Source organism: Mobula hypostoma, chromosome 11 (genome assembly GCF_963921235.1).
Source record: "Mobula hypostoma chromosome 11, sMobHyp1.1, whole genome shotgun sequence".
Taxonomy (NCBI): domain Eukaryota; kingdom Metazoa; phylum Chordata; class Chondrichthyes; order Myliobatiformes; family Myliobatidae; genus Mobula; species Mobula hypostoma.
Genome location: NC_086107.1, coordinates 116,714,385 through 116,857,209, shown reverse-complemented (window position 1 = coordinate 116,857,209; position 142,825 = coordinate 116,714,385). Strand labels below are relative to the sequence as shown.

At 49.0% G+C, this 142,825-nt stretch overlaps 2 protein-coding genes across 3 annotated transcripts; one reads left to right on the top strand and one right to left on the bottom strand.

Annotated features, from left to right (window-relative positions):
• Positions 1 to 28,269: 28,269 nt before the first annotated feature.
• Positions 28,270 to 54,562, bottom strand: LOC134354425 (mucin-17-like). Its single transcript, XM_063063430.1, has 3 exons — positions 54,360 to 54,562; positions 42,811 to 42,905; positions 28,270 to 30,828 (listed from the first exon to the last, which is right to left on the bottom strand). Exon 3 carries the CDS (start codon positions 30,767 to 30,769, stop codon positions 29,528 to 29,530), a length of 1,242 nt encoding a protein of 413 aa, XP_062919500.1. The 5' UTR covers positions 30,770 to 30,828; positions 42,811 to 42,905; positions 54,360 to 54,562; the 3' UTR covers positions 28,270 to 29,527.
• Positions 54,563 to 57,364: 2,802 nt separating this feature from the next.
• On the top strand, positions 57,365 to 88,292 carry ino80e (INO80 complex subunit E). 2 transcript variants are annotated; one of them, XM_063063077.1, is made up of 7 exons: positions 57,365 to 57,527; positions 67,491 to 67,561; positions 72,421 to 72,473; positions 79,549 to 79,624; positions 85,220 to 85,364; positions 85,562 to 85,723; positions 87,182 to 88,292. In XM_063063077.1, exons 1-7 carry the CDS (start codon positions 57,453 to 57,455, stop codon positions 87,389 to 87,391), a joined length of 792 nt encoding a protein of 263 aa, XP_062919147.1. In that variant the 5' UTR covers positions 57,365 to 57,452; the 3' UTR covers positions 87,392 to 88,292. The 2 variants fall into 2 exon arrangements, with proteins under 2 accessions (XP_062919147.1, XP_062919148.1); XM_063063078.1 differs by having other exon boundaries at positions 57,371 to 57,527; positions 85,241 to 85,364; positions 87,182 to 88,286.
• Positions 88,293 to 142,825: the final 54,533 nt, after the last annotated feature.

The window sequence follows — 142,825 nt, the reverse complement described above, 5'->3', positions numbered from 1 at the left end:
GTCACGGCGTTTCTGTACTGAGATAGTGATTAGGGTTGTGACTGTTGGTTCAGAGGTCATGGTGTTTCTGTACTGACATGGTGATTCGGGTTGTAACGGTTGGTTCAGAGGTCACGGTGTTTCTGTACTGAAATGGTGATTAGGGTTGTGACAGTTGGTTCAGAGTGGTTACGATGTTTCTGCACTGAGATGGTGATTAGGGTTCTGACTGTTGGTTCATAGGTCACAGTGTTTCTGTACTGAGATGGTAATTAGGAGTATGACTGTTGGTTCAGAGGTCATGGTTTTTCTCTACTGAGATGGTGATTAGGGTTGTGACAGTTGGTTCAGAGTGGTCACGGTGTTTCTGTACTGAGATGGTAATTAGGAGTATGAATGTTGGTTCAGAGGTTACAGTGTTTCTCTACTGAGATGGTGATTAGGGTTGTGACGTTTGGTTCAGAGATCACAGTGTTTCTGTACTGAGATGGTGATTAGGGTTGTGACTGTTGGTTCAGAGGTCACGGTGTTTCTGTACTGAGATGGTGATTAGGGTTGTGACTGTTGGTTCAGAGTGGTTACGATGTTTCTGCACTGAGATGGTGATTAGGGTTCTGACTGTTGGTTCATAGGTCACAGTGTTTCTGTACTGAGATGGTAATTAGGAGTATGACTGTTGGTTCAGAGGTCACGGTGTTTCTGTACTGAGATGGTGATTAGGGTTGTGACTGTTGGTTCAGAGGTCACGGTGTTTCTGTACTGAGATGGTGATTAGGGTTGTGACGGTTGGTTCAGGGGTCACAGTGTTTCTGTACTGAGATGGTGATTAGGGTTGTGACTGTTGGTTCAGAGGTCACGGTGTTTCTGTACTGAGATGGTGATTAGGGTTGTGACTGTTGGTTCAGAGGTCACAGTGTTTCTGTACTGAGATGGTGATTAGGGTTGTGACGGTTGGTTCAGGGGTCATGGTGATGTGGATAGAGAATTGGTTAGCAGACAGGAAGCAAAGAGTGGGAATAAACGGGACCTGTTCAGAATGGCAGGCGGTGACTGGTGGGGTTCCGCAAGGCTCAGTGCTGGGATCCCAGTTGTTTACAATATATATTAATGACTTGGATGAGGGAATTAAATGCAGCATCTCCAAGTTTGCGGATGACACGAAGCTGGGCAGCAGTGTTAGCTGTGAGGAGGATGCTAAGAGGATGCAGAGTGACTTGGATAGGTTGGGTGAGTGGGCAAATTCATGGCAGATGCAATTTAATGTGGATAAATGTGAAGTTATCCACTTTGGTGGCAAAAATAGGAAAACAGATTATTATCTGAATGGTGGCCAATTAGGAAAAGTGGAGGTGCAACGAGACCTGGGTGTCATTATACACCAGTCATTGAAAGTGGGCATGCAGGTACAGCAGGCGGTGAAAAAGGCGAATGGTATGCTGGCATTTATAGCAAGGGGATTCGAGTACAGGAGCAGGGAGGTACTACTGCAGTTGTACAAGGCCTTGGTGAGACCACACCTGGAGTATTGTGTGCAGTTTTGGTCGCCTAATCTGAGGAAAGACATCCTTGCCATAGAGGGAGTACAAAGAAGGTTCACCAGATTGATTCCTGGGATGGCAGGACTTTCATATGAAGAAAGACTGGATGAACTGGGCTTGTACTCGTTGGAATTTAGAAGATTGAGGAGGGATCTGATTGAAACGTATAAAATCCAAAAGGATTTTGTGACGGTTGGTTCAGAGGTCACGGTGCTTCTTTACTGAGATGGTGATTAGGGTTGTGACGGTTGGTTCAGGGGTCACGGTGATGTGGATAGAGAATTGGTTAGCAGACAGGAAGCAAAGAGTGGGAATAAACGGGACCTTTTCAGAATGGCAGGCGGTGACTAGTGGGGTTCCGCAAGGCTCAGTGCTGGGATCCCAGTTGTTTACAATATATATTAATGACTTGGATGAGGGAATTAAATGCAGCATCTCCAAGTTTGCGGATGACACGAAGCTGGGTGGCAGTGTTAGCTGTGAGGAGGATGCTAAGAGGATGCAGAGTGACTTGGATAGGTTGGGTGAGTGGGCAAATTCATGGCAGATGCAATTTAATGTGGATAAATGTGAAGTTATCCACTTTGGTGACAAAAATAGGAAAACAGATTATTATCTGAATGGTGGCCGATTAGGAAAAGTGGAGGTGCAACGAGACCTGGGTGTCATTATACACCAGTCATTGAAAGTGGGCATGCAGGTACAGCAGGCGGTGAAAAAGGCGAATGGTATGCTGGCATTTATAGCAAGAGGATTCGAGTACAGGAGCAGGGAGGTACTACTGCAGTTGTACGAGGCCTTGGTGAGACCACACCTGGAGTATTGTGTGCAGTTTTGGTCCCCTAATCTGAGGAAAGACATCTTTGCCATAGAGGGAGTACAAAGAAGATTCACCAGATTGATTCCTGGGATGGCAGGACTTTCATATGAAGAAAGACTGGATGAACTGGGCTTGTACTCGTCGGAATTTAGAAGATTGAGGGGGGATCTGATTGAAACGTGTAAAATCCTAAAGGGATTCGACAGGCTAGATGCAGGAAGATTGTTCCCGATGTTGGGGAAGTCCAGAACGAGGGGTCACAGTTTGAGGATAAAGCGGAAGCCTTTTAGGACCGAGATTAGGAAAAACTTCTTCACACAGAGAGTGGTGAATCTGTGGAATTCTCTGCCACAGGAAACAGTTGAGGCCAGTTCATTGGCTATGTTTAAGAGGGAGTTAGATATGGCCCTTGTGGCTACGGGGATCAGGGGGTATGGAGGGAAGGTTGGGGCAGGGTTCTGAGTTGGATGATCAGCCATGAACATAATAAATGGCGATGCAGGCTCGAAGGGCCGAATGGCCTACTCCTGCACCTATTTTTTTTGTTTCTATGTACTGAAATGGTGATTAAGGTTGTGATGGTTGGTTCAGAGGTCACGGTGTTTCTGTACTGAGATGGTGATTAAGGTTGTGATGGTTGGTTCAGAGGTCACGGTGTTTCTGTACTGAGATGGTGATTAAGGTTGTGATGGTTGGTTCAGAGGTCACGGTGTTTCTGTACTGAGATGGTGATTATGATTGTGACGGTTGGTTCAGTGGTCACGGTGTTTCTGTACTGAGATGGTGATTGGGGTGTGACTGTTGGTTCAGGGGTCACGGTGTTTCTGTACTGAGATGGTGATTAGGGGTGTGACGGTTTTTTCAGGGGTCACGGTGTTTCTGTACTGAGATGGAGATTAGGGTTGTGACAGTTGGTTCAGATGTCATGGTGTCTCTCTACTGAGATGGTGATTAGGAGTGTGATGGCTTATTCAAAAACTGAATGGTTGAAGGGAAGTTACTGTTCCTGAACCTGTTTGGAACGACCTGTTTGGTACCCCCTGCCCATTGGGAGCTGTGACTAGATGACAGGACCTGAATGGTGAGAACACAGAACATAGAAATCTACAGCACAATCCAGGCCCTTCGACCCACAATGTCATGCCAACCATGAAATCTACTCTAGAAACTGCCTAGAATTCCCTACCACATCGCTCTCTATTTTTCTAGCTCCATGTACCTATCAATGAGTCCCTTAAAGCATCCTATTGTATTCACCTCCACCACCGTCACTGGCCGTGCATTCCATGCACCTACCACTCTCTGTGTGAAAAACTCACCTCTGACATCCCCCTTGTACCTACTTCCAAGCACTTTAAAACTATGCCCCCTCGTGGTAGCCATTTCAGCCCTGGGGGAAAAACCTCTGGCTAGTCACACGATCAATGCCTCTCATCATCTTATACACCTCTCAAGTCAAGTCGTCACTTTTTATTGTCATTTCGACCATAACTGCTGGTACAGTACACAGTAAAAATGAGACAACGTTTTTCAGGACCATGGTGCTACATGAAACAACACAAAACTACACTAGACTACAGACCTACCCAGGACTGCATAAAGTGCACAAAACAGTGCAGGCATTACAATAAATAATAAACAAGACAATAGGCACAGTAGAGGGCAGTAGGTTGGTGTCAGTCCAGGCTCTGGGTATTGAGGAGTCTGATGGTCTGGGGGAAGAAACTGTTGCACAGTCTGGTCGTGAGAGCCCGAATACTTCGTTGCCTTTTGCCAGATGGCAGGAGGGAGAAGAGTTTGTATGAGGGGTGTGTGGGGTCCTTCATAATGCTGTTTGCTTTACGGGTGCAGCGTGTGATGTAAATGTCTGTAATGGCAGGAAGAGAAACCCCGATGATCTTCTCAGCTGACCTCACTATCCGCTGCAGGGTCTTGCGATCCGAGACGGTGCAATTTCTGAACCAGGCAGTGATGCAGCTGCTCAGGATGCTCTCAATACAACCTCTGTAGAATGTGGTGAGGATGGGGGGTGGGAGATGGACTTTTCTCAGCCTTCGCAGAAAGTAGAGACGCTGCTGGGCTTTCTTTGCTATGGAGCTGGTGTTGAGGGACCAGGTGAGATTCTTCGCCAGGTGAACACCAAGAGATTTGGTGCTCTTAACGATCTGTATGGAGGAGTCGTCGATGTTCAGCGGAGAGTGGTCGCTCCGTGTCTTCCTGAAGTCAACAACCATCTCTTTTGTTTTGTTCACATTCAGAGACAGGTTGTTGGCTCTGCACCGGTCCGTTAGCCGCGGCACCTCCTCTATGTATGCTGACTCATCTTTCTTGCTGATGAGACCCACCACGGTCGTGTCATCAGCGAACTTGATGATGTGGTTCGAGCTGTGTGTTGCAACACACCTATCAGCTCACCTCTCATCCTCTGTCACTCCAAGGAGAAAATGCCAAGTTCACTCAACCTATTTTCATAAGACACGCTCTCCAATCCGGCCAACATCCTTATAGATCTCCTCTGCACTCTCTCTATAGTATCCACATCCTTGCTGTAGTAAGGTGACCAGAACTGAACACAACACTCCAAGTGGAGTCTAACTAAGTTCTCATATAGCTTTAACATTACCTCACTGCTCTTGAAAATCCCACGATTGATGAAGACCATCACACCATACACCTTTTTATCAACACTGTCAACCTGCGTAGCAGCTTTGGGCACAAATCCCAAGATCTCACTGATCCTCCACACTGCCGAGAGACTTACCATTACTAATACTGCATTATATTCTGTCTTCATATTTGACCTACCGAAATGAACCACCTCCCACTTGTCTGGGTTGAACTCCATCTGCCACTTCTCAGGCCAGTTTTGCATCCTATCGATGTCCCACTGTAACCTCTGATGACCCTCCAGACTATCAACAACACCAACAACTTTTGAGTCATCAGCAAAGTTATTAACCCACTCTTCTCCTTCCTCATGCAGGTCATTTATAAAAATCATAAAGAGGAGGGGTCCCAGAACAGATCCCTGTTTAACACCACTTATCACCGACCTCCATGCAGAATACACCATCTGCAACCACCCTTTACCATCTGTGGGCAAGCCAGTTCTGGATCCATAAGATCATAAAACCATAAGACATAGGAGCAAAATTAGACCATCTGACCCATTGAGTCTGCTCTGCCACTCAATCATGGCTGATCCTTTTTTTATATCTCCTCCTCAACCCCAGTTCCCAGCCCTTTCCCTGTAGCCTTTGATGCTATGTCCAATCAAGAACCTATCAATATTTGCCTTAAATACACCCAAGGACCTGGCCTCCACAGCTGCATGTGGAAAGAAATTCCACAAATTCACCACCCTTTGGTTAAAGAAATTTCTCCACATCTCTGTTTTGAAAGGGCGCCCCTCTATCCTGAGACTGTGCCCTCTTGTCCTAGACTCTCCCACCATAGGAAACATCCTTGTTTTGTGGATCCAGAATTGGCTTGTCCATAAAAGGCAAAGAATGGTTGTAGATGGGTCACATTCTGCATGGAGGTCAGTGACCAGTGGTGTGCCTCAGGGATCTGTTCTGGGACCCCTACTCTTCATGATTTTTATAAATGACCTGGATGAGGAAGTGGAGGGATGGGTTGGAGGTGTTGTGGATAGTAGGGAGGGCTGTCAGAGGTTACAGAGGGACATCGATAGGATGCAAAACTGGCCTGAGAAGTGGCAGATGGAGTTCAACCCAGATAAGTGTGAGGTGGTTCATTTTGGTAGGTCAAATATGATGGCAGAATATAGTATTAATGGTAAGACTCTTGGCAGTGTGGAGGATCAGAGGGATCTTGGGGTCTGAGTCCATAGGACACTCAAAGCTGTTGTGCAGGTTAACCCTGTGGTTAAGAAGGCATACGGTGCATTGGCCTTCATCAACCGTGGGACTGAGTTTAAGAGCTGAGAGGTAATGTTACAGCTATATAGGACCCTGGTCAGACCCCACTTGGAGTACTGAGCTCAGTTCTGGTCACCTCACTACAGGAAGGATGTGGAAACCATAGAAAGGGTGCAGAGGAGATTTACAAGGATGTTGCCTGTATTGGGGAGCATGCCTTATGAGAATAGGTTGAGTGAACTCAGCCTTTTCTTCTTGGAGCGACAGAGAATGAGAGGTGACCTGATAGAGGTGTATAAGATCGCAAACACGAGGAATTCTGCAGATGCTGGAAATTCAAGCAACACACATCAAAGTTGCTGGTGAATTCAGCAGGCCAGGCAGCATCTCTAGGAAGAGGTACAGTCAACGTTTCAGGCCGAGACCCTTCGTCAGGACTCAGGTGTATAGGATGATGTGAGACATTGATCATGTCAGAGGCTTTTTCCCAGGGCTGAAATGGCAATCACAAGAGAGCATAGTTTTAAGGTGCTTGGAAGTAGGTACAGAGGAAGTGTTTTTACACGGAGTGTGGTGCGTGCATGGAACGGGCTGCTGGCAACGGTGGTGGAGGCGGTTATGATAGGGCCTTTTAAGAGAATCTTGGATAGGTACATGGAGCTTAGAAAAATAGAGGGCTATGAGTAACCCTAGGTAATTTCTAAAGTAAGTAAATGTTCAGCACAGCATTATGGGCTGAAGGGCCTCTATTGTGCTGTATTTTTTCTTTGTTTCTAACTTGCCCACCAATGAAGTAAGACTCACTGGTCTATAATTTCCTGCGTTATCTCTACTCCCTTTCTTGAACAAAGGAATAACATTTGCAACCCTCCAATCCTCTGGCACTTCTCCCATCTGTATTGAGGATGCAAAGATATTCACCAGAGGCTCACCAATCTCCTCGCTCGCTTCCCACTGTAGCCTGGGGTATATCTCATCCGGTCCCGGAGACTTATCCAACTCCATATCTTTCAAAAGCTCCAGCACATCCCCTTTCTTCATGTCTATATGCTCAAGTGTTTCAGTCCGCTGTAAGTCATCCCTACAATTCCCAAGGTCCTTTTCACTGGTGAATACTGAAGTAATGTATTCATTAAGTACCTCTGCTATCTCCTCCGGTTCCATACACACTTTTCCACTGTCACACTTGATTGGTCTTATCCTCTCAGGTCTTATCCTCTAGCTCTTCACATACTTGTAGAGTGCCTTGGGATTTTCCTTAATTCTGCTCACCAAGGCCTTTTCATGGCCCCTTCCAGCTCTCCTAATCTCATTCTTGGGCTCCTTTCTGGCACCCTTGTCATTTCTGGAGCTCTCACAGTACCTAGTTTCTTGAACCTTCAAACAACAGGAATTCTGCAGATGCTGGAAATTCAAGCAACATACACCAAAGTTGCTGGTGAACGCAGCAGAAGTCCTGACGAAGGGTCTCGGCCTGAAACGTCGACTGCACCTCTTCCTATAGATGCTGCTTGGCCTGCTGCGTTCACCAGCAACTTTGATGTATGTTTCTTGAACCTTCGTAAGCTTTTCTTTTCTTCTTAACTAGATTTTCTACATCCTTTGTACACCATGCAGTCCGTGAGCCAGTAGGGTTGGTCGGTACCATCTGAGGGGAATAATGCTCATAGTGATTTTTGGCAAGGTATACATCTCTCGAGTTAGAAAATATGTGATAGTGTTACACCAGCGGTAGCTTTATTACTTCAAATAAGTAATCACTTTTTGTATATATTCCTCATTAACATCAGTACAGCAGAAAATATTACCCCACCCCCAAAAGGTAAAAAACCTCATTTGGAGAGATTTCTGGAGTGTTATCAATGTCATGATATTCTCCATGTTGTATCAAATCAAAACAATCTTAAGCTTTTGTCATAGCATGTAGAATTACAGTACAATAATTCAAATGTGGGTTCCACATGGCCATAACCTAGGCCCCATTTGGTTGTAAAACGAATATATTTAATCAAAGACTGCTTTCCATACTTTGTTTTCCATACTTTCATAACCTATTAATAATCATAATAATTTTTCCAAGCCTTCCACGTCTTCCACCTCTTCATCTGAACTTCCCACACTCTCTGAGGTGGCTGCCTGGTTCTCACAGTCTGCCAGTCTACACATGTCAGTACACCTGAGGCCATTTGCAACACACATACAACTTGGGAGTGAACATTGTTTTGGACAGTTACAGGCCAGTAGATCCAGGACGGCACTGGGTGCCGGTTGGCCTTCCATCCAGTGCACCACCAACTGTTCAGCTTCCTCTTCTCTCTCCATCTTCCACCCTCTGCCAACAGGGCTTGGCACTTGTGGGTCCTTCTCCAAACATCTTCTCCATATACCAGCCTGGTAGTTGGCTCACTGTGCATGTTTTGTTAAGCAGTCCTTGCATGGTGGGAATTGATGATTTTTGATTTCACCTTTTTTGGCACAGAAAAGGTGATACCTGAGCTCATTGACCTTGGTGGTCGATGCTTTTGGAGCATACAGAAGATATGTAAATGCCTCCAGTTTGTCCATCAGTTCTGGGGAGTGGTCCCATTCCTGATCCATAAGACCATAAGAGAAAGGAGCAGAAGTCGGCCATTCGGCCCATCGAGTCTGCTCCGCCATTTTATCATGAGCTGATCCATTCTCCCATTTAGTCCCACTCTCCCGCCTTCTCACCATAACCTTTGATGCCCTGGCTACTCAGATACCTATCAATCTCTGCCTTAAATACACCCAATGACTTGGCCTCCACTGCTGCCCATGGCAACAAATTCCATAGATTCACCACCCTCTGACTAAAAAAATTTCTTTGCATTTCTGTTCTGAATGGGCGCCCTTCAATCCTTAAGTCATGCCTTCTCGTACTAGATTCCCCCATCATGGGAAACAACTTTGCCACATCCACTCTGTCCATGCCTTTCAACATTCGAAATGTTTCTATGAGGTCTCCCCTCATTCTTCTAAACTCCAAGGAATACAGTCCAAGAGCGGACAACCATTCCTCATATGTTAACCTTCTCATTCCGGGAATCATTCTAGTGAATCTTCTCTGTACCCTCTCCAACATCAGCACACCCTTTCTTAAATAAGGAGACCAAAACTGCCCACAGTACTCCAAGTGAGGTCTCACCTGCACCTTATAGAGCCTCAACATCACATCCCTGCTCCTATACTCTATTCCTCTAGAAATGAATGCCAACATTGCATTCGCCTTCTTCACTACCGACTCAACCTGGAGGTTAACCTTCAGGGTATCCTGTACAAGGACTCCCAAGTCCCATTGCATCTCAGAACTTTGAACTCTTTCCCCATTTAAATAATAGCCTGCCCATTTATTTCTTCTGCCAAAGTGCATAACCATACACTTTCCAACATTGGGGGTAAGGTATTGGTGTGGGTGGAGAATTGGTTAGCAGACAGGAAGCAAAGAGTGGGAATAAACGGGACCTTTTCAGAATGGCAGGCGGTGACTAGTGGGGTACCGCAAGGCTCAGTGCTGGGACCCCAGTTGTTTACAATATATATTAATGACTTGGATGAGGGAATTAAATGCAGCATCTCCAAGTTTGCGGATGACACAAAGCTGGGTGGCAGTGTTAGCAGTGAGGAGGATGCTAAGAGGATGCAGGGTGACTTGGATAGGTTGGGTGAGTGGGCAAACTCATGGCAGATGCAATTTAATGTGGATAAATGTGAAGTTATCCACTTTGGTGGCAAAAATAGGAAAACAGATTATTATCTGAATGGTTGCCGATTAGGAAAAGGGGAGGTGCAACGAGACCTGGGTGTCATTATACACCAGTCATTGAAAGTGGGCATGCAGGTACAGCAGGCGGTGAAAAAGGCGAATGGTATGCTGGCATTTATAGCGAGAGGATTCGAGTACAGGAGCAGGGAGGTACTACTGCAGTTGTACAAGGCCTTGGTGAGACCACACCTGGAGTATTGTGTGCAGTTTTGGTCCCCTAATCTGAGGAAAGACATCTTTGCCATAGAGGGAGTACAAAGAAGGTTCACCAGATTGATTCCTGGGATGGCAGGTCTTTCATATGAAGAAAGACTGGATGAACTGGGCTTGTACTCGTTGGAATTTAGAAGATTGAGGGGGGATCTGATTGAAACGTATAAGATCCTAAAGGGATTGGACAGGCTAGATGCGGGAAGATTGTTCCCGATGTTGGGGAGGTCTAGAACGAGGGGTCACAGTTTGAGGATAGAGGGGAAGCCTTTTAGGACCGAGGTTAGGAAAAACTTCTTCACACAGAGAGTGGTGAATCTGTGGAATTCTCTGCCACAGCAAACTGTTGAGGCCAGTTCATTAGCTATGTTTAAAAGGAAGTTAGATATGGCCCTTGTGGCTACAGGGGTCAGGGGGTATGGAGGGAAGGCTGGGTTCTGAGTTGGATGATCAGCCATGATCATAATAAATGGCGGTGCAGGCTCGAAGGGCCGAATGGCCTACTCCTGCACCTATTTTCTATGTTTCTATGTTTCTATTTCATTTGCCACTTCTTTGCCCATTCTTCCAATCTATCCAAGTCTCTCTGCAGACTCTCCGTTTCCACAGCACTACTGGCCCCTCCACCTATCTTCATATCATCAGCAAACTTAGCCACAAAGCCATCTATTCCATAATCCAAATCGTTGATGTACAATGTAAAAAGAAGCGGCCCCAACACGGACCCCTGTGGAACACCACTGGTAACCGGCAGCCAACCAGAATAGGATCCCTTTATTCCCACTCTCTGTTTCCTGCCAATCAGCCAACACCCTATCCACATATGTAACTTTCCCGTAATTCCAAGGGCTCTTATCTTGTTAAGTAGCCTCATGTGTGACACCTTGTCAAAGGCCTTCTGAAAATCCAAATATACAACATCCACTGCATCTCCCTTGTCTAGCCTACTGGTAATTTCCTCAAAAAATTGTAATAGGTTTGTCAGGCAGGATTTTCCTTTAAGGAATCCATGCTGAGTTCTGCCTATCTTGTCATATGCCTCCAAGCACTCTGTAACCTCATCCTTGACAATCGACTCCAACAACTTCCCAACCACGGATGTCAAGCTAACAGGTCTATAATTTCCTTTTTGCTTCCTTGCCCCCTTCTTAAATAGCGGAGTGACATTTGCAATCTTCCAGTCCTCCGGAACCATGCCAGAATCTATTGACTTTTGAAAGATCATCGCTAATGCCTCCGCAATCTCCACAGCTACTTCCTTCAGAACACGAGGGTCCGGGAGATTAATCTGTCTTTAGACTATTCAGCTTCTTGAGTACTTTCTCTGTCATAATTGCGACTGTGCTCACTTCTCTTCCCTGCCACCCTTGAGTGTCCGGTATACTGCTGATGTCTTCCTCAGTAAAGACTGATGCAAAATACTCGTTCAGTTCCTCTGCCATCTCCTTATCTCCCATTACGATTTCTCCAGCATCATCTTCTATCGATCCTATATCTATTCTCACCTGTCTTTTACTCTTTATATACTTGAAAAAGCTTTTCGTATCCTCTTTGATATTATTTGCTAGCTTCCTTTCATAGATAATCTTTTCCCTCTTAATGACCTTCTTAGTTTTCTTTTGTAAGGTTTTAAAAACTTCCCAATCCTCTGTCTTCCCACTAATTTTTGCTTCCTTGTATGCCCTCTCCTTTGCTTTAACTTTGGCTTTGACTTCTCTTGTCAACCACGGTTGCATCCTTTTTCCATTCGAAAATTTCTTCTTTTTTGGAATATACCTGTCTTGCACCTTCCTCACTTCTTGCATAAACTCCAGCCACTGCTGCTCTGCTGTCTTTCCCGCCAGTGTCCCTTTCTAGTCAACTTTGGCCAGTTCCTCTCTCATGTCACTGTAATTTCCTTTACTCCACTGAAATACCGACACATCAGATTTCGGCTTCTCTTTTTCAAATTTCACAGTGAACTCAATCATGTTATGATCATTGCCTCCTAAGGGTTCCTTCACCTCAATCTCTCTAATCATCTACGGTTCATTACACAATACCCAATCCAGTACAGCCGATCCCCTAGTGGGCTCAAAAACAAGCTGTTCTAAAAAGCCATCTCGCAGACAATCTATAAATTCTCTCTCTTGAGATCCAGTGCCGACCTGATTTTCCCAATCCGCTCGCATGTTAAAATCCCCCACAATTATCATAACACTGCCCTTCTGACAAGCCTTTTCTATTTCCTGTTGTAATTTGTAGTCCACATCACTGCAGCTGTTTGGAGGCCTATAAATAACTGCCATCAGGGTCCTTTTACCCCTGCGATTTCTTAGTTCAACCCATAAAGATTCTGCACCTTCCGATCCTATATCACCTCCTTCTAATGATTTAATATCATTTCTTACCAATAAAGCCACGCCTCCCCCTCTGCCTACCTTCCTATCCTTCCGATACACCGTGTATCCTTGGACGTTCAGCTCCCAGAGACATGTATCCTTTAGCCACTTCTCAGTGATGGCCACAATATCATACCTGCCAATCTGTAGCTGTACGACAAGATCATCCACCTTATTGCTTATGCTGCGTGGATTTAAGTATAACACCTTAAGACCAGTATTTGGTACTTTTCGCTTTGATTGCACTGCAACTCATCCCAATGGCTACAAATTTGCCCCATCACCTCTATGAATGATCTAACTCTTTGAATGTGTCCTGAGTTTCCCTGTTGCTGGTCAGAAGTTTTAGGGCACTTGTCTTCCCTTTGCCAACAAAAGCGCTTACAGTGTCACATCCTGTATATGCGTGCAACCCGATGAGAGCCCAGAAACCTCTATGCCAACAGTGGCAGCAACCTTCCTGATGTCTACAAGCCTTATACGGGTTCTAGTGCCATACTTCTGGAACAATGGGGCCTCAATCTTGTCACAAAATGCTAAAGACATGATAAAGACATCTGTGTCTTCTGAGCAGATCACTACAGATTGGGATCCCTCTCTTGTGGCATGGGCAGCATGGAGCAGTAGGTGGCCATCTGCTTCTTCTTGTTGACACTGAAGAGCTGACACCTCCTCACTGTCTTGAGATGCGATTCTGAAACACTTGTCATACACAATTGCATACAGAATCTTCTCCTGTAGCTTTGTTCTGTACTCCACCTTCCGCCATTCATGGACAATGAAATTAACAAGACTATTTTTGTTACTGACTTTGGTCAGGAAGCTCCTCCACTGCCTCACCATCTGTGTGTCTGTGATACCTTGCAACTCATGACCAGTCTCTTCACCCCGTGGAGATCTTTCACTATTCTTGATAGAGTTCTCCTTGTATGTGTCGAACACAACATCTGTTCTGCTACTCTGACTGCCTTCCCTCAGAGCTATACCCAGAATTGTTGTGGCAACATCTCTGAAAGTAACTTGATCACTTTTCACTCTTTGGACCAAGTTCATTCCATCAACCATTGTAGCAGAGTTTCCTGGGAGTTGCTCTTCTACTGCTACATTTTTTCTGCAAGGTTGTAGCTAAAGTAGCTTTATTTGTCTTTCTCATCAATCCTTCTGGTGTGGACAGGGCCCAGGGCAATGGTCCAAGGGGATGAGAAAGGATATCCTCCATACGTAGACTGCACCCTTGTGCAATCACCCGATGCGTCCAAACACAGACCTGTCTGCTTTCAAGATGATCGCCCTCCCATTTGATTTCACTTCTCTCTTCTTACACATATCACTGAATGTTTTCAGCTTATTAGTTTTCATTGGGTCATGGAATTTCTTTGTTGGTGGGTCTTCCTCTAGTCTCTCATTCTTGACGATTGCATAGCATTGCTCACCAATCTCATATGCCTTCATCAGGTCGGAGGCAATGTCCTTGGGGGCTGCCTTTGCTGTAGAGATACTAATGAGGTCCTGCTTCTCTGCAAATGGGTTGACCCATTCATGTATGAGGCTAACCACTGCTGAAACTGCTTCCTCATCTTTCTGGATTCTTGGCTGCTGTAGCTCCGCATGACAAAGCTCTGATTTGTTGCCTTGCACCATCTTCCTTAACTGTCCCAAGAATGCAACTGTTATGTAGTAACACTTGATAGCTCCAGCATTCAGGCTGAACCGTGATGTGCCTCCAGGAGTCTGTGTGTCTTTGTTCACTGTGGCTTCAATAGCCTGGTCCACAGGGATCTGCCCAAAGGGGTTGTTACTTGACAATTGCGCTGAGAATTGGCCTGTCTTGAAGGCCTCATGCACAGAAGGATTCTTCTCTGGGAGGTTCATCATCTGAGCAAAGTAAGGGGACAGGTACCTGGCATAATTCATCTTATCATAGGCAAAGCACCATGGGGTCATGGTTCTTATAGCATGGAGGTGCAAATCCCAGTCCCTCCCACGAGAGGCGCACAGAAACCCAAGTACTCCGCTCTCTACCATGTCAATGTATGATATCCAGAATGCAGATAACTCTCCACTGTTGTGATGGAGGTGTTCCAGAAAGTCCATCCACAGGGTTATCAGCTCAGCTAAGAGTGGACTTTGCAGCAGATTGTTCAACTTCTGTTGGTTCAAGTCACTGGCCATGTTGTTCACATGGTCTAAGAATGATTTGATCATCCCACTCCTCTCTGGAACGTTGTCCTCAACCCATGGTGTGAGCTCTGCCCATGAGCATCTCAGCAGTGCTTCATAGATGTACTTGTGGACCCTGACAGCATGATTGAAGTGTTTATCATCAAGGACTCCATTGATGGACCCCTCTGTGACAATTCCAGCCTCTATGCATACGTCCTTTAGACCAGCATCCTGAAATCGCTTTCCTAGGATGACTAAGGCATTACATATGGTATGGAATGTCCCCATCCTGAGAAGAATGTTGGAGGAGTGCTCTTTGTGCTTCCAGGCAATTTCAGTGGCTTTTGCATAGAGTACTTGATCCATGACTACCACAATTGTTTCTAGATGAAGTTCCTTCCTGATTAGCTCTGATTGGTTCAGGATTTCAAATACTGTGGTCAGCTCTATAGTTGGTCAACTGATGGTTGGCAGATACCCAACAATATCTTGTAAGATTGGTTCTTGGTCCCTGGTGTTGGTATTGAAACCAGTCCAGCTTGGGATTGTCTGATTCTCTGGATCTGTTTGCCTTCCAAGTGTCTAGGTCAGGTTCTTCTTGCAAGCAAGAAGAGCAGCTTCCTTGGTTTCCTGGACACAGTGTTCCCTGGGTAGGAAAGACTGTGGGCCCACACGTGCACACATGCTACGTATACTTTCAGTTCTTGGTCCTCAATGGTGACTGATCTCTGCTTCAGTTTCTGAATATGTGGAAGCTCAGTTCTTGGCAGATGTGGTCCATAGACATTGGGCTGTACCACTATGCCATTGACTCTATGTGATGTTCCCTTTCCAGCGAGGGTTTCCTCAAGTCTATTGATATTGTCCCATGCAAGATTGGTGAAGACATGAAGCTTGATGGAGGCAGAAAGCTACCACTGCTGCAATGCTATCACATATTTTCTAGGTGCATACCTTGCCAAAAATCACTATAAGAATTATTCCCCCCAGATGGTACCAGTGGCCCAAATTTGGGGTCTTGGCTCATGGACTAATAGTTCTTTTACCCTACCATCCTTTCCCTGCCTCAATGGAACATACCTATGCAGAACACCGTGCAAATGTTCCCTGAACATTTGCCACATTTCTGCCCTGCATTTCCCTGAGAACATCTGTTCCCAGTTTATGTTCCTAAATCATATTTCCCCCACCCCAATTAAATGTTTTCCCAAATTATCTGTTCCTATTCCTCTTCAGCGATATGGTAAAGGAGATAGAATTGTGATCACTACCTCCAAAATGTTCTTCCACCAAGAGATCTGACACCTGACCAGGTTTATTTTCCATTACCAGATCAAGTACAGCATCTCCTCCAACTGGTTTATCTACATATTATGTCAGGAAACCTTCTTGAACACACTTAACAAACACCACTCCATCTAAATCCCTTGTTCTAAGGAGATGCCAGTCAATATAAGGAAAGTTAAAATCACCCATCACAACAACCCTATTATGATTGCACTGTTCCAGGATCTACCTCCCTATCTGCTCCTTGATTTCTCTATTACTATTGGGGGATGTATAAAAAAAACACCCAGTAGAGTTATTGCCCCCTTCCTGTTTCTAACTTCCACCCACAGAGACTCAGTAGGGAGTACCTGACTTCCTCCTTTCCTGCAGCCATAATATTATCCCTGACTCCCCGATCTCTTTTGCCTCCTTCCCTGTCCTTTTTGAAACATCTAAAGACCGGCACACTCAGCAGCCATTCCTGCCCCTGAGACACCCACGTCTCTGTAATGGCCACAACTTCATAGTTCCACGTATTGATCCACGCTCTAAGTTCATTCGGCTTGTCTATGATACTCCTTGCATTAAAATGATCACATCTCAAACCGTATAGCTGTGTGCATCTTTGCTCTATCATTTGCTTATCCTTCCTCACAAACACTCTACAAGCTGTCTCTACTTGTGTGCTAACCGCCCCATCCCCTGCCTCCACTTCAGTTCCCACCCCCTGCAAATCTAGTTTTAACCCTCCCCTATAGCATTAGCAAACCTCCCTCCAAGGATATTGGTTCCCCTTGGATTCAGGTGCAACCCGTCCCACTTGATCAGGTCACCCGTTCCAATGATCGAAGAACTTGAAACCCTGCCCCTGCACCATCTCCTCAGTCACTCATTCATCTGCACTATCTTCATGTTCTGACCTTCCCCAGCTCATGGCACCGTGAGTAATCTGGAGATGACCACCTTGGAGATCCTGTTCTTCAGCCTCCTTCCTAACTCCCTAAACCTACTGCGCAGAACCGCTACCCCTCTCCTGCCTATGTCACTGGTACCAACATGTACCACGACCTCCAGCTGCTCACCCTCCCCTTCAGTAATATTCTGTAACTGCTCAGAGACATCCTGGACCCTAGCACCTGGGAAGCAACACATTATCCGGGCGCCTCTTTTTCGTTGCCACAGAATCTCCTAACTGTCCCCCTAACTATCGCGTCCCCGATGACTATTGCTCTGCCTGACTTAACCCTTCCCTTCTGAGGCTCAGTGCTGACCACAGTGCTATTGGTCTGGCTGCTGCTGCCTTGCCCGGGTAGGTCATCTCCCACAGCAGCATCCACCTGTTGCTGAGGGGAGACACGAGAACCCTGCACTGACTTCTTTCTCCCTTTACCTCTCTCGGTGTTCACCCACCTACTCCCTGAATTACACACGCTGGGTGTAACCACCTGCTCAAAAGTCGTATTTATCAAATGCTCTGCCTCCCGGGTGATCCTTAGTTCTTTCACCTCCAGCTCCAGCTTCCTTGATGTGGTCTTTCAGGAGCTGGGGTTGGCTGCACTTCCAGTAAGTGTAGTCATCAGGGAGGCCATCAGGTTCCATGAATTCCCACATCCTACAGGAGGAGCATTCCTCTGCCATATCTGCCATCCTGCCTGCACTGTCCAATGGGCAACCAAGACTAAATCAGCAATAACAAGAGGAAAAACCTACCCTTCTAAACTGTTTCTTTAACCCCAGCCTCTTCTTGTCGAGGCCTCTTCGGGTCGAAGCCACTTCTCTTGGAAGCCTGACCCTCCTCCTCTCACTGCTGGCCTACTCCCAACAATGGCCACCCCACTTGTCCCTTCTATACTTTTCTTTAGTTTGCAGTGCTCTTCTCCAGCTGCTGATTGGGCCTCTGGAGTGTCCGAATGCCAGCAAAGCTCTCCTTTTTATACAAGCTTCATTGACCTGCGACTAACCTCCTTGAAGTGCTCTGTTCCCGCTGCTGACTGGGCCTCCAGTTGGGATCTTTGATGGTGGACGTTGCCTTCTTGAGGTTGCTTGCCCTCTCAGTTAACATGAAAACCACCAAGCTGATTATTGATACAGAAGGAAGAGACCAGAGGTCCACGAGTCCTCATCAAGTCATTAGAGGTGGAGAGGCTCAGTAACTTCAGATTCTGTGGTTTTACCGTATTAGAGGATCTGAACTGGGTCCGGCAAGTGAGTGCAATTACAATGAAGACATGGCAGTACCTCTGCTTTCATAGAGGGTTCTGAAAACTCAGCATGCAATCTAAAACTTCAGCAAATTTCTATAGATGTGTTGTGGGGAGGATCCTGCCTAGTTGCTTCATGTCCTGGTATGGAAACACAATTCTGTTGAGCAGAACAAATCTACTGAAACTGTTGGATATAGCCCTGTTCATCTTGGCCGTCCCCACCATTGAGTATATTTTTGTGGAGCACTGACACAAAGCAGCATCTGTCATGAGGGACCCCATTGTTCCGGCCATTTCTGTCTTCTCACTGCTGCCTTCAGGAAAGAGGTACAGGAGACTCAGGACCCACACCACCAGGTTCAGGAACAGTTACTACCCTTCATGAACCACCACAGATAACTTCACTCTCCTCGACACTGAACTGATTCCACAACCTATGTATTCTGCTTCAAGAAGTCTACAACTCCTTGTCAGTGTTAATTTTTCTTTGTACAACTTGTCTTCTCTAACACATTTGTTCTTTGTCAGACATTGATCATGTATAACTTTCACAAATTCTATTGTATTTCTTTATTTTCCTGTAAATGCCTTCAAGAAAATAAATCTGAGGGGAATATTTGGTAACTTATGTACTTTGTTGATAAATTTTACTTTGAGTTTGACTTTATCATCTTATCCCTCAGAATCTCCTCCACCAGCTTACTGGGGCTGGTTGGGGAGGAAGGTGCAGATATGGAGTGAGAGGGGAGATAGAGGAGAGAGAGAGGGAGGAGAGAGAGGGAATGCAAAGTGAGAGAGGAGAGTGAGGGGGGAAGAGGAGTGGAGAGACAGAGAAGGAAAGAGGGGGTAGAGAGAGTCAGCAGTGGGAATGAGAGAAAAGGGGGAGAGAGATGGGGAGGGAGAGATGGAGTGAAAGAAGGAGGTGATAAAGGGGCGCCATTGCTCTGTGTACCCATCTAATGGAAAGAATTCAAAAGTCTGTATGTGTGTGTTTGTGTGTGTCTGTTTCAGTGTGTGTGTGTGTTTCAGTGTGAGTGTGTGTTTCTGTGCTGTTTCAGTGTGTGTGTGTGTGTGTGTGTGTGTGTGTGTGTGTGTCTGTCTGTCTGTCTGTCTGTCTGTCAGTGTGTGTGTATGTGTGTGTACCACTTAGCGACAGCTGTGTAGGGACGGGGTTGGTATTCTGGAGATGGAAAGAACAACCAGAAGACAGCAGAAGAGAGGCAGGAGAAATGCAGCCATGGCTGTCACCACGACCACATATACATGTCCCACCTGCAATAGAGCTTGTGGGTCCAGGATAGGACTGTATAGTCATCAAAGATCTCACCGTTAAAGAGTGGACGTCGTCATCGGATTTTGATGGACAAGCGAAGAAGTGTGTGTGTATATACAAGGGTGTCTGAGTGTGTGTCAGTCTGTGTATAAGTGCCTCTCTGTGTCTCAAAGTGTGTCTGTGGGCTCGAACTGTACACAGTATGTGGTAAACATTTCCTGTTTGGCTCAGGACTGATTGACAGGAAATGTCTCTACTCGCATCGGTCTTCCCTCCCTCCACCTCCAGTCATCTCCCTTCCTCCCTCCATTTCCCCTCATATCCTTTACCATCCTCAATCTCTGCTCATTTCCCTCCCTCCTGCACCATCTCCTTAGCCACGTCTTTAGCTGCATTATCTTCCTATTTCTAGCCTCACTAGCACGTGGCACGGGTAGCAATCCTGAGATTGCAACCCTGGAGGTCCTGTCCTTCAACTTTGCACCTAACTCTCTGAACTCTCTTTGCAGGACCTCCTCCTCCTTCCTACCCACGTCATTGGTCCCTACATGGACCACGACATCCGGCTGCTCACCCTCCCTCCTGAGAATACCGAGAACTCGATCTGAGCGATCGCGGACCCTGGCACCAGGGAGGCAACAGACCATTTGGGATTCTCAATCTCTCCCACAGAACCTCTTATCTGTCCCCCTAACTATCGAATCCCCTATCACTACTGCTCTCCTCTTTTCCCTCCTTCCCTTCTGAATTGAGGGTCCAGTCTCGGTGCCAGAGATGCAACCATTGCAACTTGTCCCCGGTAGGTCGTCCCCATCAACAGTATCCAAAACGATGTACTTATTATTGACGGGAATGGCCACAGGGATGCTCTGCTCTTTCTGTCTGTTCCCCTTCCCTCTCCTGACAGTCACACAGCTACCTGCCTCCTGACTTTTAGGGGTAACTATCTCCCTGTAACTCCTGTTTATTTCTGCCTCTGCCTCACGAATGATCCGAAGTTCGTCCAGCTCCAGCTCCAGTTCCCTAACTCAGTTTGTCAGGAGCTGCAGCTGGATGCACCTTTTACAGGTGTAGTCATCAGGGACGATTGTGCTCGCCCTGACTTCCCACATCCTGCAAACGGAGCACTCGACTGCCCTAACTGCTGCCTCCGTTACCTACTCCTAAGTTAATTAAATTAATTAAAGGAACTTACCTGGCCTGACCTCACTGGGAGCAGGCTCGTCCTCAGCCTCTGTTCGCCAAAGCCTCTCGAGCCAAAGCCTCAAAGCTCCACTCCTACCCTGAGCCACTCACACACTGGCCACTCCTCTTCAGTTACCCCTCCTTTTATTTGTCCCTGCCAAATATCTCAGGTACTCACTCCCTCTAATCAACTAATCAACACTCTGTTTAACCTTTCGGTTGCCCTCCACGCTCTGTTTTAAAACACACTCCCCTGAGCTGCTTCCCGGCACTCAGCGCTCTCCCGAGCCTCTCTCTCCTCCTCCGCTGCGACCCTTCCTCGACCACACCATATCCACTCAATTTCCTCCATCCATATCCATACACCTCCTTCCATCTATCCCAGCTCCATCCATCTCCCCTAACTCCCTTCATCTTCCCTCACCCTCTGTCCATCTCCCCTCACCTCCTTCCATCTATCACAACTCCATCCATCTCCCCTAACTCCATCTCCCCTCACCTTCCTTCATTCCCCTCGTTTTACATCCTCCTTCTCCTCTCGCCTTCTACCATCCATCTCCCCTCCATTTCCCTCAGCTCTATCTCCCATAAACTCCCTCCCTCCTATCCTCTCCTCTTCCCCTCCATCTGCCCTCACCTTCCTCCATCTCCCTCACCTTATTCCTCCAATTGTCCCCTCACCTCCCATGCTCCATCTCTACCACATCACTCCCTCATTTTCCTCTTACCTCCCTTCACCTATCTCCCCTCACCTTCCTCTCTCCATCTCCCCTCACCTCACTCCCTCCCAGCATCTCTCTTCACACTACTCATCCCTCCCTACATCACACTCATCTCCCTCCCTCCATCTTCCCTCACTCCATTCTTCATCACTCATCACCATCTCACCTCACCTTACCCCTTCCATCTCTCAAGTCCTTCCCTCTGTCTCCAATTTCACTCCCTCTGTCCCTCATGTCCTCCTTTCTATTGCCCTCACCTCCCTCCTGCTCCCTTCAGCTCCCACCTGGCATCTACCCTCTCCCCATCTTCCCTCATATCTACTGTCCATCTCCCCTGACTCCCTCCATCTCCTCTCATCCTCATGTCCTTCCTCATAATGCCCCTCACCTCCCTCCATATCCTCTATCTCCCTGAACCTTCCTCTGTCCATCTCCACTCAAATCCTTCCATCATTATCCATACATCTCCCCTCTCCTCCCTCCCTCCATCTCCACTCACTTCACTCTATCTCCCCTCACCCTCACCTCATCTCCCTCCATCTCAACTCCTTCCCACCATGTATACTCACCTCACTCTATCTGTCATCTTCCCCTCTACATCTCCCCTGACTACCCTCAATTTCCCCTCACCACCCTACCTCCACCTTCCCTTGCCTTGCTCCCATTTATTTCCCTCCCTCCTTTCCACTCATCTCACTACATCTCCCCTCACCACCAACCATTTCACTTCATCACCCTCCCTCCATCTCCCCTAAAGTTCAGCCACCATATCCTCTCACCTCTCCCAGTATTTCACCTCACCTCCCTCCATCTCCCTTCACCAACCCCCTCCATCTCTCCTCAAATCCCTCCATCTCTCCTCACCTCCCTCCCCCTCTTCCCTCACCTCAATCCCCATCTCCTCTCACCTCCCTCCATCTCCACAGTCCCTAAATCACACCTCATCACCCTCAATTTCCCATTAGCTTACTCCCTCCATCCCTCATGTCCCTCCTCCTCACCTACTTCCATCTATCTGCCCTCACTAACCTCGACCTCCCTCCCTAAATCGCCATTCAATTCCCTCCATCACATCCCTCCCTGAATCTCCCCTCGGCCTCCCTCCATCTCCTCTCATCTGTCCGTTTCCCCTCCTCCCTCCATGTATCTCTGCTCCTCTATGTCCATCTCCCTCACCTCCTACCCTCCATTTCCCCTCACATCCATCGCCCCTCAACTACATCCACCTATCCATTTCTTCTACCAACCTCCATCCATCTCCCCAATCTCCCTCCTTCAATTTCCATTTAACTCCCTCCTTTTCCCCTCACCTCCCTCCTTCTCCTCTCACCATCTTTCTTCACCTAATTCCCTCCCTCCATCTCTTCTACCTCCATCGATCCATCTCCTCTACCTCCCTTTATCCATCTCCCTCCCTCCAACTCCCGTCGCCTCCCTCCATCCATCTCCCCTTAGCACCCTGCTTTTCTTCTCAGCTACTTCCATCCATCTCCCATCACCTCACTCCATCCATCTCCCATCACCTCACTCCATCCATCTCCCATCACCTCACTCCATCCATCTCCCATCACCTCACTCCATCCATCTCCCATCACCTCCCTCCATCCATCTCCCCTTAGCACCCTGCCTTTCTTCTCAGCTACTTCCATCCATCTCCCATCACCTCACTCCATCCATCTCCCATCACCTCACTCCATCCATCTCCCATCACCTCCCTCCATCCATCTCCCATCACCTCACTCCATCCTTCTCCCATCACCTCCCTCCATCCATCTCCCCTTAGCACCCTGCCTTTCTTCTCAGCTATTTCCATCCATCTCCCATCACCTCACTCCATCCATCTCCCCTCTCTTATCTCTATCTCTCGCCTTCTCTCCTCCATTCCCCTCAGCTCTTTCCATCTCCCCTCACCAACATCCATCTCCACTCAATTCCTTCACCTTTAACCCTTCACCTTTCTCTCTCCATCTCATCTCATTCACACCATCTTCCCTCATCTACCCCTTGATCTTCTCTCATGTCCATTGTCCATCTCCCTCACCTCACTTCCTCCCTGTCCCATCATCTCCCTCCATACCATCTACACTCACTTCCCTCCATGTTCACTCTCTCCCTCCTTCATGCCTCATCACCCTCCATCTCCCCTCAGCTACCTTCCTCCATCTGTCCTCACTTCACTCCAACTCCCCTCACCTCCCTCAACTCCATTCAACCTCCCCTCACCTCCCTCAACTCTATTCAACTCCCTCCCTTCACCTCCATCTTCTCTCACCTTCATCTCCCCTCACCTCCCTACACCACCCTCCATTCATCTCCCCTCACCATCTCTTCTCACCTTGGGCCCTCTATCCCTCATGTCCCTCCCTCCATCTGCTTTCACTTACTTTCATCCATCACCCCTCCTCCTTCTCTTCATTCCTTCTCCATCCCTACTTCCATCTCCCCGTATTACAGTCTAACTTCCTTCACCTTCCTCAATCTCTACTCCCTCCCCTCACATACATCTATCCATCTCCCCTCCCCTCTTTTCATGTCCTCTCATTCCCTCCAACTCCCCTCATCTCAGTCCCTCCATTTCCCTTCACCTCCCTCCATCTCCTTCCATACATCTCCGTTCACCTGCCTCCATCTCCCTCATTTCCCACCCTCTATTACCTCTCACATCCTTCCATCTCCCCTCACCTACCCTCCATATCCCCACTCCTCCCTCTATCTCCCCTCATTCCCTTCCTCTGTCTCCACATCTTCCTCCATATCCCCTCAGCTCCCTCATCTCTCCTACCTCCCTCAACTCCCTCCATCTTCCCTAACCTCCCTACCTCCAGCTCCCTTCACTTCCTCCATTTCACCTCACCTCCATCCACCTCCCCACACCACACACCCTCATATCCCTTCATCCATCAACTCAGTTCCCTCCATCTCCCCTCAACCCTTTCTCTTGACCCACCCTCCCCTCCATCCATCTCCACTCACGTCACGTCCCACCATCTTTCCACAATTCCCTGCCTCTATCTCCCCTCACATCCCTCATATCCCCTCTTTTCTCACCCTCTTCCTCCTTTCACCTCACCTCCCTCCATCTCCCCTTCTACTTGGTCATCATCCCCTCGCCTACTGCTTTCATATCCCACCTCACTTCCTTGTCCCTCCTCTTTCCTCCATCCATCTCCTGTCACCTCACACCCATCATCTCACCTCACCTCACTCCATCCTTCTCCCCACACTTCCCTCCCTTCATGTCCCCTCACCCACCCATCATCTCCCCTCACCACACTCCCTCTAAAACCCCTCTCCTTACTCCCTCCATCCCTCACCTACCACACCTCATTTCCCATCACCTTCCCTCCTTCTCTGCACTTCCCCCATCCATCTTGCCTCCCTTGACCCCCCATCTCCTCTAGTTTCCTCTATCCATCTCTGCTAATCTCTCTCCATCCATCTCCCCTCACCTACTTCCATCTTCCTCACACTCCTCCTACTATTTCCCTTCATATCCTTCCATCACCCTTCACCTCCCTGCCCACATGTACCCTCACCTCCCTCCCTCCATCTCCCCTCACCTCCCTCAATCTCCCCTCATCTCACTCACTCCATCTCCCTTAATAACCCCTTCATCTCCCATCGTCCACCATCCATCTTCCCTCACCTCACCCCCCCATCTTCCATCAACTTCCTCCATCTCCCCTCATTTAACTCTGTCTCCTCCTTTCCATTTCCCCTTACCTCCTGGCCTCCACCTCCTCTCAACTTCTGCGATGCATCTCCCCTCACCTCCCTCCATCTGTCTCCCCTCTCCTAGCTCTACCTCCCACCTTCCCTCCCTCCATTTCCCTCACCACCCTCCAACACCATTCACCTCATTCCATCACCCTTCACCTACCTCCCTGCCAATAGGTCCTTTCGCCTCCCTCCCTCCATCTCCCCTCTATCCTTCCATCACCTTCCTCCATCTCCCCTCAACTCCCTCCATCCATCTCTTCAACATCTATCCATCTCCCCCACCACCTCCCTCTCCCACCTATCTCCATCCCCCCTCAGCTCCCTCCATCTCCACTCACTCCCTCCTTCACCCCTCATCACCCTCTATCTTCCTTCATTTTAATTCCTCATGTCCCTCTCTACATCTCCCCTCACCTCCCTCCATCTACACTCACTTCTCTCCAGCTCACCTCACCTCCCTGCATGTCCATTCTCCCCCTCCTTCATCCCTCATCACCCTCCATCTCCCATCATGTACCTCCTTCCATCTCCCCTCATTTCACTCCCTCCCCTCACCTCCCTTATCTCATTCAACTCCCTCCATCTGCCCTCATTTCACTCCCTCCCTCACTTATCTTCATTCTATGTGCCCTCATCTTCCTCTCTACATTTCTCCTCACTTCCCCAACTCCCTCCCTCTCTCTCATCTCCTCCCTCCATCCATCTCTTCCCACCTCCCTGTCTTCATCTCCCCTAACCTATTTCCACCTCCCCTCACCTCCCTCCATTGACCCTCACCTTGTATCATTTTTCTATCACCACAGCTTTCTCATAAAGCTGGGAGCACCATACACAGTTCCTGACACCGTATCCCTGGGGTCAAACCATGCTCTGCTCCCATCTCAGTCTCTCTGGATCACACCCATACAACAGCACTGTGCACAGTTCCAATCTCCATATCCCTGGGTCAGACCCACACTGGGAGCACCATATACAGTTTCCATCTCCGTATCCCTGTGTCAGACACACACTACAAGTGCTGTATGCAGTTCCAGTCTCCAGATCCCTGGGTCAGACCCACCCCAGGAACATAGCTCACAGTTCCTGTCTCTGTGGTCACCTGGGTCAGACCCACCCCAGGAACATAGTTCACAGTTCCTGTCTCTGTAATTGCCTGGGTCAGACCCACCCCAGGAATCAACTTGGTGAATCTCCTCTGCACTGCCTCCAAAGGCAGTATATCCTTTTTCAAGTAAGGAGAACCAGAACTGCACGCAGTACTCCTGGTGCGGCCTCACCAGTACCCTGTACAGTTGTAGCATAACCTTCCTGCTCTTAAATTCAACCCCTCTCACAATGAAGGCTAACATTCCACTTGCCTTCTTGATAGCCTCCTGCACTTGCAAACCAACCTTTTGTGATTCATGCACAAGCACTCTCAAGTCTCTCTGCATAGCAGCATGCTGCAATCTTTTACCATTTAAATAATAATCTGCTCTTTCATTTTTCCTTCCAAAGTAGATAACCTCACATTTACCAACATTGTACTCCATCTGCCAGACCCTTGCCCACTCACTTAACCTATCTATATCTCTGCAGACTCTCAGTATCTTCTGCCCAATTTGCTTTTCCACTCAATTTAGTATCAGCAACAAACTTAGATAAACTACACTGTACTCAGTCCACTCTTCCAGATTGTTAATGTACATTGTGAACAGTTGCGGGCCCAGCACAGCGCTCACCACTGACTGTCAGCCAGAGTAACATCCATGTATCCCAAACAACAGGAATTCTGCAGATGCTGGAAATTCAAGCAACACACATAAAAGTTGCTGGTGAACGCAGCAGGCCGGGCAGCATCTCTAGGAAGAGGTGCAGTCGACGTTTCAGGCCGAGACCCTTCCTCAGGACCCACTGCTTTCTATTAGTTAACCAATCCTCTATCCTTGCTAATACATCATCCCAACTCTATGCATTCTTATTTTATGGATGTCTTTTATGTGGCACCTTATCAAACATCTTCTGGAAATCCAAGTAAATAACGTCCATCTGTTCCCCTCTATCCACTGCGCTGGTTATATCCTCAAAGAACTCCAGTAAGTTTGTCAAACAGGACCTGCCTTTGCTGAATCCATGTTGCGTCTGCCTGATGGATCCATTTCTTTCCAGACGCCTCGCTATTTCTTCTTTAATGATAGCTTCAGGCATTTTCCCAATGACAGGGAAACTAACTGGCCTATAGTTACCTGCCTTTTGCCTACATCTTTTTTTTGAACAATGATGTGACATTCTGTGTCTTCCAATCAGTCGGGACCTACCCAGAGTCCAATGGTAAATTATCACCAGAGCCTCTACTATAATTTATGCCGTTTCTTTCAGTATCTTGGGACGCATTCCATCAGGACCAGGGGCCTCATCTATCTTCAAGCCCACGAATTTGCTCAGCACTACCTCTTTAATGACAGCTATTTTATCAAGGTCCTCACCTCCCAATGCATCCATAATATCTCTCTTTGGCATGTTAGATGTGTCCTCCACCATGAAGACTGACACAAAATAGTCATTCACAGCTTCTACCATTTCCTCATTACCCAATATCAATTCCCCCTTCTCATCCCCCAAGGGACCTACATTCACTTTAGCCACCCTTTTCCTCTTTATATAATTATAAAATTTTTTACTATCCATTTTTATATGTTATGCTACTTTATTTTTGTAATTTAGCTTCCCTTTCTTTATTGCTCGCTTAGTGATTCTTTCTTGCTTTTTAAAGTTTTCCCAGTCTTCCAGTTTCCCTCTACACTTGGCGACTTAGTACGCACAAGCGTTTAGCTTGATGCCTTCCTTATTTTCTTAGTTATCCAAGGCTGGCTCTCCCCACTCTTACTGTCCTTGTTTTTAACTGGAATATACTTTTCTTGAGCACTGTGAAAAATCTCTTTGAAAGTCTTCCTCTGTTCCTTAACCGTCCTACCATATAGCCTGTGTTCCCAGTCTACACAGGCTGAATCCTCCCTCGTCCCATTGTAGTCTCCATTGTTTAAGCATAATTCACTGGTTTTAGATCAAACTATTGCACCCTCCATTTGTATGAGAAACTCAATCATACGTGATCACTCTTTCCAAGAGGATCCCTAACCACAAGACAGAAGTGTGTTTGATGTAACTTTATTAGATTGTACAGTTTTCAGGAAACATTAATCAAATCTCCATGTGAAGGGGAGACTCCCCCAGAAAACAATGGGGAAAGGCATTGTCAACAGCCATTCCCCCTTCCCCTCTCCCGCCGCTCTCTAGTTTTGCCTCTTACTTCGGTCTCCCAGTTGGGAAACAGATGGACAAAGGAGACGGCAGGTAAGTTGCGCAGTGCAGTGGGGAGGAATTCAATGTTTTCCTCTCTTTCTTTCACCCTGTCCACACCCCTCTCTCTCTCTCTCTCTCTCCCTCTCTCTCCCTCACTGTCCTCTCTCCCTTCCCCTTCCTTTCTCTTTAACCCATAATCTCTCTCTCTCTTCCTCTCTCTCACTTCCTCTCTTCCAGGGGTTCCCAACCTTTTTAATTCCTTGGATCACTACCATTAACCAAAGGATCCATGGACCCCAGCTGGGAACCCCTGGTCTCTCCCCACCCCCTCACTCTCTGTCTGTCTCTCCCTCTTTCCCTCTCACACCTTCTCTATCTTCCTTCCCATCTCTCTCTCTATCTCTCTCCCTCTCTCTCCTCATCTGTCTGCCTCTCTCTATTTCTCCCTCTTTCTCCCTTCTCTGCCTGCCTCCGTCTCTGTTTTGCAGAAAGCAATTTTACTTGTTAGAAGAGCTGTGCTGGTGGGTGGGATTTTGTGTGTGATGAGGCAGGGTGTGGAAGTGCCGTCCCATTTCCAGAGGGGTGCACAGAGGAGGAAGAGGTAGTGGTGAAGGAGTGGTTGAGCTACTAAACCAGTTCAGAGCACATTCCCCTCCGCATCACTCCTTCTGCGGGATGGGGGAAAGATAGATGAGGTGGCATGAGTGCTGGGACGGAAGAGAGGACGGGAGAGGAGTTAGATCGTAAAGCAGAACTTCTACCTCTCTGTCCTAGCAGGGGAGATGTTGTTTACCTGATGGGATGGGGAGTGATGTTGGGGGGAGGGGAGAGAGGGAAAGGGAAGGAGGGAGGGAGGGAAAAGAAGGAGGGAGGGAGGGAAGGGAAGGAGGGATGGAGGGAAGGGAAGGAGGGATGGAGGGCAGGGAAGGAGGGATGGAGGGAAGGGAAGGAGGGATGGAGGGAGAAAGAAGAGAAAGTAGAGAGCTCCTAAATCACCTCAGTAGGCCCTCTCTCTCCCTTTTGGAAGGAGGATGAGAGAAAGTATTGTCCTGGGTCTGGTGAGATGGAGGGAAGGTAGGATGGAGGAAGGGGAGGATATGGGAAGGCACGGTCCTCCTAAACCAGTTCAGGACCCCCATCTCCCTCCTGAGATGGAAGAGGAGGAGGGAGGAGGGCATTCGTGTCCTCAGGGATGGTCGCAGGGTGGTCACCATTTGCTTCAGGTGGAGGAGGAGGGGGAGGGTCGGGGGAGGTGGTGGGTGAGGGGACAGCCCCCAGCAGCCTCTGCGCCTCGCCACCCTCTGTGCCTTCACCCTCGGGAAGGGGGGAGAAGGCCTCAAGGACAAGTGAGGGTGCACGGGATTTACGCTTGTGGAAGAAAGTGCCAAGGGAAAGGCGGTGGGAGGCACCAGGTGGAGGCTCCTCGCCAGGGGGGCCGTTAGGATCTTCTTCTGCGCCACCCCCTCCTCCCTCCTCAGGCCCCAGGGCCACGGGCCCAGCCCATGGGGCCCCAGCCTTGGCAGGATGCCTGGCCGCGTAGTCCCCTCGTCGCCGGAAGCGACAGATACAAGCCAGGGCCACGATCGCCACCATGATCAATATGGCCACTACCAAGATGACTGCCAAGGTGGTGCCAAGTGTGTAGGGTTGACCAGGGGCTGTGCTGTATGTTGTCCAGGGACTGAGTGACACCGTCGCAGTGGCACTGTGGGTGGTGTCCGAACTCTCACTTACAGTGGATTCCGGTGTGGCACTGGCAGTGATGTTGGGGGCACTGGACTTTGAATGTGCACTGGCAGTAGTGCTGGTGCGACTGAATGCAGGCACATTGGTTTTCAGTGGAGCACTGCTGTAAGCGACAGAGCCGCTGGTCACTGGCTCACTGGATTTCTGTGGTGCAGTGGTGAGGCTGGTGGCACTGGAATTGAGTGGTTTGGTGATCATTGCAGTGGATTCCAACCGTGCACTGGTCTTGGTGCTAACGTGAACCGAGGTGGAGGAGGCCGGTGTGCTGGACATGCGTGCAGGGGATTCCCAGGGTACACTGGCAGGTATTGACCTGGCCGAGGAGATGGATTCTCTGGTAGATGGCGTACTAGCTGAGGAGATGGATCCACCAGTAGATGGCACACTGGTCACAACTGAACTGGAAGCAGTGGGAGTAGTGAGCAGTGAAGGTGTAGCACCAGAGCTGGAGTTGTCCGCAGAGCTGATTTCACTGGAGCCATTCACCACCCAGCGGGGTCCAGACGAGGGCACTTGCGAGGTATTGAGCAGACTGGAAGGAGAGCTGGCGAAGACCCAGGGCAGCCCTGATCCCCAGAGCAGCCCCAGAGCGAGGAAGTGTCTGGTGTTCATCCTCTGACATCAGCAGTAACACAGGCAGAACAATGTGGGGAAACAACACGACATGGAAACTGTGGAGAGTGAGAAAGAATCAGCAACAGTTTGCACAGACCAGTATCCTTGACGTATACATCACTGACACATGCCACATCATGACAACAGATGACACACAATAACACTGACACAGCCCTCACCGTCACACTGACACACACATCACCGTAACTCTGACACACCGGTCACCGTCACACTGACACACACATCACCGTAACAGTGACACACCCGTCACCGTAACACTGACACACACATCACCGTAACACTGACACACCCCTCACCATCACACCGACACACCCCTCACCGTCACACTGACACACACATCACCGTAACTCTGACACACCGGTCACCGTCACACTGACACACACATCACCGTAACACTGACACACCCCTCACCGTAACACTGACACACACATCACCGTAACTCTGACACACCCCTCACCGTAACACTGACACACACATCACTGTAACACTGACACACCCCTCACCGTAACACTGACACACACATCACCGTAACACTGACACACCCCTCACCATCACACCGACACACCCCTCACAGTAACACTGACACACCCGTCACCGTAACACTGGCACACCCCTCACCGTAACACTGAAACACCCAGCACCGTAACACTGACACACCCCTCACAGTAACACTGACACACACCTCACCGTAACACTGACACACCCCTCACAGTAACACTGACACACACATCACCGTAACACTGACACACCCCTCACCGTCACACCCCTCACAGTAACACTGACACACCCCTCACCATCACACTGACACACCCCTCACCGTCACACTGACACACACCTCACCGTAACACTGACACACCCCTCACAGTAACACTGACACACACCTCACCGTAACACTGACACACCCTGAACCGTAACACTGACACACCCTGAACCGTCACACTGACACACCCAGCACCGTCACACTGACACACCCCTCACCGTAACACTGACACACACCTCACCGTAACACTGACACACCCCTCACAGTAACACTGACACACCCCTCACAGTTACACTGACACACACATCACTGTAACACTGACACACCCCTCACCGTAACACTGACACACACATCACCGTAACACTGACACACCCCTCACCATCACACCGACACACCCCTCACAGTAACACTGACACACCCGTCACCGTAACACTGACACACCCCTCACCGTAACACTGAAACACCCAGCACCGTAACACTGACACACCCCTCACAGTAACACTGACACACACCTCACCGTAACACTGACACACCCCTCACAGTAACACTGACACACACATCACCGTAACACTGACACACCCCTCACCGTCACACCCCTCACAGTAACACTGACACACCCCTCACCGTCACACTGACACACACATCACCGTAACACTGACACACCCCTCACCGTCACACCGACACACCCCTCACCGTATCAGTGACACACACCTCACCGTAACACTGACACACCCCTCACCGTAACACTGACACACCCCTCACAGTCACACTGACACACCCCTCACTGTCACACTGACACACACCTCACCGTAACACTGACACACCCCTCAAAGTAACACTGACACACACCTCACCATAACACTGACACACCGCTCACAGTAACACTGACACACACCTCACCGTAATACTGACACACCCTGAACCGTAACACTGACACACCCCTCACCGTCACACTGACACACCCCTCACAGTAACACTGACACACCCCTCACCGTCACACTGACACACCCCTCACAGTAACACTGACACACACCTCACCGTAACATTGACACACCCCTCACCGTCACACCGACACACCCCTCACCGTCACACTGACACACCCAGCACCATCACACTGACACACCCGTCACCGTAACACTGAAACACCCAGCACCGTAACACTGACACACCCCTCACAGTAACACTGACACACACCTCACCGTAACACTGACACACCCCTCACAGTCACACTGACACACCCCTCACAGTTACACTGACACACACCTCACCGTAACACTGACACACACCTCACAGTAACACTGACACACCCCTCACAGTTACACTGACACACACCTCACCGTAACACTGACACACCCCTCACCGTCACACTGACACACACATCACCGTAACACTGACACACCCCTCACCGTCACACTGACACACCCCTCACCGTATCAGTGACACACACCTCACCGTAACACTGACACACCCCTCACCGTAACACTGACACACACCTCACCGTAACACTGACACACCCCTCACCGTCACACTGACACACCCCTCACTGTCACACTGTCACACACCTCACCGTAACACTGACACACCCCTCACCGTCACACTGACACACCCCTCACCGTATCAGTGACACACACCTCACCGTAACACTGACACACACCTCACCGTAACACTGACACACCCCTCACAGTCACACTGACACACCCCTCACTGTCACACTGACACACACCTCACCGTAACACTGACACACCCCTCACAGTAACACTGACACACACCTCACCATAACACTGACACACCGCTCACAGTAACACTGACACACACCTCACCGTAACACTGACACACCCTGAACCGTAACACTGACACACCCTGAACCGTCACACTGACACACCCCTCACAGTAACACTGACACACCCCTCACCGTCACACTGACACACCCCTCACAGTAACACTGACACACACCTCACCGTAACATTGACACACCCCTCACCGTCACACCGACACACCCCTCACCGTCACACTGACACACCCAGCACCATCACACTGACACACCCATCACCGTAACACTGAAACACCCAGCACCGTAACACTGACACACCCCTCACAGTAACACTGACACACACCTCACCGTAACACTGACACACACCTCACAGTAACACTGACACACCCCTCACAGTTACACTGACACACACCTCACCGTAACACTGACACACACCTCACCATCACACTGACACACCCCTCACCGTCACACTGACACACACATCACCGTAACACTGACACACCCACACCGTCACACTGACACACCCCTCACCGTATCAGTGACACACACATCACCGTAACACTGACACACCCCTCACCGTAACAGTGACACACACCTCACCGTAACACTGACACACCCCTCACCGTCACACTGACACACCCCTCACAGTCACACTGACACACCCCTCACTGTCACACTGACACACACCTCACCGTAACACTGACACACCCCTCACCGTAACAGTGACACACACCTCACCGTAACAGTGACACACCCCTCACCGTCACACTGACACACACCTCACAGTAACACTGACACACCCCTCACTGTCACCTGACACACCCCTCACCATAACACTGACACACCCCTCACCGTCACACTGACACACCCCTCACCGTCACCTGACACACCCCTCACCATAACACTGACACACCCCTCACCATAACACTGACACACCCCTCACCGACACACTGACACACACCTCACAGTCACACTGACACACCCCTCACCGTCACACTGACACACACCTCACCGTAATACTGACACACCCCTCACCGTCACACTGACACACCCGTCACCGTAACACTGAAACACCCAGCACCGTAACACTGACACACCCCTCACAGTAACACTGACACACACCTCACCCTAATACTGACACACACATCACCGTAACACTGACACACACATCACCGTCACACTGACACACCCCTCACCTTCACACTGACACACCCCTCACCGTAACAGTGACACACCCCTCACCGTAACAGTGACACACACCTCACCGTAACACTGACACACCCGTCACCGTAACACTGAAACACCCAGCACCGTAACACTGACACACCCCTCACAGTAACACTGACACACCCCTCACAGTTACACTGACACACCCCTCACCCTAATACTGACACACACATCACCGTAACACTGACACACACATCACCGTCACACTGACACACCCCTCACCGTCACACTGATACACCCCTCACCGTAACAGTGACACACCCCTCAAAGTAACACTGACACACCCCTCACCGTCTCACTGACACACCCCTCACAGTAACACTGACACACCCCTCACCGTCACACTGACACACCCCTCACCGTCACACTGACACACCCAGCACCATCACACTGACACACCCGTCACCGTAACACTGAAACACCCAGCACCGTAACACTGACACACCCCTCACAGTAACACTGACACACACCTCACCGTAACACTGACACACCCCTCACCGTCACACTGACACACCCCTCACAGTAACACTGACACACCCCTCACCGTAACACTGACACACCCCTCACAGTCACACTGACACACTCCTCACTGTCACACTGACACACACCTCACAGTAACACTGACACACCCCTCACAGTTACACTGACACACCCCTCACCCTAACACTGACACACACATCACCGTAACACTGACACACACATCACCGTCACACTGACACACCCCTCACCGTCACACTGATACACCCCTCACCGTAACAGTGACACACCCCTCACCGTAACACTGACACACCCCTCACCGTAACAGTGACACACACCTCACCGTAACAGTGACACACACCTCACCGTAACACTGACACACCCCTCACCGTCACACTGACACACCCCTCACAGTAACACTGACACACCCCTCACCGTGACACTGACACACCCCTCACAGTAACACTGACACACACCTCACCGTAACATTGACACACCCCTCACCGTCACACTGACACACCCAGCACCGTCACACTGACACACCCGTCACCGTAACAGTGACACACCCCTCACCGTAACACTGACACACCCCTCACCGTCACACTGACACACCCCTCACCGTAACACTGACACACCCCTCACAGTCACACTGACACACCCCTCACTGTCACACTGACACACACCTCACCGTAACACTGACACACCCCTCTCCGTCACACTGACACACCCCTCACCGTAACAGTGACACACCCCTCACCGTAACACTGACACACCCCTCACCGTAACAGTGACACACCCCTCACCGTCACACTGACACACCCCTCACAGTAACACTGACACACCCCTCACCGTCACACTGACACACCCCTCACAGTAACACTGTCACACACCTCACCGTAACATTGACACACCCCTCACCGTCACACTGACACACCCAGCACCATCACACTGACACACCCGTCACCGTAACACTGAAACACCCGTCACCGTAACACTGACACACCCCTCACCGTAACACTGACACACACCTCACCGTAACACTGACACACACCTCACAGTAACACTGACACACACCTCACAGTTACACTGACACACACCTCACCGTAACACTGACACACCCCTCACCGTCACACTGACACACCCCTCACCGTAACACTGACACACCCCTCACCGTCACACTGACACACCCCTCACCGTATCAGTGACACACCCCTCACCGTAACACTGACACACCCCTCACCGTAACACTGACACACCCCTCACAGTCACACTGACACACCCCTCACAGTCACACTGACACACACCTCACCGTAACACTGACACACCCCTCACAGTAACACTGACACACACCTCACCATAACACTGACACACCGCTCACAGTAACACTGACACACACCTCACCGTAACACTGACACACCCCTCACCGTCACACTGACACACCCCTCACCGTCACACTGACACACCCCTCACAGTAACACTGACACACACCTCACCGTAACATTGACACACCCCTCACCGTCACACCGACACACCCCTCACCGTCACACTGACACACCCAGCACCATCACACTGACACACCCGTCACCGTAACACTGAAACACCCAGCACCGTAACACTGACACACCCCTCACAGTAACACTGACACACACCTCACCGTAACACTGACACACACCTCACAGTAACACTGACACACCCCTCACAGTTACACTGACACACACCTCACCGTCACACTGACACACCCCTCACCGTCACACTGACACACACATCACCGTAACACTGACACACACATCACCGTCACACTGACACACCCCTCACCGTATCAGTGACACACACCTCACCGTAACACTGACACACCCCTCACCGTAACAGTGACACACACCTCACCGTAACACTGACACACCCCTCACCGTCACACTGACACACCCCTCACTGTCACACTGACACACACCTCACCGTAACACTGACACACCCCTCACCGTCACACTGACACACCCCTCACCGTATCAGTGACACACACCTCACCGTAACACTGACACACACCTCACCGTAACACTGACACACCCCTCACAGTCACACTGACACACCCCTCACTGTCACACTGACACACACCTCACCGTAACACTGACACACCCCTCACAGTAACACTGACACACACCTCACCATAACACTGACACACCGCTCACAGTAACACTGACACACACCTCACCGTAACACTGACACACCCTGAACCGTAACACTGACACACCCTGAACCGTCACACTGACACACCCCTCACAGTAACACTGACACACCCCTCACCGTCACACTGACACACCCCTCACAGTAACACTGACACACCCCTCACCGTCACATTGACACACCCCTCACCGTCACACCGACACACCCCTCACCGTCACACTGACACACCCAGCACCATCACACTGACACACCCGTCACCGTAACACTGACACACCCAGCACCGTAACACTGACACACCCCTCACAGTAACACTGACACACACCTCACCGTAACACTGACACACACCTCACAGTAACACTGACACACCCCTCACAGTTACACTGACACACACCTCACCGTAACACTGACACACACCTCACCGTCACACTGACACACCCCTCACCGTCACACTGACACACACATCACCGTAACACTGACACACCCCTCACCGTCACACTGACACACCCCTCACCGTATCAGTGACACACACATCACCGTAACACTGACACACCCCTCACCGTAACAGTGACACACACCTCACCGTAACACTGACACACCCCTCACCGTCACACTGACACACCCCTCACCGTCACACTGACACACCCCTCACCGTCACACTGACACACACCTCACCGTAACACTGACACACCCCTCACCGTAACAGTGACACACCCCTCACCGTCACACTGACACACACCTCACAGTAACACTGACACACACATCACCGTCACACTGACACACCCCTCACCGTCACCTGACACACCCCTCACCGTCACACTGACACACCCCTCACCGTCACCTGACACACCCCTCACCATAACACTGACACACCCCTCACCATAACACTGACACACCCCTCACCGACACACTGACACACACCTCACAGTCACACTGACACACCCCTCACCGTCACACTGACACACCCCTCACCGTCACACTGACACACCCGTCACCGTAACACTGAAACACCCAGCACCGTAACACTGACACACCCCTCACAGTAACACTGACACACCCCTCACAGTTACACTGACACACCCCTCACCCTAACACTGACACACACATCACCGTAACACTGACACACACATCACCGTCACACTGACACACCCCTCACCGACACACTGATACACCCCTCACCGTAACAGTGACACACACCTCACCGTAACACTGACACACCCGTCACCGTAACACTGAAACACCCAGCACCGTAACACTGACACACCCCTCACAGTAACACTGACACACCCCTCACAGTTACACTGACACACCCCTCACCCTAATACTGACACACACATCACCGTAACACTGACACACACATCACCGTCACACTGACACACCCCTCACCGTCACACTGATACACCCCTCACCGTAACAGTGACACACCCCTCACCGTAACACTGACACACCCCTCACCGTCACACTGACACACCCCTCACAGTAACACTGACACACCCCTCACCGTCACACTGACACACCCCTCACAGTAACACTGACACACCCCTCACCGTCACACTGACACACCCCTCACTGTCACACTGACACACACCTCACAGTAACACTGACACACCCCTCACAGTTACACTGACACACCCCTCACCCTAACACTGACACACACATCACCGTAACACTGACACACCCCTCACCGTCACACTGACACACCCCTCACCGTCACACTGAGACACCCCTCACCGTAACAGTGACACACCCCTCACCGTAACACTGACACACCCCTCACCGTAACAGTGACACACACCTCACCGTAACACTGACACACCCCTCACCGTCACACTGACACACCCCTCACAGTAACACTGACACACACCTCACCGTAACATTGACACACCCCTCACCGTCACACTGACACACCCCTCACCGTCACACTGACACACCCAGCACCGTCACACTGACACACCCGTCACCATAACACTGAAACACCCAGCACCGTAACACTGACACACCCCTCACAGTAACACTGACACACCCCTCACCGTAACACTGACACACCCCTCACAGTCACACTGACACACCCCTCACCGTCACACTGACACACACCTCACCGTAACACTGACACACCCCTCACCGTCACACTGACACACCCGTCACCGTAACAGTGACACAACCCTCACCGTAACACTGACACACCCCTCACCGTAACAGTGACACACCCCTCACCGTCACACTGACACACCCCTCACAGTAACACTGACACACCCCTCACCGTCACACTGACACACCCCTCACAGTAACACTGACACACCCCTCACAGTAACACTGACACACACCTCACCGTAACATTGACACACCCCTCACCGTCACACTGACACACCCAGCACCATCACACTGACACACCCGTCACCGTAACACTGAAACACCCAGCACCGTAACACTGACACACCCCTCACAGTAACACTGACACACACCTCACCGTAACACTGACACACACCTCACAGTAACACTGACACACCCCTCACAGTTACACTGACACACACCTCACCGTAACACTGACACACCCCTCACCGTCACACTGACACACCCCTCACCGTCACACTGACACACACATCACCGTAACACTGACACACACATCACCGTAACACTGACACACCCCTTACCGTATCAGTGACACACACCTCACCGTAACACAGACACACCCCTCACCGTCACACTGACACACCCCTCACAGTCACACTGACACACCCCTCACCCTAACACTGACACACACCTCACCGTAACACTGACACACCCCTCACCGTAACAGTGACACACACCTCACCGTAATACTGACACACCCGTCACCGTCACACTGACACACCCGTCACCGTAACACTGAAACACCCAGCACCGTAACACTGACACACCCCTCACAGTAACACTGACACACCCCTCACAGTTACACTGACACACCCCTCACCCTAACACTGACACACACATCACCGTAACACTGACACACACATCACCGTCACACTGACACACCCCTCACCGACACACTGATACACCCCTCACCGTAACAGTGACACACACCTCACCGTAACACTGACACACCCGTCACCGTAACACTGAAACACCCAGCACCGTAACACTGACACACCCCTCACAGTAACACTGACACACCCCTCACAGTTACACTGACACACCCCTCACCCTAATACTGACACACACATCACCGTAACACTGACACACCCCTCACCGTCACACTGACACACCCCTCACGGTAACAGTGACACACACCTCACCGTAACAGTGACACACCCGTCACCGTAACACTGACACACACCTCACCGTAACAGTGACACACCCCTCACCGTAACACTGACACACCCCTCACCGTAACAGTGACACACACCTCACCGTAACACTGACACACCCCTCACCATCACACTGACACACCCCTCACAGTAACACTGACACACCCCTCACCGTCACACTGACACACCCCTCACAGTAACACTGACACACCCCTCACAGTAACACTGACACGCACCTCACCGTAACATTGACACACCCCTCACCGTCACACTGACACACCCCTCACCGTCACACTGACACACCCAGCACCATCACACTGACACACCCCTCACAGTAACACTGACACACACCTCACCGTAACACTGACACACCCCTCACCGTCACACTGACACACCCCTCACCGTAACACTGAAACACCCAGCACCGTAACACTGACACACCCCTCACAGTAACACTGACACACACCTCACCGTAACACTGACACACCCCTCACCGTCACACTGACACACCCCTCACAGTAACACTGACACACCCCTCACAGTAACACTGACACACCCCTCACAGTCACACTGACACACCCCTCACTGTCACACTGACACACACCTCACCGTAACACTGACACACACCTCACCGTAACACTGACACACCGCTCACAGTAACACTGACACACACCTCACCGTAACACTGACACACCCTGAACCGTAACACTGACACACCCCTCACAGTAACACTGACACACACCTCACCGTAACACTGACACACACCTCACAGTAACACTGACACACCCCTCACAGTTACACTGACACACACCTCACCGTAACACTGACACACCCCTCACCGTCACACTGACACACACATCACCGTAACACTGACACACCCCTCACCGTCACACTGACACACCCCTCACCGTATCAGTGACACACACCTCACCGTAACACTGACACACCCCTCACCGTAACAGTGACACACACCTCACCGTAACACTGACACACCCCTCACAGTCACACTGACACACCCCTCACTGTCACACTGACACACACCTCACCGTAACACTGACACACCCCTCACAGTAACACTGACACACACCTCACCATAACACTGACACACCGCTCACAGTAACACTGACACACACCTCACCGTAACACTGACACACCCTGAACCGTAACACTGACACACCCCTCACCGTCACACTGACACACCCCTCACAGTAACACTGACACACCCCTCACCGTCACACTGACACACCCCTCACAGTAACACTGACACACACCTCACCGTAACATTGACACACCCCTCACCGTCACACCGACACACCCCTCACCGTCACACTGACACACCCAGCACCATCACACTGACACACCCGTCACCGTAACACTGAAACACCCAGCACCGTAACACTGACACACCCCTCACAGTAACACTGACACACACCTCACCGTAACACTGACACACACCTCACAGTAACACTGACACACCCCTCACAGTTACACTGACACACACCTCACCGTAACACTGACACACCCCTCACCGTCACACTGACACACACATCACCGTAACACTGACACACACATCACCGTAACACTGACACACCCCTCACCGTCACACTGACACACCCCTCACCGTATCAGTGACACACACCTCACCGTATCAGTGACACACACCTCACCGTAACAGTGACACACACCTCACCGTAACACTGACACACCCCTCACCGTCACACTGACACACCCCTCACAGTCACACTGACACACCCCTCACCGTCACACTGACACACCCCTCACCGTATCAGTGACACACACCTCACCGTAACAGTGACACACACCTCACCGTAACAGTGACACACCCCTCACCGTCACACTGACACACCCCTCACAGTCACACTGACACACCCCTCACTGTCACACTGACACACACCTCACCGTAACACTGACACACCCCTCACAGTAACACTGACACACACCTCACCGTAACACTGACACACCGCTCACAGTAACACTGACACACACCTCACCGTAACACTGACACACCCTGAACCGTAACACTGACACACCCCTCACCGTCACACTGACACACCCCTCACCATAACACTGATACACCCCTCACTGTAACCTTGTCACACCCCTCACCATCACACTGAAACACCCAGCACCGTAACACTGACACACACCTCACGGTAGCACTGACACACCCCTCACCGTAAATCCATCACACCGCCCACCATAACTCCGACATTCCCTGCACCCCTCAGTGTAATGTCCTTGATAGTGGTTTCAAAAAGGAAATGTTGCCTGATACTGAACAGGAAGTTTTTTTTCTCTGTACCTTGTTATCGCTGTGAAGTTCAGGCGTGTTTTTAGTGAGTCACTTCTCAAGAAAAATGCAGGTCAGATTCTTGCAAATCTTCTTTGAAGTTCCTTCTGTGAAGATATCACATTGATCAGAGTCCCTCTAAATGGCTCATTTGGTAAACTTAATAATAGAACTGATAACTTAATAATAGCCTACAGTTTCCGCCCAAGCTCTTTAAACTAGGCATTAAAATACCTTGCTAATTTAATCCCTTCTACCTACACAAAACTCATCTCCTCCATTCCCTGTACATCCATGAGCCTAATTAAGAGTCTTTAAATGCCTCTATCGTATCTACGTGGCTCTGTGTAGATAGGTAAAAACGGGTCCAGCTTGCTGACAATTAACACTGGTGAACCTCAGGGTTCTGTGCTCAGGCCACTGCTCTACTCCCTCTATACCCATGATTGTGTGGCTAGGAATAGCTCAAATACCATCTTAAATTTTCTGATTCTACAAAAATTCTAGGCAGAATTGCAGATGGTGATGAGAAGGCATACAGGAGCGAGATACACCAACTAGTTGACTGGTGTTGCATTCAACGTCAGCAAAACAAACCAAAGAGCTGATTGTGGAGTTCAGGAAGGGTAAATTAAGGGAACACATACCAATCCTTACAGAGGGATCAGAAGTGGAGAGAGTGAGCAGCTTCAAGTTCCTGGGTGTCAAGATCTCTGAGGATTTAACCCGGTCCCAACATATTGAGGCAAATATAAAGGCAGCAAGACAATAGCTGTATTTCATTAGGAGTTTCAGAAGGATTGGTTTGTCACCTATAACACTGGAAATTTTCTACAAAGGTACCATGGAGATTCTGACTGGCTGCATCACCATCAGGTATGGGTGGGGGTCAACTACTGCACAAGATCAAAGTAATTTGCAGAGAGTTGTAAAATTAATCCGTTCCATCATGGGCACTAGCCTCTGTAGTATCCAGTACATCTTCAAGGAGCGGTGTCGCAGAAGGGCGGCGTCCATCATTAAGGACGCCCATCAGCCAGGACCTGCTTGCTTCTCATTGTTCCAGCACTCAGAGATTCAGGAACAGCATTTTCCCCTTTGCTGTCTGATTTCTGATTTCTGATTGGATATTGGGCCCATGAACACTACCCCAGTATTTATTTTTCATTTATATTTTTGCATTATTTATCTTAATTTAACTATTTAATATAGATATATGTATATAGTTACAGTAATTAAGTATTTTACTATTTTTATCGAGCATTGCATTGTACTGCTGCCACAAAGTTGACAAATTTCACGACCTATGCTGGTGATATTAAACCTGATTCTGACTTGTATTTGCCTCCTCCACCACCACTCCTGGCAGCACGTTCCCCAGTGCCCCGCACATTTCCTCTGAACTTTCCCACTTTAACCTTCAATTCATGGCCTCTAGGATAAGACATTTCCAGACAAGGGAGAAGTACACGCAGTGGCCACTTTATTAGCTACACCTGCTCATTAACGCAAATCTCTAATCAGTCAATCATGTGGCATAAAAGCATGCAGACATGGTCAAGAGGTTCAGTTGTTGTTTAAGCCAAATATCAGAATGAGAAGAAATGTGAACTAAGTGATTTTGACCATGGAAAGATTGTTGGTGCCAGATAGGGCAGTCTGGAGCTGCTGCTCTTGTGTGCTTTTCAATCACAACTGTCTCAAGCGTTTACCGAGACGGGTGCAAGTAAAATAAATAAAAACATCCAAGGAGTGACAGTTCTGTGGGCATAAATGTCTTGCTCATGAGAGAGGTCAGAGGAAAATGGCCAGACTGGCTCAAGCCGACAGGAAGGTGACAGTAATTCAAATAACCACACGTTACAACAGTGATGTGCAGAGGAGCATCTCTGAATTCACAACACATTGAAGCTGAAAGTGCATGGTCCACAGCTACAGAAGACCATGAACATACACTCAGTGGCCACTGCTAGGTACAGGAGTTATCAGCTGTCTTCTCTGTCTTTGCCTCACAATGCTTATTTTAGATAAACAACATAAATCTTTATCAGGTCTCCCCTGAGTCTCCACTGCTCCAGAGAACCCGTTTGGTTTATATTATTTAAAGACACAGCACGGAACAGACCATCCCGGCCCACTGAGTCACACCGCCCAGCAACCCATCGATGTATTTAACCCTAGCCTCATCACAGGACAACTTACAATGACCGACTGACCTACCAACCTGTACACCTTTGAACTGTGGGAGGAAACCAGAGCACCTGGCAATCATGGGGAGAATATAGAAATTCCTGACAGAATTGAAGCCCAAACACCGATGGTTCATGCTGTAATAGTGCTGTGCTAACAGCTACACTACTGTGGTGACCTCTTATACCTCATGTCCTCTGATCCAGGCAGCATCCTAGAACTCTTCTGCACCCTGCCAAAGCTTCCATGCTCTTCCTATAATGGGGCATTTGGAAGGGAAAGTGATACTCCAAGTTTGGCCTGACCAGAGTTTTATAAAGCTGTAGTGTGACTTCCCAACTTCTCAACTAAGCATGCTGTATGTCTTTAGCACCCTGTCGACCTGGGCAGCCCCTACCAGGGAGCTGTGGACTTGAGCCTTCTGCAAGTCAACACTGTTAAGGGTCCTGCCATTAACTCTGTCCTGTCCCTTTACATTTGATCTCTCAAAGTGCAACCCCTCACACTTGTCCAGATTAAACTCCATCTGACAATTCTCTGCCCATATCTGAAACTGATCTATATCCCGCTGTATCTTTTGCCAGTTTTCTACACTATCCAGAACACCACCAATCTTTGTATTGTTTGCAAACTTACCAATCCTCCTGTTCACATTTTCATCCACGTTATTTCTATCTCTAACAAGTGGCAGAGGTCCCTGCTGGATCCCTGTGGAATACCACTGGTCACAGACCTCCAGTCAGATTTAGTCCATCAACCACCACCCTCTATCTTCTATGGGCAAGCAAACCCCAACAGCCAATTCACTGTGGATCCCATGCATCTTAACTTCTGATTAAGCCTTCCATGAAGGACCTTGTCAAACACCCCACTATAAAGTCCATGTAGACAACATCCACAGCTCAACACTTATCAGTTACCTTCCTGCCCCAGTTTCTCTGTACAGACACAACCTGATCCTCACACTTCCAGACCATCAATCCTGGATTAGAGCGTACAGATTACGAGTCCCAGCAACATCTTCTTAAATCTCCTCTGCCCTCTTTCCACTTCAATGGCACCTACCCTACAGTAGAACAACCAAAGCTGAACACAATACTCTAAATGTGGCCTCACCAATGTCTTGTAGCTAACGTCCCAACACCTGTACTCAATGCCCTGAATGATGAAGCCAACATACCAAACACTTTCACCATCCTGTCCACTTTCAGGGAACCCCTGGTCTCTCTATTCTACAATACTCCCCAGAGTCCTGCCATTCACTGTGAAAGCCCTACCCTGGTTTGTCTTTCCATAATACAACACCTTGCACTTATCAGAATTAAACTGCATTTGCCATTTTTCAGCCCACTTTCCCAGCTGATCAAGAACCCCCTGTAAATCCTGATAGCCATCTGCACTGATGACCACACAAACAATTGTAGTGTCACCTACAAACTTAACAACCACATCTTGTACATTCTTATCTAAACAGTTGATACAGATGGCAACAGCAAAGGGCCCAGCACTGACTCCTGAGGATCACCACTAGTCACGGACTTCCAGTCCAAGAAACAACCTCCCAACCTCACCCTCTGCTCCCCACTGTCAAGCCAGTTGTTTGTCCAAATGTCCTGCTCTCCCTGTATTCCTTTGGATTTAAACTTCTAGAGCACCCTACCATGTGGAACCTTATCAAAGGCCTTACTGAACACCATATAGACCATGCCTACTACTCAGCTCTCAACGACCTTCAGAAGAAAACTCTGTCAAGTTTATGAGGCAAGATCTCCTACACACAAATTATCCCTAATCAATCCCTCTCTTTCCAAGTGTATGTATATCTTATACCACAGAATCCACTCCAACAACTTACTGACCATGCATGTTTAAATTATTGTCTGTAGTTCCCAGGAATTTTTTGACTTCTTAAATCTACAAGTTTGCAAATGCAACCACTCAAACAACAATGAATCAGATGACAGGAAGGAGAGTGAGATCTTAGTGACATGATGTTCTACCAACAACCTTCTTAAATCAGAGTACAGGAAGGAGAGTGAAATCTTAGTAACATGGCGTTCTGACAACAACCTTTCCCTCAGCGTCAGCAAAACCAACAAGCTCATCAACTTCAGGAAGATGGGCAGTGCACATGTTCCCATCTAAACATGCTGATTGATTCTGACCTCACTACCACGTTCCAGCTACCAACACCCTCCTATCTACATCCACGGTACTGAGGTCAAAAGCGTCGAGAGCTTCAAAGTCCAAGGACTGAACATCACCAATATCCTGTCTTGGTCAAACCACATAGAAACCAAGAAAGCATTAGCAGCACCTTGACTTCCTTAGGAAGCTAAAGAAATTTGTCATGTCCCCCTATTTTTATCAATATTCCATAGAAAGCATTCTATCCGGACATGCATACCGTCCCATCACACACTCCCGGGGTCAGACACAGAGTGAAACTCCCTCCACACCGTCCCATCACACACTCCCGGGGTCAGACACAGAGTGAAACTCCCTCCACACCGTCCCATCACACACTCCCGGGGTCAGACACAGAGTGAATCTCCCTCCTCACCGTCCCATCACACACTCCCGGGGTCAGACACAGAGTGAATCTCCCTCCCCACCGAACCATCAGACAGCCCTGGGGTCAGACACAGAGTGAACCTCCCCCCACACCGTTCCATCACACACTCCTGGGGTCAGACACAGAGTGAACCTCCCTCCACACCATCCCATCACAGACTCCTGGGATCAGACACACTGAAGCTCCCTCCACACCGTTCCATCACACACTCCCAGGGTGAGACAGACCTGCGGAGGATGCGTGAGTGCCAAGAAGTTTTCTTGGCAGCATCCTCTGCTAGGATCAACTGGGCGAAATGTTCCAGACTCTTAGTCGGCCAGTGGCAGGTGGACTCCCTGCCGGAGGAGATGAGAGTTTCTGAGTGGAGCACCAGTCGTCTTCTCTATCTGGGAGTCTACCTGAGTCCTTCTGGGGAGACCTGGCTGGCGAACTGGCAGGACCTGGAGACAAAGGTCATGGGCCGGCTAGGGCGCTGGTCAGGCCTTCTCAGGGTGCTTTCCTATCGAGGCAGGGTGGTGGTCGTAAACCAGCTGGTGGCCTCCGTGTTGTGGTACCAGATGGTCACCTTCGCCCCTCCTGCCCCTTTAGTTGCTAGAATGCAGAGGAAGTTAGTGGACTTTTTCTGGGGTAACAGGAAACACTGGGTCTCTGCAGCGGTTCTGAGTCTCCCAGAAGGAGAGGGCGGACAGTCGCTGGTGTGTGTACGCACACGACTGGCAGCTCTCTGCCTCAGGACCCTGCAGAGATTCCTGTACGCCGAGCACCCTCTCAGTGGCACGTCTTGGCGACTTTCTTCCTCCGGAGGGGCTGCTGCCTTCACGAAGATATGCAGCTACCACCGGCGGGCGTCAGCCGTGCTGCTTTGCAGAGGCTGCCAGGCTTCTATCAGGACCTACTGAGAGTCTGGAACATGTTTGCCTCAGGCCGGGAATCCCCTCCTCTGGCAGAGGGCGGGGTCCTGGCCGACCCTTGCCCTGCCTCAACGGATGTCGGTGCGGCTCAGGTGTGTGGATCGACTCAGGCTGAGCTGCTCGTCGGGCCCAGGCCCCGCAGCCTTACCCAAGAGACGAATCCACACAACTTGAGCCGTCTTTCATCGACACCCACAATCTCATTCAGGGATGCAGGCAGGAGGTATCTGTATGGGCTGCTGCTCCACACCCTCCACTTCCTAGCCCTTGTCCACCGTCCCGACACACCATGGCAGTCGGTCTTTCCACCTGGAGGTGAGGGGGGTCCCCAATGGAAGTCCCCTTACAATGGGTTTCTTCCCATGCACCTTGGGGATCTCGGCTGGAGGGTGCTGCATAAAGCGGTGCCCTGCAATAAGTTCTTTAGTCAGTACACGGATCTCCCAGCCGCGTGTCACTTCTGCTGGAGGAGACCGTGTACCACATGTACACGGAGTGTGTGAGACTGCAGCCCCTTTTCGCGTATTTGCGTGGGCTGCTTCTCGCCTTCTGGTTGCATTTCAGTCCCACCCTATTCATATATGGTCATCCAGTAAGGAGGGGGGCACAGAGGGATGAGGATGTCCTTGTCAACTTGCTCCTGGGGTTGGCGAAAACAACCATCTGAGGGTCTTGGAAACGGGTGGTGGGAGGATGTCCCCAGGCAGACTGCCTGGCAATGGTTAGGGGGTATGTTCGTGTTCGGGTGAATATTGAAAAGGAACACGCGCTGTCCATGGTGACCTGAGAGGCGTTCCGGGGCTGTTGGGCTCCGCGGGGTGTAAATGCCATCATTGATAGAGATGGAAACATTTTGGTTAAATGTGTATTGTCCATTTGCAGTGAAGTAATTGTGTTAGTCACTGTTTTGTATATATTGTATAGCACCGATATTTGTAATCAAGAATTTTGTTTAAAAAAAAAGGGGTCAGACACAGAGTGAATCTCCCTCCACACCGTCCCATCACAAACTCCCGGGGTCAGACACAGAGTGAAACTCCTTCCACACTGTCCCATCACAAACTCCCGGGGTCAGACACAGAGTGAATCTCCCTCCACACCGTCCCATGACACACTCCCGGGGTCAGACACAGAGTGAATCTCCCTCCACACCGTCCCATCACACACTCCCGTGGTCAGACACAGAGTGAGTCTCCCTCCACACCGTCCCATCGCACACTCCCAGAGTCAGACACAGAGTGAATCTCTCTCCACACCGTCCCATCACACACTCCCGGGGTCAGACACAGAGTGAAACTCCCTCCACACCGTCCCATCACAGACTCCTGGGGTCAGACACAGAGTGAATCTCCCTCCACACCATCCCATCACACACTCCCGGGGTCAGACACAGAGTGAAACTCCCTCCACGCCGTCCCATCACACACTCCCGGGGTCAGACACAGAGTGAAGCTCCCTCCACACCGTCCCATCACACACACACTCCCGGGGTCAGACACAGAGTGAATCTCCCTCCACACCGTCCCATCATACACTCCCGGGGTCAGACACAGAGTGAATCTCCCTCCACACCGTCCCATCGCACACTCCCAGGGTCAGACACAGAGTGAATCTCTCTCCATACCGTCCCATCACACACTCCCGGGGTCAGACACAGAGTGAATCTCCCTCCACACCGTCCCATGACACACTCCCGGGGTCAGACACAGAGTGAAGCTCCCTCCACACCGTCCCATCACACACTCCCGGGGTCAGACACAGAGTGAAGCTCCCTCCACACCGTCCCATCACACACTCCCGGGGTCAGACACAGAGTGAATCTCCCTCCAGACCGTCCCATCACACACTCCCGGGGTCAGACACAGAGTGAATCTCCCTCCACACCGTCCCATCGCACACTCCCAGGGTCAGACACAGAGTGAAACTCCCTCCACACCGTCCCATCGCACACTCCCAGGGTCAGACACAGAGTGAATCTCTCTCCATACCGTCCCATCGCACACTCCCGGGGTCAGACACAGAGTGAATCTCTCTCCATACCGTCCCATCACACACTCCCGGGGTCAGAAACAGAGTGAATCTCCCTCCACGCCGTCCCATCACACACTCCCGGGGTCAGACACAGAGTGAAACTCCCTCCACACCGTCCCATCGCACACTCCCAGGGTCAGACACAGAGTGAATCTCTCTCCACACCGTCCCATGACACACTCCCGGGGTCAGACACAGAGTGAATCTCCCTCCACACCGTCCCATCACACACTCCCGTGGTCAGACACAGAGTGAGTCTCCCTCCACACCGTCCCATCGCACACTCCCAGGGTCAGACACAGAGTGAATCTCTCTCCACACCGTCCCATCACACACTCCCGGGGTCAGACACAGAGTGAAACTCCCTCCACACCGTCCCATCACAGACTCCTGGGGTCAGACACAGAGTGAATCTCCCTCCACACCATCCCATCACACACTCCCGGGGTCAGACACAGAGTGAAACTCCCTCCACGCCGTTCCATCACACGCTCCCGGGGTCAGACACAGAGTGAATCTCCCTCCACACCGTCCCATCACACACACACTCCCGGGGTCAGACACAGAGTGAATCTCCCTCCACGCCGTCCCATCACACACACTCCCAGGGTCAGACACAGAGTGAAGCTCCCTCCAAACCTCCACTGAATGTACTAATGCACTGGAAGAGCAGCTAACGGCATGCCTTTATTGAAAGACAGAAAACACAACTGGGAACTGCAGGCTGGTCGGCCTGGCAGTCTGAGGGGATTTTGATGGGCAGGATGAAGCAGCACTTGCAACGCCAAGGACTGACTAGAGCTTTGCACGTGAGAGATTGCTCCTCATACGTATGACTGCGTTACTTCAGAAGAGGTGACTCTAAGGGCTGATGAGGGTGGTGCTTCGTTGTCAAGTACATGGAATTTAGTGAGGCTTCTGAGAATGCCCTGCACAGTAGGCCAGTCTGGAGGTGAGCTCCTGTGGGCAAACTTCAAATACATCGGCTTGGTGGGAGGAGGCAGTGGGTGGGTGATTTTTGGCTGGTGGGTTGTGTGCCACAGGGATTGGTGCTGGCTCCCCTGTGATTGGTCACTGACATGGAATCATAGAGCACTACAGTACTAAAACAGACACTTTTACCCCTCTCGTCCATGAGGACCTGGTCTTCTGCCTAGTCCCATTGAACTGCACCCGTATCACGTTGCACTCACATCCTCCACTTCTTCTGGAAGCCCTTTGCACACTCTGACTGAAGAAGTTCTCTCTCAGCTTCCCCTTAAATATGCCACCTTTCACCTTTAACCTATGTCCTCTGGTTCTAGTCTCACCAAAGCTGAAGGGAAAAGCCTGCCAGCATTCACCCTGTCTATTCCCCTCAACATTTTGTACATTTCTATACGATGTGGTGGTAATGTTGCAGCTGATTAAAAACCTGGTCTGACCACACTTGTTCAGTTCTGATCGCATCATTATAGGAGGGATGTGGAAGCTTTAGAGAGGGTGCAGGGATTTATCAGGGTGCTCAGGATTAGCGAACATGGTTAATGAGGAAAGGTTGAGAGCGAGGGCTTTTCTCTTTGGAATGATCAAGAATGAGGGGTGATTTGATAGAGGTGTACAAGATGATAAGAAATACAGACAAGCAGACACTTTTTTTTACCAGAGTGACTCATGCCAGAGGTGTTTGTATGAAATGATTGGAGGAAAGTACAGAGGGGATGTCAGAGATGGGTTCTGTACACAAACTTGCTGGGTGTGTGTGGATCGCCCTGCCAGGGGTGGTGGGAGAGGCAGATACAATAGAGACATGTTATTACATAGAGTGGTGGCTGTGTAGATCACCCTGATGGGTGGTGGTAGAGGCAGATACATTAAAGGCTTTCAGAAACTCTTAGAAAGGCAGGCAAATGATACAAAAATGGAAGTCTGTGTGGGAGGGAAGGATTAGATTGATATTGGATTAAAAGGTCAGCAAAATGCTCTCCTCACTCTCTCCTGCACTATGCCCCCTTCCCCTTCTTTCTCCACTCTCTCTCCTCCTTCCCCTTCTCCCCACACCTCCCATCCCCTCTCTCCCCTCTCCTCCTTACCCTCCCCACACTCTCTCATCCCTCTCTCTCCCCTCCACCTTCTCTCCCCACTCTCTCCTCCTTCCCCTTCTCCCCACACCTCCCATTCCCTCGCTCCCCTCCCACTACTCCCTCCACACCCTTTCATACCATTCTTTCATTTCCCCTTCCCTCTTATCACCTCTGTCTCTCCCTCCCTCTCTCCCCTTTGCCTACCCCCATCCCCTCCTCTGTCTCTCTCCCCATTCCCCTTTTCTCCCCACTCTCTCCCTCCCTTCCTTCCTCTCTCCTCATTCCCCTTCTCCGCCTCCCTCTCTCTCCTTTCACTTGCTTATCTCCCCCTTCCCATTCTCTCCCCACTTTCTCTCATCCTCTCTCCCCCTTCCCCTTCTCTCTTCACTCTCTCTCATCTACCCTCCCACTCTCGTCGCTACTCCTTCGACTTCTCTCCACACTCCCTCTCACCCACCTCCCTCTCTCTCCACTTCCCCTCTCCCCCCACTCCATCTCTCATCCCCAATCTCCCTCTCCCCAACCCTCTCTAATCTCCTCTCCCCGAACTCCCTCTCCCCAACCCTCTCTAATCTCCTCTCCCCGAACTCCCTCTCCCCAACCCTCTCTAATCTCCTCTCCCCGAACTCCCTCTCCCCAACCCTCTCTAATCTCCTCTCCCCGAACTCCCTCTCCCCAACCCTCTCTAATCTCCTCTCCCAATCTCCCTCTCCCCAACCCTCTCTAATCTCCTCTCCCCAACCCTCTCTAATCTCCTCTCCCCGAACTCCCTCTCCCCAACCCTCTCTAATCTCCTCTCCCCAACCCTCTCTAATCTCCTCTCCCCAATCTCCCTCTCCCCAACCCTCTCTAATCTCCTCTCCCCATTGTCCCACTCCGTCTCTCATCCCCAATCTCCCTCTCCATAACTTCCTCTAATCTCCTGTCCCCATCTTCCGCCCATCCTCTCCCTCTCACCCTCTCTTTCCCCTTTTTGCACTCTCTATCCCCTCTGTCACCTCTCTTTTCTCCTCTGTCTCTCCCTCCCTCCCTCCCCCCAACACTCTCTCTCTCCTTCATGCTTCCTCTCACTGCCTCCCTTAACCGTCTGAACCAACCTAGAGCAAGGGGATGTGGTTACACCAATGGCCTACTATTGTTTACGTGCTCATTGTCTCTCTCTGCCTCTCTCTATCTCTCTCTCTCTATCTCTCTCTCTCTCTCTCTATCTCTCTCTCTCTCGCTCTCTCTTTCTCTCTCTCTCTCTCACCCCCCCGTCTCTGTCTCTCTCTCTGTCCGTCTCTCTCTCTCTCGCCCCCCCGTCTCTGTCTCTCTCTCTCTCTCTCTCTCCATCTCTGTCTCTCTCTGCCTCTCTCTTGCTCTCTCTCTCTCTCTGCCTGTCTCTCTCTCTATCTCTCTCTCTCTGCCTCTCTCTCGCTCTCTCTCTCTGCCTCTCTCTCTATCTCTCTCTCTCTCGCTCTCTCTCTCTGTCTCGCCCCCCCGTCTCTGTCGCTCCCTCTCTGTCTGTCTCTCTCTCTCTCTGCCCATTTTCCGTTCCCCTCCCCTTTCTCTCCCACTCTCTACCCTTCTTTTCCTTTCCATTTCCCCTTTCCCTTCCTCCCCTTCTTTCTCCCTCTCACTCTCTCTTTCCTTCCCTCGTCTTTTCTCCCTCCTCCCTCGTCTCTCGCTATATCCCTACCCTTCCACTTTCCACTCCCACCATCTCACTCACCATCAATCTCTCTCTCGCCCTGCCACCACACATTCTCTCTCCCTCCAGCCTCCCTCTCTCCAAAACGTGGACCGACTCACCGGAACACCAGCCTCGACCGTGGCGGGAACTGGGTGGTCCGTCCTTCTGGATGGAAAGGATGGCAGGGACCACACGCGTGAGGGATCTCAGAGACTCATCAGACGTTGCTGCACAGAGCCAGGAGAGCTGACAGGATGTAGGAGGTGATGAATGCGTGCGCGGCAAGATGATCTACACAGGCTGTGGTCAGAGACCGCACCCAGGGACGGATCTCGCCACAGTTCAGCACCAGGGAGGGATCACGGCATAGTTCAGTGCCAGGAAGGGACCTCACTGCAGTTCAGCACCAGGGTGGGATCTCACCACAGTTCAATGCCAGGGAAGGATCTCTCCACAGTTCAGTGCCAGGAAGAGATCATGCCATAGTTCAGTGCCAGGGAGAGATCATGCCATAGTTCAATGCCAGGAAGGGACCTCACTGCAGTTCAGTGCCAGGGAGGGATCTCTCCACAGTTCAGCACCAGGGAGGGATCTCACCACAGTTCAATGCCAGGGAAGGATCTCTCCACAGTTCAGTGCCAGGGAGAGATCATGCCATAGTTCAATGCCAGGAAGGGACCTCACTGCAGTTCAGTGCCAGGGAGGGATCTCTCCACAGTTCAGCACCAGGGAGGGATCTCACCATAGTTCAGTGCCAGGGAGAGATCATGCCATAGTTCAGTGCCAGGGAAGGATCTCACCACAGTTCAGCACCTAGCGAGGGATCTCACTGCAGTTCAGCACATGGGAGGGATCTCTCCATAGTTCAATGCCAGGGAGGGATCTCTCCATAGTTCAGCACCAGGGAAGGATCTCACCACAGTTCAGTGCCAGGGAGGGATCTCACCACAGTTCAGTGCCAGGGAGGGATCTCACTGCAGTTCAGCACATGGGAGGGATCTCTCCATAGTTCAGCACCAGGGAAGGATCTCACCACAGTTCAGTGCCAGGGAGGGATCTCACCACAGTTCAGTACCAGGGAGGGATCTCTCCATAGTTCAGTGCCTGGGAGGGATCTCACCACAGTTCAGTGCCAGGGAGGAATCTCACCACAGTTCAGCACCTAGCGAGGGATCTCAGTGCAGTTCAGCACATGGGAAAGGATCTTGCCTGAGTTTACCACAGCGGGGGGGGGGAGGGGGCGTGATCTCACCACTTCAGCATTGGGAAGGGGAGAACACTGCTTAGTGTCCAGGTTCCACAGTTAAATGTGTGACACTTGGCCAAGGGGTTAAGGTGTCAGTCTAGTGATCTGAAGGTCGTGAGTTTGAGCCTCAGCTGAGGCAACGTGTTGTGTCCTTGAGCAAGGCACTTAACCACACATTGCTCTGCGACAACACTGGTGCCAAGCTGTATAGATCCTAATGCCCTGCCCTTGGAGAACATCGGTGACGTGGAGAGGGAAGACTTGCATGGGCAACTGCCGGTCTTCCATACAACCTTGCCCAGGCCTCAGTCAACATTGAAAATCGATGGACAGCCGAAGATGAAGAAATGCCAAGCGAGTGACCTCCTTTGAGTTCAGCCACAGGGAGGGATCTCCCTTGAGTTCAGCACTAGGGAGGAATCTCATCATAGTTAAGCACCCAGGTAAAGATATTGCCCCAGTGTAGCACCTAGAGAAGGATCTTGCCACAGTTTAGTGCCAGAGAAGGATCTCACCACAGTTCAGTGCCAAGCAGGGATCTCACATGGTTCAGTGCCAGGGAGGGATCTCACTGCAGTTCAGTGTCAGGGAGGGATCTCACCACAGTTCAGCATCAGGGGAAGGGGGGTGATTCTTACCACAGTTCACGCCCAAATATGGATCTCACTGCAGTTACACACCACACGGGATCTTGGCGCATTCGGTGCCCAGGGAGGGTCCTTATCACAGTTAGAATGAGGGTTGGGATTAGAGTTAGATTTAGTGTGAGTGGGTGCGGTACAGTAGGGGTGGTGGTAGATGTTACAGTGAGGGCTGTGGTTAGAGTAACGGGCGAGTTTACAATGAGAGGGCAGGGTTACATTGAGGGGGTGAGATTATACAAGGTGGTGGATCACACTGTGAGGACACAGTTACAGTGGATTGTGTGTGGGTTACATTGAAAGGGTGGGTTATATTGAGATAGCATGGTTACAGTGTGAGGTTGCAATTAGAGTAAGGGGGATCGATTACATTAAGGGAATGTGGTTCAGTTGGCGGGGGTATGATTACATTGTGGAGATATGCTTAGAACAAGGGGCAGAGTTACATTTATAGGAAGAGGTGCAGTCGACGTTTCAGGCCAAGACCCTTCGTCAGGACGAAGGGTCTCGGCCTGAAACGTCGACTGCACCTCTTCCTATAGATGCTGCTTGGCCTGCTGCGTTCACCAGCAACTTTGATGTCTGTTGCTTGAATTTCCAGCATCTGCAGAATTCCTGTTGTTGGCAGAGTTACATTGATGGGGTGTGTTTCCATTCAGAGTGGGGCGTGCTCAGATTGAGGGTTCAGGGTTAATGTGAGGGGTCATGATGTTAGTGGACAAGGTTACAATGGGGCCAGAGTTACATTGAATGGCGTGGTCAGCGAGGAAATGTACACTGGGTTACTGTGAAGGGGGTGGTGTTGCAGTGAGGGACAGAGTTAGGAGTGAGGAGTGAGATTACAGTGGGAGGGGCAGAGTTACAGAAATGGGATTAAAGTGGGGGCAGGGTTACAGTAAAATGCGGGGATAGAGAGGGAGTGGATACAATAAAGGGGACGGGATACAATGGAGAGGCGGGGTTACAATATAGGGGACGGAGTTAAAATTAAGAAGGAGTGATTACAGGCTCCTCCTTACGGTAAAGCGGTGTGGTTTTTAAACAGGAGAATTTACAGTGAAACGGCCGGGGTACGGAGAGAGTCATGGTCACCGCATAGGGGACAGAATTACAGGGTGGCAGGACCAGTATTTGCTGGATTTGTTTCGTAGAGTAGATACACGCCTAATAAATGGGCGCAGCCATTTCGCCTGAGTTGATCGCTCATGCTTCCGGCCGTGGTGCAGGCCGGGAGTTGAAGTCCTGTTATTCCAGACAGGCACTTCCGGTGAGGCCTCAGCGACGTCCAGAGCCTCGATGCTCGAGTGGTGGGCTGGCCGTCGGGGATGAGTGGCCCTGGTGAGAGCGACTATCGGCGCAAGTACCGCAATCTGAAGAGGAAACTGAAACTGCTGCTCTATGTGAGGACGGAGGGTGGAACAGTGGATGATGGGGAGCGGGAGGTTATGGGAGTGAATGTAGACGGCTAAGCGGGGAAGGGCGCGATGATGAGGTGTGAGGAGGTAGTGAGGATGGAGGGAGAGAGGAATGAAGGGGGATGCGGGTCATGGTGTGGAGGGGAGAGATGTGAGGGGATGCGGGTCATGGTGTGGAGGGGAGAGATGTGAGGGGATGCGGGCCATGGTGTGGAGGGGAGAGAGATGTGAGGGGATGCGGGTAATGGTGTGGAGGGGAGAGATGTGAGGGGATGCGAGTCATGGTGTGGAGGGGAGAGATGTGAGGGGATGCGGGCCATGGTGTGGAGGGGAGAGAGATGTGAGGGGATGCGGGTAATGGTGTGGAGGGGAGAGAGATGTGAGGGGATGCGGGTAATGGTGTGGAGGGGAGAGATGTGAGGGGATGCGAGTCATGGTGTGGAGGGGAGAGAGATGTGAGGGGATGCGGGTCATGGTGTGGAGGGGAGAGAGATGTGAGGGGATGCGGGTCATGGTGTGGAGGGGAGAGATGTGAGGGGATGCGAGTCATGGTGTGGAGGGGAGAGATGTGAGGGGATGCGAGTCATGGTGTGGAGGGGAGAGAGATGTGAGGGGATGCGGGTCATGGTGTGGAGGGGAGAGAGATGTGAGGGGATGCGAGTCATGGTGTGGAGGGGAGAGAGATGTGAGGGGATGCGAGTCATGGTGTGGAGGGGAGAGATGTGAGGGGATGCGGGTCATGGTGTGGAGGGGAGAGAGATGTGAGGGGATGCGGGTCATGGTGTGGAGGGGAGAGATGTGAGGGGATGCGGGTCATGGTGTGGAGGGGAGAGAGATGTGAGGGGATGCGGGTCATGGTGTGGAGGGGAGAGATGTGAGGGGATGCGGGTCATGGTGTGGAGGGGAGAGATGTGAGGGGATGCGGGTCATGGTGTGGAGGGGAGAGAGATGTGAGGGGATGCGGGTCATGGTGTGGAGGGGAGAGATGTGAGGGGATGTGGGTCATGGTGTGGAGGGGAGAGATGTGAGGGGATGCGGGTCATGGTGTGGAGGGGAGAGAGATGTGAGGGGATGCGGGTCATGGTGTGGAGGGGAGAGATGTGAGGGGATGCGGGTCATGGTGTGGAGGGGAGAGATGTGAGGGAGGCATGTGGGGAAGGGGTGGGAGTCATGTTGGGGGAGGAATGAGAGGTAGGGGTGTGGTGGAAGGGAGATGTTGGTCATAGATTTGGAAGATGTAGAAACTTTGTTGTGGGAAGAGTTAAGAAATTGCAAGGGCAAAACGACCCTGATTAGAGTTGTATACAGTGCCCTTAGGAGCAGTTAAGGATGTGGTCTACAAATTACAATGAGATATAGAAAATCTGTGTCAAAAAGACAATGTTACAATAGTCATGGAGGATTTCAATTTGCAGGTAGATTGGGAAAATCAGGTTGATGCTGGATCCAAAGGGAGAATTTGTCAAATGCCTATAAAGATTATTTTTTAGAGCATAGTTGTGCTCACTATATATCAGCTATTCTGGATTGGGTGTTGTGCAATGAACTGGAATTGATTAAAGAGCTTAAGGTAAAGGAACCCTTAGGAGACAATATGATAGAATTCACCCTGCAATTTGAGAAGGAGAAGCCAAAGTCAGATGTATTAGTATTTCAGTTGAGGAAAGAATTACAGAGGCATGAGAGAGGACCTGGTCAAAATAAATTGGAAGGGGCCACTAGCAGGAATAGAGCAGTAACGCAAGGAAATCTGCAGATGCTGAAATTTCAAGCAGCACACATAAAAGTTGCTGGTGAACGCAGCAGGCTAGGCAGCATCTCTAGGAAGACCCTGACGAAGGGTCTCTGCCTGAAACATCGACTGTACCTCTTCCTAGAGATGCTGCCTGGCCTACTGCATTCCACCAGCAACTTTTAGGAATAGAGCACATATGGCTGGAATTTCTTGGAGCAATTCAGAAGGCACAGGACATAGTGAATTGACTTTATTACTTACATCCTTCGTATACATGAGAAGTAAAAATCTTTATGTTACGTCTCCATCTAAATGTGCAATTTATAGTAATTTGTAATAAATAGTATGTGCAATGGGACAGTCAATATAACATTGAAATACAATTGTGTCAGCATGAATTAATCAGTCTGACAGCCTGGTGGAAAAACCTGTCCTGGAGCCTGTTGGTCCTGGCTTTTATGCTGCGGTACCGTTTCCCGGATGGTAGCAGCTGGAACAGTTTGTGGTTGGGGTAACTCGGGTCCCCAATGATTCTTCAGGCCCTTTTTACACACCTGCCTTTGTAAATGTCCTGATAGTAGGAAGTTTACATCTACAGATGCGCTGGGCTGTACGCACCACTCTCTGCAGAGTCCTGTGATTGGGGGAGGTACAGTTCCCACACCAGGCAGCAATGCAGCCAGTCAGGATGCTCTCAACTGTGTCCCTGCAGAAAGTTCTTAGGATTCGGGGGCCCATACCAAACTTCTTCAACCATCTGTGGTGAAAGAGGTGCTGTTATGCCTTTTTCACCACGCAGCTGGTGTGTACAGACCACATGAGATCCCAAAGAAGATGCATCCCAAAGAGGAAGAAGTATTCTAAAGACAAGATAACACAATCATGGCTGGCAAGGGAAATCAGAAGCAACATAAAAGCAAAAGAGAGGGCTTAAAATAGAGCTAAAATTAGTGGGAAGTCGGAAGATTGAGAAGATTTTAGAAACCAACAGAAGGTAACTTAAAAAAAGTCAGAAGGAGGGGAACAGTGGAAGTTTGAGAGTGTGAGGGGAGAGGAGTGAATGCAATTGCTATTAGCAGGGAGAAGGTGCTTGGGAAGCTGAAAGGTCTGAAGGTAGGTAAGTCACCTGGACCAGATGGACTGCAGCTCAGGGTTCTAAAAAAGGTAGCTGAAGAGATTGTGGCGGCATTATTAATGGCCTTTCAAGAATCATTAGATTCTGGCATGGTTCCAGAGGATTGGAAAATTATAAATGTCCCTCCACTCTTCAAGAAGGGAGGGAGACAGAAGAGAGGAAATTATCGGCCAGTTATCCTGACCTCAGTGGTTGGGAAGGTGTTGGAGTCGATTGTTAAGGATGTGGAGTACTTGGAGGCACATGATAAAATAGGACAAAATCAGCATGGTTTCCTGAAGGGAAAATCTTGCCTGACAAATCTGTTAGAATTCATTGAGGAAATAACAAGCAGGATAGACAAAGGAGAATTAGTGGATGATCTGTACTTGGATTTTCAGCAGACTTTGACTGGGTGTTACACATGAGGCTGCTTAACAAGTTAACAGCCCATAGATTTCCAGGAAAGATACTAGCATGGATAGAGGATTGGCTGATTGGCAGGAGGCAAAGAGAGGGAATAAAGGGAACCTTTTCTGGTTTGCTGCCAGTGTCTAAATTGGTGTTTCACAGGAGTCTGTGTTGGAACCACTTATTTTTAAGCAATATGATGGAATTGATGGCTTTTTGGCAAAGTCTGTGGACAATGTGAAAGGTGGAGATGCAGGTAGTTTTGAGGAAGCAGGGAGGCTACGAAAGTATTTGGACAGATTAGGAGAATCGGCAAAGGAGTAGAATATAGTGTAGGGAAGTGCATGGTCATACACCGTGGTACAAGGAATAAAAATGTAGGTTCTCTAAATGGGCAGAAAATTCAAAAATCTGCGGTGCAAGGGAACTTGGAGTTGTCGTGCGGGCAGGTTGAGTCTGTGGTGTGGAAGACAAATGCGATGTTAGCATTCATTTCAAGAGGACTAGAATATAAAAGCAAGGATGTAATGTTGAAATTTTATAAAGCACTGGTGAGGCCTCACTTGGAATAATGAGAGCAGTTTGGTCCTTTACCTAAGACAAGGGGGAGAGTGGGGGGATGGTGTGTATGCAAGGTTTAGGGGTGGAGAGAGATAGAGGGTTGAGAGGAGGGAGGAAGGGGAGAAGTGTGGGGTGGGGAAGGGGGTGGAGGTTCACCAGGGTCAGTGGATCAGGGTTAACATTGCAAAGAGGGAAGGGAGGAGATAAAACAGGATAATGGGAAGGAGGTGCAGGAAAGGCAGTGGGGAATGGAGGGAGTTGGGGAGGATAGCATTCAAATGTTGTTAACATACCTGCCTCAGTCACTTCCTCTGGCAGCTCATTCCATATACAGACCACCCTCTGAGTGAAAAAACTTGCCCAATGGGTCCCTGTTAAAGATTTCACCTTAAACTTCTGCCCTCTGGCTCTTGATTCCTCAACCCTGTGCGCTTTCACCTTATCCGTGCCCCTCGTGGTTTTGTAGAACTCTTTAAGGTCACCCCTCAGCCTCCTTTGATCCGGGGAAAACTCTACCAGCCTGTCAGTCTCTCCTGTAACACAAGCCCTCCAGTCCGGGAACGTCCTGGTGAATCTTTCCTGCCCCCTCTCTGACTTGTTGGTATCAGCTCTGTTGTGTGTTAGACAAATGACCAGATTGAATGAAATGCAGATTGTCTGATTTTTGATCATGGCACAGAGTTGGGGAAATTCAACTGGTCAGGCTGAATCTGTGGAAGAAAATTCACACTCAGTACCCTTGATCCACTGCATGTCCCTCTGCAGTCAGTGCCCAAGCCGCTGAGTTCCTCCAAGAGTTTGTGTGTTGCTTCGCATTTCAACATCTGCCATCTGATATCTTACGGCTTCTAATTAAATTCACAGACAACATAGAGATTTGCTTTGTTAAAGGATGCAGCGGCATATAGATTACTTGGAAATGTTGGCAGAGAAATAGCTGATGGAGTTTAATCCAGGCAAGTGTTAGGTGTTCCACTTTGGGGGGTCAAGTGTAAAGGGACAGGACTCAATTAATGGCAGGACTCTTAACAGTGTTGATGTACATAGGGATCTTGGGGTCTAAGTCCATGGCTCCATGAAAGTTACCGCTCTGGGTGACGGTGATAAAGAAGGCGTACAGCACGTTTGCCTTTATTAGGGGTCTGTGTTGGTACCGATTCTTTTTACGTTGTATGTCAGTGATTTCCATGATGGAATTGATGGCCTTCTTGAAAAGTTTGCAGATGATATGAAGACAGGTGGAGGAGCAGGTAGTTTTGAGGAAGTAGAGAGGCTACATAAGGGCTTAGGTGAGGAGAATGGGCAAAGAAATGGCAGGTGGAATGAAGTCAGGAAGTGTATGGTCATGCACTTTGGTAGAAAAAAATTATAGAGTTGACTATTTTCTAAATGGAAAGAAAATACAAAAAAATCAGATGCAAAGGGACTTCGGAGTCCTTGTGCAGGATTCTCTAAAGGTTAACTTGCAGGTTGAGTGTGTTGAATGCAAATGCAATGTTAGCATTCATTCCAAGAGGACTAGAAATATAAAAGCAAGAATGTAATGTTGAAACTTTATAAAGCACTGGTGAGGCCTCGGAGTATTGTGAGCAGTTTTGGTCCTCTTATCTAAAAAAGAGGGTGCTGAAACAGCAGAGGGTTCAAAGGGGTTCACGAAAATGGTTCCTGGATTGAATGGCTTGTCAAATGAAGAATGTTTGATGGCTCTGAGAGTTCAGAAGAATGAGGGATGACCTCATTGAAATCTATTGAATGGTGAAAGGCATTGAAAGAGTAGATGTGGAGAGGATGTTTCCTGTGGTGGGAGAGTCAAAGACCAGAGGACACAGCCTCAGAGTAGAGGGGCGTCCTTTTGGAATGGAGGAATTTCTTTAGCCAGAGAGTGGTGGATCTATGGAATCCATTGCCACAGACAGCTGTGGAGGCCAAGTCTTTATGTATAGTTAAGGCAAAGGTTAATAGATTCTTGATTGGTCAGGGCATGAAGGGATATGGGATGAAAGCAGGAGATTGGGGCTGAGAGGAAAATTGGCTCAGCTGTGATGAAATGGCAGAGCAGACTCAATGGGCCAAATGGCCTAATTCTGCTCCTATATCTTAGGGTCCTATAAGACAGCGGTCCCCAACCACCAGGCCACGGACCGGTACCGGGCCACAGAGCATGCGCTACCGGGCCACGAGGAAGCGATATGATTTGGTCAGCTGCACCGTTCCTCATTCCCTGCCACGGCCACTGATCAGCCATTACGCATGCAAGGTCATGACTTGCACGTCATCCGTGTCAGGGCGGAAAGGAGATCAACTCCTCGAGCTTGCAAATGACGACAGGCTGTAAAGTATGTTTGACATAACATCTCTGCCGGCATTTTGGATCAAGGTCAAGGCTAAATATCCTGAGATAGCCATGCAAGCACTGAAAACGTTGTTTTCATTTCCAACATTTTTCTGCTAAGCGGAGTTTTCTGCAATGAATGCAACTAAAACTAATTGCGGAATAGACTGGACATCAGGAACCCCCTTCGAGTATCGCTGTCTCCCATCACCCCTCGATAGGACGGTGTCATTGCAGGGAAACAAGCCCAGGGCTCCCGCTGATTCAGCGATATTGGTGTGTTGCAATGATTTTATATATTCATACGGGGAAAATATGTGCTGTGCGTTTAATATCCAAATATTACTTAAAATGTGATGATGCTATTGACTTATAAGTGACCTATATAACCATATAACAATTACAGCACGGAAACAGGCCATCTCGGCCCTTCTAGTCCGTGCCGAACGCTACTCTCACCTAGTCCCGCCGACCTGCACTCAGCCCATAATCCTCCATTCCTTTCCTGTCCATATACCTATCCAATTTTTCTTTAAATGATCATATCAAACCTGCTTCTGCCACTTCTACTGGAAGTTGGTTCAACACTTCAAGCTCCCCTGATAACTGACTTATCATTATATCCATGTGAGGAAAATATGCACTGTGTGTTTAATATTAAATTAGTTAGATAAACCCTTTTAGAAACAGAATTGAGGGTATTACCCACTTATCACCTATATTCCGGTAGTGATTAACACCCACCCCCACGAACAGAATCACCAAAAAGGATTTGTTTGGGGGGGGGTGGGGGAGAGGAATCGGCAGGTCACGACGCACATGCGCATTGGTGCCCGCGCAAGGCTTCATGGTCATTGTAGTCTTTTGGGTAAACAGCGCATTTGACTGCTACTCTTGTTCATTGGCAACCCAACCGCGCCCCCCCCCCCCACCAGTTGGCCGGTCCGCAAGAATATTGTCAATATTAAACCGGTCCGCAGAGCAAAAAAGGTTGGGGACCCCTGCTATAAGAGGCTCAAAACTGCTCACAATACCTCAAGTGAGGCATCACCAGTGCTTTATCGAGTCTCAACATTACATCCTTGCTCTTTTTAATGGTCGTCCTCTTGAAATGAATGCTAACATCGCATTTGCCTTCCTCATCACAGACTCAACCTTTAGGGAATCCTGCACAAGGACTCCCAAGTCACTTTGTGCTTCAGTTTTTTGTATTTTCTCTATATTTTGTATATTCTCTATACCGGGGGGGGGGGGGCGGTTGGGTTGCCAATGAACAAGAGTAGCAGTCAAATGCGCTGTTTACCCAAAAGACTATAAAAGAAAATAGTCAACCCTTTCATTGCTTTTACCAAAGTGCACGACCATACACTTCCGGACACTGTATTCCATCTACCACTTCTTTGTCCATTCTCATAATCTGTGTAGTCTCTCTACTTCCTCAAGACTACCCTGCCCTCCACCTTACTTTGTATCATCTGCAAACTTTGCAACAAAGCCATCAATTCTGTCATACAAATCATTGACGTATAATGTAAAAAGAATCGGTCCAACACAGACCACTATGGAACACCATGAGTCACCGGCAGCCAACCAGAAAAGGCCCCCTTTCTTCCCACTGTTTGCCTCCTACCAGTCAGCGACTGCTTTATCCATGCTAGGATCTTTCCCATAATATACCATGGGCTCTCGTTAAGCAGCCTCATGTGGCACCTTGTCAAAGGCCTTCTGAAAATCCAAGTACACTCATCAACTGATTTTTTTTATATTTCAAAATATACTTTATTCAAAAATAAAATTATATACAATAAGCCATTCAATAACTTTCCATTCTTTACATACTTTCCCTTATCGTCTGTACATATCCATACTTATGGCCACCCACGTGGCACTCCAGTTGTTCACCTTACCACATAATTGTTGAGGGGTATACTCCCCACCACCCGACCCCTCCCACTCCCAACACTCATCAACTGATGGCCTTTGTCTATCCTGCTTATTATTTCTTCAAAGAATTTGAACGGATTTGTCAGGCAGGATTTTCCCTTGAGGAAACAATGCTGACTATGTCCTATTTATCATGTGCTGCCAAGTACCCCGTAACGGCATTCTTAACTATTGACTACACCATCTTCTGAACCACTTGGGTCAATCTAACTGGCCTATAATATCCTTTTGAACATGCAGGGAATGGATCATGGATACATGGGGAATGGAGGGCGATGCAAGTTCGAGTTATGCTTGGTTACAAATATTTATCTAAACTGAGTGCCCGAGGTAACAGGACAAAACAGACATTGATCATACATACAATGACAAATGTTTATCTAAAGACGCAAACACGAGGAAATCTACAGATGCTGGAATTTCAAGCAACACACATAAAAGTTGCTGGTGAATGCATCAGGCTAGGCAGCATCTCTAGGAAGAGGTACACTTGATATTTTGGGCCGAGACCCTTCGTCAGGACTAACTGAAGGAAGAGCTAGTAAGAGATTTGAAAGTGGGAGGGGGAGGGGGAGATCTGAAACGACAGGAGAAGACAGGAGTGGGAGGGATGGAGCCAAGAGCTGGACAGGTGATTGGCAAAAGGGATATGAGAGGATCATGGGACAGGAGACCCAGGGAGAAGGAAAAGGGGGAGGGGGGAAAAACCCAGAGGATGGGCAAGGGGTATAGTGAGAGGGACAGAGGGAAAAAAGGAGAGAAAGAGAAAGAATGTGTGTATATAAATAAATAATGGATGGGGTACGAGGGGGAGGTGGGGTATTAGCGGAAGTTTGAGAAGTCAGTGTTCATGCCATCAGGTTAGAGGCTCATTCTTTTTCTCCCTCTGTCCCTCTGACTATACCCCTTGCTCATCCTCTGGGTTTCCCCCCTCCCCCTTTTCCTTCTCCCTGGGCCTCCTGTCCCATGATCCTCTCATATCCCTTTTGCCAATCACCTGTCCAGCTCTTGGCTCCATCCCTCCCCCTCCTGTCTTCTCCTATCATTTCGGATCTCCCCCTCCCACTTTCAAATCTCTTACTAGCTCTTCCTTCAGTTAGTCCTGACGAAGGGTCTTGGCCTGAAACGACGACTGTACCTCTTCCTAGAGATGCTGCCTAGCCTGATGCATTCACCAGCAACTTTGATGTGTGTTGCTTATCTGAAGTGTGTGCCCAGGGCCTCTTCACAGCAGCACACCTCCACTGTTTACTGTTTCCATGGCACCACCACCTCCAGCCAGTGATGACCTAGACAGCAAAAAGAGAGTATGTACTTTCTACGTGCTAGATTTAAACTCTACTGGCACTGTAACTTCATCATTTGAACCAGTCTGGGGTGGGCCAAAACCTGACAGATAAGGATTTGTGTCAGCATGGAACAGTTGGGTCGAAGGGCCTGTTTCTGTGCTTTCTCACTCTGTGACTGGTAGAATCTTTGTGTTCTTGTTTATCTCCTTCTGACCTTTCCTCCCAAGCTCAATTTCCCCCCCACCCCATCCTTGTATTCTGTGTCCCACTACTCCCACACTGTATTCCACTCTCTGTATAATACAGCATTCTGACCTAAAGCCTTGACAGTTCCTCCCCGTACAGCATCTGTCCCAATACAGCATTCTGGCCTGCCAACCTGCTCTGCTCATATATCTCTCTTATACCTCAGGGTCCCAGCTGCCTAAATCCACACATCCATTTTTCCCCTCACCACTGCTTTAATCCCTCTTCGCTCAGGGATCATCATTCTGGTCTAATGCTCTTTTTCTCTCCTCCCCCCCCCCCCCCCAACCTCCCAAATCCCATCTCCCAAATGCAGGAACAGGAATGCTTCCAGCTGGAACTCCGCAAGGCCCAGAGAAAATTCATTAAAGTGTCTCGGGACAAAAGGTGACTCCCCTCCCTCTTTTCCTCTCCATTCCTATTCCTCTCTCTCTCCGCTCCTCACCCCGCCTTCCCGGCTGCTGTGCTCTACCCATGACCACAGGAAACTGCAGAGAGTTGTGGACACAGCTCAGCACACCACGGCAACCAGCCTCACGTCCATGGGCTGTGTCTACACTTCCTGCTCCCTTGCTAAAGCAACCAACAGCATTAAAGACTGTACATTTTCTGGTAACAGAATGCTGAATGAAGTGTTACAGTTACAGAGAAAGGGCAGTGCAGGCAGACAGTAAGCTGCAAGATCATAAAAGAGTCCATCTCATTGTTCAAAGAGACTGGTCACTGGTCTTTTTGCAGTAGAGTAGAAGCCGGGCTAGAACCTGGTGAGATATGCTTTCAGGCTTTTTTATCTTCTGCCCGGTGAGAGATGGGAGAAGAAGGAACGTCTGGAGTTGGTTGGATCTTTAGTGATGCTGACTGCTTTACCAAGGCAGTGGAAGTGCAGGAGTCCCTGTAGGGGCAGCTGGTTTCTGTGATGTCCACAATTCTCATCAGTTTGTTCTGGTCACGGACAGAGTAACTGCTACACAAGGCTGTGATGCACCCAGATAGAATGATCTCTGTGGTGCATTGGTAAAAACCTGCCTCTCCCTTCTCACTTCAAACCTGTGCCGTTTGTTGAAGACTGCCCTAACCTGGAGATAAAGACTCTGATTATTCATTTTATCCATGGTAGGGAGGTATGTGCCCTTAATATATAATGCTGAGTCCACTTATCTCTGCAGCTATTTCCATTCGTAGAAACATAGAAAACCTGCCTCGTGCATTCAGATTGCAGTCCCAGACTGTGATGTAACCAGACTATGCTAGTATCTTTCCTGTAATACCATGGACTCTTATCTTGTTAAGTAGCCTCATGTGTAACATCTTTTGAAATGAGACCTTCTGAAAATCCGAGTACACAACGTATACTGACACTCCTTTGTCTATCCTACCTGTTATTTCCTCAACAGATTTGTCAGGCAAGGTTACCCCTTAAGGAAACCATGCTGACATTTGCCTATTTTATCGTGAGTCTCTGAATACCATGAAACTTCATCTATAATAATGGACTCCAACATCCTCCCAATCACTTAAGGCAGACTAACTGACCTATAATTTCCTTTATTCTGCCTCTTTGCCTCTCTTTTTAAAGAGTGGAGTAACATTTCCAAATTTCAAGACCTCTTGATGAAGGTAGAGCAGTAGATGTAGTGTATATGGATTTCAGCAAGGCATTTGATAAGGTACCCGATGCAAGGCTTATTGAGAAAGTAAGTCCAAGAGGACCTTGCTTTGTGGATCCAGAATTGGCTTGCCGACAGAAAGCAAAGAGTGGTTGTAGATGGGTCATATTCTGCACGGAGGTCCATCACCAGTGGTGTGCCTCAGGGATCTGTTCTGGGACCCCTACTCTTCATGATTTTTATAAATGACCTGGATGAGGAAGTGGAGGGATGGGTTGTGGGTGTGTGGATAGTAGGGTGGGCTGTCAGAGGTTACAGCGGGACATCGATAGGATACAAAACTGGCCTGAGAAGTGGCAGATGGAGTTCAACCCAAATAAGTGTGAGGTGGTTCATTTTGGTAGGTCAAATATAATAGCAGAATACAGTATTAATGGTAAAACTTGGCAGTGTGGAGGATCAGAGGGATCTTGGGGTCGGGGTCCGAGTCCATAAGACACTCAAAGCTGCTACGCAGGTTGACTCTGTGGTTAAGACTCTGCAGTGCATTGGCCTTCATCAACCATGGGATTGAGTTTAAGGGCTGAGAGGTAATGTTACAGCTATATAGGACCCTGGTCATACCCCACTTGGAGTACTGTGGACCCTGGTCAGACCCCACTTGGAGTACTGTGCTCAGTTCTAGTCACCTCACTACAGGAAGGATGTGGAAACTATAGAAAGGATGCAGAGGGGATTTACAAGGATGTTACCTGGATTGGGGAGCATGCCTTAGGTTGAGTGAACTTGGCCTTTTCTCCTTGGAGTGACGGAGGATGAGAGGTGACCTGATAGAGGTGTATAAGATGATGAGAGGCATTGAACATGTGGATAGTCAGGGGCTTTTTCCCAGGGCTGAAATGGCTAACATGAGAGGGCACAGTTTTAAGGTGCTTGGATGTACGTACCATGGGAATGTCAGGGGTAAGCTTTTTACACAGAGAGTGGTGAGCGCGTGGAATGGGCTGGAGGCGGATATGATAGGGTCTTTTAAGAGACTCCTGGATAGGTACATGGAGGGCTATGGGTAACTAGGTAATTTCTAAGGTAAGTACATGTTCGGCACAGCATTGTGGGCCGAAGGGCCTGTATTGTGCTGTAGGCTTTTTTCTATGTTTCTGGTACCATTTCAGAATGTAGTGATTCTTTAAAGATCATTACTAATTCCCCCAGAATCTCATCAGCTACCTCTTTCGGAACCTTGGGATGTAGTCCGTCTGGTCCAGGTGACTTAATTACTGTCATAGCTTTCAGCTTCTGAAACACCTTAGTAATAGCTACGACATTCACTTCTGCCCCCTGACACTCTCGAATATGTGGCATAGTGTTAGTGACTTCCACAGTGAAGACCTACACAAAATACTTAAGTTCATACACCATGTCTTTGTCCTTTATTACTACCTCTCCAGTGTCATTTTCAAGCTGTCCAGTAACCACTCTGGGGGGGAGAAAAAAATGGTATCTTCTTTTATATTATTGGCTAGCTTACCTTCATCTTTTCTCGCGTTAATGGATTTTTTAAATTGCCTGTGGCTTTTAAAAACTTCTTACTAATTTTTGCTCTATTATGTCCTCCCTTTTGCTTTTACACTGTCTGACTGCCCTTGTCAGCAACAGTTGCCTCATTCTCCCTTTGGAATACTTCATCATCTTTGGTCTGTGTCTATGTTGCACTATCCAAAATGCCCCCAGAAACACCTGCCATTGCTGTTCTGGCTTCATCCCTGCCAGTGGCCCATTCCGATACTCCGATTCATTTTGGTTAGCTTCTCTCACATTCCCTTTACTCCACTGTAATACTGATACATCTGACTTCACCTTCTCCCTTTCAAACTGCAGGGTGAATTCAGAATCAGGTTTGTTATCAACGGCATGTGACGTGAAATTTCTTAACTTAGCAGCAGCACTTCAATGCAATACATAATCTAGCAGAGAGAAAGAAAAAAAAATAAAACAATAATAAACAGGTAAATCAATTACATATATTGAATAGATTTAAAAGAATGTGCAAAAACAGAAATACTGTATAGTAAAAAAAGTGAGATAGTATCCAAAGTTTCAATGTCCATTTAGGAATCGGATGGCAGAGGGGAAGAAGCTGTTCTTGAATCGCTGAGTGTGTGCCTTCAGGCTTCTGTATCTCCTACCTGATGATAACAGTGAGAAAAGGGCATGCCCTGGGTGCTGAAGGTCCTTAATAATGGACGCTGCCTTTCTGAGACACCGCTCCCTAAAGATGTCCAGGGTACTTTGTAGGCTGGTGCCCAAGATGGAGCTGACTAGATTTACAACCCTCTGCAGCTTCTTTCGGTCCTGTGCAGCAGCCCCTCCATACCAGACAGTGATGCAGCCTGTCAGAATGCTCTCCACGGTACAACTATAGAAGTTTTTGAGTGTATTTGTTGACATGGGAAGTCCCTTCAAACTCCTAATAAAGTATAGCTGCTGTCTTGCCTTCTTTATAACTACATCAATATGTTGGGACCAGGTCAGATCCTCAGAGACCTTGACACCCAGGAACTTGAAGCTGCTCACTCTCTCCACTTCTGATCCCTCTACGAGGATTGGTATATGCTCCTTCGTCTTACCCTTCCTGAAGTCCACAATCAGCTCTTTCGTCTTACTGACGTTGAGTGCCAGGTTGTTGCTGTGGCACCACTCCACTAGTTGGCATATCTCACTCCTGTACGCCCTCTCGTCACCACCTGAGATTCTACCAACAATGGTTGTATCGTCAGCAAATGTGTAGGTGGTATTTGAGCTATGCCTAACCACACATAATTCTATCATATTATGATCATTGTCTCTGTAGGGTTCCTTTACCTTAAAATTTCCTAATCAAATCTGATTCATTACACACAACATCCAAACTAGAATAGCCTTTCTGCCAGTGGGCGCAGCCACAAGCTGCTCTAAAAGCCATCTCATTCTACAGTCCTGCAGGACTGTCCTGACGGAGGGTCTCGGCCCAAAATGTTGACTGATCATTTCCATGGATGCTGCCCGACCTGTTGAGTTCCTCCAGCGTGTTGTGCGTGTTCCTGTTGTAATTTGTAGCCACATCCTGGCTACTATTCACAGGCCTGTATATAACTCATCAGAGTCTCTTAACTCTAATCCTGAGGATTCTATATCTTCCAACCCTATGTCACTACTTTCTAAAGATTTGGTTTCTTTTTTTTCACCGACAGAGACACCCCACCCCCTCTGCCTGCCCGTCCCTCTGATACAATGTGTATCCTTGGATGTTAAGCTCCCAACAATGATCTACTTTCAGCTACAACTTAGTGATGCCCATGACATCGTACCTGCCAATCTCTAACTGTGCTGCAAGATCATCTAGCTTATTCTGTATACTATGTGCTGAGTTATGTCCACAATTCTCTGTGGTTTTTTGCAGTCACGGGCAGAACAGTTGCTGTACCAAGCCACAATGTATCCAGATAGGGTTCTTTCTATGGTGCATCTGATTTCTGGCTAGATGCCATGCATTGTATGTCGGTACAAGTGACCATAGAGAATCAATTACCAATGCCAATTTGAAGATGAACAATCTTTTTCTCTACCCCACACCCTCCCCTTTTATTTCCCAACACTCAGCTTCCTTCTGGATCGATTACTTGAGTACGAGAATGTCAACGATGATTCCTCTGGTAAGTAACTGTTTTCCTCTCCATTGTCCTGTGGAACAAAGGGACCCAAGAGTACAATTGCAAAGCTCCCTGAAAGTGTGAAAGTGGCATCACAAGTGGACTGGGTGGTGAAGAAATCATTGGCACAGTGGACTTCATCAGTCAGGAGACTGGGTACAGGAAATGGGACGTTATGTTGCAGTTGTACAAGACATGGGCGAGGTCACGCTGGAGTATTGTGTTCAGTTCTTCTTACCCAGGTTGGGATTATGCTGGAGAGGGTGCAGAATAAATACACCAGCTTGTCACCAGGACTGGAGGGAATGAGTTAATGGGAGACTGGGCAGGCTGGGTCTGTTTTCCCTGGAGTGAAGGAGGCTGAGGGATGACCTTATAGAGGTGTTCAAAGTCTAGAGAGACGCCAGAGGGACAAATTTTACGGAAGAGAGAAGCGATTTAGAGAGGATTTGAGAGGGGCAGGTTCACCAGAATGCTGCTTGGATTAGAGAGCCTCAGTTATGAGAAGCAGTCAGACAAACGAGTTGTTTTCCTTGCAGTGGTGGAGGCTGAGAGGAGACCTGGTAGGAGTTTAAAATGTTACAGGAGGCATACATAGAGTAGGCAGTTGGTATCCTTCTCCCCAGGGTGGAAATGTCCAGTACGAATATAAGGTGAGAGGGGGGAAGTTCAAAGGAGATGTTTGGGGCAAAGTGGTGGAGGCTGTTTTGGAGTATTTAGTGAAGTTCTGATCATCCAGCTATAGAGCAATAACATCACAGCACAGATACAGGCCCTTTGGCCTATCAATTCCATGCCAACCACAGTGCCCACCCAGCTTGTCCCAACTTCCTACATTTAGCCCATATCCTTCTAAGATCCTGGCTCCCATGTTCCTGTTCAAGTGCTTCTTCAGCGATACTCTTGTAGTTGTCTCATCAACTTCCTGTGAAGGTAATAGACAATAGGTGCAGGAGTAGGCCATTCGGCCCTTCGAGCCAGCACCGCCATTCACTGTGATCATGGCTGATCATCCACTATCAGTATCCAGTTCCTGCCTTATCCCCATAACCTTTGATTCCACTATTTTTAAGAGCTCTATCCATCTCTTTTTTGAAAGCATCCAGAGACTTGGCCTCCATTGCCAGAGCATTCCATATATCCACCACTCTCTGGGTGAAAAAGTTTTTCCTCAACTCCGTTCTAAATGGCCTACCCCTAATTCTTAAACTGTGACCTCTGGTTCTGGACTCACCCATCAGTGGGAACATGCTTCCTGCCTGCAGCGTGTCCAATTCCTTAATAATCTTATATGTTTCAATAAGATCCCCTCTCAGCCTTCTAAATTCCAGTGTTTCCACGCCCAGTCGCTCCAATCTTTCAACATATGACAGTCCCGCCATCCCAGGAATTAACCTTGTGAACCTACGCTGCACTCCCTCAATAGCAAGAATGTCCTTCCTCAAATTTGGAGACCAAAACTGCACACAGTACTCTAGGTGTGGTCTCACCAGGGCCCTGTACAGCTGCAGAAGGACCTCTTTGCTCTTATACTCAATTCCCCTTGTTATGAAGGCCAGCACGCCATTAGCTTTCTTCACTGCCTGCTGTACCTGCATGCTTGCTTTCAGTGACTGATGTACAAGAACACCTAGATCTCATAGTGCTTCCCCTTTTCTTAACTTGACTCCATTTAGATAATAATCTGCCTTCTCGTTCTTACCACCGAAGTGGATAGCCTCACACTTATCCACATTAAACTGCATCTGCCCACTCACCCAGCCTGTCCAAGTCACCCTGCATTCTCATAACATCCTCCTCACATTTCACACTGCCTCCCAGCTTTGTGTCATCAGCAAATTTGCAAATGTTACTTCCAATTCCCTCATCTAAATCATTAATATATATTGTAAACAGCTGCGGTCCCAGCACTGAACCCTGCGGTACCCCACTGGTCACCGCCTGTCATTCCGAAAGGAATCCGTTAATCGCTACTCTTTGTTTTCTGTCAGCCAGCCAATTTTCAATCCACGTCAGTACTCTGCCCCCAATACCATGTGCCCTAATTTTGCCCACTAATCTCCTATGTGGGACTTCATCAAAGGCTTTCTGAAAGTCCAGGTACACTACATCCACTGGCTCTCCCTTGTCCATTTTCATAGTTACATCCTCAAAAAATTCCAGAAGATTAGTCAAGCACGATTTCCCCTTCATAAATCCATGCTGACTTGGACCAATCCTGTTGCTGCTATCCAGATGTGTCATAATTTCATCTTTTATAATTGACTCCAGCATCTTTCCCACCACCAACGTCAGGCTAACCGGTCTATAATTCCCTGTTTTCTCTCTTCCTCCCTTCTTGAAGAGAGGGACAACATTAGCCACCCTCCAATCCACAGGAACTGATCCTGAATCTATAGAACATTGGAAAATGATTACCAATGGGTCCACGATTTCTAAAGTCACCTCCTTAAGTACCCTGGGATGCAGACCATTAGGTCCCGGTAGAGCAGTAGATGTAGTGTATATGGATTTCAGCAAGGCTTATTGAGAAAGTAAGGAGGCATGGGATCCAATGGGACCTTGCTTTGTGGATCCAGAATTGGCTCACCCACAAAAGGCAAAGAGTGGTTGTAGACAGGTCATATTCTGCATGGTGGTCGGTGACCAGTGGTGTGCCTTGGGGATCTGTTCTGGGACCACTTCTCTTCATGATTTTTGTAAATAATCTGGATGAGGAAGTGGAGGGATGGATGGTTTAGTAAATTTGATGATGACACAAAGGTTGGAGGTGTGTATAATGTGGAGGGCTGTCAGAGGTTGCAGTGGGCCATCGATAGGATGCAAAACTGGGCTGAGAAGTGGCAGATAAGTGTGAAGTGGTTCATTTTACTACTATGTCGACTCAGGCCTAGGGGGCCGGCGTCGGGCACAATGACGGACTCTCCACTTCTCCCTCTCCCTCATCAGTGTGTTCAGTTCATCTATATTAGCTGTGCCGCTATCTTTTAGGACCATGTTGACCATAGTCTTGGGAGGGCGCCCAGGGTTCATTCTCCCATGCTTGGACTCCCATATGATGACTAGGCTGGCAGGTAGCTTGGGGTGGTGTAGACAGTGCCCCGCTAGTTGCAGTCTTCTCGCCTCAATTTTAGTGGTGAGCATTGGTAGGTCGTCATGGAGCTCGACGTTCGACATGTGCTGTTGCCAACTCACGTCAAGAGCCAGCCGGAGCATTCGTGTATAGCAGCCATCTAGAGACTTTCGCATAGTCTTGGTGAGTGTTCAGGTCTCGCATCCGTACATGAGAATGAACTCTATGACTGCTATGAAGATCCTCTTTTTAAGCCCTCTGGTCAGGTTCAACTTCCAGATTTCCTTCATGTTGTTCATAGCCCTTCATGCCAGTGCCTTCTGTATCTTTATGTCCTTCTCCAAACTCCTCATCCGTTTATTTTGGTAGGCAGAATATAGTATTAATGGTAAGATTCTTGGCAGTATGGAGAATCAGAGGGATCTTGGGGTCTGAGTCCATCGGACACTCAAAGCTGCTGCACAGCTTGACTCTGTGGTTAAGAAGGCATATGGTACATTGGCCTTCCATCAACCATGCAATTGAGTTTAAGAGCCGAGAGGTAAAGTTGCAGCTATATAGGACCCTGGTCAGACCCCACTTGCAGTACCGTGCTCAGATCTGATCACTTCACTACAGGAAGGATGTGGAGACTATAGAAAGGATGCAGAGGAGACTTACAAGGATGTTACCTGGATTGGGGAGCATGCCTTATGAGAATAGTTTGAGTGAACTTGGCCTTTTCTCCTTGGAGCGACGGAGGATGAGAGGTGACCTGATAGAGGTGTATAAGATGATGAGAGGCATTGATCATGTGGATAGTCAGAGGCCTTTTCCCAGGGCTGAAATGGCTAACACAAGAGGGCACAGTATTAAAGTGCTTGGAAGTAGGTACAGAGGAGACGTCTGGGGTAAGTTTTTTACGCAGAGAGTGGTGAGTGCGTGGAATGGGCTGCTGGCAACTGTGGTTAAGGCAGATACAATAGGGTCTTTTAAGAGACTCCTGGATAGGTACATGGAACTTAGAAAACTAAAGGGTTATGAGTAACCCTAGGTAATTTCTAAAGTAAGTGCGTGTTCAGCACAGCATTATGGGCCGAAGGGTTTGTATTGTGCGGTAGGTTTTCTATGTTTCATTTGGCAGCCCGTTCCATAAACTTGCCAACCTCTGTGTGGAAAAATATTGCCCCTCAAGTCCCTTTTAAATCTCTCCCCTCTCACTTTAAACCTGTCCCTTCCAGTTCCTGATTCCTTAACACTGGGTGAAAAGACTGTGCATTCATCCTATCTGTGCCCCTCTATACATGTCTGTAAGGTCACCCTCAGTCTCCTGTGCTCCAAGGAATAAAGTTAACCTGCCCAACCTCCCTCAAATCCTAACATCCTTGTAAGTCTCCTCTGCACTCTTTCCAGCTTCATGGTATCTATCCTACAGCAGGGCGATCAAAACTGAATGCAATACTCAACAAGCATCTTGTGCATAGAAATGAAAAAGCAGCAATAGGCCCAGTACTGAGCCCAGAGGAATACCACCAGACACAGGCCTCTAGTCCCAGAAACAACCTGCTGCCCCTACCCTACCCTCTGCTTCCCACCGTCAAGCCAGTTATCCAGTTCCCCCTGGATCTTTGAGCTCCCCTCTATGACCTTAAATACATGCCCTCTGGTATTAGGCATTTCTACTCTGCGGGGGAAAAGATACCAACTCTCTATTCTATCTGTACCTTTCATTATCTTATCAGTCTCTATCAGATCTCACCTCAGCCTCGGCCTTTCCAGAGAAAACTACCCAAGTTTTTCCTTATAGCTCAAGCCCTCTAATTCCAGCAACAAGGATAAGACCTGGCACGGAATAGTTTTAGCAGAGAAGATTAGGGAGAATGCCCAAAGGGTGACACGGTAGCATAGTGGTTAGCATAATGCTTTACAGCACCAGCAACCAGCAACCCAAGTTCAAACATTCAAACTGCCTCTTGTAAGGAGCTTGTGCATTCTTCCTGTGACGATCTGGGTTTCCTCTGGGATGCTCCGATTTCCTTCCACATTCCACAGACTCGCAAGGGTGTAAATAGGCAACCCAGGCTCATTGTACTGCAAAGGCCTTTTACTGTGATGAATCTGCAAATTAAAGAAATTGTCAGGGAAGAAGGAGAGAGAGAGAGAGACCCTCAAAGATCAAAGTGGACTCCTTGGTGTGGAGGCAAGAAAATGGGTGAGATCCTCAATAAGGATTAATGATTTGTTTGACGGAGCTAATGGCTCTGTTGCCAAGTTTGTACATTTCAACAATGTTATGCAGAAGAACATCTCTGAACGCACAAGATATCAAACTTGAAGTGGATGGGCTACAGCAGCAGACCACAAACATACACTCAATGGCCACTTAGTACTAAGTACCTAATAAGTGTTTACCACTGAGTGTATACCTTGAGTTTTATGCTCCCCTACCCTGTGACTTTCCACGTCATCCCTCATGTATTCCCCTCAGGATTTAATAAGGTCGCCCCTCAACCTCTTACCATCCAGGGACAAATGTCTTCCTTATAATTTAAGTCCTTCAGTCCTGGTAACATTCCCATAAATCTTTTCTGCACCTGTTCCAATGTAATGTCACCTTTCGAACAGCTTAGTGACCAAAGACAAAGATAAGTCAGAATCTGGTTTCATATTACTGGCATAAGTTTGTGAAATTTGTTAACTTAGCAGCAGCAGCAGTACTATGCAATACATGATAATATAGAGAAAATAAATCAATCAATCAATTACGGTAAGAGAAGATGCGTGTACTGGGTGATTGGGTTATTAATAATGAACACTGTCTTTCTGAGGCACCACTCCATGGACATCTCTTGGATACTACAGAGGCGAATACCCAAAGTGGAGCTGACTAGTTTTACAACTTTATGTAGCTTCTTTTGATCCTGTGCAGTAGCACCCCCCCCCCATACCACATAGCAATGCAGCCTGTCAGAATGCTCTCCATGTTACATCTGTAGAAGTTTCCAAGTGTTTTAGGTGAACGCAATTTCTTCAAACTGCTAATGAAATACAGCTGCTGTCTTCCCGTCTTTATAGCTGCATCGATGTTGGGACCAGGTTGGATCCTCAGAGATCTCGACAGCCAGGAAGTTGAAATCCATCACTCTCTTCACATCTGATCCCTCTATGAGGATTGGTTTGTGTTCCCTCTTCCTGCCTTTTCTGAAGTCCACCGTCGGCTCTTTGGTCTAACTGACGTTGAGTGCAAGGTTGTAGCTGCAGCACCATTCGACTAGCTGGCATATCTCACTCCTGTGCGCCCTCTCCCTCTCCCACCAGCAACGGTTGTATCATCAGCAAATTTATAGATGGTATTTGAGCTATCACCACTTAGACATGGGTATAGAGGGAGTAGAGCACTAACGTAAGCATACACCCCTGAGGTACTCTAGTGTTGATCGTCAGCAAGGAGGAGCTATTATTACCAATCCGCACTATGTGGTGTCCCTATTAGGAAGTGGAGGATCCAGCTACAGAGGAAGGTACAGAGGCCCAGACTCTGTAGCTTATCAATCAGGATTATAGCAATGATGGTGTTAAACGCTGAGCTATGGTCAATGAACAGCATCCTGACGTGGGAGTGTCTGTATTGTCCGGGTGATATAAGGACGTGTGAAGAGCCATTGAGATTGTGTCTGCCATAGATCTTTTGTGGCGATAGACAAATTGCAGTTGGTCCAGGTCCTTGCTGCGGCAGGAGTTGATTGTAGCTGTGACCAACCTGTCAAAGCATTTCATCACTGTGGATTTGAGTACTACTGGACGATAGTCATTAAGGGAGCTCACAGTACTCTTCTTGGGTACTGGTATAAGCTTATGGTGGCTACTGCTCCTGCCGATCAGATCATTACACAGTGCATTGAGGTAGAACAAGGGAAAATAATAACAGAGTGCAGCTAGAGGGAAAGTGCACTGCACACAAAGAGTGTAAGATCATAACCACGTAGATTGTGAGGTCAGGAATCCCTCTTATTGTTCCTCACTCAGATTCGGATGCCACAGCCTCATCTGAGAACAGCGAGCCTGACGGTCCCAAGCTCCTCGACACTCCACTACAAAAGAAGTGAGTCCCACGAGAGGGGAGCAGCTGGGAGGGACCCACTGCAATAAAGGTGGTAATGGGGAGGGTTAGCGGTCAGGGTTGTAGATATCCAGGCTAGGTATGGCAGAGGCAGAGCAGGTGCCCTCACACTGAGAGGGAGGGAGATGTGGAAATAGAAAGGGTGGAGCAGGCAGGTGTGTGTGTGTGACAGAGTCCTGTGTGCATGTCAGATCTGTGTGTGTTTGTGTGAAACAGAGTCCTGTGTGTACGTGAGACAGATAGCTCTGTGTGCATGTGGGTGTATGACTGATACCTGTGTGTGTGTGTGTGTAGACACATAGCTGTGTGAGCACGTGAGACAGGATAGCTGCGTGCTTGACTAATGCCTGTGTGTGTGTGAGACTGATACCTGCATATATGTAACAGACAGCTGTGTGTGTGTGTGTGTGAGAGACTGATACCTGTGTGGCAGATGGCTGTGTGTGTGTGTGTGTGTGTGTGACTGATACCTGATATGTGTGTGTTGATAGACTGATACCTGTGTCTCTGTGTGTGTCTGATAGCTGTGGCTGTGTGTGTGAGACAGATACCTGTGTGTGTGTGTGCGACTGATATTTCATACGTCTGTCTTTCTTTGTGTGTATGCGACTGCGTGTGTGTGAGAGAGTCTGGTGCCTCTGTGTGTGTGTCGGTCTGATACGTGTTTATGTGTGTCTGATGCATGGGTGTGTGTGTGACTGATACCTGTGTATGTGTGTGTGTGTGTGTGTGAGAGACAGATGGCTGTGTGTCTGGGACAGATGGCTGTGTGTGTGTGTGTGAGACTGATACCTGTGTTTGATACGGGTGTGTGTGAGAGAGAGACAGATAGGGGTGTGTGTGTGTGTGTGTGTGTGTGTGAGAGAGAGAGACTGATGCCTGTGTGTGTGTGAGAGACTGATACTTGTGTGTGTGTGTGTGTGTGTGAGAGAGAGAGACTGATGCCTGTGTGTGTATGTGTGTGCGTGTGTGAGAGAGAGAGACTGATGCCTGTGTGTGTATGTGTGTGCGTGTGTGAGATACCCGTACTGTGTGCATGTGTGAGAGACCTGTACGGTGTGAGATTGCGAGAGAGATCTGTATGGTGTGAATGAGAGAGTTAACCGTACTGTGTGTGTATGTGAGAGGGATTCCTGTGCTGTGTGCGTGTGAGAGAGAAATACCTGTAATATTTGTGAGATGATGGCACTGTGTCTGTGTGAGTGATATCTGTGCTGTGTGTGTGCGCGCGATGCTTATACTGTGTGTGTGTGTGAGAGATACCTGTTCTGTTTGCATGTGTGAGAACAGAGAGAGAGAAATACCTGTATTGTGTGTGAGTGAGAGATATCTGTACTGTTTGTGTGTGAGAGAGAGAGAAGGATACCTGTACTGTGTGTGCGAGGTAATGAGAGGGTCTTTAGTCTTACCTTTGCAAAAATAGAAGTGTGAACTGTTGTGGAGATGCCAGGGTTAGGACTGTGGGTAGCGAGGTTAGGCCTTCATTGTAAGGAGCTGATAGGTGGTGTCGTATAGAGATACCAGTACTCTGTGTGTGAGAGAGATACCTGTACTGTGAGAGAGAGGGACACACGTGTGGGTGTGTGTGTGTGTATGTGTATGAGAGAGAGACCAGTACTCTGTGTGTGAGAGAGATACCTGTACTGTCTGTGTGTGTGTGTTTGAGAGAGATACTTATAATACTTGTACTGTGTGAGAGAGATGCCTGTACTGTGACAGACGGAGAGACGTGTGTAATAGAGACTCTACTGTCTGTGTGTGTTGTGACTATATGACATAGCAGTAGAATTGGGGCATTTGGCCCATCAAGTCTACACCATTTCATGACGGCTGATCCTTTTTTTCCCCTCTTCAGCCCCACTCCCTGGCCTTCTCCCCGCAACTTTTAATGCCGTGTCCATTCAAGCTCTGCCTTAAATACACCCAACAGCCTGGCCTCCACAGCTGCCTGTGGTAACAAATTAAACAAATTCGTATCCAAATGTTGTAAGGACTAGATAGGATGGTTGTGGAGAGGATGTTTCCTTTCATGGGGGTTCCAGAACTAGAGGGCAGAGCCTCAAAATTGAGGGGCGATCTTTTAGAACAGAGGTAAGGAGGAATTTTTTTAGCCAGAGAGTAGTAAATCTGTGGAATGCTCTGCCACAGACTGGCGGAGGCCAAGTCGTGCATATATTTAAGGTGTAAGATGATCATTTCTTTATCAGTCGGGGCATCAAGGGATTTGGCAAACAAGAAAATCTGCAGATGCTGGAAATCTGAGCAACACGCACAAAATGCTAGAGGAGCAGCAGGCCAGGCAGCATCATCTATGGAAAAGAGTCCTGCCGAACCTCAACTGTACTTTCTAAAGGATATGGCGAGAAGGCAATTAGACCATAAGACATTGGGGCAGAATTGTGCCGTCTGGCCCATCAGGTCTGCCACGCCATTTCATCATGGCTGATTCTTTTTTTTTTCCTCTCCTCTTCAACCCCAGTTCTCGGCCTTTGATGCCATATCCAATCAAGAACCTATCAATATCTGCCTTAAATACACCCAACGACCTGGCCTCGAATTCCACAAATTCACCACCCTTTGGCTAAAGAAATTTCTCCGCATCTCTGTTTTGAAAGGGCATCCCTCTATCCTGAGCCTGTGCCCTCTTGTCCTAGACATTCCCACCATGGGAAATATACTTTCCACACTTACTCTGTCTAGGCCTTTCAACATTCAAAAGGTTTTAATGAGATTCCACCTCATCTTTCTGAATTCCAGCGAGTACAGACCCAGAGCCATCAACCGTTCCTTATATGATAACCCTTTCATTCCTGGAATCATCCTTGTGAACCTCTGCTGAACCCTCTCCAATGCCAGTGTTCTCCTTTTCTAAGATGAGGAGCCTAAAGTACTCAAGGTGAGACCTCACCAGTGCTTTATAAAGCCTCAGCATCACATCTTTGCTCTTGTATTCTAGACCTCTTGATATGAGTGCTAACATGGCATTTGCCTTCCTCAACCTGCAAGTTAACCTTCAGGGTGTTCTGCAGAAGGACACCCAACTCCCTCTGCATCTCAGATTCCTGGATTTTCTCCCTGTTTAGAAAATAGTCGACACACTTATTTCTACTTCCAAAGTGCATGACCATGCATTTTTCAACATTGTATTTTATTTGCCACTTTCTTGCCCATTCTCCTGATCTGTTTTAAGTCCTTCTGCATCCTACCTCTTTCCTCAACACTACCTGCCCCTCTACCACTCTTCGTATCATCTCCAAACTTGGCGACAAAACCATCTATTCCATCTAAATCATTTAGAAACAGCATAAAAGGAAGTGGTCCCATCACTGACCCCCATGGAACATCACTGGCAGCCAACCAGAAAAGGATCCTTTTAATCCCTCTCGCTGCCTCCTACCAATCAGCAAATGCTCTAACCATGTTAGTAACTTTCCTGTAATGCCATGGGCTCTTAACTTGGTAAGCAGCCTCACGTGTGGCACCTTGTCAAAGGCATTCTGAAAGTCCAAATATTTAACATCCACTGAATCCCCTTCATCTATCCTACTTGTAATCTCCTTAAAGAATTCCAACAGGTTCGTCAGGCAGGATTTTCCCTGAAGGAAACCATGCTGACTTTGTACTATCTTGTCCTGTGTCACCAAGTACTCCATCACCTCATCCTTAACGATTGGCTCTATAATTTCCTTTCTGCTGCCTCGTCCTTAAACAGTGGAGTAACATTTGCAATTTTCCAGTCCTCTGGCACCATGCCAGAGTCCAATGATTTCTAAAAGATTATTTCTAATGCCACCACAATCTGTAACGCTACCTCTTTCGGAACCCTAGGGTGCAGTTCATCTGGTCCACGTGACTTTAGGTCTTTCAGCTTTTTGAGCACCTTCTCTCTAGTAACAGTAACTGCACCCACTTCTCTTCCTTCACACACTACAACATCAGGCATACTGCTAGTGTCTTCCACAGTGAAGATTGATGCAAAATACTTTTAGTTCCTCAGCCGTCTCCTTGTACCACGTTATTATTTCTCCTGCCTCATTGTCTAGCAGTTCTATATCCACTCTCATTTCTCTTTCATTTTTAACATACTTGAAAAAACTTTTACTATCCACTTTGATATTATTTGCTAGCTTGCTTTCATATTTCAATTTTACCTTCTAATGATTTTTTTTTTGTTGCTGTCTATAGGTTTTTAAAAACTTCCCAATCCTCTATCTTCCCACTAATTTTTGCTTTATTGTATGCCCTCTCTTTTATTTCTACATTAGCTTTGACTTCCTTTGTCAGCCATGGTTGTATTTTGCCATTTGAGTATTTCTTCATTTTTGGAATACACCTGTCCTGCCCCTTCATTTCCCCAGAAACGCACGCCATTGCTGCTCTGCTGACACCCCTGCCAGCAGCGCCTTACAGTTTACTTTGGCCAACTCTTCTCTCATAAAAAGGCATCCGTTATTCTTGCGAGACCATGGATCTGCACCTGGAAAGTCTTCACTCTCCAGGGCGCAGGCCTGGGCAAGGTTGTATGGAAGACCAGTAGTTGCCCATGCTGCAAGTCGCCCCTCCCCACGACACCAATGTTGTCCACGGGAAGAGCACTAGGACCCATACAGCTTGGCACCAGTGTTGTCACAGAGCAACGTGTGATTAAGTGCCTTGCTCAAGGACACAATACACTCCCTCGGCTAGGGTTCGAACTCACGACCTTCAGGTCGCTAATCCAATGCCTTAACCACTTGGCCACATGCCCACTCCTCTCATACCACTGTAATTTCCTTACTTCACTGAAATACTGCTACATCAGACTTTACTTTCTCCCTATCAAATTTCAAGTTGAACTCAATCATATTGTGATCACTAGTTCCTGAGGGTTCTTTTACTTAAAGCTCCCTAATCACCTCTGGTTCATTACATAACACCCATTCCAGTATAGCTGATCCCCTAGTAGGCTCAACGACAAACTGCTCTGAAAAGCCATCTCTTAGGCATTCAACAAAACTCACTCTCTTGAGATCCATTACCAACCTGACTTTCCCAATTGCCCTACATGTTAAAATCTCCCATGACTACCTTAACATTGCCCTTTCAACACGCCTTTTTGTATTTCCTGTTGTAACCTGTGGTCCACCTCCCAGCCACTGTTGGCAGGCCCTGTATACATTGCCATTAGGGTCCTTTTACCCTTGCAGTTTCTTAACTCAACCCACAACATAATCTGATCCTGTGTCACATCTTTCTACTGATTTGATGCCAGTCTTTACCAGTAGAGCCACGCCACCCCCTCTGCCTACCTTCCTATCCCTCCGATATAATGTGTAACCATGGACATTCAGCCCCCAGCTACCACCATCTCCCAAGCACTCCCTAGCCCCGTTTGCATCTCAGCTTTTTGTACTTTCTCCCAATTTAGTAAATAGTCTGCACATTTATTTCTTCTACTAAAGTGCATGACCGTGTGCGTATGAGAGAGCAAAAGACAGAGAGATACCTGTTCTGTGTGTGTGTGAGTGAGAGATACCGCTAAGATAGCCATGTGAGTGGAGAGATTCCCTCCCTGATACTTCCCTGTTCACTGACCAGGGTCTATTCCACCCCTCCCAGGAAGAGGAGTCCACCGCTCGGGGGTTCAGCATCAACATCACCCACTTCCCTGTCGCTGCAGCCCAGCCTAGGGTACCCAGCATCACGGAGTACCACCCCAACACAATCCCCTTACCTCGGCACGGTGAGTACAGAAACGTCTGCCACCAATCTCTTTTCCCCCATCTCTCCACCTGTCCATCTGTCCCACACTTAAACCCCAACACTGTCTGTCCCAACGTCCCTCTGTCCCTAACGCCATCATCCGCCCCCCCCCCACCCCACGCCCCATATCCCCTCTCCCCGTCTGTTCCTGCACTCACCCCCATGTGTTATTGACAGGTGGGCTCGCCAAACTTCACCCAGTTCCCCAGTGAGTACCTCTCCGCGTATGCAGATCCCCAGGGAGCCCCTGCAACCCCCACCGGCCCCCTCCCCTGCACTCGTGGCGACCGGGGCAAACGTGAGAAGAGAGGCAAGCCCCCCAAAGGCAAGAGGTGCAAGGTAGGCTGGAGAGGGTGGGAGGGACTGAGGGGTGAGGGAGGGAGGATCAAGTAGGTGAGGGATGGAGAGACAAGGGGAGTGGGGACAAGTTGAAAGGGTCCAGAGAGAATGTTTGGGTGGGGGAGTGTGTGGGAAAGATGGAGGGATAAAGTAATTTGAAGAAAGAGAGTCAGGAACAAGGGAAGAAGAGTGTGAAGGAGGGTGAGGAATGGAGAGAGGATAAGTTGAGGATAGGTGAGACTTGAATGAGGGAGGGAGATGTAGGGAGAGGGCAAAGAGAGTTGAGATAGGGTTGGGAGGAAGGAGGGGAAGGGAGTGAGACCAGGGAGGAAAGACAATTCAGAGCGTGGTAGTAGGAGAGATAGGGAGTGAGGGTGGAGGGTGGTGAGGGAATGAAGGTGGAGGAATGAGGGTGGAGGGGTGGAGAGGGAATGAGGGAGGGGGTGGAGAGGGAATGAGGGTGGAGGGGGAATGAGGGAGGGGATGGAGAGGGAATGAGGGTGGAGTGGGGAATGGTGGAGAAGGAATGAGGGCGGAGTGGAGTAGAGTACGGGGGGTGGGGAGAGAGGAAGTGATGTGGAAGAGGAAGGGGTTCGGGAGGAGGAGAGAGTATGGTCATTGAGAGGAGTGGGGAAGGAGACGGGATGGTGGGGACAGAAATGGGTATAGTAGGGGAGCAGGAATGAAGGACACATAGAGATTGGGAGGGTTGAGTGGGACACAGGCAAAGTAAAAGAATAGGGGGAAATGAGGTGCCTCAGCTGCACCACTGATTCTCAGTGACATTGTGTTCTGTGAGCGAGTACAGATGTTCTTTAATTCTATGTGTGTGTCTCTCTCTCTCCTTCCCCCCACCTCCCCGTCTCCCACCCCCACCCCACCTCACCTCCCCCCACCCCACCTCACCTCACCTCACCCCACCCCACCTCACCTCACCCCACCCCACCTCACCTCCCCGTCTCCTACCCCCACCTCACCTCCCCGTCTCCTACCCCCACCTCACCTCCCCGTCTCCTACCCCACTCGTTCCCTGCCCCGTCTCCCCGTCCCCTGCCCCGTCTCCCCGTCCCCTGCCCCGTCTCCCCGTCCCCTGCCCCGTCTCCCCCATCCCCTGCCCCGTCTCCCCGTCCCCTGCCCCGTCTCCCCATCCCCTACCCCACTCGTCCCCTGCCCCGTCTCCCCTGCCCCTACCCCACTCGTCCCCTGCCCCTACCCCACTCGTCCCCTGCCCCATCTCCCCGTCCCCTGCCCCATCTCCCCGTCCCCTACCCCACTCGTCCCCTGCCCCATCTCCCCGTCCCCTACCCCACTCATCCCCTGCCCCATCTCCCCGTCCCCTACCCCACTCGTTCCCTGCCCCGTCTCCCCCGTCCCCTACCCTGTTTTCCCCCATCCCCTGCCCTGTTTTCCCCCGTCTCCTGCCCCACTCTCTCTCACTCCCTACACCTCAACCCCCAGCTTCCAGCCTCACTACGTTCCAGCCCCCCGGGTTCTGTGAGCCTCCCGTTCTCAGGCCCCCCGGACCCTCTCCCTGCCCTCTCATCCAAGCTGCCTCCTGCCACCATCCTCAGCACTGTCCCCCATCAGATGTTTAGCACCACTGGTGAAGGCAGTGAGGATGAGCCCATCGATGGTGATGATGACCTAGTCATCGATATCCCTGAGTGATCCCTGACCCCAACTATCAACTACTGACCTCAGACACCGCTTGACCCCCTTCCCCAGACCCTTAATACTGACTCCTGTCCTTGTGAAACCCCATCAAGCACATTGCCCTAGTCTCTCAGTGGCTCCTGACCCCTGACCTGAAGTGGCTCCCAACTTGACTCTGTGTACCCCCCACCGTAACTGAACGTCCTGACCCTTGACCTGGTGCACCAAGCCCAGACCTCAATCCTCTTTACGATCAGATGAGCAGTTTCCCTCCAGGAGGACGAGCCATCCAATTGGCTGGCACACCAGGGCAGCTCATGGTCAACTGGCCAACACTCCCTGGGGGTTGGATCGGATGCTGAGCTACCCAGCTGCCCTCCCGTCCCCATTGGCTGGCTCCTCTGAGTGCCCCAGTCTGACCGAGTCATGCCCTCACTGTGCTTTGCCCTGGCTCTGATTGGCCGCCTTCCCAGAAGGAGCTCCTCATTCCGTTGGCTGACTACAAACTGAGCTCCCCTTCTTATTGGCTTATTCCCTTACCAGCTCTCCCTGCCCAGTTAATCATAGGCCAGGAGAGCTCCAGTTCTGATTGACTGGCTGCCCAGGGAGCTCCCCTTCCAACTGGCTGACCAGTTAGCCATCTGATTGACCCATGTCGTGAAGCTGAGAACCGATTGTCCATTGACTTCCCCACCCACCCCCACCGCCATCCAGTAGTTTTCAGGGGGTGGGGGTATGGGGGGATGGGTGTAGCTCACTACAGTTGTCAATCTGCCAATTTCTTCGCGTGTTTTGTAGTGAGAAGGGAGTAAAAGGAATGAAAACCTACAAGATCTCATTTTCTCTCTTTCTTCCCTTGTCCTGTCATTCGGAGTTATTGGAGAGGAGAATGGAGGTGGAAGGCAGCTGGAACACTGGGTACAGATAGGCAGGGTGGTGAAGAAGGTGCCCTGAGTACAGGGGTAGGGATGCTCTGTTTCAGTTGTATGAGATGTTTGTGAGGCCACACTGTGTTCAGTTTTGATCACCCTTCTGCAGGAAAGATGTCGTGAAACTAAAAACAGTAGAGAGGAGATTTGCGAGGCTGTTGCGGGACTTGGGGGGCTGGGTTATGTATTCACACTGGACAGGTGGCTTTACAGAGAGGCACATATAGAGTGGATCTTTCTATCAGGGCAGTGGATACTAAAATCTGATTATCTGCAAGGAGAAATTCTGCAAACAGGAGAATATTAGAGGGACCTGGGGTCCCTGAAAGTGCTTCCCTGAAAGTGGAGTCACAGGTAGACAGGGCGGTGAAGATGATATTTGGCACGCTGACCTCATCAGTACAGGAATTGCAGTGTCACTCATATATGAAGGTGGTTAAAAAGGTGTATTGTGTGTTGGCCTTCAGTAGTCAAGAGATTGAGTTCAAGAGCTGCAAGATAATGATCCAGCTCTATAACATTCCCATTTTAGAGTTGGGCACTTGAATGAATTCAGCACAACACTGTAGGGCAAAGGGCCAATTCCTGTGCTGTACTGTTCCATGGCTTGAGGGCCGGATCGGGACGGGGTGGGGGGTGGTGGGCATTGGAGGTAGGAGGTACTGACGTGCCGTGGTGGATCACTGTCAACTTTGGCAAGACGAGCTTCAGTTCCAGCCCCCAGCCGGAGATGGTGCTGCAAAGCAGGTGTGACGTGTTTACATAGGAAAAATACTTTGAAGGCTTTGGAGGTGGTGTGGAGCAATGAGGAGATTCTGGCTTGTTAGGTCAGAGGGGTGTAAAGGACAGGTGAAGGGAAGAGGGATGGGGGAAAGGGTTGGAACAGTGTGAAGATACCAGTTTTGTTGGGTCGGATGGGGTAAGTGTTGGGTGAGGGACGCGGTGTGTGAAGCGATGAGGAGATACCTGTGCTGTTGAGTCAATAATGGATGGGGGCAAGAGGGAGTTGAGGGACAGAAGTTGTAATTGGTCATGATCCTGGCAGGATCTCTGGAGGAGGACGTTCCCTGTATTAGGGGAGTCTAGAACCAGAGGTCACATCCATTTAGAACAGAGGTGAGGAGTAATTTCTTTAGCCAGAGGGTGGTGAATTTGTGGAATTCATTGTCAGAGAAGCCTTTACAGGCCAAGTCATTGGGGATTTTAGGGTAGAGACTGATAGATCCTTGATTAATCAGGGTGTCAAACGTTAAGGGGAGAAGGCAGAAGAATGGGGTTGAGGGATAATAAATCATCCATGATGGGATGGCGGGGCAGATGCAATGGACCGAGAAACCTAATTCTTAGGTTTTATTGTCTTGCTGACTTCTGAGCAGTCAGATCCACCTCAAGGAGTGGTGAGGGAGCATCAGAGACGGCTGTGAGTTATTGGGCACAGGGACAGAAGTTGAGAAACATCTTGAAATAGCTTCAGTTTAACGATGGTTCTGTGGCTTTTCTCTACTCTCTCCCTTCCTCCTTCTGTAAACATTCAGACCACATCCTCATTTCCCTTCCTCCTCACTCTCCACCCCCTGCTCACCCCGCCCCGTCCACCCGCCCGCTCTCACCCCCATCCCCCACACCGCCTCTGTCCACACCCCCGCTCTTACCCCGCCCCCGCTTTCACTGCCCCGTTCACCCCCATCTCTCCCTGCCCCCGTTCACCCCCATCTCTCCCCGCCCCAGTCCACCCCCGTCTCTCCCTGCCCCCGTTCACCCCGTCTCTCCCTGCCCCCGTTCACCCCCGTCTCTCCCCGCCCCCGTTCACCCCGTCTCTCCCCGCCCCCGTTCACCCCCGTCTCTCCCCGCCCCCGTTCACCCCCGTCTCTCCCCGCCCCCGTTCACCCCCGTCTCTCCCCGCCCCGGTCCACCCCCCCGTCTCTCCCCGCCCCGGTCCACCCCCCCGTCTCTCCCCGCCCCGGTCCACCCCCCCCCCGTCTCTCCCCGCCCCGGTCCACCCCCCCCCGTCTCTCCCCGCCCCGGTCCACCCCCCCCGTCTCTCCCCGCCCCGGTCCACCCCCCCGTCTCTCCCCGCCCCGGTCCACCCCCCCCCGTCTCTCCCCGCCCCGGTCCACCCCCCCGTCTCTCCCCGCCCCGGTCCACCCCCCCGTCTCTCCCCGCCCCGGTTCCCCCCCCCCGTCTCTCCCCGCCCCGGTCCACCCCCCCGTCTCTCCCCGCCCCGGTCCACCCCCCGTCTCTCCCCGCCCCGGTCCACCCCCCGTCTCTGCCCGCCCCCGTTCGCCCCCGTCTCTCCCCGCCCCCGTTCGCCCCCGTCTACCCCGTCTCTCCCGCCCCGTCTACCCCGTCTCTCCCCGCCCCGTCTACCCCGTCTCTCCCCGCCCCCGTCTACCCCGTCTCTCCCCGCCCCCGTCCACCCCGTCTCTCCCCGCCCCCGTTCACCCCCGTCTCTCCCCGCCCCGGTCCACCCCCCGTCTCTCCCCGCCCCGGTCCACCCCCCGTCTCTCCCCGCCCCCGTCCACACCCCGCTCACCCCGCCCTGTCCACCCGCCCGCTCTCACCCCCGTCCCCCACACCGCCTCTGTCCACCCGCCCGCTCTCACCCCCGTCCCCCACACCGCCTCTGTCCACCCCCCGCTCTTACCCCGCCCCCGCTTTCACTGCCCCGGTCCACCCCCCGGTCTCTCCCCGCCCCGGTCCCCCCCCCCGTCTCTCCCCGCCCCGGTCCACCCCCCGTCTCTCCCCGCCCCGGTCCACCCCCCCCCGTCTCTCCCCGCCCCGGTCCACCCCCCCCCGTCTCTCCCCGCCCCGGTCCACCCCCCCCCGTCTCTCCCCGCCCCGGTCCACCCCCCCCCGTCTCTCCCCGCCCCGGTCCCCCCCCCCCCGTCTCTCCCCGCCCCGGTCCACCCCCCCCGTCTCTCCCCGCCCCGGTCCACCCCCCCCCGTCTCTCCCCGCCCCGGTCCACCCCCCCCGTCTCTCCCCGCCCCGGTCCACCCCCCCCCGTCTCTCCCCGCCCCGGTCCACCCCCCCCCGTCTCTCCCCGCCCCGGTCCACCCCCCCCGTCTCTCCCCGCCCCGGTCCACCCCCCCCGTCTCTCCCCGCCCCGGTCCACCCCCCCCGTCTCTCCCCGCCCCGGTCCACCCCCCCCGTCTCTCCCCGCCCCGGTCCACCCCCCCCCGTCTCTCCCCGCCCCGGTCCACCCCCCCCGTCTCTCCCCGCCCCGGTCCACCCCCCCCCCCGTCTCTCCCCGCCCCGGTCCACCCCCCCCCCCGTCTCTCCCGGTCCACCCCCCCGTCTCTCCCCGCCCCGGTCCACCCCCCGTCTCTCCCCGCCCCGGTCCACCCCCCGTCTCTCCCCGCCCCGGTCCACCCCCCCGTCTCTCCCCGCCCCCGTTCACCCCCGTCTCTGCCCGCCCCCGTTCACCCCCGTCTCTGCCCGCCCCCGTTCACCCCGTCTCTCCCCACCCCCGTCTACCCCGCCTCTCCCCGCCCCCGTCTACCCCGCCTCCCCCCGCCCCCGTCCACCCCGCCTCTCCCCGCCCCCGTCCACCCCGCCTCTCCCCGCCCCCGTCCACCCCCGCCTCTCCCCGCCCCCGTCCACCCCCGTCTATCCCCGCCCCCGTCCACCCCCGTCTCTCCCCGCCCCCGTCCACCCCCCGCTCACCCCGCCCTGTCCACCCGCCCGCTCTCACCCCCGTCCCCCACACCACCTCTGTCCACCCCCCGCTCTTACCCCGCCCCCGCTTTCACTGCCCCGGTCCACCCCCCGGTCTCTCCCCGCCCCGGTCCACCCCCCGGTCTCTCCCCGCCCCGGTCCACCCCCCCGTCTCTCCCCGCCCCGGTCCACCCCCCCCGTCTCTCCCCGCCCCGGTCCACCCCCCCCGTCTCTCCCCGCCCCGGTCCACCCCCCCCGTCTCTCCCCGCCCCGGTCCACCCCCCCGTCTCTCCCCGCCCCGGTCCACCCCCCCCCGTCTCTCCCTGCCCCGGTCCACCCCCCCCCCCGTCTCTCCCCGCCCCGGTCCACCCCCGTCTCTGCCCGCCCCGGTCCACCCCCCCCCCGTTCTGCCCACCCCGGTCCACCCCCCCCCGTCTCTCCCCGCCCCGGTCCACCCCCGTCTCTCCCCGCCCCGGTCCACCCCCCCGTCTCTCCCCGCCCCGGTCCACACCCCGTCTCTCCCCGCCCCGGTCCACACCCCGTCTCTCCCCGGCCCCGTCCACACCCCGTCTCTCCCCGGCCCCGTCCACACCCCGCTCTCTCTCCCCCTCCCCGTTCCCTCCCCGCTCTCTCCGTCCCCGTTTTCCCCCCCCCCCGCTCTCTCTCACCATCCCAGTTCTCCCTGCTCTCTCACTGTCCCCCTCTCTCTTCCTTGAATACAGGAGCCTGAATATCAGCTTCCTGCTGCAAAAGCCATTGGTGAGGCTGGTCACTGTGTGCAGCTCTGGGAAGGGTGTAATTAAGCTGGAGAAAAGATTGCAGGAAATTTACAGGGGGATGCCACTTTATCCAGACGGCTTGAGTTCCTGTGTGTCGACATCTCAGAGGGTCTGTCCTGGGCCCCGCATATGGTTGCTGTCATGAAGAAGGCATACCAGCTGCTGTAATTCACAAACGGCTGAGGAGGTTTTGTATGTCAACAGAGACCAGCAAATTTCTGCGGATGCACGACGGAGAGTATTCTTACTGGTTGTGTCACGACCTGGTATGAAGGTTCCAATGCACGGGATTGGGAAAAGCTCCAGAGGGTGACAGACCAACCAGCTCATGCTGCACCTGCCCTTTCACCTCCTCCCTCACGTCCATTCATGGGCCCACAAGGTCCTTTCAGGTGAAGCAACACTTCACCTGTGAATCTGTTGGACTCATCTACTGTATCCAGTGCTACAGATGTGGCCTCCTCTACATTGGTGAAGGATGCTTCATGGAGCATCTTCTCTCCGTGCGCAGCAAGTAGGATTTCCTACCGGTCAGTAATTTTAATTCCAGTCCCCATTCCCTTTCAGTCATGTCAGTCCACGGCCTCCTCTACTGCCACGATGAAGCCACTCTCAGGTTGGAGGAGCAACGTTTGGGTAGTTTCAACATGATGGCATGTATGTTGGTTTCTCTAACAGGATAATTTTCCGCCCTCCCACCCCTCTTCTTCCATTCTCCACTCTGGTTCCCCTCTTAACTTCCTCTCTTGTTACATGCCTATAACCTCCCCCAGGGCCCCTCCTCCTTCCCTTACTTCCATGATACACTCTTCTGTTCTATCAGATTACTGCTTTCTCAGCCCTTTACCTTTTCTCCCTGTCATCTTCCAACTTTTTACTGATCCGCCTCTCACCCCCTAGCTTCACCAATCACCGGCCAGCTTGTACTCTTTCCCTACCCACCTCCCCACCCTATTATTCTGACTTCTGGCCCCTTACTTTCCTGTTTTCCTGATGAGGGTCTTGACCCAAAAGGTCAACTGTTTATTCTTTTCTAAAGATGCTGCTTGACCTGCTGAATTCCTGTAGCATTTTGTGTGTTACTCCATCATGGGAACTAGCCTCTCTGCTATCAAAGACATCTTCAATATGCGATGCATCAAGAAGGTGGCATCCATCATTAAGCACCCTCACCATCCAAGCTGTGCCCTCTTCTTAGTACTACTGTCAGGGGGGAGGTAGTGTTCATGGACCATTCAAGAGCGAATGGTCAATGAACACTAACTCACGATTTTGTTCTCATTTTGCACTACCTATTTTTTTTAATTGCTCATTGTAACTTTATAAAAAAATTTTGTCTTGCCACAAAACATCCAATTTCACAACAGGTACCATTGATAATGATTCTGAACCTGATTCTGATTCTAACCTATAAGGAGTTGATGTTGTTAAGGCCAAGTTTGGATTGTTGCAGTCACCTACCAACAGGAAAGATGTCAATAAGATTGAAGGAACATTGAAAAAAAATTTACAAGGATTTTGCTAAATCTTAAGGACCTGAGTTATAAGAAGGGGTTTAATAGGTAAAGACTTTATTCTTTGGTGTGTACTTTATACTTTATTGTCGGCAAACAATTGGTACTAGAACGTACAATCATCACAACGATATTTGATTCTGCGCTTCACACTCCCTGGATTACAAATATTAAATATTAAAGATATTAAAAATAGTTAAAATTAGAAAATATTAAAAATTTAAATTATAAATCATAAATAGAAAAATGGGAAGTAAGGTAGTGCAAAAAAACCGAGAGGCAGGTCCGGATATTTGGAGGGTACGGCCCAGATCCGGGTCAGGATCCGTTCAGCAGTCTTATCACAGTTGGAAAGAAGCTGTTCCCAAATCTGGTCGTACAAGTCTTCAAGCTCCTGAACCTTCTCCCAGAGGGAAGAGGGACGAAAAGTCTGTTGGCTGGGTGGATCGTGTCCTTGATTATCCTGGCAGCACTGCTCCAACAGCGTGCGGTGTAAAGTGAGTTCACGGACGGAAGATTGGTTTGTGTGATGTGCTGCGCCGTGTTCACGATCTTCTGCAGCTTCTTTCGGTCTTGGACAGGACAACTTCCATACCAGGTTGTGATGCACCCTAGAAGAATGCTTCCTACGGTGCATCTATAAAAATATTGAGGGTTTTAGGGGACAGGCCAAATTTCTTTAGTTTTCTCAGGAAGTAAAGGTGCTGGTGGGCCTTCTTGGCATTGAACTCTGCTTGGTTGGACCAAGTCAGGTCATTCGTGATATTGACCCCAAGGAACTTAAAGCTTTTGACCTGTTCCACTTCCTCACCGCCGATGTAAATTGGGTCGTGCGGTCCGCTACTCCTTCTGAAGTCAAGAACCAATTCCTTCGTCTTGCTGGCGTTGAGGAATAGGTTATTGTCTTTGCACCATGCCACCAGGTTCTTAATTTCCTCTCTGTATTCAAACTCATCATTACCCGAGATACGGCCTACAATTGTTGTGCCATCTGCAAACTTATATATTGAGTTTGATGGAAACTTGGCTACACAATCATGGGTGTACAGTGAGTACAGCAGGGGGCTGAGTGCACAGCCTTGTGGGGCACCGGTGCTCAGAGAGATTGTAGAGGAGAGCTTCTCCCCTATTTTTACATGTAAACACGAGGAATTCTGCAGATGCTGGAAATTCAAGCAACACACATCAAAGTTGCCGGTGAACGCAGCAGGCCAGGCAGCATCTCTAGGAAGAGGTACAGTCGACGTTTTGGGCCAAGACCCTTCGTCAGGACTAACTGAAGGAAGAGCTAGTAAGAGATTTGAAAGTGGGAGGGCCCACTAGCTCTTCCTTCAGTTAGTCCTGACGAAAAATCTCGGCCCGAAACGTCGACTGTACCTCTTCCTAGAGATGCTGCCTGGGTCCTGTCTGTGAGGAAGTTGATGATCCAGCTGCAGATCTGAGTGCTAAGGCCCAGGTTCCGGAGCTGAGGAATCAGTTTATTTGGAATGATGGTATTAAAGACGGAGCTGTAGTCAATGAAAAGGAGCCTTACGTATGCGTCTTTATTCTCCAGGTGTTCTAAGGAGGAATGTAGGACCAGAGAGATGGCATCTTCCGTTGACCTGTTGCTCCAGTAGGTGAATTGAAAAGCGTCGAGGTTGACCGGTAGGCTGTGGTTGATGTGTGCCAAAACCAATCTCTCGAAGCACTTCACAGCAATTGATGTCAGAGCCACAGGTCAATAGTCATTCAGACATGCCACCTTGCTCTTCTTCGGCACTGGGATTATCTTTGCCTTCTTAAAACACGAGGTGATCTTAGACTGAAGCAAGGAGCAGTTGAAGATGTCAGCAAACACTCCAGCTAGCTCCCTTGCACAGGCCCAGAGAACCCGTCCCAGGACGCCTTCTGGATCCGTCGCCTTCCTTGGATTTATCTTCAGGAATGCCCTTCTAACATCCTCCTCGGTGACGATGAATCTCGATGCCACCAGGTCTGGTTCATCCGGAGGGAGTGGGACGCTCCTGTTCGAATCTTGCGTAGAATAAGCGCCACAGTTATTGATATTCCCAGCCTTTTCTTCGCGCCCAGTGATCTCACTTAGACCCTGCCATAGTCTACTGGCATCCCTCTGATTAGCCTGGGCTTCCAACTTGGCTCGACATTGCCTCTTGGCACCCTTAATGGCTTTCCGGAGTTCACGCCTGGATTCCGTGTAGCGACTGGTATCCCCAGACCTAAAAGCTGCAGCTCTAGCCTTTAAAAGGGACTTGACCTCATAATTCATCCAAGGTTTCCGGTTAGGGAATACTCGGTTCGTCTTGCTAGACACACAGTCCTCCGTGCATTTCCAAATAAAGTCCGTTACAGCTGAGGCATACTCATCGAGGTTAGCTGCTGAGTCCTCGAATACTAACCAGTCCAGGAGAATGAGGGGAGATTTGATAAGAGATGTACAAAATTTATGAGGGGTATAGGTAGGGTAAATTGAAGCAGGCTTTTTCCACTGAGGTTGGATGAAACTACAAGTAGAGGTTAAGGGTGAAGTGTGAAATGTTTAAGAGGAACATGAGGGAGAACTTCATCACTCAGAGGGTAGTGGGAGTGTGTTATGAGTTGCCGGTACAAATGGTGGATGTGGGTTCAATTGCAACATATAAGGGAAGTTTGGATAGGTACATGAATGGGAGGGTGAGGAAGGCTTATGGTGTGCAGGTTGATGGGACAAGACAGAATAACAGTTTATCGTGGACTAGATAAGTTGAAGGGTCTATTTCTGTATTATAGTGCTCTATGATTGAGAGACTGGGTAATCTAGGACTGTTTTCCTTGGAATGAAGGATTACCTGACAAGGTTTATAAAAGCACGAGAGATTTAGTTAAGGGGAATGGTCATAGTCGTTCTCTCCCAGAGTGGGAGAGACTAAAGATAGAGGGCAGAGGATTAAGATAAGAAGGAAGAGATTTAAAGGGGCAGTTTTTGACAGATGCACCATAGAAAGTTTGAGAATGACGCTCAAATAGTTGGTGTCATCCACATTGGAGAAGGTTATCAGGATTTATAGAGGGATCTTGGATCAGCTGGAAAAGTGGTCCAAGAAATGGCAAATGAAACTTAATTCCAGCAAGTGTGAGGTATTAACTTTGGGAAGACAAACCAAAGTAGTGCTTTCTTTGTGAATGGCAGGACCCTGGGAAATGTTGTAGAACAGAGGGACCTAGGAATGCAGATACAAGGTCCCCTGAAAGGACGGTAAAGAAGGTGTTTGGCACATTAGCCTTCATCAGTCAGGACTCTGGATACAGGAGTTGGGACGTCATGTTGCAGTTGTTGGTGTGACTGCGCTTGCAGTACTGTTAATCAGAATCAGGTTTATTACCACTGACATGGTGAAATTTGTTGTTTTTTGCAGCAGCACAATGCAATACATTTAAATAATTACAATGTAACAACAAGAAATATTAAATAAATAGTGCAAAAACAGAGTAAAATAGTGAGGTTGTGTCCATGGGTTCCCTGAAATCTGATGGCAGAGGGGAAGAAACTGTTCCTGAAACTACCATCGATGAGAACTAGTGTGTGTTCCCTTAACTTCCCCTTCCTGAAGTTCATAATCAGTTCCTTGATCTTACTGACATTGAGAGCAAAGTTATTGTTGCAATACCGCTCAACCAGCTGATCTGTCTCACTCCACCTATCTGAAATTCTGTCAACAATAGTTGTCATCGGCAAAGGTATAGATGTTTTTTGAGCTGTGTTTAGCCACTCTGTCGGTGTAAAGAGAGTAGAGCAGTGGGCTAAGCACACACCCTTGAGTTGCACAGTGTTGATTGTCACCAAGGAGGTGTTATTACTGATCTGCACAGACTCTGGCCTCCCAGTGAGGAAGTCAAGGATCCAGTTGCAGAGGCAGGGTATAGAGGCCCAAGTTCTGGAGCTTGTTGATTATAATCTGAGCCAGAGGGTGGTCCATAAATGGAATGGGCTGCTGGAGGAAGTGATCGAGGCAGGTACATTAACAACATTTAAAGGACAGTTGGACAGGTACAGTACATGGACAGAAAAGATATAGATGGATAGTGGACAAATGCAGGCAAATGGGACTGGCTCAGATAGGGATCCAGACGGGCATGGCCTGTTTACCTGCTGCGTGACTGTGCAACAAGCCCTGGAACTCTCAGAAAGAAATATGCAGGAGGTTGCCTCAGTTAACATTACATGAGAGGGAAAGTCAGAAACAGGAACAGCATTTCACAATGACAACTCTGGTTCTTCAACATCTCAATTCCTTGAATTATACTGTACTGCAGCCTCAAAAAAGAAGTCATGACTTCTTATAAGTGCCAACTTTCCAGCTTTGAGCTCAGAGCTGTTCAAGCATAGGGAAGTTGGAAGTACACACACCAGTGCTCGTTGAAAGGTGGGCAGTGGAAAGGGTGAGCAGTTTCAAGTTCCTGGATGTCAGCATCTCAGAGAACATGCTGGTGGCTCTAATTTATTAGGAGTTTGAGATTTGTGATGTCACCAAAGACTCTTACAAATTTCTACGATGTACAGTGGAGAGCATCCCGACTGGTTGTGTCACTACCTGGTCTGGAGTTCCCAATGCCCAGGATTACAGCAGGCTGCAGAGGGTTGAAAACTCAGCCAAGTTCCAGTTCCATCACAGGCAAAATCCTCCCCATTATCGAGGACGTCTCCAAGACAGGCAATGTCAGTCACTAAGGACCCTCACCATCTGGGACACACTGTATCCTCTTCTCGTTACTACTATCAGGAGGACATACAAGAGATTAAAGACCCACTCTGCACAGGCCCTTTGGTCCAGGGTGTACTGACCTTTTAAACTACTAGATCAATCTAACCCTTCCCTCCATGTCATAGGAATGGAATTAAGCCATTTAGCTTATCGAGTCTGCTCTGCTCATGGCTGATACCAGATCACACTCAACCCCATATACCTGCCTTCTCACAATATCCTTTGATGCCCTGACCAATCAGGAAGCGGTCAGCTTCCACCTTAAATATATCCTTTAATGTTAAGCCCCCAACTGTGGCCTTATTTCAACCACGACTTAGTGATGCCCATAACGTCATAACGACTAATCTGTAATTACACCACGAGTTCATCCACCTTATTGCAAATGCTCCACACATTTAAATACAGCTCCTTCAGTCCTGCATTCTTCACCCTTTTGAATTTTCCCACCTAGCCCTCCATTTTCCTATAATCCAACACACACAAAATGCTGGTGTACCTCTTCCTATAGATGCTGCGTTCCACCAGCATTTTGTGGGTGTCGCTTGAATTTCTAGCGTCTGCAGATTTCCTCTTGTTTGCTACTATCCATGTGTCTTTCTCAGAGTAGCCTAAATGTCTCCAAGGATCTCCCTCTACCTCTGCTTCAATTGCCTTAAAAGTGTCCTCTTATTTTGGCCATTGCCGCCCTGAGAAAAATGTGCAGACTGTTTTTTCTTTCTCTCTCTCCCTCTCCCTCTCCCTCTCCCTCATTATCTTGTATACCTCTATCAATTCTCTTCTCATCCTCCTTTGCTCCAAAGAGAAAAGCCCTATCTTGCTCAATCTTTCCTCATGACATGCTCTGTAATCCTGGTAAATCTCTGCACCTTCTCTTAACGCTTCATCATCCTTCCTATAATCTGACCAGAACTGAACACAATCTTCCAAGTATGGTCTAACAAGCATTTTAAAGAGCTGCATCATTACCTTGTGGCTTTTCAACTCCATTCCCAGACTGTTACATCTTAACCATGCTATCAACTTGTGCAACAATTTTGAAGGATCTATGGCTGTTCTCAAGATCCCTCTGTTATTCCACACTGCTGGGATTCAAGTTCGACCTTCCAGGCTGTATCATATCACACTTTTCTGTATTGAACTCCATTTACCTCATCTCAGCCCAGCTCTGCATCAAATCTATGTTCTGTTGTAACGTATGACAGCATTATACACTCTACAACACCACCAACCTTTGTGCTATCTGCAGATTTACTAATCCACCCTTCCACTTGCTCATACAAATCATTTCTAAGTCACAAAGGGCAGTGGTCTCGAAACAGACACTGGAACACCACTGGTCACTAACCTCCGGGCAGAATACTCTTGATCTACCACCAACCTCCACCTTCTGCCTTCTGTGGGAAACTACAGATCTGTTTTATGATTATACATTTCCATTTAATACAACATATTCTACACCCTCTTGGTTGCTACCACATCCTTCCTGTAATGGAGCGAGCAGAACTGTACACAATATTCTTTAAGTGTGGTCCAACCAATGTTGTATACAGCTACAAAGTGACATCCCAACTTCTGTACTGTCTCAGTTTACAAAAGTCAAGGGCATCAAATGTTTTCATCACTATCCTCTCCGTTACCTCTCACTTACACAAAACGCAGAGAGGAATAGGCCTTTCCGCTCATCATATTGTGACAAACTCATTAAACTATTAAGTAAACAGCTTACAAAACTAATCCTTTCCGTTTACCGTGTAGACACTATCTACACAGTCTATAACTATCTATCCCTCCACATCCATGTGTTTAACAGCCTCTTGAACCCTCGACCTCCTATGTAAAAAAAAATAAACTTATCCCAGGCATCTCCTTTGAACTTATCCCCCACAGACACACATCTTATGTATGCCCTCTGCTTTAGACCTTTCCAGTCTGGGGATAAAGATACCAGTTCTCTATCTGTGCCTCTCGTGATCTTATAAACCTCAATCAGATCTCCCCTCAGCATCCGCTGCTCCAGAGAAAACCAACCAAGTTTGTCCAGCCTCTGCTTACAGCTCATGCCTTGTAATCCAGGCAGCATGTTCTCGAAAACCCCACACCCTTCCTGTAATAGGGCGACCAGAACTGAATTCAATGCCCCAGATGTGGCCTGACTAGAGTTTTTAAAAGCTGCAACATAACTTGCTGACTTTTGAACTCGGTGCCTCGACTAATAAAGTATGCCTGTCAACCCGTGCGGCCATTTTCAGGATCCATCTGTACGTCAATACTGTTGACGGTCCTATCGTTAACTGTGCCCTGGCCCTAGAAAGACACGGCACAAAACGAACGAACGTCCGTAAAAGACGGCACTGACAACAAACGGTGACATTGGGCGGGCTGCTCACGGAGCTACCAGGTACTTGCTACATATCCTTCTGAACTACAGTCACTGCACCCTGCACCCTTTAATTCTCTTTAAGACATGTACTTTTAAAGCAAACGAACTGGGGATTTTGATCTGAAGGATTTGGCGAACTTGGCAGGTACAACCGTAACTGGGGGCGGAGATTGCAGTGATGCGCGACAGCAGAAAACAATGCCAGATTAAGCAGAGACCCGAGAGCGGACAACAAACTGGTGTCTCCCTCTCTTGCTAATGCCATTGGGCGGATGTTGCAGGAGTCTTTGGTCCCACATTGTCCCGTCCCCCTGAACCTCACCCCTCCACTTCTCCCTCAACCCCTCTCCCAACCAAGCCCCTCCTTAATCACTCCTTCCCTCTCTCCCTACCCTCCTCCTCATCGTTCTCTTTCCTACACTGTCTCCTTTCCTGTGTTCCTCCTCTTTCCTCACTCTCTGCTTTCTCTCCCACTGCCACTCCAGAGAGCTGTTTGTATCACCGTCTGGTATGGAGGCTCCAATTCACAGGATCGGAAAAAGCTGCAGACAGGCAGCTCCATCATGGGCAACAGTCTCCCCAGCACTGAGGACACCTTCAACAGGCAGTGTCCCATTGGTGACATCCCCATGCCCTCTTTCCTTTTTAACTGGGAGGATGTAGACCCCACACTCAGTGATTCAGGAACATCTTCTTCTCCTGGTCCATTAGATTTCTTAATGGACATTGAGTCCATGAACATGACCTCACTCTCTGACCTAATCATGTTTATTATTTTATTGGAACTTAGAATCAGTTTATTATCACTGATAATTGTCTTGAAATTTGTTGTTTTGTGGCAGCAGTACAGTGCAACACATTAAAAAATTCTGTAAGTTATCAGTATTGGGGGGGGGGGGCAAACCAGTGTAGGACTTAGACAGTAAGTAGGGCACTGAGGAGTGTGGTGGAACAAAAGGGTCTGGGAATACTGGTGCATTATTCATTGAAAGTGACTTCACCGGTAGGTAGGGTCGTAAAGAAAGCTTTTGCCACATAGACCTTCATAAATCAAAGTACTGACTACAGGAGATGGGATGTTATGTTGAAGTTGTACAAGCTGTTACTGATGCTGAATTTGGTGTATTGTCACAAACGCAAACAAATTCTGCAGATGCTGGAAATCCAAAACAGCACAAACAAAATGCTGGAGGAGCTCAGCAGGGCAGGCCTGATGAAGAGTCACAGCATGAAACGTAAACTGTTGACTCTCTTCCATCGATGCTGCCTGCCCTGCTTGACTCCTCCAGCATTCTGCATCCTCTGGCCACCTACCTGCAGGAAAGCTTATCAATAAAACTGAGAGTGGAGAGAAAAATTGCAGAGATGTTACTGGAAAATTTGCAAATGGAGAGAGGGAGGAAGAAAGGGAGAGGAGGGAAGGAGGTTCAGGGGGTGGGGATAAAGAAAGTGAAAGTCGAAGTCAAACTGGAGTTTGTTGTCAGATGCCCAGGTCTATGTGCATAGGTGCAATGAAAAACTTACTTGTAGCAGTGTCACAGCATTCATAGGAAAATGTTAATTCAATATTAATTTTTCACAATTTTTACAAGAAAGACCACAAGCCAAATAAAAGTCCATTGTAGCACAAAGTGATTAATGGTGTTGCTGTGCTGAGAGTTGGTTCAAGAGCTGAAATGTTGAAAGGAAGTCACTATTCGTGAACCTAGTGAGGTGGGCTTCTATGTCTCCTGCCCAATGGGAGCTGTGAGAAGATGGTATGACCTGTAAGACGGTGGGGATCTTTGATGGACTTGCAGCAACTCCTCTTGTTGATAGTGGGATGGGATATGTCGGTGACATGTTGGGCTGAGTCCACTACTCTCTGCAGCTTCTTACATTCCTGTGCGTTCAAATTGCTGTACCAGACCATGATGCAACCAGTCCGAACACTTCCAACAGGACAACTGTAAATTGTGCTGTAGAATCTTGTACTGGAATTGGTTTATTATCATTACACATACTGAGCTACAGTGAAAAACTTGTCTCAAATACTGTTCATACGGATCAGATCATCACACCAGTGCATTGTGGTAGAACAAGGTAAAGCAATAACAGAATTGAGAGTAGAGTGGAACAGTTACACAGAGAGTGTGGTGCAGGCAGACAGTATAATGCAAGAGCTAGATTGTGAGATCAATATTCTTTTAACAGCAGTTAGGAGCTGTCCTTCAGCCTGGTGGTACGTGCTCTCAGGTTTTTGTATCTTCTGTCTAATGGGAGAGGAGAGAAGGGAGAATGTCCAGGATGGGTAGGTCTTGGCTTATGCTGGCTGATTTACTGAGGCAGTGAGAAGTGTAGACAGAGTCCGTGGAGGGGAGACAACTGAGCTGTGTCCACAACTCTCCTTCTTGTGGTCACAGGCAGAGCAGTTGCTGTACTGAGCCCTGATGGATCAGGCAAATGACACTTAAAGGGTTGACGGTGGATATGCAATGGCAAGCATTTAAAGATCGCATGGATGAACTAAAACAATTGTTCATCCCAGTTTGGCAAAAGAATAAATCAAGGAAGGTAGTGCACCCGTGGCTGACAAGGGAAATTAGGGATAGTATCAATTCCAAAGAAAAAGCATACAAATTAGCCAGAAAAAGTGGCTCACCTGAGGACTGGGAGAAATTCAGAGTTCAGCAGAGGAGGACAAAGGGCTTAATTAGGAAGGGGAAAAAAGATTATGAGAGAAAACTGGCAGGGAACATAAAAACTGACTGTAAAAGCTTTTATAGATATGTGAAAAGAAAAAGATTGGTTAAGACAAATGAAGGTCCCCTACAGACAGAAACAGGTGAATTGATTATGGGGAGCAAGGACATGGCAGACCAATTGAATAATTACTTTGGTTCTGTCTTCATTAACGAGGACATAAATAATCTTCCGGAAATAGTAGGGGACAGAGGGTCCAGTGAGATGGAGGAACTGAGGGAAATACATGTTAGAAGGGAAGTGATGTTAGGTAAATTGAAGGGATTAAAGGCAGATAAATCCCCAGGGCCAGATGGTCTGCATCCCAGAGTGCTTAAGGAAGTAGCCCAAGAAATAGTGGATGTATTAGTGATAATTTTTCAAAACTCTTTAGATTCTGGACTAGTTCCTGAGGATTGGAGGGTGGCTAATGTAACCCCACTTTTTAAAAAAGGAGGGAGAGAGAAACCAGGGAATTATAGACCAGTTAGCCTAACATCGGTGGTGGGGAAACTGCTACAGTCAGTTATCAAAGATGTGATAACAGCACAATTGGAAAGCGGTGAAATCATCGGACAAAGACAGCATGGATTTGTGAAAGGGAAATCATGTCTGACGAATCTCATAGAATTTTTTGAGGATGTAACTGGTAGAGTGGATAGGAGAGAACCAGTGGATGTGGTATATTTGGATTTTCAAAAGGCTTTTGACAAGGTCCCACACAGGAGATAAGTGTGCAAACTTAAAGCACACGGTATTGGGGGTATGGTATTGATGTGGATAGAGAATTGGTTGGCAGACAGGAAGCAAAGAGTGGGAATAAATGGGACCTTTTCAGAATGGCAGGCAGTGACTAGTGGGGTACCGCAAGGCTCAGTGCTGGGACCCCAGTTGTTTACAATATATATTAATGACTTGGATGAGGGAATTAAATGCAGCATCTCCAAGTTTGCGGATGACACGAAGCTGGGCGGCAGTGTTAGCTGTGAGGAGGATGCTAAGAGAATGCAGGCTGACTTGGATAGGTTAGGTGAGTGGGCAAATTCATGGCAGATGCAATTTAATGTGGATAAATGTGAAGTTATCCACTTTGGTGGCAAAAACAGATTATTATCTGAATGGTGGCCAATTAGGAAAAGGGGAGGTGCAACGAGACCTGGGTGTCATTATACACCAGTCATTGAAAGTGGGCATGCAGGTACAGCAGGCGGTGAAAAAGGCGAATGGTATGCTGGCATTTATAGCGAGAGGATTCGAGTACAGGAGCAGGGAGGTACTACTGCAGTTGTACAAGGCCTTGGTGAGACCACACCTGGAGTATTGTGTGCAGTTTTGGTTCCCTAATCTGAGGAAAGACATTCTTGCCATAGAGGGAGTACAAAGAAGATTCACCAGATTAATTCCTGGGATGGCAGGACTTTCATATGATGAAAGACTGGATGAACTGGGCTTGTACTCGTTGGAATTTAGAAGATTGAGGGGGGATCTGATTGAAACGTATAAAATCCCGATGTTGGGGAAGTCCAGAACGAGGGGTCACAGTTTGAGGATAAAGGGGAAGCTTTTTAGGACCGAGATTAGGAAAAACTTCTTCACACAGAGAGTGGTGAATCTGTGGAATTCTCTGCCACAGGAAACAGTTGAGGCCAGTTCATTGGCTATATTTAAGAGGGAGTTAGATATGGCCCTTGTGGCTAAAGGGATCAGGGGGTATGGAGAGAAGGCTGGTACAGGGTTCTGAGTTGGATGATCAGCCATGATCATACTGAATGGCGGTGCAGGCTCAAAGGGCCGAATGGCCGACTCCTGCACCTATTTTCTATGTTTCTATGTATTCTTTCTGTGGTGCATTTGTAGAAATTGGAGATAGTTGACAGGGACATGCTGAATTTCTGTACCCTCCTGAGGAAGTAGAGGATTTGATGAGCTTTCTTGGCCGCGGTATCTGCACAGGTGGACCAGGGCAGGCTGCTGGTGATGTTCACTCCTGGCAACTTGAAGCTTTTCGACCTACTCAACCTCAGCATTGGTGATGTTGGTGTGTTTCATGACAACTGGACATCCTCTTGAAGTAAAGAAGTTGGCATGCCTTCTTTGTGCTTTCATTGGTGCAATTTCTAAGCCCAGATTAAATTCTCTGAGATGTTGATGTACAAAGGGATCTTGGGGTCCAAGTCCACAGTTACTTGCTGGAGCTTTGACAGGGTGGTAAACAAGGCCTACAGCATCCTTGCTTTTATTAACTGAGGAATTATCCTGGTTGATGGTGTGTGAGCACTAGTCAATGGATTGGCCCAGTTAATCGCTTTGATCAAGTCAATGTTGGGTCTAGAATTGTCCCAGTTCTCAGGGGTTCACCCCTGGTTAATGGCAGTGTGGGCTAGTAGTTATGGTTGGTTCGGACTGGTTAACTGAGGGATTGGGTGGATCAGGGTGGGGAATGAGAGTGGGTTAGGAGAAGTAAGTTGGGAAGAGCAGGAAAGGAAAGGAGGATGGGGAGGAGGGAAGGGAGAGGGGTGGGGGGCTGGACGGCTGGAGAAGGGTAGGGAGGGTGAATGAAGAGAAGGAAGGGAGGTAGAGAGTTGAGGGGATGGATTGATTGAGTGGTAGTGATGATTAAGGGGTGATGGGAGAGGAGGAGGGGTGGGGTGGAGCTGAGAGGGGTTAGAGGAGGGCTGGTGGAGGAGTTGAAGGTGGAGATGGGTTAAGAGTGGGTGTGCGTTAAAGGATAATTGAGGGGTGGAGTGGGGGGTTGCACACTAACACTACCCCCTCTCTGTAGGCATGAGGGTTGTGTGGGGAGAGCGACTGCGGGGGTCTGGTTGAGGACGGTCTGTGTGGCCAATGTCTGCTGACCCTGGCCCAGAGTTGTGACTGCCATCTGCCCACTCTCAGACTAACGCGTCAGTCACTGGTAAGTCTCCACCACACCCATCCCCGGAACATCTTCCCTGGCTCCTGTCTCCCATCTCCCCACCGTCTGCCTCTTTCTCCCATCTCCCCACTGTCTGTCCCTTTCTCCCATCTCCCCACCGTCTGCATCTTTCTCCCATCTCCCCACTGTCTGTCCCTTTCTCCCATCTCCCCACCGTCTGCATCTTTCTCCCCATCTCCCATCTCCCCTCTTTACCCCCATTTCCCATCTCTCCACCTTCACCCAGTGTTGTCCTTGCCCACACCCCCGCAACATCTCCATGTCTCGTGATTGCCTGCTCCTTTCTCAAGGTGTGTTTTGTCTCTCTCTTGTCTCACCAATTCCCGTCTCCCCATCTCCAATCTCCCACCTTCACCCATTTCCCATCTCCCACCTCCCACCAGTGAATCTGTACCACTCCCCCCCATCTCCTGTCTCCCCACTGTCTGTCCCTTTATCCTGTGCCCTGTCTCTTCCTCATCACCCCCCATCCCCATCTACTGTCTTCACCCATCTGTCTCCTGTCTCTTGCTTGTCTCACCCTGTCACATCCCATCTCTCGTCTTTACTTGTCTCCTCTTACCCCGACTCCTGTCTCCCCCTCATCTCCCTGCCCTCCCCCGTATCCCCACCTGACCCCATTTCCCGCGTGTCCTGTCTCTTCCTTGTTTCACCATCTCTGTCATCTTCTGTCTCCGTCTCCACTTCATCACTCCCATCGTCTCCTTGTCTCCCCAGCAGCACTCTGCAGATTTCCTTACTGTAACTTTTCATTCTCTGCCTCCCTCCCCAGGACTGTGGCCGGGGCAACTGCCCTTGCTGCCCCCTCTGTGACTGTGCCTGTGCCTTCCAGCTGCCCGACTGTGAGACCACCAACTGCATCTGCTTTGAGATCAAACTCCGCTGATGGGGAGAGGACATTCCCTCAGTCCTTCATTCGGCCTTCCAGTGGCTTGGTAATCCACAATATCAGAGCAGAATGAGGCCATTCAGCCCATTGTCTGCTCATGCATTCTAACCCATTCCCATTCTCCCACCCTCTCTGTTCCCCCCATTATCCATCAAGAACCTATCAATCTCTGCCTTAAATACCATCAATGACCAGCCCTCCACAGCTGTCCTTGCCAACGAATCCCACTGATCACCACCTTACAGCTGAGGAAATTCCTCCTTGTCTCATTTCTAAATGAGGTCCCTTTCACTGATGCTGTGCTATTGGATCACAGTCTATGCCACTACTGGAGACATCCATAGAACATAGAACATAGAATAGTACATCACAGTACAGGCCCTTCGGCCCACTATGTTGTGCCGACCCTCAAACCCTGCCTCCCATATAACCTCCCACCTTAAATTCCTCCATATACCTGTCTAGTAGTCTCTTAAACTTCACTAGTGTATCTGCCTCCACCACTGACTCAGGCAGTGCATTCCACGCACGAACCACTCTCTGAGTAAAAAACCTTCCTCTAATATCCCCCTTGAACTTCCCACCCCTTACCTTAAAGCCCTGTCCTCTTGTATTGAGCAGTGGTGCCCTGGGGAAGAGGCGCTGGCTACCCACTCTATCTATTCCTCTTATTATCTTGTACACATCTATCATGTCTCCTCTCATCCTCCTTCTCTGCAAAGAGTAAAGCCCAAGCTCCCTTAATCTCTGATCATAATGCATACGCTCTAAACCAGGCAGCATCCTGGTAAATCTCCTCTGTACCCTTTCCAATGCTTTCACATACTTCCTACAGTGAGGCGACCAGAACTGGACACAGTACTCCAAGTGCCCTCTGCTTTTAGAAACCATAGAAACTACAGCACAGAAACAGGCCTTTTGGCCCTTCTTGGCTGTGCTAAACCATTTTCTGCCTAGTCCCACTGACCTGCACACGGACCATATCCCTCCATACACCTCCCATCCATGTATCTGTCCAATTTATTCTTAAGTGTTAAAAAAGAACCTGCATTTACCACCTCGTCTGGCAGCTCATTCCATACTCCCACCACTCTCTGTGTGAAGAAGCCCCCCCTAATGTTCCCTGTAAACTTTTCCCCCCTCACCCTTAACCCATGTCCTCTGGTTTTTTTCTCCCCTTGCCTCAGTGGAAAAAGCCTGCTTGCATTCACTCTATCTATACCCATCATAATTTTATATACCTCTTATTAAATCTCCCCTCATTTTTCAATGAGATCTTCCCCCTCCTCCTGACCCCAGTCGAGTAGAGGCCCAGGACCCCAGTGGCTCCTCCTGTGTCAAGCCGTCTCCATCCAGGGACCGTCCTTCTGAATCTCCCCTTTCCAATGGCAGCACACAGGGCCCAAAACTGCTCACAGTACTCCAAGTGCGTCTGACTGATTCCCTATGTACAGCCTCAGTGGTACAGGTCGACCTTCACTAATCCGACTACTCTGGTTTCTTCCATACTCTGGCACTGATCATGCTTAATGTGATCCTTCTGTAATTCGGCATTTTCACTAATCCGGTCCCAGTGGTGCTGGATTAGAGAAGGTCGACCTGTACAACATGGAACAATACAGTACAGGCCCTTCGGCCCTCGATGTTGTACCGACCTCGTAACCTACTCCACCATCAATCTAACCCTTCCCACCCACACAGTCCATCATTTTTCTTTCATCCATGTGCCAATCTAAAAGTCTCTGACACTATCCCTGAGAGGGCATCCCACACATCCACCACTCTCTGTGTAAAAATGCCCCCTGACATCCCCCTATACTTTCCTTCAATCATTTTAGCATTATGCCCACACACACACACACACACACACACACACACACACACACAGACCGCCTTGTCATTCTGCTGTCGTCACGCTGAGTGTGTGTCTCTCAGTGTCTTCCCTGCTGTATTCTCATCACGGGTCCTAAACCGGGCTGATGATCTCGGGTTGGCTTTCCTGCGATACACGGCAGAATATTCCATTTCTTCAGTAATGTGTAAATGTTGTTTGTATACTGTCTTTCAGGAAGATACTTCTGTTTGTATTGTAATATGGTTGTAACTACGTTGTGTGACGCATCGTTATAATTCATGTGCCGTCTTAGGTTTACTTTGTGGATAATTAAAGACAGTATGTCTGGTGCCTAAGAAACTGGGGTGGTTCACTCTCAGTGCCAGAGAGAGAGAGAGAGAATTCACACTGGCCTTGTATACGTGCAGAACTGTGAAAAAGCTCTAGTGCTTTCCCAATGTTCATGACGAATAAACTCTTTCTGGGCCTCCAGCCGGGTACAGGCAGTAATTTTAAGCGACGTTTCAAGGACAAACTCTGCCATCTTCATCAGGGATGATGCAGAACTATCACTGAGTTTACTTGGACATATCTTTTCGTAAATATTGGCAGTTTTCCTTTTTTGCTATTTTTGCTCATTTTTGTAAGTTTGATGTTGCAAACTTAAATGACAGAGAAGGTCATTTAACTTGGAGAGAAGTGGGGTGCGATTGCGGTCCCAGGTCAAAGAGATTCCCTGTGGTGAAAAGTGAAGAAGATGCCTGGGAAGCGGTGGAGACCTCAGAGGAGGAAGAACTCTCCAAACCCTCACTGGAAAATCTGTTCTGAGACTGTTTGCCCAAAAGATGAGAAATTATGCTTTTAGGAAGAAACTCCAAAGCCTGTGGAAGGGTCCAAAGATGCCTTATCAACAAGGTAATGATATTGTGAACCATACCCTCAGGTTCGAGAGGCTGGCCTGAATTTGGCAATGGCCAGAGGAAGAGTGAGGAAGCCAGCTAGTACCACTATAAGACCATAAGACATAGGAGCAGAATTAGGCCATTTGCCCATCAAGTCTGCTCCGCCATTCAATCATGGCTGATCCTTTTTTTTCTCCTCAACCCCATTTCCCAGCCTTCTCCCCATAACCTTTGATGCCATGTCCAATCAAGAACCTATCAATCTCTACCTTAAGAACACCCAATGACTTGGCAACAAATTACATAAATTCACCACCCTCTGGCTAAAGAAATTTCTCTGCATCTCTGTTTTGAATGGACACTGCTCTATCCTGAGGCTGTGCCCTCTTGTCCTAGACTCCCCCACCATGGGAAACATCCTTTCCACATCTACTCTGTCTAGACCTTTCAACATTCGAAAGATTTCAATGAGATTTCCCCCCCCCCCCCGCCACATCCTTCTGAATTCCAGTGAGTACAGACCCAGAGCCATCAAACATCCCTCATATGATAACCCTTTTGTTCCTGGAATCATCCTTGTGAACCTCCTCTAGACCCTCTTCAATGCCAGCACATCTCCTCTTAGATGAGGAGCCTAAAACTGTTCACAATACTCAGGGTGAGGCCTCACCAGTGTCTTATAAAGCCTCAGCATCATATCCCTGCTCTTACTAGACCTCTTGAAATGAATGCTAACATGGCATTTGCCTTCCTCACCACCAACTCAACATGCAAGTTAACCTTCAGGGTGTTCTGCACAAGGACTCCCAAGTCCCTCTGCATGTCAGATTCTCGGATTTTCTCCCCATTTAGAAAATAGCCCACACATTTATTTCTACTACCAAAGAGCACGACCATGCATTTTCCAACAGTATATTTCATTTGCCACTTTCTTGCCCATTCTCCTAATCTAAGTCCTTCTGCATCCTACCTGTTTCCTCAACACTACCTGCCCCTCCACCAATCCTTGAATCATCTGCACACTTGGCAACAAAGCCATCTATTCCATCATCTAAATCGTTTATATACAGCATAAAAAAACGCGGTCCCAGCACCGACCCCTGTGGAACGCAACTAGGCACTGGCAGTAAACTAGACAGGATCCTTTTATTCCCACTCACTGCCTTTTTCAGTCAACGCTCTAACCATGCCAGTAGCTTTCCTGCAATACCATGGGCTCTTACCTTGGTAAGCAGCCTAAATGTGTGGCACCTTGTCAAAGGCCTTCTGAAAGTCCAAATATACAACATCTACTGCATCCCCTTTATCTATCCTACTTGTAATCTCCTCAAAGAATTCCAACAGGTTCATCAGGCAGGATTTTCCCTGAATGAAACCATGCTGACCTTGTCCTATCTTGTCCTGTGTCACCAAGTACTCCATCACCTCATCCTTAACAATTGACTCCAACATCTTCCCATCCACTGAGGTCAGGCCAACTGGTCTATAATTTCCTTGCTGCTGCCTTCCCCCTTTCTTAAAGAGTGGAATGATGTTTGCAATTTTCCAGTCCTCTGGCACTATGCCAGAGTCCAATGATTTTTGAAAGACCATTTCTAATGCCACCACAATCTCTAACGCTACCTCTTTCAGAACCTTAGGGTGCAGTTCATCTGGTCCAGGTGACTTATGTACCTTCAGGTCTTTCAGCTCTTTGAGTACCTTCTCCCTTGTAACAGTAACTGCACCCACTTCTCTTCCTTCACACACTACAAAATCTGACATACTGCTCGTATCTTCCACAGTGAAAACTGATGCAAAATACTCATTTAGTTCATCTGCCATCTCCTTGTCCTCCGTTATTATTTTTCCTGCCTTATTTGCTAGTGGTCCTATATCCACTCTCATCTCTCATTTTTACATACTTGGTATATTTTGATATTATTTGCTAGCTTGCTTTCATATTTCATCTTTTCCCTTCTAATGACTATTTGAGTTGCTGTCTGTAGGTTTTTAAAAACTTTCCAATCCTCTATCTTCCCACTAATTTTTGCTTTATTGTATGCCCTCTCTTTTGCTTTTACAATAGCTTTGACTTCCCTTGTCAGCCACGGTTGTACTATTTTGCCATTTGAGTATTTCTTCATTTTTGGAATACACACGTCCTGCACCTTCCTCATTTTTCCCAGAAACGCACGCCATTGCTGCTCTGCTGACATCCCTGCCAGCCCCTCCTTCCAATTTACTTTGGCCAACTCCTCTCTCATACCACTGTAATTTCCTTTATTCCACTGAAATACTGCTACATCAGACTTTACTTTCTCCCTATCAAATTTCAAGTTAAACACAATCATATGGTGATCACCGGTTCCTGAGGGTTCTTTTACCTTAAGCTCCCTAATCACCTCTGGTTCATTAGATAACACCCATTCCAGTATAGCTGATCCCCTAGTAGGCTCAACAACAAACTGCTCTAAAAAGCCATCTCTTGGGCATTCAACAAACTCACTCCGTTGAGATTAATTACCAACCTGATTTTCCCAATTGACCCGCATGTTAAAATCTCCCATGACTATCATAACATTGTCCTTTCGACACACCTTTACTATTTACCCGCGTAATCTGTGGTCCACCTCCCAGTCATTGTTGGGAGGTCTGTATATAACTGCTATCAGGGTCCTTTTCACCCTTGCAGTTTCTTAGCTCAGCCCACGTGGATTCAACATAATCCGATCCTATGTCACATCTTTCTACTGATTTGATGCCAGTCTTTACCAGCAGAGCCACACCACACCCTCTGCCGACCTCCCTATCCCTCCGTTACAAAGTCTAACCTTGGACATTCAGCTCCCAACTATAACCATCCTTCAGCCACGATTCAGTGATGGCCACAACATCATACCTGACAATCTGTAATCGTGCAACAAGATCATCCACCTTATTTCTCACACTCCATGTATTGAGATACCTCGAGTACCATATTTGCTCCCCATTTTGATTCTACATCCCTAATGTACTCATATTCACCCTGTTGGCTGCGACTCTGTCCCATCACCTGCCTGCCCTTCCTGACGGTCTGACTGGACGCTATCTTTACTTTTTTTTACCGTCCGTCCTATCCTGAGTCCATTCACTCCGGTTCCCATCCCCCTGCCAAATTAGTTTAAACCGTCCCCAACAGCTCTAACAATCCTGCCCACAAGAATATTGGTCCCCCTCGGGTTCGGGTGCAACCCGTCACTTTTGAGCAGGTCAAAGGTCCCCCAGAGGAGATCGCAATGATCTGCACTGCGGTAGATGGAGAGAGGTCCAACCTCTATCCTGACCTGAAGGAGGCGCTGCTGGCTAACTTTGATATCTCGGTAGAAACATATTGTCAACACTTCCGTTCCAGTGTTCTACCACCAGGGGAGTCAGCCACTGAGACATGTCATGAAGGGCAGAAGTCCGAGGAGATTGGTAAGGTCATTGTTCTGCTGCGGGTTCTTCCACTAGACACCTGAACATGGGTCAGAGAGCATGAGCCAGTGGATGGATTCCCCGTGGCCCGACTTGCCCTGCAGTACCTCAATGCCCATCACTCCGAAGCAACCGTGACTAACTCTCCAAGGAACTGTCTGGGTAACTGTGGAACTGGGCAGTGGGAGAAACGAGAGCCAAGAACCACCTACTGGGGTTCTTTTACTTGCTACCATTGTCAATAGCCAGATCCTAAGTCCTCTGTGTGTCCTCTCAAGAACCCCATATCATCAGGTATGTGCTGTGTAGCAAGAGAGGGGGAATGTGATGATGCTGATAACGACTCTAATGATTGTGAGTATGGGAATGGAAAACAAGAAGACTGCGAGGAGAAAGAGCCTGTGTTTATAATAGTCAAAGTCAATGGAAAACCTGTTAAAGCTCTTTAAGATTCCGGCAGCTCACTGTCATTAATTAAGAAAAGTCATGCCCCTGTCCAATGTATCCAGGCTGACTGGAAGTCTGAGCCACCGCCAGAACTCACTAATGAGCTGGATGGAAGTGGGGGTGCTGGAGAAATTACCAGTACATGATTCTGGGGAGAGATATGCTTGTGTTTTATGAGATAATAAGGCAGGGAAATAGCCAATCACATCCACCTGTTAATTCAGGAATAGATCATGTTGTTTCTTACTTTGTTATAATTTGTGCTAAAACCAAAGCAATGACCAGTTTACAATCTCTGCCTGACCTGAATGCTAGTCTGCGACAGGGAGGAACACTGGCAACAGTGCCATGGGAAACAAGCTGGTTCTCCTGCCTCTGTGTTTATACAGATGATGAACGCTTTGATTCAGACTCAGAAGGGGTCGTGAAGGCTTGGAAGGGGCCTGGGAACTGACCAGTAGATCTGCAGTCTTTCCTGACCTCCCCAGCTGTTCCAGCAGAGAACAGGGCTGACAAAGGTCTTAAAACATTCCATCAGGATCAGACCTGACCAACACTGTTGCAGAGCACCAGAATGACTTGTGGGGGGCCTGAAGGATGAGAGTCAGACCTTGCTAGAGATAGGAGTCAGTGGAGCAGTCCTATCATTCTCATTTTAAGGAAGGATGGCTACCCTGAGGGCATGCATTTATTTCCGGAAGTTGAATGCCATTTCTTTGTCTGGTGCTTATCCTATGGCCCATGTTGATGACCTAGTAGTAAGGATTGGACGGGCGAACTACATTCTATACTGGACCTTTGCAAAGGCTACTGGCAGGATCCTCTGGATGACCAATCAAAACCCCTCCCTGCCTTCTGCACACCCCTGGGTCTATTTAAGTTTGCTGTGATGTCCTTTGGCCTTCATGGTGTACCAGCAACCTTCCAGAAGCTGGCAGACCAGGTGCTACAAGGCTGTGAGGACTGCAGTGATGTGGGTGTCTACAGCCAGACATAACCAGAGCGCCTGGACTATCTATGCGGGGCCCTGGGGAGTATTCAGACTGTTGGATTCACCCTCAATCTACAAAAAAGTGAGTGGGCAAAGAAAAAAACCAGATACATTGGCTGCCAGCTGGGACATGGAGAGGTTCAAGCACAGGTGGAGCAATACACAACAGTCCTCGCACCAAGAACCCTAACCCGTAACCGTAACCCTCACCCTCACCTTCACCCATAACCCTCACCCTAACCGTCACCCTAACCCTCACCCTCACCCGTAACCGTAACCCTCACCCTCACCCTAACCCGCAACCTTAACCCACACCCATAACCGTAACCCTCACCCTCACCTTCACCCGTAACCCTCACCCTAACCGTCACCCTAACCCTCACCCTCACCCATAACCGTAACCCTCACCCTCACCCTAATGCAAATCCTTCCTGGCTCTTGTTAAAAGGATCTACCCCTCAGTAATAATTCTCAGACAGGCACAGAGAGGATCTGTAATTACTGACAACTACCTTTATTGTCTCAATGGAACAGCATGTGAATTTACTCAATTAAATACCTGTACGCACACCCTCTGTAAACAGTCAAAGAATAGAGAAGATAACACACAGAAACGCAGAAAACATACAGCATAATACAGGCCCTTCAGCCCACAAAGTTGTGCCGAACATGTCCCTACCTTAGAAATTACTAGGCTTACCTATAGCCCAGCAACACACATCAAAGTTGCTGGTGAACGCAGCAGGCCGGGCAGCATCTCCAGGAAGAGGTACAGTGGACGTTTCGGCCTGAGACCCTTCGTTAGTCCTGACGAAGGGTCTCAGCCCAAAACGTCGACTGTACCTCTTCCTAGAGATGCTGCCCGGCCTGCTGCATTCACCAGCAACTTTGATGTGTATTGCCTGAATTTCCAGCATCTGCATAATTCCTCGTGTTTACCTATAGCCCTCTATTTTTCTAAGCTCCATGTACCTATCCAAAAGTCTCTTAAAAGACCCTGTCGTATCCACCTCCACCACCGTTGCCGGCAGCCCATTCCACGCACTCACTACTGAGTAAAAAACTTACCCCTGATATCTCCCCTGTACCTACTCCCCAGCACCTTAAACCTGTGCCCTCTTGTGGCAACCATTTCAGCCCCGGGAAAAAGCACTCACTAGAAACATAGAAAACCTACAGCACAGTACAGGCTCTTCGGCCCACAAAGTTGTGCTGAACATGTCCTTACTTTAGAAGTTACCCACAGCCCTTTATTTTTCTGAGCTCCATGTACCTGTCCAGGAGTCTCTTAAAGACCCTATCATATCCACCTCCACCGTCACTGGCAGCCCATTCCACGCACTCACCACTCTCTGTGTAAAAAACTTAGCCCTGACATCTCCTCTATACCTTCTTCCAAGCACCTTAAAACTGTGCCCTCTCGTGTTAGCCATTTCAGCCCTGGGAAAAAGCCTCTGACTATCCACACGAGCAATGCCTCTCATCATCTTATACACCTCTATCAGGTCACCTCTCACCCTCTGTCACTCCAAGGAAAAAAGGTAGAGTTCACTCAACCTGTTCTCATAAGGCATGCTCCCAAATCCAAGCAACATCCTTGAAAATCTCCTCTGCACCCTTTCTATGGTTTCCAAATCCTTCCTATAGTGAGGTGACCAGAACTGAGCACAGTACTCCAAGTGGGGTCTGACCAGGGTCCTATATAGCTGCAACATTACCTCTCGGCTCTTAAACTCAATCCCACCATTGATGAAGGCCAATGCACCGTATGCCTTCTTAACCACAGAGTCAACCTGTGTCGCAGCTTTGAGTGTCCTGTGGACTCAGACTCCAAGATGCCTCTGATCCTCCACACTGCCAAGAGTCTTACCATTAATACTATATTCTGACATCATATTTGATCTACCAAAATGAATCACTTCACACTTATCTGCGTTGAACTCCATCTGCCACTTCTCAGCCCAGTTTTGCATCCTATCAATGTCCCACTGTTACCTCTGACAACCCTCCACACTATCCACAACACCTCCAACCTTTGTTTCATCAGCAAACTTACTAACCCATCCCTCCACTTCCTCATCCAGGTCATTTATAAAAATCACAATGAGTAGGGGTCCCAGAATAGATCCCTGAGTCACTCCACTGGTGACTGACCTCCATGCAGAATATTCACCCATCTACAACCACCTTTTGCCTTCTGTGGGCAAGCCAGTTCTGGATCCACAAAGCAATGTCCCCTTGGATCCCATGCCTCCTTACTTTCTCAATAAGCCTTGCATGGAGTACCTTATCAAATGCCTTGCTGAAATCCATATACACGTCATCTACTGCTCTTCCTTCATCAATGTGTTTAGTCACATCCTCAATAAATTCAATCAGGCTCGTAAGGCACAACCTGCCCTTGACACCAGCAAACCATGCCGACTATTCCTAATCATATTATACCTCTCCAAATGTTCATAAATCCTGCCTCTCAGGATCTTCTCCATCAACTTACCAACCACTGAGGTAAGACTCACTGGTCTATAATTTCCTGGGCTATCTCTACTCCCTTTCTTGAATAAGGGACCAACATCTGCAACCCTCTAATCCTCTGGAACCTCCACATTGATGATGCAAAGATCATCGCCAGAGGCTCAGCAATCTCCTCCCTTGCCTTCCACAGTATCCTGGGGTACATCTCATCCGGTCCTGGTGACTTACCCAACTTGATGCTTTCCAAAAGCTCCAGCACATCCTCTTTCTTAATGTCTACATGCTCAAGCTTTTCAGTCTGCTGCAAGTCATCACTACAGTCACCAAGATCCTTTTCCATAGTGAATACTGAAATAAAGTATTCATTAAGTACCTCTGCTATTTCCTCCGGTTCCCACTGTCACACTTGATAGGTCCTATTTTTTCACATCTTATCCTCTTGCTCTTCACATACTTGTAGAATGCCTTGGGGTTTTCTTTAATCCTGCCCACCAAGGCCTTCTCATGGCCCCTTCTGGCTCTCCTAATTTCCTTCCTAAACTCCTTCCTATTAGCCTTACAATCTTCTAAATTTCTAACATTACCTAGCTCTCTGAACCTTTGTAAGCTTTTCTTTTCTTCTTGACTAGATTTATTACAGCCTTTGTACACCACGGTTCCTGTACCCTGCCATAACTTCCATGTCTCATTGGAACGTACCTACGCAGAATTCCACACAAATATCCCCTGAACATTTGCCGCATTTCTTCAGTACTTTTCCCTGAGAACATCTGTTTCCAATTTAAGCTTCCAATTTCCTGCCTGATAGCCTCATAATTCCCCTTACTCCAATTAAATGCTTTTCTAACTTGTCTGTTCCTATCTCTCTCCAATGCTATTGTAAAGGAGATAGAATTTTGATCACTATCTCCAAAATGCTCTCCCACTGAGAGATCTGACATCTGACCAGGTTCATTTCCCAATACCAGATCAAGTACAGCCTCTCCTCTTGTAGGCTTATCTACATATTGTGTCAAGAACCCTTCCTGAACACACCTAACAAACTCCAGCCCATCAAAGCCCTTACTCAGTAACTGGAGTCTGTGCTGGCCATGTGTTCCTGCGTTCCACGTCAATCTCCATGGGATCCTCCACATCTGTGATGGTGGGTCTCTGGAGGTTGGAGAGTTAGTGCCACTTTACATTCAAAACATCTGCTTTTATATTTATTGCTTACCAGTTCAACTGTTGCATTTCAGTGGTATTGGCTATGGGTCACGTGACCGATCTAGAACACCTTCTGGTCCAGGCCAGCATCCATTTATTGCCCTTCTCCCACAAGTGATAACTGGTCATTTATGGCTCTTTGTTCTCTTTGACTCTGGTTCAAACCAATCAAACTAGATCACTCAGACACTGGACCAAGATAAGGAGATTACTTCTGCAAGCCTGCTAATTGTTCACAATACACAGTTTATCTGAGAATGCTCTCAGGTTTAGCGGGTCAATAGCAGAAACATCTGTGTCCACCTTCAATTGCTCTGATTAGATTATCTCAGAGTGAAAATCAGTTCTCAACCAGTTCAGAATGGCAGCCTCCATCTCCTTTAAGTACATGGCAAAAGCAAATACAATTGATTTGTCTACTTCCACTGTCCTTGACCCATTCAAATTTACTGATTTGTAAACATAGAAACATAGAAAATATGTGCAGGAGTAGGCCATTCGGCCCTTCGAGCCTGCACCGCCATTTATTATGATCATGGCTGATCATCCAACTCAGAACCCTGCACTAGCCTTCCCTCCATACCCCCTGATCCCCGTAGCCACAAGGGCCATATCTAACTCCCTCTTAAATATAGCCAATGAACTGGCCTCAACTGTTTCCTGTGGCAGAGAATTCCACAGATTCACCACTCTCTGTGTGAAGAAGTTTTTCCTAATCTTGGTCCTAAAAGGCTTCCCCTTTATCCTCAGACTGTGACCCCCCATTCTGGACTTCCCCAACATCGGGAACAATCTTCCTGCATCTAGCCTGTCCAATCCCTTTAGGATTTTATACGTTTCAATCAGATCCCCCCTCAATCTTCTAAATTCCAACGAGTAAAAGCCTAGTTCATCCAGTCTTTCTTCATATGAAAGTCCTGCCATCCCAGGAATCAATCTGGTGAACCTTCTTTGTACTCCCTCTACGGCAAGGATGTCTTTCCTCAGATTAGGGGACCAAAACTGCGCACAATACTCCAGGTGTGGTCTCACCAAGACCTTGTACAACTGCAGTAGTACCTCCCTGCTCCGGTACTCGAATCCTCTCGCTATAAATGCCAGCATACCATTTGCCTTTTTCACCGCCTGCTGTACCTGCATGCCCACTTTCAATGACTGGTGTATAATGACACCCAGGTCTCGTTGCACCTCCCCTTTTCCTAATCAGCCACCATTCAGATAATAATCTGTTTTCCTATTTTTGTCACCAAAGTGGATAACTTCACATTTATCCACATTAAATTGCATCTGCCATGAATTTGCCCACTCACCCAACCTATTCAAGTCACCCTGCATCCTCTTAGCATCGTCCTCACAGCTAACACTGCCGCCCAGCTTCGTGTCATCCGCAAACTTGGAGATGCTGCATTTAATTCCCTCATCCAAGTCATTAATATATATTGTAAACAACTGGGGTCCCAGCACTGAGCCTTGCCGTACCCCACTAGTCACTGCCTGCCATTCTGAACAGGTCCCGTTTATTCCCACTCTTTGCTTCCTGTCTGCTAACCAATTCTCCACCCACACCAATACCATACCCCCAATACCGTGTGGTTTAAGTTTGCACACTAATCTCCTGTGTGGGACCTTGTCAAAAGCCTTTTGAAAATCCAAATATACCACATCCACTGGTTCTCCCCTATCCACTCTACTAGTTACATCCTCAAAAAATTCTATGAGATTCGTCAGACATGATTTTCCTTTCACAAATCCATGCTGACTTTGTCCGATGATTTCACCCCTTTCCAAATGTGCTGTTATCACATCTTTGATAACTGACTCTAGCATTTTCCCCACCACCGATGTCAGGCTAACCGGTCTATAATTCCCCGGTTTCTCTCTCCCTGCCTTGTAGTTATCAATGTAGTTATAAAGAAGGCAAGACAGCGACTATACTTTGTTGGGAATTTGAAGAGATTTGGCATGTCAACAAATACACTCAAAATCTTCAATAGATGTGCTGTGGAGAGCATTCTGACAGGCTGCATCACTGTCTGGTATGGAGGGGCTACTGCACAGGACCGAAAGAAGCAGCAGAAGGTTGTAAATCTAGTCAGCTCCATCTTGGGTACCAGCCTACAAAGTACCCTGGACATCTTTAGGGAGCGGTGTCTCAGAAAGGCAGCGTCCATTATTAAGGACCTCCAGCACCCAGGGCATGCCCTTTTCTCACTGTTACAATCAGGTAGGAGATACAGAAGCCTGAAGGCACACACTCAGCGATTCAGGAACAGCCTCTTCCACTCTGCCATCCAATTCCTAAAAGGACATTGAAGCTTCGGACACTACCTCACTTTTTTTACTATACAGTATTTCTGTTTTTGCACATTCTTTTAAATCTATTCAATATACGTAATTGATTTACTTGTTTATTTATTATTTTGTGTATTTTATTATTTTTTTCTCTCTCTGCTAGATTATGTATTGCATTGAACTGCTGCTGCTACGTTAACAAATTTCACGTCACATTCCGATGATAATAACCCTGATTCTGATTGTGACTCTGTAGTTTTTTCTGACCAACAGTCTGGTCGGATGGTATCGCAGGTTCATTCCCCAAATCCACCACACTTGCTGCATCTAATCTTACAGCAAAGTCTGTAAGCAACCCAGTGATGTGGACAAGTAAGTGTGAAAATGTTTTTCAAACCCTTAAAGCTCAGCTGTTCTTCAGAGCCCAGACTTTAACTGTTCCTTGTCCAGGTAGGTGCCTCAGGAGTAGGCATTGGAGCAAAGCCAGCACAGGGAGAGCCTGGAAAAGAGCGACTTGACTACCTGACCCTTACCTGAGCCAAAAACCCCTCCCAAGGGATACAGGTGTTTCCCCATTGGAAAGGTGTGTCTGGCCATTAAGTGGGCCTGTGACAGCCTCCAGTATGACCTCCTTGGCAGGGAATCTGACCTTTACACCAACCACATAGCATTGACATGGATTCAAACAATGAAGGGTCCAGAGTCATTGCCAGAGTGACACGGCGATACTTGGAGCTCCAACTCTTCAAATTCTGTGTCCATCATACAGGAGGAAAAGAAAATGTGACAGCAGACTACCTGTCTCGGCTGCTGAATATCATTGTTGCAGAAGAGAAGGGTGGTAACATGATGGAGAGCACTCAGTAAACACACACAGACATTTCCTTGCCATTGTGCTGAGTGTGTGTCTCTCAGTGTCTTCTCATCACGGGTCCTAAATCGGGCCGATGATCTCGGGTTGGCTTTGTGGTGCCTTTCCTGCCACACACGGCAGAATATTCCATTTCTTTTGTAATGTTGCTAATCTACTGTATTTCAGGTCAAGACTTCTGTTCATTTTGTAATATTGTAACTATGTTGTGGGATACATCATATTCTAATTCTTAACTTTGTGGATAATTAAAGATGGTACGTCCTCGTGCTGAAAGGAATCGGGCAGTTCGCTCTAAGTGGCAGAGAGAGAGATCAGGACTGCCAGGAGTTCACAATGCACAAAATAGTACGTAGCTAGAATGGGTGTTTGATCGTAGATATCTTTTTGTAAGTATTGGAGGTTTTCTTTTTGCTATTTTTGCTAATTTTTGTAAGTTTGATTTTTCATAGAACATAGAATAGTACAGCACAGTACAGGCCTTTCGGCCCACAATGTTGTGCCGACCCTCAAACCCTGCCTCCCATATAAGCCCCCGCCTTAAGTTCCTCCATATACCTGTCTAGTAGTCTCTTAAACTTAACTAGTGTATCTGCCTCCACCACTGACTCAGGCAGTGCATTCCACGCACTAACCACTCTCTGAGTAAAAAACCTTCCTCTAATATCCCCCTTGAACTTCCCACCCCTTACCTTAAAGCCATATCCTCTTGTATTGAGCAGTGGTGCCCTGGGGAAGAGGCGCTGGCTGTCCACTCTATCTATTCCTCTTATTATCTTGTACACCTCTACCATGTCTCCTCTCATCCTCCTTCTCTCCAAAGAGTAAAGCCCTAGCTCCCTTAATCTCTGATCATAATGTATACTTTCTAAACCAGGCAGCATCCTTGTAAATCTCCTCTGTACCCTTTCCAATGCTTCCACATCCTTCCTATAGTGAGGTGACCAGAACTGGACACAATACTCCAAGTGTGGCCTAACCAGAGTTTTATAGAGCTGCATCATTACATCGCGACTCTTAAACTCTATCCCTTGACTTATGAAAGCTAACACCCCATAAGCTTTCTTAACTACCCTATCCACCTGAGAGGCAACTTTCGGGGATCTGTGGACATGTACCCCGAGATCCCTCTGCTCCTCCACACTACCAAGTATCCTGCCATTTACTTTGTACTCTGCCTTGGAGTTTGTCCTTCCAAAGTGTACCACCTCACACTTCTCCGGGTTGAACTCCATCTGCCACTTCTCAGCCCACTTCTGCATCAATGTCTCTCTGCAATCTTTGACAATCCTCTACACTATCTACAACACCACCAACCTTTGTGTCGTCTGCAAATGTGTCAACCACCCTTCTGCCCCCACATCCAGGTCATTAATAAAAATCACGAAAAGTAGAGGTCCCAGAACAGATCCTTGTGGGACACCACTAGTCACAATCCTCCAATCTGAATGTACTCCCTCCACCACCACCCTCTGCCTTCTGCAGGCAAGCCAATTCTGAATCCACCTGGCCAAACTTCCCTGGATCCCATGCCTTCTAACTTTCTGAATAAGCCTACCGTGTGGAACTTTGTCAAATGCCTTACTAAAATCCATATAGATCACATCCACTGCACTACCCTCATCTATATGCCTGGTCACCTCCTCAAAGAACTCTATCAGGCTTGTTAGACACGATCTGCCCTTCACAAAGCCATGCTGACTGTCCCTGATCAGACCATGATTCTCTAAATGCCTATAGATCCTATCTCTAAGAATCTTTTCCAACAGCTTTCCCACCACAGACATGAGGCTCACTGGTCTATAATTACCCGGACTATCCCTACTACCTTTTTTGAACAAGGGAACAACATTCGCCTCCCTCCAATCCTCCGGTACCATTCCCGTGGACAACGAGGACATAAAGATCCTAGCCAGAGGCTCAGCAATTTCTTCTCTCGCCTCGTGGAGCAGCCTGGGGAATATTCCATAATGCCCCAGGGACTTATCTGTCCTAATGTATTTTAACAACTCCAACACCTCCTCTCCCTTAATATCAACATGCTCCAGAACATCAACCTCACTCATATTGTCCTCACCATCATCAAGTTCCCTCTCATTGGTGAATACCAAAGAGAAGTATTCACTGAGGACCTCGCTCACTTCCACAGCCTCCAGGCACATCTTCCCACCTTTATCTCTAATCAGTCCTACCTTCACTCCTGTCATCTTTTTTTCTTCACGTAATTGAAGAATGCCTTGGGGTTTTCCTTTATCCTACTCGCCAAGGCCTTATCATGCCCCCTTCTTGCTCTTCTCAGCCCCTTCTTAAGCTCCTTTCTTGCTTCCCTATATTCCTTAATAGACCCATGTGATCCTTGCTTCCTAAACCTCATATATGCTGCCTTATAAACACCTTTGCACAAAATTGCTAAGCGACTCCAGCCATCTTTACCCTGGGGGAAAGGCACTGGCTGTCCACTTACTTTGTGCCTCATTATCTCGTACACCTCTATCAGATCACCTTTCATCCTCCTGCATTCCAAAGGGAAAAACCCTAGCTTGCTTAAACTTTCCTCATACAACATGCTCTCTAAACCAGGCCGCATCCTGGTGAATCTCCTCTGCACCCTCTCTAAGCCTTCTACATCTTCCTGTAATGATGCAATGAGAACTGAACACAATATTCCAAGTGTGGTCTGACCAGGGTTGCAGATCTTGAACTCAATCCCCCGACTAATGAAGGCCACCTTGTGCCTTCATGTTTGAGTCCTGGGTGAATGAGAAGGGAGGGGACCAGTATATCTACCTCAAGGGTTGGTGTGAGTTGAAACTTTGTACTTTGCACAGTTTTGTATATGATATTAAATATCTTTTACACCCACCCTCGTCCTCACCAGCTCTGGGTCTCTGTCCAGGAAAGATACTGTGGAATATCGCAATGAGTACAGACTGGGGGTGAGGTAGAAGGAACTGTGTGTGCATGTGTGTTATATCTGCCCCAGGAGCTCTCGAAGCCCTCACTGGGTACAGAGTATCCTTGGACCCACGATGTTATGTCGAACTAGTTATAATGATGATACAAAATCCCTTCACCTACACAATGTCCATCTCCCTCCATTTCTGCAATTCCATGTCTTTCTCTAAGACTGTTAATCACCTCTATCGTGTCTGCCTCCACGACCACTCCTGGCAGCACACTGCAGCCACCCACCATTCTCTGTGCAAAGATCTTTCTCACTCGTCTCCTTTGAACTTCCCCCTTCATCCCTGCTGATGTTAGACATTTCCATCCTGGGGATCAGGATACCAGCTGTCTATCTGTGAGAACCTCTTTCAGGTCTGCCCTTGCTTTCCGCCGCTCCAGAGAAAACAACCCAAGTTTGTCCAACCTTTCCTTACACTCAGGCCCTCTAATCCAGTCAGCATCCTGGTGACCCTCTTAAGCACCCCGTCCAAAACCCCACACCCTTTCTTTCATAGGGTGACCAGAACTGAATTCAATATGCCATATATGGTCTAATCAGAGTTTTAGACAACAACATGACCTCCTCATTCTTCTGCTCAATACCCCGACTGATGAAGACAAATGTGCCATACGCCTTCTTCACCACCCTGTCAACCTGTGCAGAAACTTTCATGAAGTTGTGGACATGGACCCCAGGATCCCTCCTGCCATTAACTGTGCCCTGTCCCTTTGTATTTGACCTCCCAAAGTTTAACCTCTCACACCTGTCCGGGTTAAACGCCATCTGCCATTTCTTCGCCCTATCTGTAACTGGCCTATATCCCACTGTATCACTTGGCAGCCTTCTACACTGTCCACAATTCCACCAACATTTTACCCTCCACACTGAGATTCTTCACATCAGATATTGTGAATATTTAATGAATGTGGAGCAATACAAACACAGAATAAAAACAAATCCAGTAGATCTATTGTTAATTGCCAGAGGTTGCTTGAATTCAAATATTTGCTCTGGAGACATTGAGTTTTACCTACAGAAAACAAAAGAGTGAGTGGGTAGATAGACCCCTCCCTCCCCATCCACTGCACCCCCTACCATTCCATTTCACCTGCTCACCGTCCCATCACTCCCTTCCTCCAACCCGTCACTCTCTCCTTCTAGTCACTCCCCCGCCCCACAACCCCATCACTCTCTCCCTCCTTCCCTTCATTGCCACCCTCCTCCCACCATTCTCTCCTCATCACTCCCGCCACAACCCCATCACTCCCTCTCTCCTCCCCTTCATCTCCCACCCTCCTCGTTACTCCCACCTCCCTTCTCCCTACCACTCTTTACGCCCAGACACTCCCACCTCCCTCCTTCCCATCAATTCCAACCCTCCCTCCCTCTCACTCCCAACTCTCCACTCCCCTTGACATCCACAATCCCTCCTCTGCAAGTGACACTACAAATGGTGATGTGGTCATCAGTGCAGATGGCTATCAAGATTTACAGGGGGTTCTTGATCAGCTGGAAAAGTGGGCTGAACAATGGCAAATGCAGTTTAATTCTGATAAGTGTGAGCTGTTGCAACTCGGGAAGACAAACCAGTGGAGAACTTTCACAGTGAGTGGTAGGACCCTGGACAGTGTTGTAGAACAGAGTGACCGAATGTTTCAGGAATGTCGTTCCCTGAAAGTGGCCTCAGAAGTAGACATGTTAGAAAACACAGAAAACCTACAGCACAAGTCATCCCTACAATTGCCAAGATCCTTTTCCGTAGTGAATACTGAAGCAAAGTATTCATTAAGTACCTCTGCTATCTCCTCCGGTTCCATACACACTTTGCCACTGTCACACTTGATTGGTCCTATTCTCCCTCATTTTATCCTCTTGCTCTTCACATACTGGTAGAATGCCTTGGGATTTTCCATAATCCTGCTCACCAAGGCCTTCTCATGGCCCCTTCTGGCTCTCCTAATTTCATTCTTAAGCTCCTTCCTGCTAGCCTTATAATCTTCTAGATCTCTATCATTACCTAGTTTTTTGAACCTTTCGTAAGCTTTTCTGTTCTTCTTCATTAGATTTACAACAGCCTTTGTACACCACGGTTCCTGTACCCTACCATCCTTTCCCTGTCTCATTGGAACGTTCCTATGCAGATCACCACGCAAATACCCCCTGACCATTTGCCATATTTCTGCTGTATATTTCCCTGAGAATATCTGTTCCCAATTTATGCTTCCAAATTCCTGCCTGATAGCCTCATATTTACTTACTTCAATTAAACGCTTTCCTAACTTGTCTGTTCCTATCCCTCTCCAATGCTATGGTAAAGGAGATAGAATTATGATCACTATCTCCAAACTACTCTCCCACTGAGAGATCTGACAGCTGACTAGGTTCATTTCCCAATACCAGATCAAGTACAGCCTCTCCACTTGTAGGCTTATCTACATATTGTGTCAGGAAACCTTCCTGAACACACCTAACAAACTCCACCCCATCTAAACCCCTCGCTCCAGGGAGATGCCAATCAATATTTGGGAAATTAAAATCTCCCACCACGGCAACCCTGTTATCATTACACCTTTCCAGAATGTGTCTCCCTATCTGCTCCTCGATGTCCCTGTTACTATTGGGTGGTCTATAAAAAATGCCCAGTAGAGTTATTGACCTCTTCCTGTTCCTAACTTCCACCCACAGAGACTCAATAGACAATCCCTCCATGACTTCCTCCTTTTCTGCAGCCGTGACACTATCTCTGATCAGCAGTGCCACGCCCCCACCTCTTTTGCCTCCCTCCCTGTCCTTTCTGAAACATCTAAAGCCTGGTACTCTAAGTAGCCATAAATAATCTTCCGGAAATAGTAGGGGACAGAGGGTCCAGTGAGATGGAGGAACTGAGGGAAATACATGTTAGAAGGGAAGTGGTGTTAGGTAAATTGAAGGGATTAAAGGCAGATAAATCCCCAGGACCAGATGGTCTGCATCACAGAGTGCTTAAGGAAGTAGCCCAAGAAATAGTGGATGCATTAGTGATAATTTTTCAAAACTCTTTAGATTCTGGACTAGTTCCTGAGGATTGGAGGGTTGCTAATGTAACCCCACTTTTTAAAAAAGGAGGGAGAGAGAAACCAGGGAATTATAGACCGGTTAGCCTAACATCGGTGGTGGGGAAACTGCTACAGTCAGTTATCAAAGATGTGATAACAGCACATTTGGAAAGCGGTGAAATCATCGGACAAAGTCAGCATGGATTTGTGAAAGGAAAATCATGTCTGACGAATCTCATAGAATTTTTTGAGGATGTAACTAGTAGAGTGGATAGGGGAGAACCAGTGGATGTGGTATATTTGGATTTTCAAAAGGCTTTTGACAAGGTCCCACACAGGAGATTAGTGTGCAAACTTAAAGCACACGGTATTGGGGGTATGGTATTGATGTGGATAGAGAATTGGTTGGCAGACAGGAAGCAAAGAGTGGGAATAAATGGGACCTTTTCAGAATGGCAGGCAGTGACTAGTGGGGTACCGCAAGGCTCAGTGCTGGGACCCCAGTTGTTTACAATATATATTCATGACTTGGATGAGGGAATTAAATGCAGCATCTCCAAGTTTGCGGATGACACGAAGCTGGGCGGCAGTGTTAGCTGTGAGGAGGATGCTAAGAGGATGCAGGGTGACTTGGATAGGTTAGGTGAGTGGGCAAATTCATGGCAGATGCAATTTAATGTGGATAAATGTGAAGTTATCCACTTTGGTGGCAAAAAACAGGAAAACAGATTATTATCTGAATGGTGGCCAATTAGGAAAAGGGGAGGTGCAACAAGACCTGGGTGTCATTATACACCAGTCATTGAAAGTGGGCATGCAGGTACTGCAGGCGGTGAAAGAGGCGAATGGTATGCTGGTATTTATAGCGAGAGGATTTGAGTACAGGAGCAGGGAGGTACTACTGCAGTTGTACAAGGCCTTGGTGAGACCACACCTGGAGTATTGTGTGCTGTTTTCGTCCCCTAATCTGAGGAAAGACATCCTTGCCATAGAGGGAGTACAAAGAAGGTTCACCAGATTGATTCCTGGGATGGCAGGACTTTCATATGATGAAAGATTGGATGAACTAGGCTTTTACTCGTTGGAATTTAGAAGATTGAGGGAGGATCTGATTGAAACGTATAAAATCCTAAAGGGATTGGACAGGCTAGATGCAGGAAGATTGTTCCCGATGTTGGGGAAGTCCAGAATGAGGGGTCACAGTTTGAGGATAAAGGGGAAGCCTTTTAGGACCAAGATTAGGAAAAACTTCTTCACACAGAGAGTGGTGAATCTGTGGAATTCTCTGCCACAGGAAACAGTTGAGGCCAGTTCATTGGCTATATTTAAGAGGGAGTTAGATATGGCCCTTGTGGCTAAGGGGATCAGGGGGTATGGAGGGAAGGCAGGTACAGGGTTCTGAGTTGGATGATCAGCCATGATCATACTGAATGGCGGTGCAGGCTTGAAGGGCCGAAGGGCCGAATGGCCTACTCCTGCACCTATTTTCTATGTTTCTATGCCCCTGAGCCATCCAAGTCTCTGTGATGGCCACAACATCATAGCTCCAAGTACTGATCCACGCTCTAAGCTCATCCGCTTGTTCATAATACTCCTTACATTAAAATAGACATCTCAAACTGTTGGTCTGAGCGCATCCATTCTCTATCACCTGCCTATCTGTCCTCTCATACTGTCTACAAGCTTTCTCTATTTGTGAGCCAACCGCCTCTTCCTCCGTCTCTTCAGTTCGGTTCCCACACCCCAGCAATTCTAATTAAAACTCTGCTCAATAGCCTTAGCAAACCTCCCCACCAGGTTATTGGCCTCACTGGGATTCAAATGCAACCCGTCCTTTTTGTACAGGTCACACCTGCCCCAAAAGAGGTCCCAATGATCCAGAAATCTGAATCCCTGTCCCCTGCTCCAATCCCTCAGCCACACATTTATCCTCCACCTCACTATTCATATACTCACTGTCACGTGGCACAGGCAGTAATCCCAAGATTACTATCTTTTGTGGTCCTGTTTTTTTCAAGTTTTTTTCCTGCGTCCACGGAATCGCCTGTCTGACCCCCTAACTCTAGAGTCTCCTATCACTGCTGCCATCCTCTTCCTTTCCCTACCCTTCTGAGCCACAGGGCCAGATTCTGTGTCAGAGGCGCAGCTACTGTTGCTTCCCTCAGGCAGGCTTCCTCCCCAACAGTACTCAAACAGGAGTACTTATTGTTAAGGGGGACAGCCACAGGGGTACTCTCTAGTATCTGACTCTTGCCCTTCCCTCTCCTGACTGTTACCCACTTATCTGTCTCCCCAGGCCCCGGTGTGACCACCTGCCTATAGCTCCTCTCTATCACCTCCTCACTCTCCCTGACCAGACGAAGGTCATCGAGCTGCCTAACCCGGTCCCTAAGGAGGTGCAGCTCCTCCTACCTGGTGCATATGTGGCCGTCCGGGAGGCTGGGAGTCTCCAGGACTTCCCACGTCAGACACCGAGCACAGAACACTGGCCTCACACACATACTTCCTGTCTGTATTCTACACAGGCAACCTACCTTGCTTCAACCCGTTATCACCAAAGTCCCATTAAGACAAAGCCCTCCTACTCTGTCTCCCTCTACTCCGTTGCCCGCTCTGTAAAGCTGTCTCCTTTTAAACTCTTCTCACTGTTCTAACTGGCTGAAGATGTTAGTGAAGATGTTTGGCACACTGGCTTTATCAGTCAGGGACCTGAGTACAGGAGTTGGGATGTTACGTTGCAGTCGTCCATGATGTGAGTAAGGCTGTCTAACTCCGCCATGGACAGTACAAAGCCCGGCAGTGAAAGGAGGGTCACTGGGCATGGGGCTAGCAACCACATCCCATAAAAACCCACCGCTACAGAGGCTCCAAAGACCTCATCCCTGGGAAAGGAAAGACGTTAAAATGGTCTACATCTGGGGGCGATGTGAAAGACAGAGGACTCTAGTGAGTGGCTGTCGCTGGCCTGTGCCCCAGCAGCAGTGATGGGCTGAAGGAGACGTGAGGCCTCACTTGGAGAATTGTGTTCCGTTCTGGTCACCCTGCTGTAGGAAAGATGCCACTAACTTGTTAGAGATGCAGGGGAGATTGACAGGAATCGAAGGACTGGAGAGAGGGTGGGCAGGTTGGGATTTTATTCCCTGGAGTTCAGGACACTGAGGGGTGACCTTATGGAGGTGTATAAAACCACGAGGGGTATGGACAGGGTGAATGTGCACAGTCTTTTCCCCCAGGGTTGGGCAATCAAGAACCAGAGGGAACAGGTTTAAGGTGAGAGGGGAGAGATTTAGCAGGGACTCGATGATCAACGTTTTCATCCAGAGGGTGGTCTGTATATGGAACAAGCTGCCAGAGGAAGTGGCTGAGGCAGGTACATTAACAACATTGAAAAGACACTTGGATAGGCTCATGGATAGGAAAGGTTGAAAGGGATAGGGGCCAAGCGCAGACAGGTGGGGATCTAGTCAGGCAAGGACCTGTTGGGCTGTGCGACCTGTTTCCAAGCTGTGTCTCTCCCTCAACTCCCGAAGCCTCTGAGCTCTCACCGGAAGCAGCACATCAGTCCCAGCATCACCGCAAAGGCAGCACAGAAAGATCCCAGCAGAACTTTCTTCATCACTCCATCCAGAGTGTCTGCAGTGGAGGGAGGGGCAGTCAGCATTCTCTTCCAATCACACGCCTCAGAGACCATGAACACAGACCCTCCCTATGTGCTGTACCCACTGCCCGCACCTGGTTCCTCTACAATGCATGGACTCCGTTACACATTCAATTCAATATAGAACACTACAGCACAGTCCAGGTCCTTTGGCCCATGATATTTTGCTGACCCAACATCAATCGAACCCTTCCCTCCTGAACAGTCACCATGTTTCTATCATCCATGTGCCTATCTACCACCACCCCAGTAATGCATCCACCACTCTGTGTAAAAAAAAACCTTCCTCTGACATCCCCCCAATACTTTCCTCCAATCACCTGATCCTCTTGTATGAACCCCCTCATATTCCACCCTCCAGCTGCCCACTCTATCTACAGAGACTTGGAAAAGTATTCAGCCCCCACAACTATTTTCACATTTTACTGCCCAATTTTCTAAATCTAAAATATATTGAAGTAGAATTTTTTGAGCTAATCTACAAAACATTGTGCATATGTTAAATCAAAAATGGAAAAAATATGAAGCCAACACCACACTGCCTAGGTAGGCCATCCCTCTAAACTGAGTTGCTGGAGAAGGAGGGCCAACAGTCACTCTGAGTGAACTGCAGAAGTCAGTGGCTGCAACTGGAGATGAACTTCACGACTCCACAGTCTCTAAGGCCTTGCACAAAAAGGGTATTTATGGAAGAGTGGCAAGGAAAAAGCCTTAGCTAAAAAAAGCATATCCTTGCCCATAAAGACTTTGCAAAGCATCAGAGTAAAGATTTGGAAGAAGGTCTTGTGGTCGGATGAGACTAAATTGGAACATTTTGGCTTCAACATGTCAGTGGTACATGAAGTCTAAATCTAATACTGCACATCAGCCAGATAACACCATCCCTGCTGTAATGTATGTGAAGCAGGGACTGGAAATCTGGTCAGGATTGATGCCGTTAAATACACAGAGATCCTGGGTACAAATCTGCTAATGCCTCTGCCAGAAAGCTTAAACTGTGGAAGAAACTAATCTTTCTACTGGACAGCAACCCAAAGCACACTGTCAGAGCATCTATGGAGTGGTTTCAAATGAAGAAAATTAATGTCCTTGAGGGGCCCAGTCAAAGTCCTGACCTTGGCCTGATCAAATATCTCTTGCAAGAACTCAATGTTGCTGTCTGCAGCCACTCCCCAACTAACCAGGAATAATTTTACGAGGATTGGGCAAAGCTTGCTCCATTATATTGTGCAAAGCTAATAGAGACTTATCCAAAAAGACTGCTGGCTGAGATGGCTACGAGAGGTTGTTCAACTAAGTACTAAGCAGAGGGGGATGAATACTTTCGAACCGCTGACATTTCAATTTTAAAATTTTTACTTCTTTATGCTTTACAATTTTTTGGGCTCTACTGTGAAAATAAAAACTCTCAGTTAATACTCAAAAAATCACTGGTTGTAATACTCATTTATGTGAACAAAGGATTGGGGGCTGAATACTTTTCCCAAGGCCCCATCATCTTGTACAACTCTTATTAAGTCGCCTCATCCTTCACTCAAAGAGAAACACCCTAGCTTGCTCAAGCTTCCCTCATCAGACACGCTCTCTAATTCAGGCAGCATCCTGCTAAATCTCCCCTGCACCCTCTCTAAAGCTTCCATGTTCTTCCTATAATGCGATGACCAAAACTGAACAGAATATTCCAAGTGCAGTCTGACCAGAGTTTTACGGAGCTACAACACTCCCTCCCTGTTATTGAGCTCAATCTCATGACTAATGAAGGCCAACACACCCCACACCTTCTTAACCACCCTGTCAACTTTGAGACATCGATGGACATTGACTCCTCTGTTCTTCCACACTGCTAGGAATCCTGCATTAACCCTGTATTCTGCCTTCAAGTTCAACATTTCAAAGTGAATCACTTCACAGTTTTCAGGACTAAACTCTGCCTGCTATTTCTCAGCTCAGCTCTGTGTTCTATCAATACCCCTTGCACCACACCCACAACTCCTGTATGACATGCAGATGCCATTATGTAGTCCCCGCTGCCCACATGCCTCACATACCATTCCAATTATTGGCGTTTTGCTCACTCACTTGCGGGAAGGTCAGGGCTCTCGTGGATCCAGCCATACGTCTGCTCGATGAGGCGTCGGTCGTTGTCGCCATAATCCCACCAGTGTCGGCGGGACCCTGCACAGACCCAGAGAGATGGCAAGGGGTCACCCTGGGTCAGGAGGTCACACACTCACCCCTGGTGGAGGTCAGGTGGTCATAGAATGGCCACTGGTGGGAGGCCAGGAGGTCAAAATTGACCACGACCCCTACCCCGTTGACAAGTCAGGAGGTCACAGATTTACCCCAGTAAGAGAGGTGAGGAAGTGCAATTGAGGTGCATAAAGACCCCAGCAGAACCTTCTTCATCACCCCATCCAAGGTGTCTGCAGCAGGGGAGGCGGAAGGGGGGGCAGTGTGCCCTCTCCATCCCACACCTCACACACCATGCACACAGATCAGATTGATCTCCCGGTGGCAGATCAGGAGGTCACAGATTGACCCCTGGGGGGAGGTCACGAGGTCACAGACAGTACCCTCAGTGGCAGATCGGGAGGTCACTAAGGGAAAGAGGTCACGAGGAGGGGTTCACTCACAGACCCCACCTGTGAGCCCAGGGCACCAGAGGTCAGGGGTGATGGGAGAACCTACCGTCAGGAGCAGCCACCGCAACTGTGCAGAGAAAGATCCCACAGACAGTAGCCCGACCCCACATCCCTAGGCTGGACTGAACAGAGTGGGTGGGGTGGACATGAATGGAATTCTCTCCACTCCTGATGACCTGACAAAGGTGTCCAGGGTGAGGTCACAGTGACCCATGACCTTTCACCCACCCTCACACAGTGACATCACAACTCTAACACCCACCCGCTTCTTCTCAGCAAATGGCTGTGCAGCATTTGATGGTGGAGTTACAGAGGAAGATCCCAGGGGTGGATGGGACGGACATAGAGAACCCCCGGGACAGGTATCAGACACACACGCTCCCTCTCCCACCCCCCAGTCTGTACCCAGTGTGAGTATAGAGAGCCCCCGGGACAGGTATCAGACACACACACTCCCTCTACCTCATCCCCCAGTCTGTACCCAGTGTGAGTATAGAGAGCCCCCGGGCCAGGTATCAGACACACACACTCCCTCTACCTCACCCCCCAGTATGTACCCAGTGTGGACATCGAGAGCCCCCGGGACAGGTATCAGACACACACACACCCTCTACCTCACCCCCCAGTCTGTACCCAGTGTGAGTATAGAGAGCCCCCGGGACAGGTATCAGACACACACACACCCTCTACCTCACCCCCCAGTCTGTACCCAGTGTGGACATCGAGAGCCCCCGGGACAGGTATCAGACACACACACACCCTCTACCTCACCCCCCAGTCTGTACCCAGTGTGGACATAGAGAGCCCCCAGGACAGGTATCAGACACACGACTCCCTCTACCTCACCCCCCAGTCTGTACCGAGTGTGGACATAGAGTGCCCCCAGGACAGGTATCAGACACACACGCTCCCTCTCCCACCCCCCAGTCTGTATCCAGTGTGAGTATAGAGAGCTCCCGGGCCAGATATCAGACACACACGGCTCCCTCTACCTCACCCCCAAGTCTGTACCCAGTGTGAGTATAGAGAGCTCCCGGGCCAGATATCAGACAGACACACACCCTCTACCTCACCCCCCAGTCTGTACCCAGTGTGGACATAGAGAGCCCCCAGGACAGGTATCAGACACACACACTCCCTCTACCTCACCCCCCAGTCTGTACCCAGTGTGAGTATAGAGAGCTCCCAGGACAGGTATCAGACACACACGCTCCCTCTACCTCACCCCCCAGTCTGTACCCAGTGTGAGCATCGAGACACAACTCTGAGAAAGGAATCTCTGACAATTTCTGGGGTTGCAAGTACTTTATTAGCTAGTTTATATTAAAGCATGTCAACAGGAAGAGGGACATCGGTGTACAAGGGTAGGACACACGCTGTCAGTAGTGGGGAGTGTCGAGGGACAGAGGGACCTCCATGTATCCATGTCCAGGGTAGGAAACACACCAAGACTGGTTGGGAGACTCGAGGGACAGAGAGACCTCGGAGTACCAGGGTATGACACACACTGTGAACGGTGGGGAGAGTTGAGCAAGAGACATCAGTGCACAGGGGTAGGACACACACATTGAATGGTGGGGAGCGTTGAGGGACATAGGTGGCTCGGTGTACAAGGGTAGGGGACACACCATGAATGGAGGAGAGTGATGGAGAATAGAGGGACCTCGGTGTACAAGGGTAGGACACACTCTGTGAAGGGAGGGGAGTGTCAAGAGACAGAAGAACCTAAGTGTACAAGGGTAGGGCAAACACTATCAATGGTGGGGAGTGTTAAGGGACAGAGGGACTTCAGAGTACCAGGGTATGACACACACTGTGAATGGTGGAGAGTTTCGAGGGACAGAGAAAACTCGGTGAACAAGGGTAGAACACACACATTGAGTGGTGGGGAGTGTTGAGGGACAGGGAGACATCGGTGTGCAAAGGTAGGACACTCACTGTGAATGGTGGAAAGTGATGAGGGACAGAGTGACCCCAGTGTACGAGGGTAGGACATACACCATAAATGGTGGGGAGAGTCGATGGACAGAGGGACCTTGATGTACAAGGGTAGGGCACACACTGTGAACGGTGGAGAGTTTCGAGCGACAGAAAGACATTGGTGAACGAGGTTAGGACACACACATTGAATGGCACAGAGTGTCAAGCGACGTAGGGAGCTCGGTGTACAAGGATATGACACGCACCATGAATGGGGGTGGGGGGTGTCAGAGAACAGGGGGACCTCAGTGTACAAGGGTAAGGCATACACCATGAATGGTGGGGTGTCGAGGGAGACAGGGAGCTTGGTGTACAAGGGTAGGACACAGTCTGTGAATGGTGGACTGTGTTGAGGGACAGAGGGACCTCGATGTGCAAGGGCAGGACACATGCCATGACTGCTGGTGAGTAAGAAGAGACAGGGAGACCTTGGTGTCAAAGGGTAGGACACAAATTGTGAATGGTGGAGCATGTTGGAGAATAGAGGGAGCTCAGCGTACAGGGGTAGGACACTATGAATGGTGGGGAGTGTCGAGGGACAGAAAGTGTACATGGTGAGACACTCACTCTGAATGGTGGGAGCATCAAAGGACAGAGAGAGCTGGTGTACAAGCATGGGACACCCTCTGTGAATGGTGGAGACAGACCTCGGTGTACGGGGGTCAGACAGCCACAGTGAATAGTGGGGACTGTTGAGGGACAGAGAGACGTCCATGTTTATAGGTAGGACACACCCTGCGAATGGTTGAGTATCAAGGGACTGAGGGAACTCAGTGTACAAGGGTACAGTACACACCATGACTGGTTGGTTGTGTCGAGGGACAGAGGGACCTCAGTGTACAATTGTAGAACACACACTGTGAATGGTGGAAAGCGTTGAGGGACAGAGGGTCCTCGGTGTAAAAGGTACGACACATACTGTGGACAGTGGTTACTGTCCAGAGACAGAGAGGCTTTGGTGTACAAGTGTAGGGCACTCACTGTGAATGGTGGGGAGTGCCAAGAGACAGAGGGAGCTCAGTGTACACAGGGTAGACACTCACTCTGAATTTTAGAGTGTGTCGAGAGGCAGACGATGCTTGGTGTACAAAGGTAGAACACAGACAGTGAACAGTAGGTAATGACCCGGATCCTGACCCGGATCTGGGCTGTACCCTCCAAATATCTGGACCTGCCTCTCGGTTTTTTTGCACTACCTTACTTTCCATTTTCTATTTTCTATTTATGATTTATAATTTAAATTTTTAATATTTACTATTGATTTGTACTCCAGGGAGCGGGAAGCACAGAATCAAATATCGCTGTGATGATTGTACGTTCTAGTATCAATTGTTTGGTGACAATAAAGTATAAAGTATCATGTTGATGGACAGAGGGACCTTGGTGTACAAGGGTAGAACACACTCACTGTGAATGGTGGGGAGTGCCAAGAGACAGAGGGAGCTCAGTGTACACAGGGTAGACACTCACTCTGAATTTTGGAGTGTGTCGAGAGGCAGACGATGCTCGGTGTACAAGTGTAGAACACAGACAGTGAATAGTGGGTAATGTTGATGGACAGAGGGACCTTGGTGTACAAGGGTAGAACACACACACCATGAATGATGGGTAGTGTCAAGGAAAAGAGGGACCTCTGTGTTCAAGGGTAGGACACACACCTTCACTGGTTGGGATAGTCAAGGGACAGAGGGACCTCAGAGTACAAGGGTAGGACACATACCGTGATTGGAGAGGGGTGTCAGAGAATAGGGGGAGCTCGGTGTACAAGGGTAGGACACACACTGTCAATGTTGAGGAGTGTTGAGGGACAGAGGGACCTTGGAGTACCAGGGTAGGGGACACACTGTGAATGGTGGAGAGTGTCGACCATAGGGAGCTCGGTGTACAAGGGTACAACACACACCATGAATGCTGGGGAGAGTTGGGGAGCAGGGAGACATCAGTGTGCAAGGTTAGGACACTCACTGTGATAGATGGAGAGAGTCGAGGGACAGAAGGACCTCAGTGTAAAAAGGTAGGACACTCACACAGAATAATGGGGAGTGTTGAGGGACAGAGGGACCTCGGTGTACGAGGGTTAGACAGCCACAGTGATTGGTGGGCAGTGTCGAGAGACAGAAAGACCTCCATGTTTATAGATAGGACATACTCTGTGACTGGTTGAGTGTCAAGGGACAGAGGGCACAACTGTAGGTCACACACTGAATGGTGGAAAGTGTCGTTGGACAGAGGGTCCTCGGTGTAAAAGGTACGACACATACTGTGGATGGTGGTTAGTTTCGAGGGACAGAGAGACTTTGATGTACAAGTGTAAGACATTCCTGTGAACGGTTGGGATGTCGAGGGACAGAGGGACCTCAGAGTATATGGTAGGACACTCATTTTGTGAATGATCGAGAATGTTGACGGAAAGAGGGAACTCAGTGTACAAGGGAAGGATCCACACCATGAACAGTGGGGAGTGTCAAGGGGCGGAAGATCTTGGTGTACAAGGTCACTCACTGTGAATGGTTGGGATGACAAAGGACAGAGAGACCTCGGAGTACAAGGGTAGGAGGCACACTGAACGGTGGGGAGTCTAGAGGATTAGGGTGACCTCGGTGTATAAGGGTTGGACACACACTGTGTATGCTAGGTCTCTAGATTTTTCATCCCTAGGGTTGAGGAATCAAGAAACAGATGGATAGGTTTAAGACCAGATACCATAAGATATAGGAGCAGAATTAGGCCAAATTGGCCCATTGAGTCTGTTCGGCATATCATTACGCTGATCCACTTTCCCTCTCAGCCCCAATCTCCTGCCTTCCACCCCATATCCCTTCCTGCACTGAGCAACCAAGAATCTATCAACCTCTGTCTCAAATATACATAAAGACTTGGCCTCCACAGCTGCCTGTGGCAACAAATTCAACAGATTTACCAAGAAATTGCTCCACATCTCTGTTCTCACCCCTCTATTCTGGGGCTGTGTCCTCTGATCTTAGACTCTCCCACCATAGGAAGCATCCTCTCCGCATCCAGTCTATCAATGCCTTTCATCATTCAGTAGGTTTCAATTAGATCACCCATCATTCTTCTGAATTTCAGTGAATACAGGCCCAGAGCCATCAAACACTCTTCATATTACAAGCCATTTAATCAAGGAATCACTTTAGTGAACTTCCTTTGAACGCTCTCCATTTTCAGCACCTCCTTTCTTAGACAAAGACTCAAAACTGCTTACTATATTACAAAGGAGGCCTCATCAGTGCTTTACAAAATCTCAACATTACACCCTTGCTTGTATATTCCAGTCCTCTTGAAATAAATGCCAACATTGCATTTGCCTTCCTCACCACAGACTCAACCTGCAAATTAACCTTTGGGGAATCCTGCACAAGCACTCCCAAATCCCTTTGCACCCCAATTTTTGTATTTTCTTTTGTTTTAACAAATAGTCAACCCTTTTATTTCTTCTACCAAAGTGTATGTCCATACTCTTCACAACACTGTATTCCACCTGCCACTTCTTTGCCTATTCTCCTAATCTGAGTACTACTGTAGTCTCTCAAAACTAACTTCCTCAAAACTACCTTCCCTTCCACTATCTTCGTATCATCTGCAAATTTTACAACAAAGCCATCAATTCCATCACCAAAATCATTGACATATAATGTAAAAGGACACCTGTACACCACTAGTCACCAGCAGCCAACCAGAAAAGGTTCCCTTTATTTTCGCTCTTTGCCTCCTGCCAATCAGCCACTGCATTATCCACGCTAGAATCTTTCTGTAATACCATGGGCTCACAGCTTGTTAAGCTGCCTCATGTGTGGCACCTTGTCAAAGGCCTTCTGAAAATCCAAGTACACACATCAATTAATCCTCCATTGTCTATCCTGCTTGTTATTTCTTCAAAGAATTCTAACAGATTTGCCAAGCAAGATTTTCTCTTGAGGAAGCCATGCTGACTACGCCCTATTTTATCATGTGCCTCCAAACACCCTGAAACCACATCCTAAACAATCGATTCCAATATCCTAACTGGCCTATAATTTCCTTTCTTCTGCTTCTCTCCTTTCTTGAAGATTGGGGTGACATCAGCAATTTTCCAGTCTTCCGGAACCATTCCAGAATCTAATGATTCTTTACTGATGCTTTCACAATCTCTTCAGTCACCTCTTTCAGAACCCTGGAGTGTACACCATCTGGTCCAGGTGACTTATCCACCTTCAGACCTATCAATTTCCCAAGAACCTTCTCCCTAGTAAGGGTAATTTCACACAGGTGAGAGGTTTTAAGATGAGAGTGGAGAGATTTAATACGGACACAAGGGCCACCTTGTTCGCCCAGAGGACGGTTCCTGTATGGATCAAGCTGCCAGAGGAAGTGGTTGAGGGCCACTTTTGAAACAACAATTAAGAGACACTCAGACAGGTATGGGAATAGGAAAGGTTTAGAGGGATGTTGGCCAAACGCAGGCAGATGGAATTTACTGAGATGGGGATTTGGGTTGGCTGAAGGGGCTATTTCCCTGCTGTCTGACTCGGATCACTTCTGACCTGTTGATCATGCTGTCTGATTCTGGCCCTGGTGTTTTGGAGAAGTCCTTGAAAATCTTCCTGCCGGTGAGCTCTTGCAATGGCCAAGATGATTGGCTCTCCACCACTGAGGGTCTCCCGTGAAACATCTTCCTTTTCTATTCTCCTGGATGAACCTTGCCGCACACCACATCTCTGCACTTTCAACTGCAAATCCCCTCATCCCACCAGTTACATATAACGCTGTTCCTGGCGAAATTCTCGTGCAGTGCATTCAGAACTGGCTTAACTTTGGGAAGCAGACCATGATGTCAAGGGCTGTGTCTGGTAGTGTTTCTCAGAGCCAGTTGTCATTTATTTAACTCCTATCCAGAGAAGTGTGAAGTGATTCACTTTGGAAGGTCGAATTTGAAGGAAGAATACGGTGTTACTGGTGAGATTCTGTAGTGTAGAGGAACAGAAAGATCTTTGGAGCCACATCCTTTGATCCCTCAAAGCTGAAGCCCAAGTTGAGAAGGTGTATGGTGTGTGGTTCTTCATTAGACAGGAGATCAAGTCCAAGAACTGCTAGGTAATGTTGCAGCCCTTTAAAACCCTGGTTAGCTGACACATGGAATATGTGTTCAGAACAGTCGATAGGATGGAAAAGGGGACAGGACCTGTGGACGAGAGGGTAGCAGGGGGCAGCAGCAACCCAATATCTCCTGTGGAGTGAGTGCTTCAGTTCAATGCAATCATTGGGAGTACAGCATGCATTCTTCACCAACATGGTCTCCTCATGGCACTTCAATATCACTACCTCTCAACATCGCTATCCTCAACTCCCCCTCCATCCTCAACACCCCTCCCCCACCCCCTCCCTTCTCTCTCTCTCAGTCCTTACATCTCCCTCTCCCCTTCCCCAACGCTCTCCCTCCATCCTCACCACACTGTCTCTCCTCTCCCTCTTCCTCCATCCTCCTCCCTCTCCCTCTGTGGGGCGTGGGATGAGCGGGGAAGGACAGTAGGGTGAGCAGGGGAGAGGGAAGGGTGAGTGTGGAGGGAGAGTGAGGAAAGAGAGCAGGAGGAGGAAGGAGGGACAGAGCATGAGAGGAGGAGGGGGCTAGGGAAATCAGAAAGGAAGAAGGATGGAGAGGGGGTAGGAAAAGGGGAAGACAGAGAGAAGAAATGTCAAGGGGAAAAGGGAGAGAGGGAAGGGAGGGAGAGAGGAGGGAGAGAGGAGTGAGGAGGGAGAGAGGATTGAGGGGAGAGAGGAGTGAAGGAGGGAGAGAGGAGTGAAGGGGAGAGTGGAGTGAGGGGGGAGAGAGGAGTGAGGGGGAGAGAGGAGTGAGGGGGGAGAGAGGAGTGAGTGGGGGAGAGAGGAATGAGGAGGAGAGAGGAGTGAGGGGGGAGAGAGGAGTGAGGGGGAGAGAGGAGTGAGGGGGGAGAGAGGAGTGAGTGGGGGAGAGAGGAATGAGGAGGAGAGAGGAGTGAGGGGGAGAGGAGTGAGGGGGAGAGGAGTGAGTGGGGGAGAGAAGAGTGAGGGGAGAGAGAGGAGTGAGGAGGAGAGAGGAGTGAGGGAGGGAAAGAGGAGTGAAGGGGAGAGTGGAGTGAAGGGGAGAGTGGAGTGAGGGGGAGAGAGGAGTGAGGGGGAGAGAGGAGTGAGGGGGAGAGAGGAGTGAGTG

Excerpts from the sequence above, each read along its gene's own strand:
- LOC134354425 (XM_063063430.1), bottom strand. The coding sequence starts at position 30,769 with ATGAACACCAGACACTTCCTCGCTCTGGGGCTGCTCTGGGGATCAGGG.
- ino80e (XM_063063077.1), top strand. The coding sequence starts at position 57,453 with ATGAGTGGCCCTGGTGAGAGCGACTATCGGCGCAAGTACCGCAATCTG. Across the intron at positions 72,474-79,548 it reads TGTCAACGATGATTCCTCTG|ATTCGGATGCCACAGCCTCA; the intron begins GTAAGTAACTGT and ends TTCCTCACTCAG. Across the intron at positions 79,625-85,219 it reads GACACTCCACTACAAAAGAA|GGTCTATTCCACCCCTCCCA; the intron begins GTGAGTCCCACG and ends TTCACTGACCAG.